Below are 133,689 nucleotides of genomic sequence, written 5' to 3'. Positions count from 1 at the left end.
TAATTCGTGTCATCCAGTCACAAAATAATAAGTCACATTTCAGTTCACTTATAACTATTTTATTTCAATAAAGGCCATAGGCATAATTCATATGGCATATAGCAATGTTATAAACTGTTAACATTGTTAAAAATTGTAAACAGAAGGCATTATAAGCATGGTTTATAACCCATTATCACTAATAAACTAATAATAAAAGACATAGAAGAAGTAGAAGCTTGGTTTCTTTGGTAGTGGTGTTATAGTATGTTATGTTCACCACTTGCAATGCATCATGTTAACAACTTATAATGCATAATAAATATAGCTATATACACACAGCTGGCCTTTACAGGTGATTCAATACATGCAGTTTAGTGCGACAACATTCACTTAACCCTGTTACATGAACACAATCACCTCTAATCACCCCCCCCCCCCAAAAAAATTGTGATATTGAATGGCGAGGTCACTTTAGATTATAAATTGTAGATTATTAATGAAATTAAATAAATAAATAAATAAATAAAATAATAATAAGAAGAAAATGAGGAAGAAGTAAATCATTAGAATGTCCTTTATGTCTCCATGACATTAGCATAGATGCTAGTTAACCACGTTTGAGAAATTTGCTAATTCTTAAAAATAAAAACTCAACCCAGTTACTCGTTTAAGAGCTAAATGCAGCCACTGTTAGCCACGAAACCCTGTAAAATGATATATTGTTGCCTGAGATGTATGTTTTCTTAGATTCTGTATTGAAAAAAATATATAAATCGTCTATTTAAATCGTCATGATGGTTTATATCAGAGACATACGATTTGATCAATGGAAGCAAATTGCGTTTACCTTAATTGACCAGCAGGTGGCAGTAATGTCACATTGTGTACCATCACCACGCCAGTGTCCGGTTCTGTGCTACATATTTAGTGTTTTCTCTTCACTAACGCATCTGTTTTAACTTCCTCATCAGACACATTTGGTGTGTTAAAGTAGGAAAACACTATAATGTGTAGTGGAAGGCAGTCTCAGGATTAAGATCCATGATTTTGTCTTTTGCCAAGATCAAGTTCTTTTCAAAGTCATCAAAGTTTCTATATAATCCATCCATATACTTTCTATACCGCATATCCTTCAGGGTCACAGGGAACCTGGAGCCTATTCCAGGGATCATCAGGCACAAGGCGGGGTACACCGTGGACAGGGTGCCAATCCATTGCAGGGCACAATCGCATACACATTCACACACTCAGTCATACACTACAGACACTTTGGACATGCCAATCAGCCTACCATGCATGTCTTTGGACTGGGGGAGGAAACCCCCACAGCACAGTGAGAACATGCAAACCCTACACACACAGGGCAGCGGCAAGAATCGAACCCTCAACCCTGGTGGCGTGAGGCGAACATGCTAACCACTAAGCCACTAGTTTCTATATAATATAATGGTATTAGCAAACAGATTACATTTCTGTTAAAATCTGTTCTGTTAAATACTCGTACACCTGCTTATGTGATTATCCAATCAGCCAGTCAAGAGGCTGGGATTTTCATACACAGCAGTTTCTAGCATTTATACATAGTGGTGCGAAAAACAAAAAACATCTAGCTCAGAGGAGACTGGCCAGACTGGTTCAAGATGACAGGAAGTCTACTGTACCCAAATAACCACCCTGTATTTAGCCTTTTTGTAGATCTTTGCAGCAATCTTCTTGACTGTCTATGGGTGTCACCCACAGCGACACTTAGTGGTTAGCACATTTGCCTTGCACCTCCGGGGTTGGGGATTGGAATCCCGCCTCCGCCCTGTGAGTGTGGAGTTGTTCTCTCCATGCTTTAGGGGTTTCCTCCGGGTACTCCGGTTTCCTCATCCCAGATATGTGTTGTAGGCTGATTGGCATTTTCAAATTGTCCATAGTGTGTGAATGTGTGTGCGCAATTGTGCCCTGTGATGGGTTGGTACCTCATCCAGGGTGTCCCCCGCCTTTTACCCCGAGTTTACTGAGATAGGCTCCAGGCTCCCCCTCGACCCAGTGTAGGATAAGCAGTATGGAAAATGGATGGATGGACGTTATTACCATATATTTTTTAATTAATATATGTAAATGTGGTAATCAATTATAAAGAAAATTAAGAGCATTTTATTGGCTAGTGCTAGATAATATATGCTTTGTTTACCTCAACGGGAGAACACAAAAAAGCAAAAACAACAAAAAAATACAATGCTTTATTTTAGCATTCCTATGGTCGGAGAGTAATGGAGTATATTATTATTATTATTATTATTATTATTATTATTATTATTAGTAGTAGTAGTAGTAGTAGTAGTATTAAAACACAACAAAACGAAACATTTTACCCTAATAGGGTGTATCCGGGCCTATCCCAGGAACGCTAGGTGGAATTCACCCTGAATGGGTCGCCAATTCATCGCAGGGTAGCACACACACTCATTCACACCCAGGAAGAATTTGCAGCCACCAGTCCACCTACAGGATTGTTTTTAGGAAGTGAGAGGAAACTGGAAAACCTGGAGGAAACCCATGTGAACACAGTGAGACCATGAGAAACTCCAGACAGACAGTAATCCTCTCAGCTCAGGACCGAACCAAGGACCCTAACAATTAATTACACAATACAAAAATATAACCATATGATGTATAAAGGAAATGTCCTGCAGTAATCCTTTACAAACATTTTTACTTTTGTGTTCTAATCACATACAGTAGAATTAGTTTAGAATTTAATGGATGAAAATAAGCATCAAAATGCATTATTCAAAGATTTCCATTCTCCATAACAGCATGCTAAATTCGGCACAGGTGTTAAATTACTATTTTTCTCAAATTCTTACAAACGCACACCATTGAACAGTCCCAAAAGAGAATGAAATATAATATCCCTTTTTTTCTCCACAGTGCATAATGATCAATGGAACAGGTGCGCAGGCCGTGCAGAAGCAAGACACATCTCAGACATGTAAAGTAAATCCTGGTCATGATACACGTTCATATTGATAATGACCTTATGAAAGATATTAATAATGAAAGTACAGACATTTGGCCAAATTTTACACACACACACACACACACACACACACACACACGCACACACACACACAGACATACACACAAGTTATTAAGTGAGTCCCTGTCCTTAGAACTGCAAGATATTTTTGTCTAGTAACTGTTTCTCAACCCAGCAGTGATATTAAGTTGTTTAAAACCCCAAGAGCACCTCTGTACTGGTACACTCATACTAGTACTCAGCTTTATTTACTGAGGTAGGGCCAGGGGTGCTCATCCTCAAGCTCAACGCTGCAATCCGGTGGCTTATCCATATTCAGACACACACGTGCCTGAATGCTTTAAACTGAAATGTAAATAAAATATGAGGTAGCATATTCTATTGATATAGATATAGATATATACTGTATAGTGAACAGTCATTGGCTGAATGAGAGAAGGAAAGAGCAGCGAGATTTGTAATGAATATTTTGAAGGTCATAAAAAGCACAGGGTGTCCCAAAAGTATCTATACAGGGGGAAAATTAAAAATAAAAGTTTTTCATACTTAGTTTATATTATATCCATCCATTTTCTGTAAAGCTTATCTTACACAGGGTCGCGGGGAGCCTGGAGCCTATCCCAGGGAACTCGGGGCACAAGACAGGGGCCAATCCATCGCAGGGCATAACCTCACACACACACACACACTCACACACTACGGACAATTTTGGAAATGCCAGTCAGCCTACAAAACATGTCTTTGGACTGTGGGGAGGAAACCAGAGTACCCTGAGGAAACCCCAGAAGCACAGGTGGAACATGCGAGTTCCATGCATACAGGGCTGAGGCGAGATTCAAACTTCCAACCACAGAGGTGAAAGGCCAAACATGACGCATGCCAACGTCCTAACTACTAAGTCACTGTGCACCCACTGTACCCTGTATTTTCAGTACTGAGTATTTTCCACCCCTGTGTACCTCGCACTTCACATCTGGGTTATTAATTTGGTACCTAGATCTAAATCTGTATTTCTATAAATCTCTTATGTGACAATGTCTTTTGTTTTATAGAAATAAATTTTAAATGAATAGTGTGATCAGGGCATACATTTATTATGACATTCATCATGAAATCCAGGCCTTGATACTTTTACTCAAAGTCCAGAGCAACCTTTATAATCAATTTGATCCTCTACTGGTGTCCACCCATAAAGAGAAATGTTTTTTTTTATTCGTACATACATTTACTATACTTAATGACATAAATACAGATGTATTTCAAAGCTACTAATGGCAGGCATAATTGGTAAGTGTAAAAGGATGATCTAATCATGTCATACTCTGGTTCCCTCCTACACACTAGACTGAAAACATCAGCACTACTCTTAATTATCTGAACATGCGTAAGGTAGCTAATTACATGCTGACTTTTGTCAAGCACGGTGAAACAGGGAGAGGTAAAAAAAACAAACAAACATGCAGTGCAACAAGGGGGGACACTAGGAGCAGGAGTGAAAAGCCATGAGGGTAATATTTAAAAGTGTACATTATGTAAGTGGCGCTGTGGATGAACTCTCTACTGCTGTCATCAGCAACCATGTTGGTTTCATCCATTATCTGCTACAAATCCCCCCTTTTACTTTAGCAGTGCATGATGGGACAGTTCAGTGCAAAAAGTGTCTGGTGCTCCATACCTACAGTTCTGTGAAAAAGTATTTGCCCCAATCTGATTTCTCCTGTTTTTGTGTATATCTCATACTAAATAGTTTTAGATCTTTAAACAAAATACAACATAAAACAAAGGCAACCTGAGTAAACACACAATACAGTTTTAATTTGTTTCTTTTTGTATTGAAGCAAAAAGAGTTATCCAACATTTATCACCAATGTGAAAAACTAATTGCCCCTTAAACTTAAAATCTGGTTGTGCCACCTTTAAAAGCAATAAGTGCAACCAAACACTTTTGATAACTGGAGATCAGTCTTTCACAGTGCTGTGGTGGAATTTTGGCCCATTCTTTTTTGCAGAACTGCTTTAGTTCAGCCACATTGTAGGGTTTTCAACCATGAACTGGATGTTTAAGGTCCTTCCAGAGCATCTCAATCGGGTTCAAGTCAGGACTTTGACTAGGCCACTTCAAAACTTTAATTTAACTTTTTTGAGTATGTGTGTATACTCCAATGCTTTGGATCATTGTCTTGCTGCATAATCCAGTTGTGCTTGAGTTTCAACTTATGGACTGAAGACCGGATATTTTCCTTTAGCACTTTCTGATAGAGAGCAGAATTAATGTTTCCCTCAATTATTACAAGTTGCCCAGGCCCAGAAGCAGTAAAGCATCCCCACACCATCACATTTCCACCACCATGCCTGACCATAGGTATGATGCTCTTTTTGTAGAAGTTTGTTTACGCCAGATGTAACGGAACCCCTGTCTTATAAACAGTTCCACTTTAGACTCATCAATCCACAGAACATTCCCCCAAAATTTTTAAGGATCATCAAGGTGTGTTTTGGCAAAATTCAGGCGAGCCTTAATGTTCTTCTGGGTTAGCAGTGGTTTTCACCTCGACACTCTTCCATGGATGCCATTTTTGCCCAGTGTCTGTCTGATAGTGAAGTCCTGAACAGTGACCTTTATTGATGCAAGAGAGTGCTGTAGGTCTTTTGATGTTGTCCTTGGCCATTGGGTGATTTGCTGGATGAGTAGTTGCTGTGCTCTTGGAGGAATTTTGGTTGAAAGGTTGGCCACTTCTGCGAGGGTTCACTACTGTGCCGAGTTTTTCCATTTGGAAATAATGGCTCTCACTGTGGATCTTTGGAGTCCCAGAGCTTTTGATATAGCTTTGTAACCCTTCTAAGACTGTTGTATTTCAATCTCCTTCTTCCTCATCATTTCTGGAATTTCTTTCAACTTTGGCATAGTGTGTTACTGGGTAAGACATTTTAACCAAATTCATGCTGTTGAAAAAGTTCTGTTTAACTGTTGATTTGATTGAACAGGGTTTGCAGTAATCAGGCCTTGTTGTGTCTAGTCGAGCTGAAGGTGGGGTACACCCTGCATGAGGTGCCAACCCACCACAGGTCACAATTGCACACAGACTCATACACTACATATGTACAGTAGATGCAAAAGGTGTGCTCCGTGCTTGCCGAATTGAAGTGCTCTCACTTGTTACAGTGTCTCTGCACGCACACTTCACTCCCCCATACTCACAAATAACTTTGTGTGTGCTCAATCTATTGACCTTGCACTCATTTTTAATGACCACTCTTACTGATTCTGTTCTGTATGCTCAGGTCCTTTGTCCATAATCACGTTACACTTTACAATCCATTAACATGTATCTAAGTGTGGATATTAAATCCATTTAATTGTGCACAACGTCGTCACATCCAGTGTTGATCTGACTGGAATTTCTACATTCCACTCTCTGAAGGGCATTATTAACCAATAATGGTGACCCATATGAATCATGAAATAGTGAGGATTTCACTCTCATTTACTGAAACATTGTACCCAAATCATTAAATATTTTCTTAACAATGAATTTTCTTAACACTTAACATAGAATCTTCTTTAATTAGAAAATCTACACAAGGAATAAAATTTTATTAATAAGTCTTTTGGGAATTTATTTTACAGATAATAAGCTAAATCTAATTGGAAAAGATGAATATTTTGGTCATTCCATATAGGCACAAAATGTATTAGTCTGAACTGCACCAACAAAGATGTAATGTTTAACCAGGCTGAATCAGAGTTTATCTAGTTACAGCAAACTTTAAATCTTAAATGTTAATATTTTTTAAAAAATAACTAGGATTGCATTTAAGACATCATTTCATCCTGTCCTGGCTTTAATTTTAGAGTAAAAGAATTTACTTTAAACTTAGATTTTGATTTTATTCAGGGATTCATTTTAATCTTAGAGCTGCTGAGGTTTTTCAAAATGGCAGTATATGTTGTTTCCAACAAAGGAGAGTGCTTATTCAAGTTTTCACTTAAAGACTAAAGTTTTTTTTTTTTTTAAACTGGTGAATCTATTGTGTGCTGACCATTTCAAACTGCTGCTCATGTTGTGTCACATAGCTGCATAACACTCTTGGATGAAAATACTATCTGCCCTCTTCTGCATACCAGAGCTCACAGACGCCCATGATTAGCTATTGTCACTATGACTGACAGAGGAGAGAGTATGACCCTCCCACCCAGAAAGCACGGCTAGTTTTACTCCCTTGGCTCCAGGCTATGGATGGCTGTGGCATCGTCGGGATTCAAATAACGATTTCTTGCTGATAAGGAATTCAGTATATTAATAAACAATATATGAACTCTATCTGTATGTACAAACTCTGAAAATCATTTATTTATATTGTGTTTAGGAATGGAAGCTTGGACTAAATGTACAGATTCAATATAGCACATGGCTTTAGTTTAAACCTCAGTGAACCTTACCCAAATGAAAAGGCAGAATAAAAAAAATTGACACAGAATAGGACTGATAGGATGCTAACTTGTAGTTACAGAGAGTAGAAATACACTGTCTTGTATCAGCGTCTCATGCTGCATTGTCGTATTTCCTCTACTCTGATGCAGGATGGGTATATACTGTGCCTGACAGTGACTTATAGGCTTTCTGCGTTGCACTGTAATATTGTATGTCCTTTGTTTTTTCAAAGACACAGTAGCAGCAACCCTAGATGAATGGCTCACAAGAGAACGGTGACAGTTACGCTCTTATTGCTGCTTGGATGATGTGCACCTTTCACAATGATGATGTTCACGAAAGGTATAAACATCTTTGGTGGTGGTGCAGAGGAGAACGGTGTCCAAATTGACACCTATCATGGTCTATGTCTCCCACACTGTTTATAGCACATGTGTCAAACTGAAGAATATCTTCAACAATAAGCTGATTCAACCACAGTGTAGTAAGGAGTGCTGCAAGAAAGTCAGTTATTGTGAAAACAATGCATTGTACACTATATCGTATTATTTATTACCTTCACCTATGCATAAATGGCAATATATATTGAGTTTTTATGTATCGCATATTCTACATTGTTCGGATGTACTGCTCAAGTCAAAGATTTCGAATACCTGCAGCTTCTAATGTGTTTCTAAATTTTAAGAATCTTAATAAGCAAGGAATTAAATGGGGTGTAGTGTTATAGGGAAATAATCAACAATGCTGAGGTGTGATGCAATCTGATACAAAGTGTTTTATTCCACTTATACCACAGCAAGTTGCTAATTATTAATTTTTATTATTTTTTTTAATGAAAGAACAATGCATCATGTTTTGAAGCCTCCCAGTGGAACTTTAAATAAGTTATTATTAAAGGCTGGTGCATTTGGAGAGTAAAGCAGTTTAGTCTATAGATAAAATGCCCAATTATAGTGAACAAGATTTAGACTTTTTCTATATACAGCTACTGTAGATTGTTTCATTTCACTTATACCTATTCCTTACTTAGATTTTCTCATTTTAGAGTGGATTGCTTGACCTTCAACTAAAAACAGCTTTCATAAAAAATTACCAAGGAGTCTTTTTTTTTTTTTTTAAATCCCACATGTTATTTTTGGCTTGTTCTCATAGGACCTGGTTTTGAGAAGATCTCACATTTGAATGTTAGATTTGCTCATTTGGCAGATATATTTATACAAAGTGATTTACAAGTGGAATTGATTTCCAAAATACAGCTGAACTATTGAGTTGTCAGCTTTGCTCGATAGCACTGTAAGTTTGAGATTTTATATGAACAACCTCTGTATCACTCTGACTGAACTGTAATCACAGAGACACTGCTACCCCTTGCTTTTCATAACGTCTGCTGCAGGGGTTCATTCTTTTCACCCAGACTGACTAAACGATCTTGACTGGCCAAACCCGTTTCAGTAGGATTTAGCTTAAGCACACCTGAATTTAATGTTACTGAAGGTGTTGATTAACTGGATCAGTTGTGTTAAATCAAGGCAGGAACTGCCTCACCAAAAGCAGGTTGGGCAAGCTTCAGTCTACTGGGAATACAGATGTATAAATAATATAGAACATAATGCTATTATTTGCAATGATGATCTAATTTACTCTTTCAACAAATAATATTGTAGTGTAAAATATGATCATTACCTATTTCTGAATGTCAGATATTACAATGTATCGGTATGAGATCAATACTAACATAAATAGCTATGTAAGTATTACATCTGATTTAGCATAACTCCCAAATACAATCTGTTCCACTAATATGATTTTTGTGACGGGTGGAGGGTGGAGAGTCCACGTTTCTTTTCATGCAAAGTCATATAACCGAGTAACGATAATTGTTTCCAAGTAAATCGGAGCAGACAGCACCACCTTTAAAATAGTTTCTATAAGTGATAAATAAAAAAGGTCTATATCAGATCAGTATCAGGGGTTGGCTGATATTCAGATAAGAAGTCACCAAAAATGCTGATTTACATGTATATTTAACACAAATGTGTTTCACAAAGATAACCATGGTGCCCAACACTAATATTGGCACCCTTGGTAAATATGAGCAAAAAACGCTATGAAAAATTGTCTTTATAGTTTAATCTTTTGATTTTTTGTTAAAAAAAATCCACAAAAATATTCTGCTCTCACGGACATCAAACAATTGCCAACAAAACACAGGTTTATCTAAAAGAAAAAAACTTTGCTAAATATAGGTGTGCAACAATTATTGGCACCCTTTTAGTCAATACTTTGTGCTACATCCCTTTGCCAAGATAACAACTCTGAATACATGGCAAGGGATCTGAGACCATTCCTCCATACAGAATCTCTCCAGATCCTTCAAATTTTGAGGTTCATACTGGTGGATTCTCCTCTTCAGTTCACCCCACAAGTTTTCTATGGGTTTCAAGTCAGGGGACTGGGACAGTCATGGCAGGACCTTGATTTTCTGGTCAGTAAACCATTTTTGTGTTGATTTTGATGTGTGTTTTGGATCACTGTCCTGCTGGAAGATCCAACCACAGCCTATTTTAAGCTTTCTGGCAGAGGCAGTCAGGCTTTCATTTAATATCTGCTGATATCTGATAGAGTCCATGATGCATGTATCCTAACAAAATTTCCAGGTCCTGTGGCAGAAAAACAGCCCCAAAACATTAAGGAGCCACCACCATATTTAACTGTGGGCATGAGGTACTTTTCCATATGGCTACCTCTCTGTGTGCACCAAAACCACCTCTGGTGTTTATTGCCAAAAAGCTCTATTTTGGTTTCATCTGACCAAAGAACCCGATCCCATTTGAAGTTCCAGTAGTGTCTAGCAAACTGAAGGTGCTCGAGTTTGTTTTTGGAAGAGAGTAGAGGCTTTTTCTTGAAACCCTTCCAAACAATTTCTGGTGAGGTAGGTGACTTCGGATTGAAGTTTTGGAGACTGTCTGACTCCAAGATTAAACTAACTTCTGTAATTCTCCAGCTGTGTTCCTTGGAGATTTTTTGGCCACTCGAACTGCCCTCTTCACAGTGTGTTGAAGCAATATAGACACACGTCCTCTTGACTGGAACTTCTTAATTATTGCCCTGATGGTGGAAATAGGCATTTTCAATGCGTTTGCTATTTTCATATAGCCACTTCCCATTTTGTGAAGCTCAACAACCTTTTGCCGCACATCACAGCTATATTCCTTGGTCTTAACCATTGTTATGAATGACTAAGGGAATTTGGCCTATGTGTCACCTCATATTTATACCCCTGTGAAACAGGAAGTTGTGGTTGAACAATTTCCTGTTCCTAGTCACCCAGGTGTACTAAAAAATGTAAAATATCAATGGGAATATCCATCCATCTTCTACCGCTTACTCCTTTTCACGGGGAACCTGGAGCCTATCCCAGGGAGCATCGGGCACAAGGAGGGGTACACCCTGGACAGGGTGCCAGTCCATCTCAATGGGAATATACATCAAATATATTCTTATATGAATTTATAAGGGTGCCAATAATTGCTGTACACCTATATTTAACTATATATATATATATATATATATATATATATATATATATATATATATATATATATATATATATATATTTGGATAAACTTGTGTTTTGTTTGCAATTGTTTGATATCCATGAGAGTAGAGTATTTTTTTGTGAATTCTTTGAACAACAGATCAAAAGGTTAAACAATAAAGACAATTTTTCACAGCCTTCTTTGCTCATATTGACCAAGGGTGGCAATATTAGTGGAGCGCACTGTAGGTCTGTAGGATATCACTGCACTGAGACTGTGTCCTAACTTCCTCATTCTCTTGAATATGTAACTGCTGTAAAATGGAGATTTGATCTGAATACTATATCATACTAAAGTAGGTCACATACTGTATGTGAACAAATGTGGCAACTAAAGTTTTGTGTTCTGACTGTAAGTAAATCTAATAAATTTAATAAAAATTCATCAGCAGTACTTTGTGAACGTTCAAGACGTTGACCAAATTGGCAAAAATTCCAAATAAAGATATTAAAGGACAAAATCCACCATGAAACCCATTAAAAACGTTTATATTTATATTGCTAATTTGTTGGTTGGTGCTGTATTTTCTTTATTCGTATAAGATGTTAGTGGTTGTGTGTCAGACATTATTATCAAAGTTACAATGGAAAAAATATGAAACAATCAATAATGAATAACCAGTAAGTGATGAGCTAAGTTTTTGGCAGAGACCAGACTCTTCTGGTTAGCACTGATGTGATATTCACATGATGGTTGAAGCTTTGGGTTGCTTTAGTTAGAGATAAATTCCCACTGGTGCCACTATGAGCAGGTAGAGTAGAATACCATTGTGGGTTAGGTAGGTACAAGTTGATGAAAAATGTCAACTTGGAGTTAAATCATAAAATTAATCTGTTGCACATTTTGATTATAAATATTGATATACAATTCATTCAGGCTGGATTTTTTCCTTTAAGGAAATTCCAAAATTACTATTATTGCTGAAAGATAAAAAGTTCCATCAAATAAATAATAATATCTGCGCAGGGAATTGATATTTTCAAAATCTTAGACAGTTGGACTGGTTTTTAAACGAGGTTATAAGTCTCATATTGACTAAAGTTCTTAGTGGTAAGAGATGATGCCGTAGTCGCGCGATGTTATCCAATGCGCATGCGGAGTACCATGACGCCTCTGTTCTATGGCTGAAATCCAAACAGCTTCCTATTGGACATATAGTGCACTAGATAGGGTGCAAAATCTATTATCTCATGCCCTTTCTAGTGCTCCTCCACAGAAAGTAGGAAGCCGTTTGGGATTCAGTCCATGTCTAAGCAGCGACCAGTTTATTTGGCAACCGGAGAGGCAGCGGGCAGGGCTGCGAAGGGATCTCCGGGAATCCTTACAAGATTTACCGGGTAAATAAACTAAACCTCAGCGTGCGGAGGTCCCAGGATCAGCGGCTAGTGAGCGTCTCCCCTTCTCAGTAAGTTGTTGAAATGAGGAATTTGGGGGTGAAACTACGTTTTTTGTGAGTTTCATTATTCCGAAGTTGTTCACAAGTTGGTCAGCGAGCTCGCTGGCTAACAAACACCTAGACGGCTAACAAGACTAGAGATTGCAAAGATAAGTTAGCATACTAGCTAACCGGAATAGCTCAGCTAGCAGTGAGTCGGTGTTCTTAATTAGCCGCGCATTTTAGCATGTCGGTAATTACCGATACAAAACAAACGAGGGTAACTTTAAACACTCTTGTAGAGCAACTAATTGTTTGGAATTGTTTTTGTGTGAACCGGTTGAGGTAATTTATTCAGTAGTTATTCAGAGAAGTCAGCAGTGGCTTTAATCCGCCTCATTAGAGAACTGCGTGGCTAAGCGGTGTTAGCCGCTGTCTTTAACGCCTGTGTGACTGAACATTGTCTGTCAGTCTGTCCGTCCGCTCATTGCTAGCTAATTGCTAATGCTAACTGTTCAATGGAGTTCGTAAGCCTTTCAGCAAGTTGGCCATATTTACTGTGTTCTGTCCATTCGGTTGGTAATGAAGTTAACCGGACGGTGTAAGTTTAATACCGTTACATGTCCTGTAGAAATATGAAAGGGAAGACGTATCGAAATGGGTTTAATGTTATAGCGAGATTTATTTATTTATTTATTTATTGTTGAAAAGTTCGGTATTCATAACGCTGAAGAAGTTTGGACGGATAGAATTAGCGGTTACTCAGCTTTACTCGCTAGTTAGTACTCCACAAGTCCTGCACCCACGTCTTTTTACTCTTTAGTTCTGTGGGAAAGTTTTAGATGACATCCAGTAGGATCCTAAAGAACACCTGATTGTTTACCATGACCGTATAACTTGGATGTAAATCGCGTTTTGTCTTTATAAAGTGACTAATCTAAGCAGGGATCCAGGTTAAAAGGGCTGCAAGAGTGTCATGGACTCTCAGTAGGTGAATTCTAAAGATTAATGTAGACTTTACACAGTATGTTTATTTTTCTCCACACAGCAGGCTGTTTATAACATGTTGTGTGTGTGTTTTTAGGTTACATTCATGTTACCAGGTTTAAGTGAGACACTCGAGTTTTTCTTGTGATGTAACACAGATCTGATTCTTCAGTAGAACAGCTAAAACCATGACTATATTCAGAGGAAGATTTGGGAAATTTGGGGGAATCAATTCAAGCAAAATCGCAAGGAACCTGCTGAAACTGATTATTGTAGCGAAACAACTGCCCAAGAAATGGTTGTGTACTGGGCGTTTTAGGGGACAGGTGTGTTCTCATTAAAGACCGATACGGCTCACTTGGGGCTATGAATGGGAGATGGATAGAGCCAATCTGAGCTAAAAGTCAGACGTGTGAAGAGGCTTGTAATATGAACCTAGCCATGTTAATTCATGTCATGAAAGATGGAGCGCAGTTTTGGTTCTCGGACTTAAACTTTGTTCACTTGACCAGACCATCTTCCCTCTTTGTCATTTTAAGAGAGCTCTTCTTTGAGCTTTATGTTAGACACGTGCTTAACTAATGAAGAACACTGTGATCTTTTCTGTTGCGTTAGAATAATTTAATTACGAAGCGAATATAACATTTTGGGTGTGTCTTTAACATCATAAATTCCCACCAGCCGTCTGTTTTTGAGCGTTTCACAACACATGACTTGTTGAGGTTCTGAAAGCTTTGGCACAGTTTGTCTTGCATTTAAGTGATGCACTCAGATACCTTTTGATGCCATTTATATTGATCCAGCTCCATAAGCTTTCAGACATCCAATGTGTCTTTTTTTTTTTTTTTTTGGTGTTTGAAAAACTCAAATAACTTCTGTTGACCAGTTAATGTCAGGATTTGTTTTACTGCACAGATGTTCTTTCTTTGTAGAGTAAGTACATCCATATACTTGTGTGTTGTGGTTTAAAAAAAAAAAAAAAAAAAAAAATATTTTTATTAATTTGCCGATGTCATGATAGGTGTAACAGGTGGTGTTGATTCCTGGCAGTTTCAGTGCAAACACCAGCAGAGCTTCTTGGTATCCCTTGATGTGTAGTGAGTAGGGATGTGACGGTGAGGAAATTTTCCCAACGGGCAATCGACGTGTGACAACACCGGTAATACCGGTATCATGGGGGGGGCTTTCCCCCCTTGCTTATGAGTGCTTGTGCGGCTGTGAGCATTTCACTTTCGCTTTCGAGTTAGCGGCAATCCAGAGCAATGGTGGGTTCATTATTATTATTATTATTATTATTATTATTAATGAAAAACACAACAACAAAGCAATACAATTACAAACTCGCTCATATGAAACATGGAGCTTTTGAAACCAAATCTTCTGCCATCGTTTTGTCAGTCAGCTCTCCTCACTCTGGCCACGTGATAAATCTGACTCCTGCTGATCTGTGCTGCGACTCTCTCATTCGGCTCATGCTGAATTGAGCAGACACGTTCAGTTTTTATTGTAGCGTCTGTTCTGTAACTGAACTAAATTATTTTTATTACTATAAAAAGGAAAAACGACAAATGATGTAATCGGTGCGCGGTCGAACACTGGATATCGCAGCAAGCCTAGTACTGAGTAGAAGGGGATGTGTTTCAGTGAATTTCATGTAGTGCGTTACCAGACTTGCTGAGTAATCTATGAGAGAGCCATTGAGGAATAATGCAGTCAGATGGGTATGATTTTGCTGACTAAAGATGCACTACATGGCAATAGAGTTAGTTCTGGTTCTAGTTCTATGTTTCTGATGCTTGTATTCTCTTAAATGTTGGTGCACTTTTGCTTGGAGTGCTTAATTTGGAGCTTAACTGTAAAAGTGTCTAAATTGAGAGGAAATTAGACATCCAGCTGACACCTGTTCTGAGGAATGTTGCTCTGATTTAAACCCAGTAGTCTGAGTTCACACTTATTCTGACATTTGAAGGGGGGGGCATAATTTTGTAAATCCTAGTTAGAGCCATTGGTGAAGCTGTTGCTGCTTTAAATGGCTGAGGTATTCCTTGCTGAGTTAAAAGCACAGTCATATGTTTGTGTGAATTGACGCTTCAAAAATGGACTCCTGTGATAAACAGGAAATGCTATTGGCGATCTTTGTCTTCCATCACACCATGTAGAAGTGTTAAAATATACATTGGGCTAGACTTCCTGTACTGTAGTAGATCCTTAAGCACAAGGTGAAATAAAAAATACTAACCCATTTTTATCTGTAGTTCATGTTCCTGGTCATATTGGACTTATTTCCTCAGTATCAGTCAATTAAAAGGCAAAAATCTTGTTTGCTCTGGGCAATAGCATTGGATACATGAATAAATTTACAAGGTAAACACACAGGAGGGGGAAATAAGTGTTAAGGAATATATATATCCCAGCCTTAGCAGTTATCGAGTGAAAATACTGAGCCTGTGTCACTTCTGTAAGAGAACCGCTTCATGATTTCAGTTTTAATGACGGCTGCTGTTGTCACTCAGTGAGAGGCCCTTCATTTGGTCCAAAGTACAATCTGATCAAATGTTAAGTAAATGGTTGAAAGTGGTGAAGGAGGCTTCTTCTAAAGTGGACTATAGGAAGGGATATTTATTAAATCAGCACACGCTTTTGTCCAAGGCCAAATTTAAGAACAGTCTAAGCATAAAGATGATCGTTTTGGCTCAAGGACGATCTGGGATGTGAACTCACAACAATTACAAACTCTGTTTGGAAGAAGCTGATGTTTAAATTTTGTGCTGAATCCTTAAATTTGGTACAACATATGTCCTCCCCTTTTTGTCTTTAAATAACTAAAAGTAGCATTAAAGTTTTAATTTTTTAAACTCAACATTACTGTTTAGCTGGCAGTTTTTTTAGCCACCCTGCGAGTCATGATGTATATTATGGATCATAGAAATGTCTTCGAAGGGGTAACGTATTTTTTTGTCACATTACCCACCCATTAATGTGCACCTGTGTTACAGTTTCAGAGTTTAAGTATGACTCCGACCTCTGTTTTGAAAAAGAGCAGCTGTGGAAGATCCTATGCCTGAGGATTTCTGGAAAGAACATGACAAGCGCTCAGCCCTGTGTGTTACAATAGGGTTTTGCTGATGGAGCAACTCTAGAAAACTGTGTGCTACAGTGAGATGAATGCAGCACCAAGGTATTCATCAGGAGGGAACAAACTTATCATGGTGCTCTCATAAAATGCTCTTTGAGACATTCATGTTTGTTGGTACAGCAGAGTGCTGCAGCGGTCGTTGCTGTGTCACGATAAGGTCTTGCTGGTGTAAGAGAAATTGCAGTGAACTTGAAAAGCTCAGTGGTTGTTGCACTAAGGAGTTCTGGAGGTGATGGTGACCATTTTAAATTTTGGTTGGCTGTTGGTTAACAGTCTACTTCTGATATGTTTTTAAGTTGCCAAAATTAGCTCACATTTCAAATAGTGTAATACTATATATTGTCTCTGGCTTATAGATCTCTCAGGCCAGACTATAAAAAGGAAGACATGCTTTGAACAAATAGAAGTTCTGACTCCACATTCAAAAGCCTAGCAGCTCTACTTGTCCACTTTAATATAATAGCTGATTTGTTTGATATTTCTGTTCCAAGACTTAGAATGGGGCTTTACATTACAACAGGTTTGCAAATTCGTCAACTTGGGGTAGCCTTCTTAACTGCCAGTTCCTTCCCAGTTTACCGAGTGACGTCAAATATACATAGCTGCGTGCACTCTGAGCAATGTCAAATCCTCCTTATCTACTGTTAATATAGCTTATAGCTATATTAACAGGCTTTAGATTGGCTTTAGATCAGATAATATATCGACACAGTACTTGGTTAAATCTATTCTAACAGTAACTATACTTCTCGCTTGTTTGAGAAGGTAATCGTCAACATTAGCCGGCTAGCTTGTTGCTATTCTACTTGCTATTGTCCGCTGTTGTTGCTTTACTGCGATTTCAGTCCAAATTGTTGCATCCGTGTTTGAAGTTCACTATAATAGAGCAGAACCAATATCCACTCAGGCCTTCAACTGTAAGTGTGAACAACCCTAGGTGGGAAATGACATAGCACTAGGCTTTCCCTCAGTCTCTGCTTTAGATCCTGCAATCAGCAGCAAGTCAAATAATCACTGCAGTAAAACAGCTAACCTGACTAACGAAGATGTTAACAAGCCTTGCAGTTTGAAACCTTAACACTTTAAAAAAAAAAAAAAAAAAAAAGTTTTATTTTATTTTTTATATCTTAATGGAACCACTTGCTGTCTCTTGCTTAAATGATGCAGTGATTCCTTGGAAGTGTCGCAGTGATGTTTGTTGAAAGCCGAGTCAACGAATGTGATGTTTCTAATGATCACGTATGACATTTTTTCTGTTTGACTTCTGTTTGATTCTTTGTTGTTGTGTGTATGTTGGCCACACATAACTGACTGCATTCAGCTTTTCAGCAACGCATATGAGCGGTCACGCATCAAAGCCGAAGAGAACAGATGTGTTTTATGATATTTACGTTATATTTATAACCAAAGGGTGCTGAAGGAAGGATGCTCCCAAATGTGTTTGTTATAGAAAATATTTCCTTAAAAATATTACTGCAAATTCCATACTTATTTAATCAGAGAAATCAATTTTAATCGGCTCCAATGATTTTTGTGGCAGCAGAACAGGATCTCTGTTGTATAGGATTTAAAGTGCGCCTATTATCGTTTATCAAATATTACCTTTACCTGTAGTGTGTTATATAGATGTTTGTGAATGTAAAAAGTCTGCAAAGTTTCAAAAATCAAAGTGCACGACAAACTGAGTTATTGACTCCCAAATGACTGAACAGATTCTGAACAGGTGAAACCAGTCGTTAGTGATTACAGACTTATTTCCTGTACCAACCTACGTAGGTTTGTAACAAAAATCCCCGCCTCTGGTCTTCATTGGCTGCTAGCGAACAGATGGAGCTGACACTGGTTATGGTAGTGGGTGTTTCCTTTTTGATACATGCTGACAGAGGTAGACCAATCACAACAGACTGGAACATCTGACCAACCAGAGCAGAGTATGCTCTCTGAAAGGAGGAGTTTAGAATGAATCCTTTGGAACAGATCATTCCCCCGGGGGGGGGGGGGGTAGTAATGCTGCAGTTTAAATTATGAGCACGTTAAAGTGTTTTTTGACTTTAGATGCATGTAAATCTATTGTATGAGACCTTTAAAACAACATTAGGCACGTTTCAAAACCATAAATGTGTGCTTTAAACTGCATTAGAAATTAATGGTAGATGCTTGTAACTCCTTAAAAGTAAGCCATAACTCTGAGCAGTTGATGCTCAAGGGCCCAAAAGTGGTTCTCTAGCAGTCCTGGGATTTGAACTCACAACTTAATCACTTTTAAGCTATACAAATGATCCAAAAACAAATCCTGAAAGAGATTTGCCTAGGTCTTTAAGAGCAAGTTCCTTTATAAAGCTCTTGAAATGATCTCTAAGGTTGGAAACTCTGAAAAACAGCCAGTTTGCTTGTAGTTATATCTTATATTGTATATCTGGTCACTCTTTTATATAGCTAGCTATATCACTAGTGTGCACTTTATGCCTTTTACGTGATTATGTTGGGTCTGAAACACTGTTCAGGTATGGTGCCGACCACAATCCGTAGTGATCCCAGAGTGCTAGTTGATTTGAAGCGGATTTTTAGTATCGATTTGGTTCAACACGTTGCTTTGTTCAGTCAGTCGTGTTTGTGGATCACATTCAGCAATCTATGTTTCCTAATCGATTCCTTTAAAATCCAGGTCTTCACCCAGTGGACACGGAGATCAGCTGTACACAGCAAGCCATCCAGAAAAGTGCTTAAAACTAGAATCATTAAATTCGACGTTGGATTTTGAAGGTGAACTCTTCCCTTTGTTCAGGATACTGGAGGTTTGTAACAAAACAAGTTATCCTTGAAGAGATTCGACTGGGAGTCGTTTTATGCTCGAAGGCTGCATGCGGTAGAAAAACATGTTCTTATGCTGCCCCGTGTAACCTTTTGATCTTATCTACACATTTGCTTGCGGGTCGAAGGGAAGCACTGTTTTTGTGCATGTGTGAGCACACGTAGTTTACACTGTAGCCCATTTGAGATCTCTCTGAATGTGGGGGATGGGTGGATGACTTTCCGATGTGTGTGTGTGTGTGTGTCGGGGGGGACTGAAGCTACGTTCTTTGAATGTGAGCATTCTTTTGTGCCCACATGAAGAGGCGTAGGCTCCACTTCCTGCCTCAGCACTCGCTGCCCTGTCGCTAGGGCAATACCAGGTAAAGCCAGTGGCAGAAGTAGGGTTAAAGACGTCCATTTTGTTAGGTAACACCCTCGTGGCCTGATCTGTCAGTGGTGTTAAAATGGCAGGGCTTAACCCTTGATGTGCAGGAGTAAATCAGCAAGGGGCACCCTCACTTACACTGCCAGCTGACTGCAAGACAAGAAGACACGTTAAAGATACGGTGCACATGTAAGCACGCCAGATTGTCTCACTGATTCTTTTTATACTCCTCAGGCCTTATTTATTCCTATTTATGGATAAAGCCAGGAATCCGCTTATGAGCAAGATAACAGAGAGGCTCATTAACTGTCTGGCGTCTCGTGAGGAAGTGTTGAATGTTCAACGCGTGCACCGTGTCTGTACTTTCTGTCTGTGTAAGTCCTGTCAGTTGTCTGTTTTTGTGCAGTTGTGCTGAGTCACACACAACCCTGTTGTTTTGCCTGTTCCCTATAGTGGAGTCATTACATCTCCTTCAGGCCTCATGAGGAAATAGTCCCTATGTTCACAGTCCACCTTACTGTGGCATGCAGAGACTTGTTTTTTTGCACATTATGTAGAGTGATGCAGCTGAGGTTAGGCTCTCAGACTGATGTCATTCAAATTCATATTTTTATATTATACATTTTAAGGGAAGGGGTGTTCCTTTATAGAGGCATAATGATTTGCGTGAACTTTGATGCAGTAGTTGTGCTGATTAGTTAAAACACATTGCGTGGAGTTTTGTCAATGCATCTTTTTGCCTGTTTGTGTGTTGGTCCCCCCCCCCCCCCCTTCTCAAAATTGCATAAATTGATCGGTTCCAATTTTTTCCTGCCCACAAACCCCAACCTGCTAATGCTGTTCAATGTAAAGATTCAAAACATTTTATATCATATTAGCAACACTCTTCCATAGTGTTATTAAAATTGTCAGTTGATTTCAAGTTGACATTTAGTCTTGTTTTTAGTTTATTGTGCTTAGGTTTGTAAATGATGACGATAACTATGAGAGTAGCTAAGCATCACTCAGCACCTGGCTATACATTGGACTGGATCCAGAACACCACAGGAAGCAGAGGTGGAAGTCACATACACCAGCTTTGTTTCAATTGAAAAGTTTGTTCTAAAAGGAAAATCTAAAAAGTCACTGAAAGATTTTTTCAGTCTGTGTCTGAATCTGTTTCCATTCCATAAACGGTCATGAAAACACTTGATGACATAAATGTGACTAGGAAGAGAAGACATACCCAAGGAGAAGAGAAGAAATACCCACAGTGTATAGGAAACAATAGATCAAAATCCTGAGTATAATGGAAAGATTTGATGTTAGACGTTTATTCATACATTATCTTCAGTAAGCTTGCTATCCTAGTCCAGGTCGCTATGATTTTTGATGTTGCTTTCATTAATTAAATCAAGAAAGGCTTTAATTTGTTTGTCTGTCCAAACAGTGTATGAAAGTGCTCTGTGGCCATGTACATGTTTAGATCTAGATTAGAGCTGCAACAACTAATCGATAAAATTGATGATAATCGATTATGAAAATCGTTGTCAACGAATCTCATTATCGATTAGTTGGTCTGCGTTTGGCACTGGGGAGATTTACTCATTACGTTACTTCTGTTCCGAAAACATGCTTCGGAGAGTAAATGCTAAAGTTGTGTCCCAAATGAAGTACTATACACTTAGACTATGCACTGTGTACTCTACCATCTAGTGTGTGGATTTTAGAAAGGTAATATCATTTCAAATATATCACTAGCCTTTTTTTTGCTAACCGGAAGTATAAGCCACTTCCTAGTTGATGATGCATGATGTCATATGCATGCTAGCATTAGCAGACACCCAGTCACCGACAATGACTTTCTTCAGTTTACTGGTTGTCAACGTTACCTTTTATTCCCAACATGACCCCAGTCATCATCAGATGGAGGAGAAATCATCACGTGACTGAGGAAGAAAGTGTGTAACCTTCAAGTCCTTTAAGGCAGGGACGCATTTTATCTTGAACACAGTGGAGATCAAACAGTGCTGCACGAGGACAAACTTATGTTTATATCCAAAATGCTCCACTGTGTGTAAGGGGCAGGGGAAACTGGTGCAAGCTGCTTAAAAGGTTTAGTTTAATTTAAGTTTATTGTCATTATATGCTGTATTTGTGCGCTTGCTGTGCAAAGTTAATATTTGTAACACTCAGTTTGTGGATTTTATTTTAAATAAACAAAAAAAGGTACTGAAAGTTTTCCCCGCCCCATCCGATTAATTGAAGAAATAAATAAATAATAATAACCGGCCAACTAAAGGATTATGAAAATAATCGTTAATTGCCGCCTTAATCTAGATACAGCATGAAACATGCATTACGTCTCATGTCGTTTGGTTGAAAACCTGTTTACGTCACTCTCACATCCTGCCTTCACAGATTAGACTAATTTTTTCACCTTGGCTACACATTTTTTGCGATATGGGCTTTGCCGTTCAGGTTCCTTATTGCATGTTAAAAATGTACATAATAGAGTTGAAAATAAACTGAAAATCCCGTATTTACAACAGTAGAGGTTTAGTTAGTGGCTGTGTATTGGCTGTAATCTCAAATTGGATTGTTTAATTTGTGTTAATCTGAGAGACTCCTTAGTATTACTGAGGGTGGAGATTTCCCCAGATCCACTTCAAGGATGCAAGGAGTGATGCTGCCAGTTGTGTTTGTCTAGGTTAAGTATAAAGAATTTCTCACTTGGTTTGCCTCTAAACGCTTTACTGTCCTCAGGTGCTCTTCAAGTTGTCTTTAGCATGGGAATGTAACTCCTGCTAAGACCTGATGTGCTGTAGCTACATTACAGACCATATTATAAGTGTTCACTGAGGCACATATATAGTGCGTTTTTAACCTTCTACAAATAGCGTTACACTGTTTCTCATTCTCTCTCTCTCTCTCTCTCTCTCTCTCTCTCTCTCTCTCTCTCACACACACAGACACACACACACAAACACCAGTGGCAGCATATCACATCATTTGTTCAAATATTGTTTTTACATATTCCCTTTGCAGCGATGGACAAATCCACAAACTCAGTGGATCTCTCACTTTTTTTGAAGCCAGGAAACCCTTTTGACTGTAAAATAAATTCAAACCCCCTCTGAACATACTCCAACTATTCAAATACAAGGCTCAGTTTTTAAATGAGTGCAAAAATATTCTGGGTATTTATTGGTGCTGTCTGGTATTTTTTTATTTATTTATGTGTTACATCAACAGAACTCATGAGATTCAACTTGACATTATTTATAGCCATTTTTAATTTTATTTGATTGTGTTTTGGATTAAACCCATTCAATTCAAGAAACCAATAAAACAACATACTGTAAGAAGTCAATAATATACTCTATAACTCTATAATTATAAATATATTACCTTGATAAAAGTAGGTTGTGGCTTGTGACCAAGCAAATGAAAGCTCCAATGTTCTGGCTAAAAACTTAACTGACTAGGCAAAAAAACTAACTGATGCAATGTAATATAGTATGGAGAGCTAGTTTGCTAGTTAAGTACTTTAATACAGACTCAAACAAGTATGTAGGATATAACTCTGCCCTAGTCATTATTGTTTTCCATGTTTTTACAGTGAAGATACTGGGTCTAACACAGTTTGGTGATTTCTCTGCTCTCACACGTGATATTTATCTAGCGAGATGAATTGAGTGTTTCTGAGCAAGGAAGTCACCAAATTCCTGCTGTTTGGACTCCAGAAAGCAGTCCATGCAGGGACAATGAAGAAACGCTTCACTCATTTGCTTTGGTATTTCAGTACTTGTCCCAGGCACCAAGGCTAGTGATTTGTCCACCCCTGTTGGTTTACGTGAACATTCATTAATGGGATTCAACATCTCTGCTCAGACTTACATCATATGTGATGTTTGAGAAAACAGTTTGCTGTGAAACGGCACTACTCGTACATGCCAGGAACTGAACTCTGCATCTTGCTTTGTTCCTGTTAAATTATGCAGGCTCGGGTTGTTCAAGTTGTTTGTTGAGCATTGTAAGTCTTAGAGTTCCATCTACACTGTTGTCGTTGTACTGATTTGTTTATAGGACTCTCACTAATGTGTGCCAAGACTTATGGTTGACTTTCAAAATTTGCAGACTTGTAAGTTTATTCTATTCATATTGAAAAGATTACGTTGAATTCAATATATTCATTGTCACAATGCAGCTTTACAGAAAAATGTATGTAAATTTAGATCCCTAATGAGCAATCCAGGGGTGACCGTGCTAAGGAAATACGACCCAGGCTCAAAAGGGAAGTCATCCTCTTCTAGGTGATACTGGAGAGTAGGATTATAAATCATTACCGTGTACAGGTGTAGAACAGTAACGACAAACAGTACTAAGCATGTTGGAAGGATGTTTAGTGTGAGAATACGGTGAATTATAGTCCTGGGATGAGCACAGGACAGACTTCATGATTACAGCAGTAGCTCTTGGGTGCAAATCTACAGAATGCAGGTGAAATTATTCACTGAAGCAATGGTCACAGACTATGTTTACATGGACAGCAGTAATCTAATTATTGACCTTATTATGAATAAGACAATATTGTGATTAAGGTGTTTACATGAGTTGCTTTTAGAATACTCCTTTCATGTCCCCGTTTTACATGTTATAGAGCGTAGTTCGATTAACGGCACACGTCATTACGTCAACATGCCACGCCGTCCGACGTTCCCTCCAGAATTTCACGTATCAACATACAGTTTGTCTTTGTTATGGTACCGTATACAGTTTTTTCATTTTTAATTTTACGAGAGCTTCAAGTGAAAAGCTATGGGATGCGTCCGAAACCGCTTACTGACCTACTATATTGTAGCCGAAACGCATGTATTTCGCCTACTATATACATGTATTTCACCTACTATATAGCAGGTAAGTACATGGTTTGGGACGCAGCCGCGCTCTCTTGTTTGCGTAAAACAGTTGAGCACTGCTGTGTGTGTGTGTGTGTGTGTGTGTGTGTATGTGTCCTGTCGCAAAATGCGGTGAAAAATCCCACACGGCGTTAATAGTGTGATTAAGGTGTTTACGTGTCTGTAATACATGTCGATAATACGACTAAAACAGGAGTACTCCACATGTCTTAATTAGACTTGTTTACTTCGAGTATTACTTTAATCAGATTAAGGTATTTAAAAATTGGTGTTTACATGCTAGTTTCTTAATCAGAGTATTGTCTTAATCGGGTTAACATTGGATTATTGTTGTCCATGTAAACGTTCTGACTTTTTTTTTTTTTTTTTTTTTTGGAAGTGTCATCTTTAAGGAATGCATGTGAGTCACAAGTTCTAGACGGGAATGGGTTGTTAAACCAAGCCCTGTATGAATACCTGTACCTTTATTTATTGGCGATCACTGGTTGTGTGACATCGGGTGTCAGGAGATCATGTTTGTTGACCTACTTTCCTGAGCTTTGTCCTGATAAACTTCAGTACGTGTCACCTCATTGAAAATTTACTTTCCTGCCTTTATGTTCCAGCTGCGTTTCAGAAAGTTTGCAAAAACAAACCTGTGATTTTAAGTATAGAGATGATCACGTTCAACTCTTTCAGCCATTAAGTTTCTGTATGTATGTCAAGGACATTTTATTGATTTATAACACCCCTCGTGTTTTCAGCAGCTTTTTTGTTTTGCTTTCAGGATTTGTGCAGGGAGGAGGTTGCGTTTTCGTCTCCTTCAAGCTACATGTGTTTTGGAATGTTAAAAGCCCCTCCCCCCTCGGGCGTGTGTGGTGCATGCGAGCGTGCGTGTGTGAGAGAGAGAGAGACTCTCTGCCAGTCTCTCAAGGGGTTAAAAACCTGCTTCAGTCTCTTGGCTGCATCCGCAAACCGGTCTTAACTGGTTTTCAGGGACGTGCTTTGTGTGTCCCATGGAATCTTGGGAAGGGTCATGTGGAGCCTTAGTGATGTCACACACAAGATGAGAGAAGGCCTTGGTGTTGAGTCAGCTCACCCTCTGACACAAGGGTTATGTATAACATAGGGAGACTCCGAGGGAACTTCCCATCACATAAATGATTATATTAATAAAGATTAAAAGAGATATTTTGTGTGTGTAAAGCATTTTAAAAATTTTTTTTACTTTTGAAGAGAAGGGCTGGCAGCTGTAAGCATGCGTTATTTTATTTTGTGGCACTGAACGCTCCTCAATAAACTAGAAAAGAAAACCTCATGGTTTGTCTTACTTCAGAACTTGGAATTAATTTGTCCTTTGTTATATATTTTGTGTGGGAGCTGAGGAAATTCATATTTACGCTTTCACACAAAGTCGTTTCAGAGTGTTAATTGCTCAGAGTCCTGTGTTTCCATCCATGCGTATTCTAACGTGTTTGAATGAGATCTAATCAGTTCTGGAAGTATGAGAAGAGTTTGTGAATGTCATGTTCTGTAAAGTTTGTTGTTTCTCACACCCTGGTCTTCTTTGTGCAGGAGCAAAGATGTCTGAGGAGGCGGTGCGCCAGACACGCAGCCAGAAGCGGGCACTTGAGCGGGAGGCGCCGGCTCTCGATGGAGACACGAAACGAGTGAAGCTGGAAAGAGGGGAGCTCGGTTCTAGCAAAATGGCAAACATCCTGAAGTCTGGCGAGGTGAAAGCCACCATCAAAGTGGAGGTGCAGGCAGACGATGAGCCTGTGGACATGAGGACGCCCCGCAGGTAGGCCACGTAGCAGCAAAGTCATAACAAGACTTGTATGGTTTGTGAGGACTTCACTCATCTGAGGAGCTTCATTAACAGATCATAGATGGGTGATAAAATGTCTGGTCACCTCGACTTACCGCTCTGTTCATGCCGGCAGTGATTTTACATCTCTCATCACTTTAATCACCTTGGCACACTAAGGGGCACACTTGTGATGAACTAAGGCTCACACTAAGGTTCACAATTTTTTCAGATTTGGGGCTGTTTGCCCTGACAGTTCAGTACATTTGGTGATGTATGAAAGCTGTTTCAAGCCCAGGAGTTGTCCAGAAAACTAATCCTCTAGTCCTCTTGAGAACATTGGTCTGGGGTCCACTTCACCTGAACTCTGGTATGGTCCACATCAGGTGTAGGAGTTCTCTGCTCTGTGCGCTGCATGCTGACTGACGTGATTAGTTTCAGCTCGTCATGTTGCTGTTTGTTTGAAGTTTTGTGATGCTGAGGAAAGGGTTGTTAATGGTCAGTGGAGGAGACAGAACACCTTTAGTGATATAAAAACCAATCTTTCATAGGACTAGAGCACTATCATTATGCGTGTGCTTTTATTGAGAGCAGCATAAAAAAATGCTGGTCTGCATGGCTAAAACTTTTCTTCTATTAGAATAGCTCCTCATTTACAGGTATTCCTGCATGATGACATGCCATGTGCTGTTCACTGCCTTAATGTTTGTACCAAAGGAAAATAATAATAAAAAAAAAGGGTGAACATAGTGCAAATTTTCATACAAGTGTGCACAAAAGTGTTCAACATAATCATGCAATCGATTCAGATGGTTCAGAAGCAATTCTTCAATGTGGAAGCACATCTGTGGTTATGAGCCCAGAATCAGTTTTCTGTCTGACTCGAGTCTAGCGGTCAAGTGTGAAAATGCTCTGATATACTGTAAGTGTGTGCTCCTTATTAGTTCTGGCCAGTGAGAACCAAATCTTTTCTGTTTGGTTTGGTAACAGTGTTAAAGTCTACACAGCATTATCTGTTATGTAATGGTTTTACTCTGGAATGTCATGTTTATGCCTCACAGTACAACATAATCCATCAGCATGCTCCTCTCATAAGACCTCAGTGCTGCAGTGGTTTCCTCATAATGTTTACATATCAAATAGCTTTACCTGGAAACGGTATTCTGCAGAAATATTCTTAGTCATATGTTCTGTGCTGTTTTTATTTATTCTTTGGTTAATCGCAGAATGATGAGAGATTAGTCAGATTTTGTTAGAGATCTGGTAAAGGGCTGGAAAGCTTAATCTTGGCAAAGGCACAAGAATGTGCACGATCGTTTACAGGCATTGTATTTTTTTCTGTTGGACTTGATCCCTGGTGCATTAACCCTCAGGGTGCAAATCGTTGGGGCAGGTGTGAAGACAGCAAACACTAAAGGTGTGGACTAAAACAACCAGTCCAGGGCCCAGTCCATACTAACACGAGCAAAGATAAAAATGCATATTTTCTATTTTGTCTTTCCATCCGCTCTAAAACCACGTATTCGACCGCCAAAAAACATAACTGTGAAGAGAGTGGAGATGAGGGAAAATGTAACCTTTCATAAACATTCTATGATCACTAGTTGAAGATGGCAGAACCCATTGTGATGCTCTTTTCTGTATGAAGTATTTTCGTTTTAATTTTGGCTGCTTTGTATAGTATGCAAGAAATGACATGGCATGCAAGAACGTGTGTTATGTTCACTGTTGCAGTCCAATGGATATCAGAATGTGATTTCCTAGCTGTTCACGTTCCACATGAAAACAAACATCAAACCAGCATCAAAACAAATATAAATGGCAGAAAAGACATAAAATGACCCAGTGCACACGTCTAGCATCCTTTTCGTCTTTCATCGTGGATGATGAAGTTTTGGGAAACGGACTGAAAACAATAGCATGGCAAAAATCATAACACTGTTTTCACCCAAGACTGACTGCAAGGTGTGGTCTTGGTTTGCTTCTGACTGAACCGTAATGCACTTCACTCGCACTGAGAACATGATTCAAGTCTGATTTGTCCCAGCTGTGGGAAGTTATGCGAGAGGGCCTTTTATTATCTGCAAGATGACAAATTTGAGTGCTGCAGAAGTATTCTGGATATCTTGTTTGGGTGCAGTTGACACAACTAGATATTTATTAATTTATTAAAATGTATTTGTTTCCATATGCTTTTGCAAAACATTTGTGTGTTGCGGTATTTCTGACCATTGAATGAGAGTATGTTTCTACCTCGGCCCTTTCCCTCATTCCTCTATGCGAATGTGTTTTTTTTTTTTTTTGTTTTTTTTTTTTTTTGTTTTTTTTTTTTTCTTTTTTTTTGGCTTGTGAGAAATCAGATTAAATAAAGCCTTAACAGCTGACATGGATATCAAAAATTTTTTAAGAGTTGTTTTCCCTATGTACAAGGCACATTGTGAGGTGCACTTAATATGCTATTATGTAGTAATTGGTAGGACTGGGATACACTATGGCCTGCAAGCTGAAATATTTATTAATTTAAGCTTATCCATGTATTAATTTATCAACTGCAGACTTTCTTTAACCAGACCTACCGTCACTGTCTTTTTGGGATTTTTGGCGTAAAGGAAAACTGTGTTTGCGGAAGACAGGCACACGTGTACCAAATCAAGACGTTTTGTCATACAGTAAACAGGAAAAAGACATCTTACTTGGTGTGCAAAAGTGTTGAGGGATTAGGGATATAATCAAGTGTGTCATCCAGTGAAATGTGCTGAGATGAGAAGCCTGTAATTGGGCTCCTGAGATGAATATTTGCTTCTTTAGAGTGGGGGTTCTCAAACTTTTTACCTGCAAAGTCTTGTTTGCCTGTTACAAAAAAAAAAGAAGCTCACTGCACATGTATTAATATGAACATAACACAGCTATTAAAATGCTAGGCTCATTATTTGAATAGTTATCTATTTATTGGCACTTTAGCGCTTATTGTTCCCGAGCTTTCCACTCGCTGACCCCTGGGGGTTCCCCGGACCCAACTTTGAGAACCACAGATTTAGAGAACCGAAAATGGCTTCTTTACGCTGAGGCTTAATGAAGAGGACAAAGGGGATAACTTCTTATTGTGTGCTGGGGGGGAGGCGTGTGTGTGAAAAGTTAACTGATATTAAACAATACAGAAAAACCTTACAAACCTTTTTTTCTTTTCCTGAGTGCAACCTCTGCCTGTTGATGTCCGGGAAACAAACTCTTACTCGAGTCATGTGTGTGTTAAGTTTTTGGACAGCTCCATTTTCTGCTGCACCTGAATGCTTCCTGCCTTCACAAAATGAAGCCGATGTGTCACAAACTGGTTCCAGCCGGTTGTTGCTATGGTTTCCGTGCAGGAGGGAACCACTGAAGAAAAGGGAGAGTGTGAGTCATGTGATCTGAGGGACATTCTGGTGTCATGTGATCTTGGGTACTCATTAATAACCAGGAAGTTGTGATGAAGAGTAGGGTGTGGTTTGGGTTTGCTTTCGCAGCTGCATCATGAAGCTCCAGTCCATTTGAGGACTACGTTTTCTCTGATCATTGTGTTTTTTTTTTTTTTTTTTTTTTTTTTTTTTTTTTTTTTGGGGGGGGGGCGGTGGTGAAAGTCATTTCATTAAGCTATGACTTGTTGAGTATTGGAAGAGAATTAAAAAGGTGCATTTCATGAGTATAATGCGCTAAGCTCATGGTGTGTCTGAAAGTTTTGTAAACTATACAGAATGGTGGGTATGTGCAACCTGTAGCCAGCCAAAAGAGTTTAATGGAGAACATTTGGGGGGAAAAAGACCCATGGTGAAAAAATGGTAGTGTGACGTAAGCTTCTTGATGTGTATATCAGGGGTTTCCGAGACTTTTTAGTTAGAGACCCTTTCTTGGATTATGAATGCTTCATGGACCGCACTTTCAGAAACATGGGACTACAAGGTCCTCAAATATGAAGATCTATGAACTTAATGTATGCAAGGATTTTCTCTAATTATATTTAGCAAATGTTTAGAAAGTTCTTTTGTCAGCCACTGATGGGCACAAAACACAAATTAAGCTAAATAATTTCAGAGCGAAGACCATTGGCCTCTGGCATGACGCACAGCACTTAAGGGAGGAAATCGGCAGCTCACTCTTCAGTTAACATTTAAATTTCTTTGGAAGACATTCAGATGATGTGTACCGCTCAGTATAACTGCTACAAACATCTGAACGTTAGTTAGAGATCAGCTTCTTCCCATGTCTGTCCATCTGTCTCTGGTCCAGTCCTGTGATGGCAGGAAAAGTGTCCTTGTTGAAACGAGTGTTGTGCCTTTACTGACGGCTGAAGATGAAGAGGGAACACAATGGCCTGGATGTCGGCCATTCCCCTCCCCCACCTTCTCCTCCAACAGTTTTGCTCTGGGAGGAGCCACAAACCCACACTGGGCATGGAGAAAATGTCCTTACAAAGAGTCAACATGCAAAGCAGCTCTTGCCTCCTGCTGTGAACTGGGAAGGCAGATGGGTTAAAAAAAATCTTTAAAGAAGGTCTCATTTGGTGTGGTGTGAGATTTTATTTACAATCGGTTTGGAATGTATGTGGATGAAAATTGTAGCACTCAACTGCCAACCTACTTTCTGGTGGGGGGAAACCCCCTAAACTAAATTGTGTTAACTGTTGGATTCAAAATTCATGTCAATTTCAGACCTCTCAACCATAGTTTGTTTGAAAAAACTCAAAGCTGTGATATTTTGCTGCCCTCTTGTGGCCAGTCCATATTATTTTGTTATTGTCTTGTCTCTTGTGCATTTTAAAACCTAGTCTCACACATTCTCTCGTTTTTTTTTCTCTCTCTGTTACAGCGAAATAAAAAAAGAAAGGCCACCAACGCCAGATGACGTAATTGTTTTATCAGACAATGAGCCTGGCAGTCCGCAAATAAACGGAATCGGCCACAGCTTGAAGAAAACGGATACGGAGATGCTCATGGTAATCTATTTTCCCCCTCTTCTACTGATATTAGAGAGAGACTGCATTGTTTCATCAATAATTGCGTTTTGACCACACCAATTTAAAAAAACAAAAAACAAAAAAAAACAAAACAAAAAAAAAAAATATATATATATATATATATATATATATATATATATATATATATATATATATATATATATATATATATATATATATATAAAGCTGTCCAAAGTAAAATACTACTAAGCCATTTGTTGTTTATTAATTTAGGATCTTAGCAGATGTTATCCATCACCCTAAAATGGGCATGCAGTACACAACTTGCCTGTTTTAGCAGGCAGTGCAATCCCTGTATCATGTGATGCATAGAACAGGTCCCCCCCCCCCATACAGTTAAAATATCATCATTCTGCAGGACTCAAAATTAAACACGCTTGTAAACTTTAAGTCTGGAGCATGATCAAAAAGCTCTAGTATTAACTGTGATTTCGTAGCTCTTTCTCCCTTGCATACAGAGGTGATTAAACTTCTTGATGAAGTAGACATGTAGCAGAAGTTTAACACGGATCTTGTCCTGGTGAAGTAGTTCTATTTTATTTATGCAGAAGAGCAGTTCTGAAGAGCGCCAGAGGTTTATCAAGCAGCTAAAGGAGGAGCTGCGTCTGCAAGAAGCCAAGCTGGTGCTCCTCAAGAAACTCCGCCAGAGCCAGATCCAGAAAGAGAGCATGGTGCAGAAGGCAAGTCCAAGCCGGAGTACATCAAGGGTTGTTCTTGAACGGCTTTACTCTTGTTTTAGGTTAAATCTAAACTTGGTCTTCTTCTCCATTTGAACAGACAACCAATTCCACATCCAATCCCCCACCTCTCGTAAAAGGCAGCATTTCATCTAGCAAAGCCCCGCTGCAGGTCAGTCCAGCTACCAAATGTCCCAAATCTGCAATGTTTCTCTATGGAAGAGTAGTAAACACATCTTCCTGTGTGTGTCTGTGTCTAGGTGTTGTCTAATAGAAGCTCAGGCACAGTCATTCCTCCTCCTCTGGTGCGAGGCGGTACACAGGTTTCCAAGCATACATCAATAGTGATGCCACCTTTAGTCAGAGGCTCACAGGTACCCAGTGGATCTTTAGCTGGGACACACTCATAGCACACTTGGTTAATGCTCTACCTTTAACTGATTGCTCTGTGTTTGTGTACATGTTCACTAGCCCATTGCTGTGACTCCTCAGCAGATAGCCACATTGCGTCAGCAGCAGCAGCACTCAGGCTCTGGTCCTCCTCCTCTGCTGCTGGGTCCTCGCACCTCTGTGCCCAATGTTCAGGTGCAGGGTCAGAGGATCATCCAGCAGGGCCTGATTCGTGTGGCCAACGTAGCCAACACCAATGTCCTGGTCAACATACCACAGGTCAGTGCGCACACACTGTCAAATCAGTTCTTGGATAAATCATTGTTTTAATAATTATAAAAAAGACTGTTTTTATTATTATTATTATTTTTACTATGGATGAAATTAACATATTAAAAAAACATCTGGTGATGTTGGGAAATTTGTAACAGACTTCAAATATCTAAATTCAATATGAAACAAGATACAGTCACAAATTGTGAGGTGCATAGAGATTTTCATTGCAAAAGGAGCTAGTGCTGTTTACATTTTTTTTCCATCAGCCAGGGCTGGTTTTAGAGGCTGAGCTTTTCCTGATCCAGAGCAGGTTCTGTTTTGTGGATCAGGAATTACTGTGGTGTATGAGCAACCCTCTTAGCCAGCTTTTGTTTTATATTAGAGGTGACAAAGAATTGGTGTTTTTGAATAAAACTAACATTTTATTTTTGTTTCTTGTTCTATCTTTAGGGCTCGCCTACTGGGTTGAAGGGTTCTTCAGTCTCCTCCCAGTCAGGCATTGGCACCAATGCCTCCACGATCAATGTCAACGACTCCCCTGCCAGCCGACAGGCTGCTGCCAAGCTGGCCTTGCGAAAGCAGCTGGAAAAAACCCTGCTGGAGATCCCTCCTCCAAAACCCCCTGCACCAGAGGTCAACTTTCTCCCTTCAGCTGCTAACAATGAGTTTATCTACCTGGTGGGACTGGAGATGGTGGTGCAGAACCTGCTGGATCTGGCCAAAAGTGAGCACTTTGTTTCACACCTGTGGGAAAAAAACTGACTTTTCTTTGAAGGTAGCAGAAGATTAACACAGATCCTGTCCTGCGTCTTGTCTTTTCTAGGCAAACAGCAGCCTCAGCAGGGCTGCTCCCCAATAACTCCACCTGTGAAGGAGCCATTTGTGTGTGTGCAGTGCCACACAGACTTCACCTCACGCTGGAGGCAGGACAAGAGTAACAGTTCGATCCTGTGCGAGCAGTGTATGAGTTCCAACCAAAAGAAATCCCTGAAGGCTGAGCACACGAACCGGCTGAAGGCAGCCTTTGTCAAGGCCTTGCAGCAGGAGCAGGAGATCGAGCAGCGCATCCTTCAGCAGTCTTCCTCGTCCTCTCCAAAGAGCTCGGCTGCTGCCTCGTCTTCATCATCCTCGCCAGTGGTGAAGTCGGAGCAGCGTGTGATGGTGTCTCCACAGTATAAAACGGGACGATCCTCACTGCCTCAGCAGCAGCCACACAGGACAACAGCAGTCAATCGCTACCACTCCAGCACCATCAAGCAGGTGAGTTCTAGGTTCAGTGCTAAGCCATAAGGATGCTATCACTTGGTTGCATGTATTCCCTTAAGCACATCACTTGTATGAAAAGCCATATCCAAAATTAGTTTGTCCTTTTTTTCAACTTAATCTAGTCCTGAAGATTTCTTACATTTCAGTTTATTACATTATATTTTTGTACGGCACTTTGTTTTTTTAATTTGAGATTCAAAGATGAAACTTCCCCAAACATGAAGCAATGGCATTTTGTTTTCTGTAAATTGGAGAGGTGAGACTAATTGCAGTGTGCAGTGATGTGCAGTGTGTTATTATTGAGTAAGAAGTCCTTTGCTTTAACACCCCCCCTCCATTGTATGATTAGACATTTGGTTAACCAGCTCATTTTGTCTGTGACAATTACTACTGCTTTTTTATTTTTGTCAATGGTATGATCTGCACAGTGACATTAGTGATTCTGATTTCAACAGAACTTTAACAAACAAGGCTGAAATAACACCACATGCAATGATCATTATGTATTGCCAAGTTAACGAAGGTGCATGTTGATCAGGGGGGAAAGTATTTCATAGTTTATCATTTGCGACACCGCACATATAACCAGTCCTGCTTAACTATTAATTCTTATTGTTACCAGTCTTGAGTAAAAGCAAAAGCCACACAGCTGGGAGATTTTGTTCTAGACTTGTGGCCAATGGGAAAAGCACTGTTCCAGTTTTATAGTGCCAAATGTTTGTCATAGCTATATCTCTCTGCAGTTCTCTCCTGGTTTCCCACTGAAGGTAAGCAGGGTTGAACCTGGTCAATAGACAGGAGACCACCTGGGGGAAAACTAAGGTTGTTGCAGGAAGTGGTATTAGTGAGGCCAGCAGGAGGGGCTCACCCTGTGGTCTGTGTGGGGCCTAATGGCCCAGTATAGTGACGGGGACACTACTGTAAAAACGGCACCGTCTTTCGGATGAGACGTTAAACCGAGGTCCTGACTGTGAGGTCATTAAAAATCACAGGATGCTTATCATAAAAGAGTAGCGGTATAACCCCGGTGTCCTGGTGAAATTCCCCCATTTGCCCTTCTCTATCATGGCCCCCTAATAATCTCCATCTCTGAACTGGCTACATCACTCTCTCCAGCTCGACTAAATCGTAGTTCACACTACACAATTTTTTCAGCCTGATTTGCTAGTGACCGAGCTTGCAGACAAAAACCCTTTTTCGGAGACGACTCTGCCAACAATCGGTGCTCACCAATCGGCAGTAGATCGTTACGTATGAACTACTCAACGACACATCACCAACGCATCGCTGAGGTGTCAGCGATGCCACACAGATATTTGGCGTGCCAAATATCTGTAGCTGGCAGGCGGCGACTCATCCTGTGGTGTGAAAGTGTCGTCACTGGCAGTGAGTGCGGTGACGAGCTACAGCCAATAACTGTACGAGAGAGCAACACATGGGGTGAGGTCACTGTGAGGAAGGGAAACCTGTGAAACCTTTTTACTCACCTCCATCTCTTTCTGTAACACACACAATCCCCTCTGCCAATGTGTGCTCATCCATTCTTTCACCTACTTTCTTTCTTTTCCTTTTTGGGGTTTCTTCAGCACAAATCATCGCTCACAGCTCGCACCGCTTGTTTTTGTCATACATCTATCTTCAAATAAACAACCCCTGTTTCGTGCATGGTTTTCGCTTCATGTATCCATGTCACTTCTCGCATGTGTTTTCATGACAAAATGTAGTTTGGAAACCAGATAGTCATCGGGTGACAGTCATTGTCAGATCATGTAGTGTGTGACCCCCTGTTGCCGAGCAGTCATGTAGTGTGAACACCACAACGGCTTCATGACTCCCGATTACAAGACAGCAAGTCGCGTAGTGTGAACAGCACAGCGATCTGCTGACGTTGAAAGTCCTGTCGTGTGAACTTAGCCTAAGCTGGTGTGTGGTGGGCGTTCTGGCGCACTATGTCTGCCGTCGATTCAATGCTGTCACGTCACTACACACTAGTGGGCGTTGAGGAGATTCCACTGACCTCCCCCTTCCCAATCTAAAGCGCTACATAAGTGTATCTGTAGGGTATTCATTTTTTAAAATCTTTTGGCATAAGGTCTGCATCAAAGTGTGAACTTCATCACGCTGTGAAATTTTCCCCAAACAAGTTCACTGCACAACGATCTGTATAGAGTAATCATATAAAACCCATTCTTATATGAAACGTGTGTTTTCTCTCTTCTGAGCAGAGTCCAGGACAGGTGGTGCGTAATGTGCCCCAGACGGTGGTCAGCATGAGCTCACGTGGCATGAGCCGCAGCTTCTCCACGCCCAGTCAGCTGCAGAATGCTGTCACGGCTGCCGCGCTGGTCAGCAGGCCAGGTAAGCATGCTGGGAGGGCTGGGCCAAATAGCAGCAGAGCCAGCAGCAGCAACAGCAGTAAGGCCACCGCCAATGTCTGGAGGAAACAGAGCAGCACTCCCACAGGTAGATAATGCCGTCCGAATCAAGACAGATCCAAAATGTCTGTCCCTGTTATACTCTCTCCTCTTCCTGTTTATGATTCTGCCCTTGTATGTGGTATGTGAAGGTGGGTGTTGGAAAAGTCGCTTCACAAAAACAGACGGCTGTGTGACTGTTTAGTAAAAGGAATTTTCATGATTTTTGCAAACACTACCTTATTTTCCTCCTTTTTAATTTCTCATATTCAATTGTAAAAATGTTTGCATTGATGTATTTGTGCAGCAGTGTGGGTAAAAATGGAGAAAAAATATCTTGCTTACTTTATCATGCCAAAGTGCTTTGCATACCAGTTTTTAGCTTCCTCAATTAAACATAAGTATTAAATCTTAGCTAAAGCTATAATTTTTTTCAAATTGCATTTATAGTTAAAATTCCATGATTTTTTAAATCTATTTGGTTGGATCAAAATCCAACCAAATAGATAAAAAAAAATTATGAAGGGGTTTTAACTATAAATGCAATTTGAAAAAAATTTCTAAATTAAATTGGTTGTTATTGACATTTTTTGTACTTTACATTTACGCTATAAAATTTTACATGTACACATTTACACGGTAATAAAAAAAAAAAGTACAGTGACAGGACAGAATAATACAGTGTAATAAAGAGCTATACTGTTGTTTATACACCGGTAAGCCAAAACATTAGGTCCACTCACAGATGAAGTGAATACCGTTGATTATCTGGTAACAAGGGTCTGGCATGTGTGAGGAATGGCAATAGCGCGAAGACCTGAGCAACAGTCATAGTATGGGCCAAATCATTATGGCTAGACAACTAGGTTGGAGCATCTCTAACTGCATGGCTTGTGGGTTGCTCCGTGTCAGCAGTGGTGTGTACCTACTGACAGTGGTCTGACAAGGGAAACACCGTGAACCGGCGACAGGGTGTTGGGTGCCCTAGGCGTGAGGGCAATGAAGACCATCGCAAACTGATGGAAGGGCTGCTGTGGCACAAGTCATATTAAATTTTAATGATGGTTAGAGGAGGAAGTCACCCTGCTGCATATGAGTCTGTGTAGTCGTAGACCGGTGCCCAGAGTGCGCATGCTAACCCCTGTTTGTAACACAGTCTATTTACTCATAACAGAACATGGTAATGTTGTTGTAAACACTTTTATTTCTAAAGTTATGTCTTTCCAGTCAGTCTGGTGTCTAACAGCTGAAGTAAACATTCAGAAATGTAAAAGAATGCAGTCAAATGTAAAATAAAACCACTTAAATTACTTATTGCCTTCATTTTTAATGAAGATAATATGCTACTGCATAATATTTATTAATAGCTTTATTAAATAAAGTTAGTAAATGTATCCATCCAAGAGAAGTGAGATGTATTCACGTTTTCTTGACCGTTTTGTTATCTTAAAACATATCACATCAGCAGCTTGCACGTCTGTAGTCCTTGTTACACACACCCTTTTTTCCCCGCTTGTTATACAAACCATCTCTATTTACATAATAGCGCAAAAAGGCAGGGACTTCAACCGCATAATTGTTCGTTCAGTGCGCACCAGTACAGTAATGAGAAAATGTGACCGTACCGGCAGGTGGTGCGGACAATCGGACTAAATCATTTTTAGGGAGGGGAGAGATGTCGTCTAGAAAACTTCTTTCACAAGATGGCATGTTTTTGTATGTACAGCTTCAGCTTGTATGCCTAAGAGTTTATTGAAAACTGCATACATATATACACTATATTTATTCATAGAGTAGGGGCCTATATAGCGTAACTAGCGGATTTAGTGGGGGCCCCTATAATTGTGACCACCTTTCACCCCACTAGCGACGGCCCTGAGCACAGGGCATCTTCAGACGTCTTGTAGAGTCCTTGACTCAGCAGGTCAGAGCTGTTTGGGTGGCATGCAGAGGACCAACAGCATATTAGGCAGGTGGTCATAATGTTTTGGCTGAATGGGGTAGATTTGAAGGAATATAGGCTTTTTTCATGATCAAAGAAAACCTTGATTTCTGTTTATTTTAAAATACAATAAAGCACTGTTTATTGTCTATAAATTCTGATGGTATTGTTATTTTGCTCAGTACATACATGGTTATTATTTTGATCATGATGATGTTGCCTGTATTGATTTTCCTTGCACTCTCTTCATACAGGTGTCACTATGGCCTATGTTAACCCGAGTCTGTCCGTACTCAAGACGACCTCTCCAGCAGATCGTCAACGGGAGTATCTCCTCGACATGATCCCGTCCCGCTCCATCTCCCAGACGTCAAATTGGAAATAATGCCTCCCGTCTATCGCCTTTGCTCCTTCACTGATCTCTCATTATAGAACTCCTGGACACCAGTTGGATTTTAATATCAGATAACCAGCTACCAAGCAATAAAAGCATTTCACTTTGTTTACTGGAGACCTTTTGTCCAATCAGAAATAATCCACTGAGACAGTGAGTGAGTCCTGAGAGACCAGGTGAAGGATCAGATTTAACACTGAGAGACAGTTGGATCTCTGGAACAGGCTTTGTGTGTATCAGGTCTGTTTATATGCCCCTTTGGCTGCAGTGATTCTGCCACATCCACACTGGTGATGTCCATCTCTCACTGGTCTCCTTCATCTTTTTGTTTTTCTGCTGCTGGAGGGATTCTTTTGGTATACAAGGTGACTAGTTAACCCATCCATGTTAGCAAACATGTCTCCTTCCTCTTTACTAAGTGGAGGTACCCAGGCTGCACAGGAAGCCAGGTTTTATTTTTATTTTTTGAGGACCATCTAAGAATGCTTCAGCTTTGTAAAACATAGAATTTCAGTGTGGCTCACACATGCCGTCTCTTAAACAATACCATGGGAGTGCAAAATAAGTCATTCTGATGTTTTTGGACTTACTCTCCCCCCTTCCCCTTTTGAGGAGTCCTTTTTTTGAGGGCTGACATGTAAAAGGTATTGTTATACTGTTAAGGTGGTTTTACATCTGCCAGTTTAGTGTGTATTTTTCAATTCTAAAGTAAGCTTAAATTTTTTTTTTTTTTTTTTTTTTGTGGTGGGAGGCATGGTTACTGAACTGCCACAATGGGACTACTATTTGTATTTTTGTTTTGTTTTGAATTTTTGTGTCCTGTTTTTTCCAGCTCTTCTTGAAATCATGGACAATGTCATGATTTTTTGGAGGAAAAGGGACAGGGCTGGGACTTGGGAAGCATTTGGTTAAGTGTGTGGTGTGTGGTTTTTTTTATTTTATTTCATTATTTCTTTTTAATGCTTTTAGGTTATGTTTGTAAATGGGGATATTTAAAACTGTACATGGGTGTGCTTCACTTTAAATGAAGGATAATTCAGTGGCCTAGACTGTTTGAACTACTTGATGATCATATAGTTTTCCATAAGAAGTTTCACGATTAAATTTAACAACAGGAACCCCTGGAATGTCTTTGTATAAACTTGTCAGAAGCTGATTTGGCTGTAGTACAGAGTTTAATGCTAGTAGAAAAGCATTGTGCAGGACAGCACACATTGTGTTTTGCTTATTAGATATAATAAGCAACTGTCGTATGTAACAATGCTCAAATGTAGGACTAAATTGGGGGAGGTGGGGGGGGGGGTGTAATATTCAATCCTAAAATTATGGTCATGCGCCAAATTTATTATTTTTTTTTCTTTTTTTCCCCTCTGTGGCTCCTGTTGCTTCTAAACTGATTTAGTTGCTGGCAATGTTTCTAGGATTTCGCTTAAGCCAGAGGGATCAGTAGTCCATGATCAACAATTTTTCCTCCACCTCACGCATGTAAGTAAATACTCACAGCCAGGATTCGGTCAGCTTATATCCCCCATGAGCACATGGCGGTGGAGTTCTTACTGTTCCTAAGCTCTTCTCTCAGGGTCTGAGTTGCCTGTGGAGTAAGGAGGCCTGTATCAGAATATGGTTCTGACTACTTCCTACTGCTGTTGAGAGCTAATGCCATTCCATTGTCCAGGGATGCCAGCACTGTATGCATCCCCTTTCTGAATTGTACAAAAAAATCCCCAATTTCATTTATTTTTGGTCTGTCAGTTAATGATTATAATAAAAACTAAATTTGATCTGGTGTCTTTTTTATATTATAATATATTTTTTTAAATAATTATGCATGATGTACAGGATGATTTTAGGAAAATAATCCTGGTGTGATGCAGTTTACTGTTGCCTTACCCTGAAGTTGTTTATTTTCCAACAACCGCACATCTCAGTGTTTTACTTTTCCTTATATAACAGCAATTTGCCTATATTAACTATTTATTTATTTAAAAAAGTCACATACTTCTTAACCATTTATAGTCACATTGTTTCCCATCTATGAGAAAAGGTAGATCCTGTCATTTCTTACTTTATAGCAGTAATTACATCATGATGTCATTCCTTCACCAGCATATCCATTTTTCCCTCTCATGAAATTTAAGACAAAAAAAGCAGCTTGTCAAGTTACTGAGAAACCAGAACACACACAGGACTCTGTCCTGAAGACTTTCCTGTCATGGAAAATTTTGTTACAGCTTCACCTCTGACTGTTAGAAAGTGCTGGAGCTTCCTTCCATAAACGTGAAATGTCTGCTTACAGAAAACATCAGTCACACTTAAAAATCTGTCTGTGGCCATGCAAGTCAATGTGTGCATTTTTTTTAAATTATAGGATTAATGCTCTTATTAGAACAAGAGCTTTAATATAAACTTGTGAATTGATTTGCAGCTGGAACTGCTGTTATAAATAATTCGTAACTACCTAGCCAATCAGGTTAGAAAATTCAACAATTCTATTATATAAGACAGCATTTAAATAGTCTGCTAAATATTAAGCAATTAAACACCAACACAACATTAATTTGAGAGATGCATTATTGAATCCAAAAACAGATTCCAGAAGTATTTATTACATCTGACATTTAGGTTTTTTTGGGGGTAGGGGGGGTTCATCAGTTCACCCACAAGGATATTATTGGATGTACTAATTTAACACCCCTCCAGGACTAACATTTTCCTCTGTTTAACCACAACACCCCACTAATTTAGTCAGACTTTCACATCTCCATGCAAGTCAAATTCCTACTTACCGTGCTTGTAAAAGTAAAGAAATTAAGATGCAAAGAGATGTTGATATTTCTCCATGCACCAATAACAAGTTGCTTCTGTAAGTATCTCAGAGTGCTACAGCTGCAGTGTTTTCTACCTGCCTTCATGTTCATGTTTGCCAGGCAATTTTCATTATGTATAAAAATGTAGTAATACCAATGCGCTGGTGATTTATCACTAACTTACCTGACTGTATTTAATTAAGTAATGAAAGCACGGATACCAAGCAGCTTATTATGGTGTTCAGATTAGTCTATTATCCGAGTCCTTTTTTGACCAGCTGCAGTAACACCACACACACTAAAGGGGGCAGTGCTTCCTGTAGGTCTTCATCCAACAGACATGTAAACACTACACGTACATATAATTAAAATCGCAGACGCAGAAATAACTCCCTGTAGGAGATTTTCATTGTTATTCTTAAACAGAGTTGGATTCAATTATTTAGAACAGTCACAAGTATTATAAATTGTGATTGTAGTACTATATTGAGCAATTGAGAAAATGTACTTGATCTCATGAAACACTACAATTTCCCTCAGTTATTTTATATTATTACATGCACTCACACAAAATATACATGCAGCCTCTATTGTCTAACTGCCTTTGCCTTTTTGTGGGATCTGATCTGCTGGAGTTTTAAATGATTTTGATCATACAATTGTTATAATTAAATAAATAAATATGTGTTCTGTATTAACAATTGCAGATTACTGTAAGCCATCCATCTTCTATACCGCTTATTCCTTTTCAGGGTCATGGGGAAACCTGGAGCCTATCCCAGGGAGCATCGGGTACGAGGCGGGGTAATTACTGTAAGCGTTCACTAATTTTACAAATAGTATATATTTGTTTGTAATGTGAGTGATTGAAGATGCAGCAATGTTTTCAGGCTACAGTACAAAAGAAAAAAAAACTCCATAGCCTATCATGAAAAGGTGCAGTATTTTCTGCTTAAACCTTGAAGAATTTTGTACAGTTTTATTTTAACTGAGCATTTTTTTTTTTTTTTTTTTTTGCATCCACCGAAAAATAGTGGAGGCATTATTTTTTCTTCTTGCCTGTGTCTGTGAAATATCCTTGTACTTGGCTGAATTCATGACACCATTAATCTCAAGAGCCACTGAACCATCAGCAATAAAACGGCGCCAAAGCTGAGTATCAGGGTCTTATCTATTTATTCAGTCCTCTTTTGTCTTCAAGCATGCTGATGGGTCTGCATGAATAAAAAGTTTGATTCTGGCATTGATCCTTGCATGTGGCATCTTGGATGTCATACTGAAACGTCTAAAACGGTGGTCTTTAGGATCCAATTGTGCTTACTGATTTTTTTTTTAGACTATTTTATTTTTATTTCAATTGCTGAAAAAGTTAATAGAAAGGTGTTGGAACACACAGAACATTGCAGCTTGCAGCATACGGGGCCGCAGACCGGTCAGAGTGCCCATTCTGACCCCTGTCCACTGCCGAAAGCACCGACAATGGGCACATGAGCATCAGAACTGGACCCTGGGGCAATGGAAGAAGGTGGCCTGGTCTGATGAATCACGTTTTCTTTTACATCGTGTGGATGGCTCTGTGTGTGTGTGTGTTGGTTACCTGGGGAACAGATGGCACCAGGATGCACTATGGGAAGAAGGTAAGCTGGCGGAGGCAGTGTGATGCTCTGGGCAATGTTCTGTTGGGAAACCTTGGCTCCTGGAATTCATGTGGTTTTACTTTGACTAGTACCACCTACCTAAACATTGTTGCAGACCAAGTACCACCCTTTCATTGCAATGCTTTTCGTTAATGGCAGTGACCTCTTTCAGCAGGATAATGCTCCCTGCCACACTGCAAAAATTGTTCAGGAATGGTTTGGGGAACTCAACAAAGTGTTCAAGGTGTTGACTTGGCCTCCAAATTCCACAGATCTCAGTCTGATTATGCATCTGTAGGATGTGGTGGAAAGACAAGTCTGATCCATGGAGGCCCCACCTGCCAATTTACAGGCCTTAAAGGATCTGCTGCTAACGTCTTGGTGGCAGATAACTGTGCAACGTGCTATTGAGGGCAGGGATATTGTTTCTTTAATTGTTTTATTAAGTAGTAATAATGTATGTAATGTATGTAAGATTTATTTTATACAGCCATTTTCTTTAAGGCTGCCAATAATTTTGCATTTGTCTGTAACCTTAATAATGAAAATAACAAATTCGCTTTAAATTTCAATAGTGCTCTATCCAAGAACTATCACCCTTAAATCTAACTAGAAATAAACTATTTACTTCAAACTGTGATCAATCTTGTCATCATTTAAAAATAAGATATTGTTATGCATCTACAATATTACAATATTTTTCATTTAGAAATGCCATGTGAGATGTAGATCTCCACTGATAGTCCATGGAGAGGAGTGTTATGAATACGCAAACAAGCTTGGAAATGTCTGATATTAAACTGCACTGTGATGTGTTACATATTTTGAAGATGCTGCTACAAAAAGTGATGCAGCCTCCCCTTGAGTGAGCGAGCAGCACTAGCTACTTCAGCCAATCAGACGCCTTTCTCTGGCACTCTCTGCTTCTTAATTGGCCAACAACGACTGAAAGAACAGCTGATCTATGTGTGGAGGCTGATTTATCATCCACCCAGCCAGCACAGGAGAGGCAGAGGACGGGCTTGCAGAGAGAGTGAGTGAGAGAGAAAGGCTGACTGTTGCAGAAGAATCTGCTGCTGAATCGCATCACCTGTATCCTGCTCTGTGTCTCTCCCTGGCAAAGATGAACCACAGCCCGGGTGAAAAAGAGCCTGAGACCACAGAGCCACTGCGTTACCTCAGGTAAGCTCAGACTTGTGTTTCAGCTGATGTTGTAATCTGATATGGCAATGTTGTATCCCTGATAGGAAAAGATTTGTCTTAAATGTGCTGATAAAGCTGAGAGAGCTGACCTGTATCTATCTGTAGCAAACTGAGGTAATTCATCTTTCATGAAGGGATGCCCTAAAAAGGCCAAGCCTACACCACTTATCTATCTCTCCATCCATCCATCCATCTATCAATCAATTAGCATGTCCATAGGTGTTTTATTCCTCTTATATCATCTATCTATCTTTCATTATTTAGAATTCCTCATATAGAAATCAAACAGAGATAATTACCTCAAATACATTCCCACTTTCATGGCCAGCACACTTGGAAATACAGTGAATGTTTAGAAAGATGTACACTCTGAGAGCCCTGTTTTGACAGGTGGAACAGTGACAGCGCACATTTACGTATGCATTTATTTATCCGATAGACGCGTTTTGTCCATCAAATCTGAGCGGTTGAGGATTAAGTTCCTTGCTCAAGGTCACTCTGGCAATCTGGGGATTTCCAAATCAGAGAATAGCACTGACTCAACCACTGAACTCAAAAGTGATGACATTTCACTTGCTGTTGTGATGGCAACATCAGTGCCAGCAGTTTGCCTGTTCACAAAAAAAAAAAAAAAGGTAGTGTGGATGCACAATTCAAGGAATACTCCGCTGTATATTTTTACCCTAACCAGCTCCATGAATAGCATATATAACCTCGGACATGAATATGGACATATTTTCCTTGTAGTGAGAAAAGAACAAAATGTTTACTTATATATTTAATTGAAGTCTAAAGGCAGTTGTTGCTCTGTCAATCAACATTTAAAATATGACACAAACTAGGCTATAGACATTTTATTCGAACAGTTAAGGTGTTAGAATGAGGCATACACGAGAGAAATTCTTACCAAAGCTGATCTTATGTAGAAGGTATGCCATATACATTAGGAGTGTACTACAATGCCAGTATCTGTATCTGCTTAGTGCTCCAAATGTTCGGATTTAAACCTGAAGTGGGCGTGGCCTGAAACAGTCGGAAACATTTGAAAACACAACGCATGGAAAAACCCCAGTAGCAGAAATGGCAACACTGTCACCATGATCTATGAATTTTGATTCTAGTAGTTCCTCAGCCTCAGCTTCATCACTCAAATTCCTAATTAGTCTTAACTACAGACATTTGCAGTCCTGTTATTTTGAACCTGTCTGCAATTTAACCAATCTAATGGATTTAATTGCTCTTTATATTAACAATCTAGTAGCCTAATAAAAGCTACCACAATCTGGACCAGGCAATTACTAAGGTTGAATGAAACTTGTATTGTCATGTTAATGAACATGGTCTCTGACCGCTCACTCGTGCCTGAATGTAAATAAAAACCTTTAATTGCATGACTTTTTTTGCTGTGTCCTGTGGGAGTCCCATTGCATATCTTGAGTACCAACCAGATGCTCTGTCAATTTTTCTGGCAAGCTTTCTGAAAAAAACAAAAACAATCCACCCCTGAATAATGCACCTAATATTTATATTTGTTTAGATCGCGATCTGTTAAAAAATGGAAACATATTTAGTTACAAATTACGCAAGTAGCCATGTACTGAGACCAAAACTCACACCAAAAATTTGTATCCAAAACTGAGACACTTCCATGTTTTCATGTGCATGTTGCTAACAATTAACAAACAATTTTGTTTCCTTCTGAAAAAGTACTCTCATCTTTGGTAGGATTTATTGTAGATTTAGATTTAGAGCTTATACAGAAATACAGTTACTGACTACCCTAGACTACAACTGCCCTTAGACTTCCATTATAGGTAAGTTTATAGTGAACATTTTTCTCAGTACAGAAGCATGTTCTATATTTTGTCTGTGGTCATCATGCTACGGATGAAGTACATAGAGGTAAGTTTGTAAAATAATAAAAATTTTCCTTTAACCTATTTTGTCTATGCTTGTTGTTTCTGGTGTTGAAATTCAACCTGATTTTGGAATCTTTTCCTATTCATCTGTACCTTACTGTACATAACTGATTATAAAATGGTACCTCTGCCCTAAACAAGTGATTCTTTCTGGTTGGTTTGTGTGTAGTATGTTTGGCTTGCAAGCAAAAACAAATAAAATGTGACAGTAGAGAACCAGGCCAAGGGCAAATCTGTGCTTTAAAAAGAAATATCTGAAAAGTCATCGTGTCCACAACTGCTTATGGGCTTTCTTCCCTGAAAATACAGCCTAGATTGTGAATAGCAACAACAAAAAAAAGAGCTGAATTTTCATAATGACAGCTTTGTTTGCTCAAGAGGCCCTCATCCTGTCAGACCACGGATGTTTTAAATACAAGGCAGTCAGCGAGAGTCTTGACAAATTATATGCTCCATCGAGACCACAAAGATAGCATTTAAGGGTTTCAGCTCAGTGTGTCGGCATTTAGCCATGTCTTTTTAGCTCAGTGTGTGTCTTATACTTGAAGTAGATTTTTGAAATGTAAGTACTGAAATAGTTGGGAAACATTCATTTAGTTAAGAAGGAATCCTTCAGTATCTGTATTGCATGTGTGATTTACACTAACAAGACTTTCAACACATTTCCATGTACATAACTGGAAACGTGTACTCAAAGTTTTTTTTTTTTTTTTCTAAATCATTTACATTAATGTGGTAATAAAACACACGTAGTGTGTAATCATCTATTAACTGTTGGATTTCAAGGAAAAAAATGAACTCAATCATTTACCAGTACCTGCAGCAACAGTGCTGTTTTATATTACCTGACAATGAAGCGATGTTTTGTGATGTCAGGAAAATGCACCTTTCTTTAAGCTGAACTGAAGAAAGAGGCATTGTTATTGAGACTCTTAACTCTCAATTGCTTTGTTGCTTGATCTGTCATTCTGCTTCACTTAAATTTATAACAAGTAAGGAATAAAACACAATGGGATGTGTGGTTAAAGGAAAATAATCAATGTAATGTGATGTGGTCCAACATGAAGCCGAGTTACTGTTACCACCCCAAAGATTATTTTCCTATAACAGCACATCCCAAAGTACTTTATTCCTCTTTTACCACAACAATTTGCTAGTGATTTCATACAATTATTAAATAATTACACATCATAGTTGTTATCCTTTTATTACTACATTTTAGTCTTGTGGAACGTATGCAAAACCTATGTTATAAAAACTATAAACAGTTATTCACTTGCATCCCCTCTCTCTTTTTCTCTCTCTTGAAGTTAATAATATAAAAAACAAACTGTTGCTGACAATGAAGACTCCTTCAAACGTCACATTTTTATTTGTTAAATAACATGTTTTTATTCATTTATTATTAGGCATAGGTTATGTGGATCATCCATGATATACAGTAAGTTCTTGTGTAAGTGCTGCGTATTAGAACCAATGCATTAATATAAACCTGTGATTTGAATTGGAGCTGCACTATTGTCAGAGCTGCTGTTATAGAAAACGAATCAACAACTTCTGACCAATCAGAATCGAGACTTCAACAGGCTGTGGTGTAAAGTTTATGTTATCTAATGTTATGGGTGCTGATTTTAAAACACTAGATTTCAAAACACCAGTGTTCTAATGTGGATTTAATGTGAACAGATGGAACGAAACATATTATTAGGTACATGTGCAACTGAAACAAAATGTCTCTCTTAGATACCTGGTCTAACAACAGATCAAAAGCCTGAGAATAATCAGACACTGTCCTTTGATTCTTTTTTTAAGCTCAAGGATGCCATCCAGTTTAGCTGCATGTTACTGTTGCCTTGTATAGCTTAACAAATTTAGCACTTCTTTGACTCTCTGCTTTTTTTTTCAGCTCTGCTGAGTCACCTCTCTAGAGAGTTGTATTTCTATCATGTTTAGTGTTATAAAGAGAATAAATTAGCACATTTTAAATAAGGGCAGTCTCCAGTGGCCAAAGTGCCTTGGACAATGTTGCTGAAGTTCAGTGCTCAAGAATGCACTAAATAAAATACATGTGATTACTTTGCACTAAATTAAATACATGTAAAAGCTAATAGCAGTGAAAAGGCCTACAGTTTAGTCCAGCAAACCAGATAACATTCTTACTTCATTGTCATGAAAATCCAAGTAAAAAACTGTAACATGCAAAAAATTTAAAACTGTTAGATATTTGTTTTTTAACACCCCCTAAACTAAGGAACCATTAATGGATCAACAATTTTTTATTGCTCACTCTATTAAAGCAGCAGTCAGTCATTTCTGATGTCAGTGAGGAGAACTGCAATTGAAATGAAATCTTGCACAGCATACAAAAATTTTGCCTCAACAATGTCATATGCAGATCTTTTCCCAACATTTGCTAAAGTCTTCAGTAATCACTTAATTATGGTCAGGGTATTGGTGGATCCACAGTCTATCCTAGAAACATTGGCCAGGAGGAGAGACTATAACCTAGATGGGCACCATACATGCACACTTTCACACCTAGTGGTAATTTAGTATAGCCAGTCCATCTATTGGAATATTCTTTTGGGAGGTGGGAGGAAACCAGTGAACCCTGTGGAAACCCATGCAGACAAGGGGAGATCTCTGCAAAACTCTGCACAGGATCGAGACGGAGCTGTAAGTTGGCAGTGCTACTCACTGTGCCATCGAACTACCTCAAGTAATTCTAGTCCTCAATTTGGTCAACTGTGAATTCCCATGCACTGGCCAGATCTGCATGGGATTCTTAAAATTAAGAAATCTATGCAATTCACTGCCTCACAATATCACAGATCTAAGTTATTTTTGGCAATTATATCATTATTACAGATCTAGAAACATTAAGATGTTACGAATGACATCTTTAATTTAGCTAAATCATTTTGCATTGTAGTCACAGCCATGTAAGTCATTGGATAACAAATATTAAGGTATAAAAATATAAACGAATATAAGCTAAGATGCCATGTTTTTTATTCATGGTGTATATTGGCATCACCCAGAACAGCAACACATGCTCTTCTAATGCAAGCTCACTAATAACATTTTCCATCATACATGGGTTGAGTGGCTAAAGGTGTTATGAAGAGATAACATTTCAGTCAGGGTGCTCTCTCAGAGTGTTATCTCCTGACGTGTCTAATGTTTCTCGGGAGCATGATGATTTCTAGTTCCAGGGAGAATAGTTGGGAAAGAAGGAGGTTCTCATTTATCAATATAATTTTTTTCCCCACGGAGGCATTTGTTATTAAGCGCTTAAAATTTTTTTTTTTTTTTAAATAATTCCAGATGCCGATGAGTTAACTGGTTAATTTTCCTCAATTTGTATCTTTGAACCCTGTCTTCATTCATCAACCTGTTACCAGATTCATCCATTTAATCACAATAAATGTGATTAGGGAGCTATTACATGCAGACTTGCAAATAAGTCTGTGAGCAGTAATGAGCAATATGTTTGAGCAATAGTGTCTGTAACATCAATAATGTAGTGCTTTCAACGCTAAATTAAACTTTCTTTGCTCATTATTGCTCATTAGACATCAATGATTAAATTTAACCTTACTAATACTGATGATTTATTTTGTGTCACTGTCTTTAATACTCTCTTCCTGCAAAAGTCCTGTGGACCTCTTATCCAAAGAATTGAGGTATCATATACTGTAAATATGGTCAATTGCCTTGACAAGATATGACAAGTTCACAAGCATAGTTTTGTTAGTCTGGGTGGAAGAGTCTCACTCAAGGACTCTTCCAAGGTTCAATTTGACAGTGTGTTGGTTTCAAACACAGCAAATGTACCACAGAAGTGTTCAGAATTTGGCTGTATTTTGGAGGGGCAGTGAGAGATCAGATAGAAGACTCTGAGCCACTGTTGGGTGTTTCATAAGTTCCTTAACCCTTAAAGTTCCCCAGAGCTTATTTTCTTGATTGAGATGTAAGTTTCACAAAATTTCATTAATTCACAAAAATCCAGATTCTATGAATAAGAAAAACACCCGAACCCTAAAGTGTTAGATCTTTATGAAACAAACCATTATTCCAAGCCATTTACAGATCAACTTTCTTAGAATATGTGGAATACATTACTGAACATTCTGATAATGTTATTTATGAGCAGGTTAATGGGCAAGGACATGAGCTGTATTTTTGTTTTGATTGTTGTGTCTGTTCTGGATTGCGGACATGTATGCCCAGGCTAAGGTGTGTCAATCCATGCTATCTGTAATAATTTAGGCAAGTTAAAAACATACTTTAACCGAATCAGTCAGTCAGATCGTTTACAAATGACATTATTGATTTTCCTCTTGTAACTTGAGTAGTGCCTTCAAAACTGTTTTCCCCCCATAACTTAATATACATCCATATGTATGTAGAGAAATTCTCAGTGCAGCAGACAGTGAGCCATTAAGTGAGGAATATAACACAAGGGGCATGCTGCTATGGGAAAATAATTCATGCTGGTATGATGTATTACCACTCTGGAGTGGAGTATTTAACTATAACAGCATGTCGTGAAGTGTCATAGATATCACAGATAAAGTTATACTTATATATACTTACATATACTTATAAAGTATAATTTATTAATGAATGACGCATCATGCTGTTTAACCATTTATAGTTACAATTACTGTTATGGAATATCTGTGAGACAAACTGGTTAGTTCATGTTATCACTTACTTTATATCAGCTATAAACAAATGTTTCCTTCCCCAGCCTCTTTTTCTCTCTCGATTACTAAAATAATTTTTTTTTCTAAAGCACTGATGCTTTCCATTCAATTAACATCTCATTACAGAAACTTCACCATATGAATAATTATAATTTTTTTTGTTAAATTACAACATATTAAAAAAAAAGTTTATTATTAGACTTCGATTATGTGGATCATCTGCCAACTCCCCGTGAATGAGTTGTTACTATAGAAACAATGACATATTAGAATGAGTACATATAAGCCTGTAATATAAACCTTTTATTCAAATTTTAGCTGTTCTGAGTTACAGAAAATTTATCAACACCTTCTGACCAATCAGATTTGAGAATTCAACAACGCTGTGAAATATTCTATCTGATGGATATGAGCAAGCTCTGGAAGATGAGGTAAACATGGGTGGTTCCCCTCAGTGATCCACATTTCTGCTCTATTGCAATGTTGTGTGAGTTGGGAAAGAGCAAGAATGTAGACCGCCTGGAACTGGTTTGAGAACCACTGATAATAATGAGATAACAGGAGAAAAGAGACAAGGACAGAGCACTTTTAATCAGAAGGTTTGGAAAAAGGTCCTCCTGTACTTTCTCCATCACCATGACAACAGCCAGGCTACATTCCATTGGGGGTTGGAGTGAAGCATTGGGGCAGCCCAAGGGTTATTTTAGGATCCTAGAGCGAAGATCAAATATTTGACACATTCATCATCATTCTAAATCCCTTTTAGAGCTATTTGTATTGGATTTTTATACTGAATGAATGGATTTGAGTGAGGATATTTAAAAATCGCGCCAAATCAGTTTGATCAAAGATTAGCATCGGCGCTTGGACTAAAAATATTGTATCTTGTTTATATTTTGTTTTTATTTCATTATTCATTTATATTTTTTATACAGATAACATTTCTAATCACATTTATATAGCCAAAGGAGGCATATGAACACTCCATAAATCCAAAATCCTCACTGTGCTGTTTTTTCAGGAGGTGAGTGGTGTGAGAAATCTGTGTGAGAAGAGGTGTGTGTGTGTGTGTTTAGAAAGGTGTAAGGTCCAGATGCAGGTGGAAATCCTTAATCAGACCTTCTGTGGCCATGACTGTTTCATGTTTAGTGAAAAGATGCTGTCAACACTTAATAAGATCAGGAAGGACTGATGCACAAGTGTGTGCGCTTCAGAGCATGTGTTAACCGAGGACAGCATCCATGCACGGCTACGTCACCATAGAAACAGTGGGAGCAGATCCAGTGAAGCCTGTGTGATTTTACACATACACACAAAGGTGAAATAGACTTCAGTATGTATATTTGTGAACACAATCATGAGAAGTGAATCACAAATGAACTACCCAGTTCTTTTAAAGCCACTAAACCCTTAAGGAAAATGTATGAAGAACCCTTCATACATTTCACATGTAGGTTTTAACATGTGATTATGTGAATAATAATGAGGAACATGTGAAACTGCATTTCACCATGTCATGCAATGAAATTGCATGTGATGAAAATATGGAATCACATTGAAAATAGTATTCATGTGAGAAAATCACATCTGAAATGTGAAAATGAACATGACAATAAATGAAATCTAGGAATAAATGAAAGCACACGAGAATATAAATTAGTTATATGATGAAATCATATTGGTTTTAGCATGAAAGTTGAAGTTTTGGATGCTGATCTGTTTGAGTAGAGGTGAGGAGATGAGGATGTGAAAAAGCTGGACAGATCAAAGGAGTAATGTACTGCTGCATTGCTCTCTTTGATGAAGATAAAGATGAAGCAAAGGCTTAAATCGCACTGGCACCACCATCAGTGGGCATTTGAATGGCATTGTAAAGAAGGGAACCGTTAACTAGGGTGAAGGTAGAGCATCATGCCAGCAAAAACAAAAAAAAAAGTCAACTCAGAATTTCATGGAAGATCACATGTTAATTATAAAGATTAATAAGTCGTTCAGTGTGGATTTTTCATTTAACTGTGTTTGGCTTTTCAGCCATTATGTAGTGAATCTTCCTGCCTCGCAGCCATGTCCTGTTGTGATACACAGGATTTAATTGGGTTTCGCTCTGTTTCACATTCATTAACAAGCCAATTTGGTAAAAGCTGGAAGAATCGCCCTAGTGAGTTGTAATTATGTAAATGACCAGCACTCTCCTCACAAACAATTCATTTGCAACACGTGCATCACTTTTAATAGCAAATATAATAAAGGGAAGTGTTTTAAATGTTTCAGATGACTCGTATTTCCTTATCCAAAGCAGGTTTTTACAGAAAAGGAAGTGTCTCTGTGAGATATTTAGTTGTCTGTTACACCTAATGAGACATTTCTTGATGGTGGACAAAGGCTTGGATGGTGAAATTGGTCATTCTTTGCCACAAGGCATCTCAGCATGAAATCACAGCCACAGAAAGTACATTTCCCTGTGGCAAAGCCCTCCACCAGTCTTCTGCTATTGCCCTATGAGTCAGATGTCATTATTACACAATCTAATTTTCACATAATGATCTTGAGAGGCACTCTTGTTCTCTGGCACCAATCTTGGTTCCTTATCCCTGGTCTTGTCAAGGAAGTCCTTGAGGAAATGGTATAAAGATGTTGGAGCTGTTTGTGTGTGTGGGACTGTAGTTAAAGCTGTGTATGTATAGAGTTGTGTCATTCTCTGGTGCTTCTTCACCTCCTGTCTGGGTTAATTAACACTTTATTGTGGCAGTGATCCTCTATCACGTTGTCTCCTAATTCTGACTGCCAGCTTGAGGCGTGAAGAGTGCAATCTTCCTCCATGTCTATCTTATCCATGCATATCTTCCTTTTCTTCATCACATTTTCCTCTGAGTACTGCCGGTAGACACTGCTGTTTATCAAAACCCGGTTTGTCTGCATGTTTCCTGCAGCGTTAATGCTTTGAAGTGAAGCTATAGAAAACATTTTTTTTATACGGAAAATAGCTGACCTTTTGAAAGGCTTTCAGGGCTTGTGTTCACAAACATTTTCTGCCCATTGGCTGAGATCACAGTCTTATGATTTGAGATGTTGTGGCTCATCGCTGCTTCTGGGTGGAGGGGAACAGTTGGATGATTAGCTTTCCTGATAATCAAAGTCAGTAGAAATCATGTGATTAAGCGGATTATCCGGTCTTTTAGCCATGGTTCTCATTGTACTCATCTGGGACTTCCCAGTCAGGATTCCCCAGTCTTATTCAAGCTACATTGTCTGCCTGTTGCACTCTTAGAAGATTTTTTGTTGTCTTTGTTGTGTCAAGGTTCCTCAGCTGCCCCTTGTGTGAACCCATAAATGTTCTGTGTAGAAAACAACAGTGTTGTCCTATCCTAGAGAGTTCCAAGTATGAATCTAAAAAACACCGAGCAAGATTACCTTAAACACATACCTTTGTAGCATGGCCAGCACACTTAGAAAAAAGCTTTATCAAGGAGTAAGACACAACTTTTAAGAGCTGCACCAGGGGGACAGACCAAAGCCTAGACTGTTTTTTTTTTCTTCTTCTTCTTCATAGGCATGTGCTCATAGTTACTCAATGTTTTGCAGTATTTTGATGATATGTAGCAATTTTCATAGATTTATAGTTCATTACTTAATTTAGATTATTTTTTATTAATGTACTTTATTATATATAAAATTCACACATTCATTTTCAGTAAACATGTTCTCTCCTCTCCTGGAGCCTCTTGCAATGAGATTAAGTTGATGTTAATTTGCTTGCAATTTAGCCGTAAAGAGCTCATGCTGCATTTAGCTCCAATTATAGAGGCTTTTGGACAGCAACAACATGACACCTGGCACTGCCCACCCACGCAGAGATACTCAGTGCGCCAGTACACTGACTTCACGGTAATGAGCCAATGATGGTGACAATTAGACGAGATAAATGATGGTGACTAATAAAAAAAAAGCTTTCAAGAGGTTATGCAATGGAAATATGTTTACAATAATCTCCTCACAGAACCTGTAATAATTTCTGAAATATGTATTGAGTGCCTTTATCAGCAAACGTACAGTGGAATCTGTAAGTAGTAACCCAGCACTATGGTTATGAAACCAAACACTGATTTTAAGGTCAAACATGTTTAATGAATTGTTTTTAATTGTACATATTATAACATTATATTGAATGCATTACAACTGAACTCTGCCTACTACAAGTCAAAACATCAGCCAATGAATTGTGAAATGTTTGTTTGATTTTGAACAGATGCTTCTGTTCACTTTAGCCCTCATCCTGCTGCTCACTTTACTGTAGGAACACGATCTGAGCCGAGTGAGTCAGTCCAACTGGCAGCCACTTGTGCCTATGACACCACGCTTCACAAATCAGCTGGTATGCTTGCAATCACGAGCCTTTTATTCTGCACACATTGCTCTTTCCATCAATCTGTTACAGGTTAACTGTTCATGTATCACTTTATCCCAGTGTACTACAGCTGGTAAATACTTTTGAACAAACTGAAATCTGGCTTTTTTCCCTGTGATAATTGACAGTTGTGTGAATCTTGTGGGGGATTGATATCCTTCTCTTCTCTCTCTTCCCTTCCTGTCTTCCCTTCTCTTGCCCCTTCATGATTGAAAGTTTAATTGCATCATCTGTTGTCTTCCATTAAGATTGCTTTTGTTTTCTTGTTTCTTAACAACATATAAAGGATTTAGTACTGATAGGCGTTGCACATCTCTGGGGAGGAAATTCTCCATAATTGGTGTTGAAATTAATTTATTCAGATTTTTCAGCCTCATTAGGACCCTTTTACCGGCATGATGCCAGATGCTACTGTCACATCTAAAATGAAACTCTAGTTTTTGGCAGCTCTTTTGTACATCAACAAATACAATTTCCAATTAATATTAGAAACCTCCATTAGTAGGATGTGTTAAGAGGTCTGTAATTTCTACTTGGTTAACTCAATATGGTGTTTATCATCTTTCAGCAACTTATCATAACTAAGCAATAAAACATGATGGGGCATGCTGATCATTTTTCTAAAACATTTTCCTCTTTGTTATAAAAAGTAAAGCATGTCATGTCATACTGTTTAACTGCTTGTAGTTTTTTTTTTATGTTATGGAACATTTACAAGACAAGTTAGTTCTTGCTATTTCTTATGTTATAGCAGCTATAAACATTCTTTCCATCACCTGCATCTCTTTTTTTCTCTCTCATCTAATCAGTTAATCTGGGCTGCTGCCAGTTCCTCTGCATATACCGATTAGCTTTCCATTTCCATTGTGCTGCTGGCTAACTGCAGGCCAGGGATGCAAATGTAACTAGCAGAACTAACTCAGGAGAAATAAATGTTAATACTCATTAATGTAATGTATTGAATGCTTCCATGTATTAGCAAACTAATGCTGGAGTAAAAAAATAATGAGTATTACTTGCCATGTTACAATAAAACCCCAAAGCTTCACGTCCTGGAGACTCCTTCCAAAAATGCTATATAATGTCTCCTCACAGACAGTGTTACCATATCAATGATCACCATATCAATGATTATACGCATTCTTTAACCCATTCTAAACACATTCTTTAATTTTAAAATGAGTGCGTTAACACACATCTTGCAGCCAAATTACTGTCAGACCTTTGAGCACAGCGAATACAACTCCATCTAACTAAATCAACATAATCATACTGTTCTTGTTTAATCAGATTCAAATCTTTACGAACATTTCAACGCAAAAATGGGAAAATGGATATTTTGGGGTAACAGTAACAATGTCATTTTTACAACAACTATTATTATTATTATTATTATTATTATTATTATGTACACTGCTCCCCAAATTTATTGGCACCCAAACATGAATGCAATCCCCTCCGAAAGTATTGGAATGGCAATGGAATGTTGTCTTTTGTTTTTACTGAAATTAAAACATTTCGGGTTTGAGATCAAAAGATGAATACAAGATGATAGATAAGAATTTCAGCTTTCATTTTCTGAAGTCGGAGACACTTGTACAGGGCACTTGGACAGACTCCCATGAACATTTTACAACATTTCCTTTTAATTTTAAGTTTGTGCATGCAGACTTCCCTCTTCAGGGTTAGGTGAGACAAAGATGACTGTATAACATTGATTTTTTTCCCCCCATAACCATTTCTCTATTGATTTGGATGTATATTTGTTGTCTTTATTTCTATGGCCAACTTGAAACCTTCTGGCAAAGGCAAAAAGCTTTTGGGTTGTAATATCCTGGTACTTAGGAAAATTCATGATGCCATCAATTTTCACAAGACCCCTTGAACCAACTGCCACAAAATGGCTCCAAAGCTTTGGTGACTCACTGCCATATTTTACAGTGGTAAAATCAGGTGCTTTTCCTTGTATGCAGTCCTTTTGTTGCCAAACATTAACAAAACATTTTATTTTGGACTCATCTAACCACAACACATGATGCCAATTGTAGTTCTAATGACACTTGGTGAAGTCTGCTTATGCATGCTTGAGAGCACTGTTTAAGTGAAATGTATGGCAGATAAAAATGTCAATAGTTTATGTTAAATCCCAGTGCCTTAGGTTTTAAGCCTCAATGTTTGCAAGTTTGCAGATCCAGGAAGTGATTTTGATTCCTTACTGAGAAATGATAAATGATTTTCCTTGAAGGATTTAACAGCAGGGGGCATCAGAATGTCAATCTGCATTAGAGAGAAAGATAGAAGCCACAGCTTGCTATAACATTATCTTGTGCCAAAACCAAAAAAGAGATTTTTAATGGAAGCATTTGGAGGCATGTATTATATATAGTTTGTATTAAGTCAGAAACATTCTTAATATGCATATGTATGCATGTCCGGGGACAAATTTATGGAGACATCTGTGTCTTCACATTTTGCACTTAAACTTAATAAATGTATGGTTTTTACCTCCAAGCTGATTTACTTAAGATATTCCACTCTGTAGCTGTAGTGTGGATTTCCAGCCATATTGTCCTCTCTTCTGGGCCTTTTTGGGCAAAAAGAGCACTGAACTGGAATGAAGAAAAAAAATAGTGACAGAAGCTACAGGCCTTTCCAGATCCCGAAATGTTCTCTTTGATCATTCAGGCTGTGCATCAGGAAACAATTTTGCTGCTTCTGTACATCTGGTATTGTCAGACATGATAAGACTTCTTTCTCATTACTGTTGAGGTTGTTTAATCTGAGAATGAATTAGAAACCATTTCCGGGCTCCAGTAACAGCATGATCTATAACAGTACTGCTAGCAACACAATGTATTACATTAATTAAACTATGAAACACCCAACCTGGGGACACATACATTTATTATATCATGCATTATGCAACTAGTGGAAATTTAAGTCATAATGAAATATTATCTTAGCTCATTATGGTAGATATTTGAGAATTATTATACAGAAGCCACTTAAGCAACATGCATAAGTACAAAAAGTCATAGGTTGTACCATCAGTCCACCATTATTGTTCCTGCATGGTCTAATGCTTTCGCTGTTTTCCTTGGCAGCTGAGATTTACCAGTTTATTCACCTCATGCAAGCGATCTTCTTAATCTAGAATTTTCAAAGGCATTCTAATGAGTGCTTACACTCAATCTTCACTTTCTTTAACGGTGCACCATCATTTACTGCTTGAATCCAAAGATTGTGGAAGTTGTTTATGAAAGCCTGGGTTATTATACTCTAAAACTAATAAAAAATTGTACTCAGTTATTATGAAGAACATATTTGTAGTTGAGAATTGTTTTCTTAGCTGCTTCAGAAGATTTGAGAAATCATTTGAGAATTTTTCTTTTGTTAGCTGCTTTTAATAAGAGTATATTTGTACATCCTGTTTGTGGGCAATGCTGAAATTTTTCAATTTGAGTTAACCAATATTGTCTAAAAACTATGCAAAATTTAATTACATTTTGTGCACATATTATCAGGTCACATATTAGACATTAATTCAATGTTATATGTGTGAATATAAGTAATGAATACAGCAGCCATTTGGCAGATTTTTTTGTGCTTTATTTCATGTTCTCATATTCTGATGTTACTGCTTTCTGATCTCTGGAAAGGTATATGACTCTTTGTATAATGTATGAAATTAATCTACCTGAATGTCATGTTTACACACACTTGTCATCAATACCTTTCTTCTTCTTCTTTTTTTTTCTTTTTTTTTATATATAAATTAAGTTGGACTGTATTGGTAACTGAAAAAAAAAGAAGTTTTTTTTTAAAAAACTTATTCTGACATAACTAGCAAGTACTCTGAAATTTGCTCTGTAATCTCATTGATCTCAGTGATCCCATTATATTGTCTTTGGGCAGTGACTTGACAACCCAGTTAGAGAACTGTAATCATTTTACTATTCCCCAATTAACCTGCAAATTTTCAGAAAGAGGAGTTATTAAAGGGAGAGAGTAAACAATAACATCAGACTATAAGATCACCGTCAGGATTTTAAGGCGGAGACGGATACAAGTGCAGATTTACTTTTAATAAAGTTCAAAACAAAACAAGAACTATGGAATTTGTTGCAAGGTACAAGAACAACGAAACAATAAAACAAGCAAGAGCATAACATGGCAAAGAAAGACAAACATTAGACAAGGAGTGCAGTGCAAACCATTAACAAGAACTTGATTCAGGTGCAGTTGGTCATGTGACTGTGATGCAGTGAGGTGCAGTGGCTGCTGGGAACTGTAGCTCAGAGTTCCTTCTCTGATATACATGACAATCACAAAATAAAGCACTAATGAGCAGTTAATGTTGCTGAATAAATTCTGTATTCACAATTTATATTCACACTTACTATTTATAATATAATTAATGTTTATTCTGTTACAGCATTCTGTTACAGCAATTTTGATTGGTCATAAGGAGTTGAATCATTTTCTGTAACTGCAGCTCTGCCAGTCATTTATCATCACTTCTACAATACTTATACAGGGACTTGTATGGTAGTAGTTCCACATACACAGTAAAATTATTAATATGATGAAGTTTTCTGTAAGGAGTCTCCAGGGTCAGTGCTTTATAGCCGTCAGAGGTAAAGCTTTAACTTGACGTTTTCAGATATGGGAAAATCTTGACATTTTGTCTAAGTAACATAAGCTAAATTTTTATCTTATTCATTTCAAGATAGAGGTAAACAGTGAGGCTGGTAAGGGAATGCTTGTTTATAGATGCTATAATGAATTATTATTTAACTGATAACAGGAACTTACTTGTTCTGCAAATGTTTTACAACTGAAAATCGATAAAATGTACATCACTCTTTATTAAATAAAAGCAAATTTTATACTTGCAGAGATATACAAGGAATAAAACTATTGAGGACATACTTTTGTAAGCAGCGAATGCTTCAGACCACAAAACACCACCCTGCTATTTATTATTTCCTGTAACAGCACGACCTGTCGTGTTTTATTCCTTACTTTTGCTACCTCCACACTAAAGTCTTATCCTGTCTTTTTCATAACTTATGAATGAACTTTTCAGACCATTTTATTGGACCTTGTACTGTGTTTCTGATATTGTCTGCATTCTGGATACTAAAATGCACAATTAAAAATTCCATTTAATTTGCATTGGAACATGCTGAAGTAATTACATGCTCAACAATACTCTACTGTTGTCCACAAACAGACATGTTTGTTGTGGTGTTTTTTTTTTTTTTTTTTTTTTTTTTTTTTTTTTTTTTAAAGCCCTTGCCTATACTTATAAATATTCTATTATTTCCATTGCTGAATTTCTTGCTTTCAGTTGGAGTATTTAACTGGACCTGACAGACCTGTACCTTTCCTCCCTTCTATTTTTATCTGTCTCTCTGCAGACAATGTGCGCATCACTGTAGATTTGCTGTCCGTTACTATGGTTTCAAATGTTTTCCATCATGTGCTCCTCGTTCTCCCCTCTTCACTGTGTTACGACTGTAATCTCTTGGATCCAAACATTAGCCAGGATTTAATTACAGAGAGCAGGGCAATTGGAAGGTTGTGTCCCAAATTACTGTGTAATGCAGTCTCACTGAAGTGAGCCTAGCCTATAAAATAAGGCTGTTAATCGCATTTTACGGCCACGCTTTCCTGTTGCTGGCATGCCGTGACTACTGCAGACACATTTAAGCCCGGTCCACTGTCTGGTCTGTTGAAAATCAATGGACTGTCTAACAACTGGACAGCCCCCTGTGGAACTTTTTTAGTATATGAGAAAGCAGCTCATATTTTATAGCTTTTGGATATGACTGGGCCTGTGGAGTTTGAGGTCTAGATGAAGTCCTTGTGAAGCCCCTCTCCAGAGTCAAGCACAGTTCATCTACTCAAAACGTCACTGTCATGAAAGCAGGTGGGCAGACGGCCCAGAGCAGGACCTGGAGAGATCTATCCAGCTTATCTTCAAAACCAAACATTGATATATTGTTGTTTCAGGCAACAGAGACAGAATAAATCCTGCTTTATCAGTATCTGCCCTGGCCAACCTAATGAATTTCCTAACTGAGTTAGCAAACCTGTTGTGAGGTGTGACTGAAATGACTTCCAAGGTCAACGAGATCCACAGGGACTTGTCAGAATGATCTTCATGGTGCGATCATCGATTTTCCCTGTCCTGAGCCTAAAAAATGTCCCTTGTATGGATCTCTCCGGTGCACTCAAAGAGCATCTCTACTCACTATCAAGGGAGAAACATGATTTAAACCCTAATATGGCTTGCTGTTGTTTACTGTGCTCATCTGTCCATTTGAAAATCATTGTCTGGCAAGCAAGCCAGCTGCGACTGCCTGATGACATTTACAGGTGCAGTGGGTGGACACAGTTGCCCCCCAACACTCTACAACCCTCCAATGAGACCTCATCATGTCCAACTCTCAGGATTAATCATTCATCAGTAGACAGCTGAACCACAGTGCCTGCACTTCTGTGTCTTCCAGCTTGGAGTAAATCGTAAATCTTTTGATTTGGTCATATGTTTATCATTCTGTTATTTTTCAGATGTTCGATCCATCTGAATTGTATGGTTTATCTCTTGACTCAGTTTTCAAAATAAGATTTAGAGAGTTAAGTCAGAGCACCTGTGACATTAAGGAGATCAGATATTAAGGGTGATGAGTTTAAGAGGTTGCATGAAATGAAAAAAAAATGCAGAAATGCTCGGAAATAATCGGACTTGGAAATAGTTTGAAATAAAGCCATATATATATATATATATATATATATATATATATATATATATATATATATATATATATATATATTCAATACCTGTTAGAGCACATGGAACTCTTCATGTCAAGGAGAGTTGTGCAGCCTGAAATAAAAACTAACGACAGACTTAAAATATCCCAAACGATTAGTGTCAAAAAAGAGAGAAATGCTAAAATAAGCTAAACACATTCAATACATACTTAATTCCTAATCTAAACACATGTCACCCAAACTCAGGTTTTCACTGCCAGGCGTGCTGCAATTCCAAGTCTAAAACTAGCTTGCTAGCCTTCACCTCGAATACTATTAAATCAGCTCTGTCATGAACCTCTGTCTCAGTCAGATGTCTCTGGGAATGAATTATATCATTACTATCACTTCCTGGCATCTCCAGAGTGATGGCCAAAGGATGCTGTGTCCTCAAATGGCACCCAGAGAGCATAACTGGAAAAGTACACCAAGTTCTTTGAGTTCTCTGTGCTGAGTTTCTCAGTGCAATAATTCAAGTTGATGTAATCTGGACACAGGATGATTTTCATGCATTGCTACAGAAAGTTCTTCTGTTTCTGAACATTTCAAGTCTGTGGAAAATAGGCCAACTCACTGGCTGAATTTTGTAACGACTTTAGATTTCCTTACAATTTATATAAAGAAAATAAGGTTATGAGTGAAAGTTCATACCTTACTGCGGGGTTTTTAGAGTATGGGACATATTATGTGAGGTTCTAGACAACATCTTCATGCTTGGTACTCTTGCTTGGTTTCTCACTTACCATGACGTTGTTTCTGATTTGATGAAAGAGTTTTCCTGACTCCTCTTATCTGGTTACCCAGAGTCCCTTCTGCTGTGATCTCATAATTCCACCTGTTATCTAGTCTTCATTTGCATGCATCCTGTCAGTTAAAATATTTACTTACTGTTATTTTGGCCTATACCACAGCACTGTTGTATACTCGATTCATTTTCTATAACAGCAGCTCTGATAATAGTTCTGGCTGTGAGGTTTATATTAATGTGCTTGTTTTCATATGTTATTGTTTCTATAGTAACAACATACACAGGGACTTGTATAGCAGAAGCTCCATATAAATAGATTTTTAAAAGTGTGTACTTCTTGATATGGTGAAATTCTCTGTTAGGAGATTTTTATTTAACATTTTAAGAAGGCGTCTCCAGTGTCAGTGTTTTGTAATAGTCAGAGGTAAAGCTGTAACTTTTTTCTGAGTTCTAAGATAGAAAAATCTTTAGGACCGTGAGCTTTGCACTTTGCAATTTCACAGTAAAATGTCCACAAAATATTATTATTAAGACAAGAAAACATAATCAAGACCTGCCTGAATCTGATTGTGCAAGTAATCAGCTTAAAAGTTTATATCTGTATACAGTTATTACATTTGAGATATCCAAGTCATATTGATATAACTGTGTACCTGACTCAGAAATAAAAAAAAAATGCTACAAATGAAATCTGATACTTAATTGCGAATAAAGTTATATGGGGGCTGTATATGTTTCTGTATAATTCACCGTTAAAAAACCAGCATGATCTCTAAAAGCCTTTTACAATAATTTCTGAGAAAAGAGTTAGAGATAGACACAATTACTTCTTATAGCCTGTAACATGAACCAGTCTGTAATGGATCAAAGCATCCAGGCAATTAATCTACCCTTCATGGTTGCTCTTTCTTTGGGCATTTATTCTTCACTAAGTCTCGATTTCCACTTTACCTCCACTTACTCTATTTATCACTTTTCTTCCAGAAACAGCCAACCATTTCCACTTACTGTGATAACATTAACATGTATTCATTCAGCAGATTTTCTAAAGCAACTCACTACTGAGAGAATATTTAGCTCATGGAAATCCAGTGTTCACACCTGCAATGATTCAGAAGGAAAAAAAATGTATTAGGTAATGCATTAGTGAGCATGACTGGCAAATTAGAAAGTGCCTCACTGCTTTACAGCCTACATGCTGTCCTTCATGTGGACACATTATATTAATAGAGGAGTTTATTTATGCAATGTCACTTTCTACCCCTAAATGTCTTCAAGACATGTTTGTCGCTTTCTTTGTTGAGCTACACGGTAGTGATGTGTCATTCATGAAAGAGTGCTATTTTTTATCAGGTAACTTTTTTTTGTAGACGTGTATTCATGTAGTTTAATTTAATCAAAATGCTTCAACCTCTTTTCAACACCTTAAATGTGTGTATGGTGGTGGTGTGTGTTTAACTCTCAGTTGTGTACATGAATCAGTATGACCAGGATGATTCACTGCACTGCAGCTCATTTTACTATTCATTTAAATAGATTCTATAAAAGGAAATGCAAAGTACTGTTATTTGGATAATTAAAAGGTAGAACACAATCTCATGAAATAGTTTCAGACATAATTAAGCAATGAACAATCCTCATATTTACAGCAATGTGCTACATGGAAGCCGAAAGAGTCGACTCTTATCGATTAATTGAGCCAGATGATTCACTGACTCACTGAAAAAAGCTGGAATTCCCATTACTATTAAACGGCTAATGTATATAATAAGTAACAAGCTTACATCTGCAAGATTAGCAAGTGCAAACTGCAAGTTTAATCATAACACACTTACCTGGGGTGAGGGAAAATCGTTTACATTGTTTACACTGCTGATTCGGTGTAGTGTGAATGAGGTAACGTTGTGTTTCTTAGTGTCCACAAATATCTCGTTCTGTGCAGTGTGGTGGTCATGGCATTTTTGCCATATTTTCATATACTCGCTGCCGCAGAGGCGCTTGAGTGTGCTGGTGGTGAGGACTAACAAATCAGAGTGCTGAAGAGGCTGTGATTTAACTCTCTATCCCAGCATTACAACAGTGATGCAACCAAAGTGTAGAAAAAACGACTTCCAAAAATAGTAAGCCTCGTGTATTTTCTCTCATGGTGTTAAATTGTCCAAGCTCAAATACTCCTGTGATGGCTCAGTAAGTTAAAGCACAATTACTGTCTTTCATCCATGATTTCAAGCCCTTTTGACCCTGAAATTTTGCTCCTGTGGGATGTTTTGAAGTCATGTGGAGCTTCACCTTAGGGGGTTGGTGTGAGTGTGTGTGTTATTGATGCTGCTCTGATGGGGGTTCAGCAGGCGTGCTGGCTGCACTTTGGACGTAATGAACCTCATACATGTGATTACAGCACATGTGATCTGTATGGCCTGCATGGGGCATGAAGGGGTCTCCTGGGGAAATCTGGGAGGACTTCTGGGAAACTTGTGGCTCGATACATTATTTCTCTTAATGGAAAACTCCACATTGAAGGACTTAAATATTGATCTTAACAGTTAACATGTGATCTTCAGTGGCATCCATGATACATTTTGTAATGAAATTCTCAGGTGAGAATTTAGTACTTTAGTCTGTGCAGCTCTCTTACCTCCTCATCTGTACATGCTGCTCAAACAGATCAGCTTCCAAAGCTTCAGTTTTCATGCCAATAACACTACCAACACCATCATGATAGTTAGGTTGTAGATTGCAAACTAGCCAAGCCATGTGTCTGCCATAACTCAGTGCAACTGTATTGCCAACAGTTTATGACTCCACTACTTCTACACTGGATTTCCCATTAATATGATGTTCCTTATCTTTGGAACATTGTGGTGAAAATGTTGACTTCCTCTTTTGTTTTTAGGAGCTAACAGTGAAACATAAGATAGGTAGACAAGATCATACAAAGCCAGCTCTGAAGTAATTTGTAATAGATTTGTAAAAGACTGTGGCTTATTTCGGTTGATATTGGGTGGGTCTGAGTTGTGACTCCCCCTGGTGGTAAGATTTGCTCAGTGAGGCTTGGTCAATATAACACAGTATTGAGTTAGTTATATTTTACTTGTCATATGAAAAGAGTTTTTCAGTTTTAAGTAGCTGTCACAGTTTAGTTTTGTGAAAATAATATATATATATTTTTTACATGATGTGTGACAACATCATGCTGGAAAGTATGCATTGTGTGTGCACTGACCATATAATCATAAATGTTACTGGATTATATAAATTCAAAGGAGAAAAACATGATGCAGATTATTAACATAAATTAGATCTTGCTAATTTTATTTATACCCCGATATGTTGAATTCATGCATCTGATTGATCAGAAGGTGTTTTTTGCTATAACAGCAGCTCTGAAAACAGCACTGATTTGTTGTAATATGTTATTATTTCTATAGAAACAGCTATTTCACAGGAACCCAGAAAGCATATATAATCTACATAATCTAAGGCAAATACAAACGTATTAAAAATGTGCTGCTATTTATGCTGGAAAGTATGCATTGGGTATGCAAAATGTATCATCACTGATATGGTAAGTTTTCTATAAATTCTCCAGTGTCTGTATGTTTTAAGCTATGGGAAAGCCTTTTGGACAGAGGATTTTTGAGTTTTTCTGTAACATAACAAGCTACATTTTGTCTTATTAACAACAAGGTAGGATGGTGAGGGAACAACTGTTTACAGCTGCCTTAACAAGTGAATGGAGTCAGTTTGACAAGAGTGCAGTTTGTTGTTTTTATACAGTCGCCCTGCTATACACTGAAGACATTTGTTTTTGAGATCAAAAGGTGAACATGAGACGATATTTCAGATTGTCTGTTTTCATTTCCTGATATTTATATGTAAATGTGTTAAACAACTTAGAACATAGCCCATTTTGTTTGAACACACCCATTTTCAAGTGATCAAAAATATTGGAACATGTGACTGGGAGGTATTTCTTCTTACCCAGTTGAGCCCTGTTCGATTGATTGTTTAAACAACTGATAGCTCTGAATGTCTACTCTTGGCTTGAGCCCTGGGTTTCACCTGTGAAGATTACAGTTGTTGTTAAAAAGATAAACCATGAAACCCAGAGAGTTGTCTATGGGAGAAATCCAAGCCATTTTGAAGCCGAGAAAAACTGATCAGATTGCACAAGTATTATGCATAGCCAATAGAATGATTTGAAATTTTCTGAAAAAGAAAGAAACCAGTGGTGTACTAACAATCAGCCATTGAACAGGTCAGCCAAGGAAAACAACAGCAGGTGATGACAGAAAAATTGTGAGAGCTGTGAAGAAAAACCCAAAACTCAATGGTCAAGCACAGTGGAGGTAGTGTCGTTGCTTGGGCTTGCATGGCTGCTTCGGGAACGGGATCACTAATCTTTATTGATGATGTAACTCATGATGGTTGCAGCAGAATGAATTCATAAGTCTACAGAAACATTCTGTCTGTCAATTTACAGAGAAATTTATCCAATCTAATTGAGGAGAACTTCATTGTTCTCCAAGACAATGACCCAAAACACACTGGCATCTCAACAGAGGACTTCATCAGGGGATAAAAATGGAAGGTTTTAGACTGGCCAAGTCAATCACCAGACCTTAACCCAGTTCAGCATGCATTTTACTTCCTGAAGAGGAGACCGAAGGGAGAAACCCCCCAAAACAAAAGACTGAAAGAAGTTGAGGTACATGCTTAAACAAAGCATCACAAAAGAAGAATGCAACAGTTTGGTGATGTCAGTGGGTCACCAGTTGATGCAGTTATTGAAAGCAAGGGATATGCAACCAAATATTAAATATTTATCTGTTCCTATGCTTTTTCTCACCTAAAATTTGGGTGGTCTGCCACCAAAGGTGCCATGTTTTAAGTTGTTTAACACATCTAGATGTAAATATCAGGACATGAAAGCAGAATGTCTGTCCTATCGTCTCATTCATCTTTTGATCTTAAACCCAAATGTCTTCAAAAACAAAAAATTGGACTTGCTGTTCCAATACTTTCAGAGGGGACTGTATATACTGCATCACTGCTATTTTAAGTGATCATTTCATGGAAGTGTATGTAGGTGGCTATATATGCATTACAAATTTTCTTTTCCCATTTTTCATATACATGTTTTAAATTGAAGTGCACAAATGTGATAAGCAAGTGTTAAAAAATTTGAAGGTCAAATATCATAAAACTATAACTACCCAGGTAAATATGCAAAAAAAAAAACAATAACACTTCACTGTGGTGAATTTTACAAATATCATTGTATCACAGTAAGTCAGGAAGCAACCACCTGCAAGACTGAAAATGCCACGAGGCTCAAATGTCCTTATGCAGTGTGCTAGCACAATGATCAAAGCATCTAACTGATTCAAATAAATGCTAGCTGACCTTTAGCATTTCAGTGACCACAACCTACAGCAACCATAATAGTGTGCTTTATAGCAGGGGTGCCAATGATACTATATAGGACTGAATTTTATATTATGGATTTGTTTTTACTTTTTTATTTTGTTTTAAAAAATCATGTTGAGTGTTCAAATTGAACCCTCTTGAATACTCTGATGTCAAGAAATCTTGGATACCTACTTCTTGGAAATACTCTAGTCATTACAAAATATTAACTAATAAACAGAGATATTGAATATGAATTAGTTATGTTATTTCTTTCCGATATAAAGGAAGAACTGAGATATTATCACTGTGCTCGTTCACAGTGGAAAAATACAGAGTTAATTGGCTCTAATTATTGCCGGGTCTGTTTGAGACTGCAGATTCATACAGTCAGGTTGTAAACAAAACACTCAATCAGTAATATGAGAGAGAGAGAGAGAGAGAGAGAGAGAGAGAGAGAGCGAGAGCGAGCGAGCGAGAAAGAGAGAGAGATAGAGAGAGCACTATGAATGACATGATAAATAAAAGATATCAACAGCAGCTCAACAATCCCCTTTATATGTAGTCTCTGCTCGGTTCTTATCGCTACTGACCATGGCTAAATTTAAAACAAGCAACTCACTGAACCTGTTGTCTTGGAAACTGCAAAACTGTAACTCAGAGTACTAAATAAAGAGGCCAAAATGACTCTCTCCAGTGCTACACAGTTGGAGGACAGAAACTGACAAATGAAGTTATAGTGCTTAAATGAAAAATTGAGAACTGATGAACTGGGATCAGTAGTCACTCATGTGTATATGAGTTCTGGATTGGATTGTCAGCATTACTGTGACCTTCCAGCAAGGGTCTTTAATGGAATAAACATCTCTCTCTCTCTCTCTCTCTCTCTCTCTACTGTCAAAGAGAGTGATTTGTATATTGTATCTGACTCGTATGGTTATAGTTTAATGTCAGGATCTCGGGCTAGTCTGATCCTGGCTGTTCTTGAAAGCACTTCAGTCATGCCAGCATGTTGTATGATACACATATTACATATTATTGTCTTTCAATTTGATAACTTAAAAAAATTCTATTAACAGTAATCTCTCTCTCTCTCTCTCTCTCTCTCTCTTTCTCTCTCTCCAGTAAAACAGAGATGGCTGCCATTGAAACAGAGCTCCTCACAGACTATCGTTTTGGACAGCAACAGCTGATTGAAATTTGGGGTCATGCCTGTGCTGTTGCCATCACCAAGGTATCGACATTGTAGAAAAAGACATATGCACACATAGTCTAAAGCAAACAGTTAATAGTGGATCCTAGTTGAAACACCTCCTAAAGTATTCCTGCACCAAAACCTTTTGGCAGATTTTGGCAGGTTTTGCTGAGTATATGACAATGCAACCTGAGACTCATTTGTGTCAAGCTGTGGCACATACAAGCGGTTTACTAGTAGTTAAGTAGTCAACTAACTATGTTAGTTACGGTACAGTTGTAAAGTGGCAGAATGAGCTTACTGATACATCAATAATGTACCTCTCTGGATTCAGGGTCATTCTGAACGTCATGTGTGACCTCTTGCCTTTTTGTAATAATGTATCTAATACCATAGTGTAAATGTGTGGGGGTCAAGATGGCAGAAAGACATTCAGAGACCCTGCCATAAAAATAATTAAACAGTATTATTCACACATTTTGTTTTTGATAGATAATGGCATGTTCCTTGGGACTGCTGAAAAAAAACTGATTTGTCTTTGTACCATAGTGAAGAATGGTTACTCCCGGAGACATAACAGTGCAGAAACCTTTAAGCATTAGAAACAGCATGATGAAGAAGAACCCTCCATTTACTTAAAGCATGTAATGAATTCAACTGTGACCCACTCTGATACTTGAACAGTGACCTTCTGTCTGCGCTCTGTTGCTTCAAAAGTCATATATCTTACAGACCACACACCTACATGGTTTTCTTCCTCCGCCTCAGACATTTCTGTTTTCATCATCTCCATACAATGGCTTAAATCATGCTCCTAAAAGAGTGCCACGGTCTGGCCGAACAGGCAAGCAGGCATGGAAAGAACTCGCAACTTGTCAGATTCAGCAGCTCCAGGGTCCACTTTTAATACTCCTACAGAGAATGGCAGTGTTGTCGAGAGAGAGTCTCCTCACCCAGGATAAAATTTATTTGCTTAAATGTTTATCTATATATCTCAGGATTTAATCAGGATTCTCACTTTGTACTTAATGTAGGTATCAATTGTCAACTGTTTCTCCTACAATTCCTTGGGAAAATAGAACATAAGTAGGCCAAAAAAAAAAAAAAACAGACATGAAAATTTTCTCTGAGATTAAAGGATTTAAACACAGAACACAATTGGCACCAACTTTATTTGAACACACAACCTCCTAGTCACAAAGATGATGCTTTACCACTCTACTACCTTGGAAGATATTAAAGGGTATATTAAAAAAATCTGTCTAATATAAAGTTAAAATGATATTTGTAGTGTCTGTCGGGGCAGTGGTTAAGACATTCGACTAATGATCGCAAAGTCATGAATTCAAATCCCAGCACTGCCAAGCTGCCACTGTTGGGCCCTTGAATAAGACCCTTAACCCTCAACTGCTCAGTTGTATAAATGAGATAAATGTAAGTCACTCTGGATAAGGGCGTCTGTCAAATGCCGCAAATGAGTAAAATGGAGCTGAAATGCTTCATAAAAAGTATTAAAATATAACATCACTAGATTGCTCATATAAAAAAATCAAACAAATAACCCAAATAATCGAATGTGGACAAAACATACGTACAGTACTGTGCTCAAATATTACTGCACGTACCACTAAAACAACAACTGGTATATATTATACTTGGCACCATATAGAATATTTGTCATCAAGTGTACACCTGCACATTCATACAATTATCCAATCAGTCAATCGTGTGGAAGCAGAGCGATGCTTAAAATCATGAAGATACAGTTTGAGTTTGGTTTGAGTATTTCAGAAGCTGCTGAGCTCCTGGGATTTTCACACACAATAGTCTCTAAAGATTACAGAGAATGGAGAGAAAAACAAAAACATCTGGCAGAGTCACCTTGTTGATGAGAGAAATCAGAGGAGAATGGCCAGACTGGTTCAAGCTGACAAGAACTCAAATAATCACGCTTTACTAACTGTGGTGAGCAGAACTCACAACACACAACATGCTGAAATTTGCGGTGGATGGGCTACAACGGTAAACCACATCAGATTCTACACGTCAGCCGAAAACAGGAATTTGAGGCACAAACTTGCTGAAACTGGACAGTTAGAGATTGGTAAAAGACCAGGTGATGTTTTTCCAATCTTCATAATAAGGTAAGGTGATAAGGAGATCTCCATTTAGATTTTTTTCCCTTGTAGATGGTCAGCAGTTAGTCAGCAGGTCATAAGGTCTTAAGTGTGACCAGACAGGAGGTAGACAGAATTATTTCAGTTTGGCCAAAACAAACTGTGCTGTACGTCCTGTAGCTCCATCTGGATTGAGTCAGGCTCCTCATGACTTACCTGAGAGCAATGTGAATCCTGCGATTGTTTCTCTGTGGGTAAATTTTTCTCCCCCAGGAGTTTTACTTGCTGCTTCTTTTTTCTTCCTCTGATGGTTCAAACCATGAGCTCCCTGTCACAATTAGCATCAATAAAACCCCTCGCTGGCCTCCATAAATCGTGACCTAGAAAAACACATTGGTCAGTAGCTGAAAACCTGGAATAACATTAATAATGTTGTTCAAAGAAAAGTGCAGTAGTCGGTTTTTACTGCTCTCTGATTTCATAACCCAGCTATTCACCCGGAGAACAAGCGTCCAAAGCAAACTTCCATCGTCCCCCACCTAACCTACTATAAGCACTTTATCTTCTGACGTTTTCCAAGACTGGTGTCTGAGGTCAAATCTTATTCCCGGTATCAGGATATTGTTTTCGTCACTCAGTCTGACGGTACACTGTGTGTATTTTGACTGTGCAAGATCATGTCTCAGTACTCAGCCAGGCAACAACATCAGGTTTTTACATGTTGTCATATTAGGGCATGTGGAGAAATAGGCAAGTAACTGAGTGCTCCTGTAGGAAGAAGATCAAAAAGAAAGTATTATGTGATCCCAGTGTATATCCCAGTCCATCAGCAGAACTGGAAAACACAGCCACTGGCTTTCAGTCCAAGGACACCAAACTTTTTGCTCCATTTGCTTCCAAAACAGAGCAGCAGAGCCACTGAAAGACCATTTTAAATAAACACACCCATGGACTACTGGGTTTTGCTCTCCATTACAGAAACACACCTGCCACAGGGCTGTAGATAGATTGATAGATTGTTCATATCAGGAGTGAAAACCTTCAGAGAAACCAGTGAGATAAACATACTGTGAAATTAAAGCTGTCTCGCCAATGAGCTAACTGTTTTTAACACTGTGTCTCAGACACCTGCCAATGGAGCACCTATACCAGCTGCTTAGTCCTAATGGGACATTTAGTTCAGGTGATTATGTTGTTCCCATGAGCCATTAACTTAATTACTGCCATGGTTCTGCATCTATTCAGAAGTGAGCAACTACACCCACATTAAAATGCAGGATTGGAAATGATGCTTCACATGCTGTGAGTCATACCCCAAAGGTGATCAGCTAAAAAATTCATCAATGAACAAAACCCAAATAACTAATGTATTTAGCTACTCAAATGAATATATCAGTGTTTTCTAAGCTAATCTCTATGCACCACATCTGTAGTATAGGTGCAGGAAAATGGAAGACACAACTTTTGTAATGAGAAAAGAATTCACTTAAAACTCACTGATTATAAAGGTCTAAGGACAGTTGTTACATATTCAGGAGTGGACAGAGGAATTAATTATAAAAACATTATTGTAACTAGCTAGCTCACCAGGCAGGTCAAAGCTGAACAGTCCCATATTTTGGTTGCTGTCAGAAACAGATTAGGCTTAAAAAGTGGTAGCTAACATAATATAAAAACATATGGTGAGCAGGTTTGCTAGGTAAGTGCAGTAATACAGAATAAGGGAAAAAGGTTTATTATTATTATTCTCTAGTTTCAGTTTGTGTTTTTGTGACCTCAACACAACGTGGAGTCAGCATGAAGTCATTAGCCAAAGTTTCAGCTATGACTTGCTTTGGTGTTCAGTCTTCACATTGCACATAAAAGATATTTGTGTTTGTCTATTTATTACTTCTCAATGTGTTTTCTAAAAAACAAAACAAAAACCCCCCCAAATATAATAGCATGTTTTATGGGTTAGGGTTAGGGTCAGGATATGTTTTATGATATGCGAGACCTGACTGGTGGGTGGGAATTGACCAAGGGAGAAAATCAGCAGGGGGAAGGAGGAGGGGGACCCTTCTGCCAACATCCAGATTGTGCTTCAGGCCACTGTGTGTTGCAGCAGGTGGCGGGATTCAGAAGCATGTGCCTGCATGAAGAGCGTTAAGGTGCATAAATACATACAAAATAAGTCAATAAAGAGTTGTTTTTCTTGTTGTTAAACCTACATGTTGGGCAACTATGAATTAAAACTAATAGACAGGACATGAAATTTGCTAGTCCTTGGCTAGTCTTGCTAGTGGATTACTGATTGGTCCACCCATGACTCACATAATAGCAAATTCTTCCCTCTGAAAAAGTAGCCCCATCCATGAAAGAACCATTTATACAAATTTGTACAAAAACCTTATAGAATTCAGGAAGGCTTTCTACAAAAATGTGTTTCACACAATCGTTTTTTGACTGCCCAACAAATGCCCCAAAACTTCTATTATAAGTGGGTTGTGAGGAACCTGTTTTCCTTTCTTTCTTCAGTAATGTATCAGAATTATTTTCCATGGTAATTGCTCATATGCTATAAATGTGGTGGATAGAGATTAGGTTTTAAAAGCAAAAGTTTTTCTTTAATTGGTTTATTGTTCATGTGAGGCACACAGATCCTTGTGTTATGAATAGATGGAACATCCTGTTTAGGTCTAGCAAATATGACACAAGTGATTTTCAGCGTGACGTTTCAGCTGAGGGAGCTGTAAGCCAGTGTGGAAAATATGAACAGCGCCGAAAGGTCGGCTCAGTTTAGGCGGCCAATGGAAAGTGCGATATTTAAAGACTACATCCTGCAGTGTTGTCTCAACATGGTTTTTCACACATTACAACTGTTATGGGGTTCTTGTTATGGGTTTAGCTATGGATACCATTACTCCTTTTTTATCCCACATCTGCTATTGATAGAACTTCTGACAGTGATAAATTACTTGGCTTATTTGTCAGCAAAATGGAGATGTCTCATTGGTCTCTCTCTCTCTGTCTCTCTCTCTGTCTCTCTTTTTTTCTCCCTGTAGGCCTATCCTCTGAGCTCTCTGACCAAGAAACAACCTACAGTCTTGGTAATTTGTGGGGCAGAGCAAAACGGTGCCATTGGCTTGGTGTGCGCTCGACACCTGCGCATATTTGTGAGTATTAATAATAACCAAAAGTGGAATATTGAAAGATATTATCTTTCTACACCAGTGATCCTTTATCTCCTGGAATTCCACTTCAAGAGAAAAAATAAGATACAAGGATAAAACAGGATAATCTACTTCAGGATATGATGCTCCTATATAACTTCACCATATGTGTTAGAGATGACAAATTTATGACCTATCAGCATTCAGTCACTGGAAAATATTGAAAAAACCTGGTAAAGTGATTGTACTGCTATCTGTGAAGGGCTGTGGTTTGGCTTGAGACTCAAGAGAGCAGTCATTCTTACATTACAGCATTCCTGGAATGCATAAAGCATATTGACATGCTCTTATCCAAAGGGCAGAAAAGTTAGCTTCAGGAGTTGCACAATTGCACAATTCCACAGACTAGATGTATAGTCTAGGATAAAAAAAGTGCATGCAATTTTCTATTTGTAATTTAGAATGAAGAAAAACTTAACAAGTAAATACTGAAAGAACATAAGTTGATAAGGAATAGCATTTCCTTTAGTTTTTCTTTTTTTAATAATGAAGAATTTGGTGTAAAAATGCAGACATTTAAAGGCTTAATCTGTAAACCTATTGTCATTTCTCTAATCTAATTTGGTATGTCTATTGTTCAAAGTGCTAGACAAATAAAATTGAAATGAATAGTGAATTAAATTACTTAGAGCTGCATGTTAATATTTGAGGCAGATAACATTAATAATATTATAACACTGAAAATATATTAATTTCAATAACGTAAACAATTTGTCATTATGACTGTAAAAATAAAAACTTTCACAGAATGTAAGATGTGAGCCTAGGCTTTGTTGTCTTTTCTTTCTTCTTGAGACCTCTTTCCTTATATCTCTATTGCAGAAATTAAGACCATGCAATGTTTCTATAGTACCAATTTACATGTCACAGATTATATTTCTATTACAGCATGCTCCAACGTGTTTTATTAGTTACATACTGTAACACTCCATTCTGTTATTGTTACAAGCAGTGACATCAATTTTTATAAGTTATATTGTGTTTCTGAGGTTTTTTGTTTGTATCAGCTAAGGCTGAATTTCTCCTAGCATATGCAGTAATGATGATATTTAGCCGTGTTTTTTTTTCTTTTCTTTTTCTTTTCAATAATGGAACTAAAATGCATTTACAAGTTGTTTGAAAGGCCTTTTAGTTTGTATTTCAGGACTACATTTTAATAAACTTGGCCAAGGTTCCTCTTTCACTGGTGCTTTAAACCAGTGAGAAAGTAATATGATGTATTTGTTGACTCACATTCCTCTTAGCACATCGGTAGAAGAAACCAAAGAGTGCTGTAAATGCAAACTGTGTTTATGGAAGTAGAGCATTTGCTCATTGTGTGGTCAAATACAGTGGGGGAAATAAGTATTGAATGCGTTAACATTTTTTTCAGTAAATATATTTCCAATGAGGCTATTCACATGAAATTTTCATCAGACTTTGGTATTAACTCAAGAAATCCACACATATAAAGAAATCCAAACATTAAAGTCATGTGTTATGTAATGTGTAAAGTTATGTGTAATAAAGCAGAATGACACAGGAAAAAAGTATTGAACACACTAACTGAAATGTATTTAATACTTAGTGGAGAAGCCTTTGTTTGTAATGACAGCTTCAAGATGCTGCCTGTATAAAGAAATTAATCGACCACAGTATTCAGGTGTGATTTTGGCCGATTCTTCTAAACATATTGTCTTTAACTCTTGTTCAATTGGATTCAAGTCAGGTGATTGACTGGACCATTCTAACACCTTAATTTTTTTCTCTGAAACCGATTGAGAGTTTCCTTTGCTGTATGCTTTGGATCGTTGTCCTGCTGGAAGTTCCACCCACGTCTCATCTTCATCATCCTGATGGATGGCAGCAGATTCTTCTCAAGAATCTCCCAGTAAAGGGCTCCATTCATCGTTCCTTCAATTATATGAAGCCTGCCAGTAACATGTGATGAAAAACAGCCCAACACTATGATACTTCCACCTCCAAGCTTCACTGTTGGTATAGTGTTTTAAGGGTGATGTGCAGTGCCATTTCTTCTCCAAACATGGTGTGTAGTATGACAGCCAAAAAGTTCTATTTTGTTCTCCTCTGACCAGACTACACTCTTCCAATATTTCAAACTTGTCCAAATGTGTTGTAGCAAACTTTAAACGAGCTTCGACATGCCTTTTCTTTAGTAATGGAGTTTTGCAGGGTGAGCGTGAGCAGTGGAGTGCATTGCCTATTGTTTTCTCTGTGACGATGGTACCTGCTGCCTCCAAGTGTTTCTGGAGCTCTTTCCGAGTGGTCCTTGGCTCTTGAGCTACTTTTCTGACTATTCTTCTGACTCGCTGGTCAGAAATCTTGTGAGGAGCTCCTGTGCATGGCTGGTTGATGACGGAGTGATGTTGCTTCCACTTGTGGATAATGGCCATAATGGTGCTTACTGGAGGATTCAGAAGTTTTGAAATATGTCTGTATCCGATTCCATCAATATGTTTTGCAACAATAAGGTTGCAAAGGTCTTGGGAGAGCTCTTTGCTTTTACCCATCATGAGATGTTTCTTTTGTGACACCTTGGTAACAAAAATACCTTTTATAGGCCATCAATTTACTAACCCAGCTGTTATTAATTTGCACAGATAGGAGGTATAATTACTTATGGATTTCAGCTGGTTCCTTTCCTTGCCTTGTCTTGGAGAACTTCTTTTTCATAGTGTGTTCAATACTTTTTTTCCTGTGTCATTCCACTTTAGTACACATAACTGTATTTATGGACTTTAATGTTGTGAATTCTTTATATTTCTGGATTTCGTGAGTTAATACTGATGTCTGGTGAAAATATCATGTGAACAGACTCATTGGAAATATATTTACTGAAAAAAAAATGTTGATGGGTTCAACACTTATTGTATGTCCCCACTGTATGTCTGCTTTTCCATTTTTCAGTAGTTTCTCCAAGCAGCCAGTGAAGCCCAGAGGAGTCTGATCAATTTACTACTGCAAACCTTGAATCTCCTCATGGTTGCATTTTGCCTGATCAACTCTGTTGTTCTCTTTCTGTCCTTTTAGGAATATGAGCCCACAATATTTTATCCCAAACGATCTCCTGATAACTTGCATCAGGACTTTACCATTCAGTGTGAGAAGATGGATATTCCTTTCCTTTCTTATCTTCCAACCGAGGTAGGTGCTTTTTAATCCACATGTAACAAATTGTGACAAAGCGAACTGCCTTTAGCAGCTGGAGGGAGACGAGCTGTCAGCATTCAGTGCTAAGCCTCATATATACTTGTCTGCTCGTGTGGTGCAGGTCCAGCTCATAAACGATGCCTATAATCTGGTGATTGACGCTATCGTGGGGCCAGAAATAGACCTTAAAGACGTAAGAGAGCCCTATTCTGGAATATTGGTTACCCTTAAACAGGTGAAGATCCCTATCGCAAGTGTGGATGTGCCCTCAGGTATCTTCTCACTAACATCACTAACATCTTCTCACAACATTATACACAGTCCATTTTAAAATTCAACCTCATTTATCAATCTGGATATAAATGAATTTATTTGTAACTTGTTCACAGGAACATTTAAATAAGACATTTGTGACAATCCAGTTATAAAACCAAATTATATAATTGTTGTAAGTTACTACAAATTTTATATATATATATATATATATATATATATATATATATATATATATATATATATATATATATAACAAAAGATTACTTCAACTGTACAAACAATTTTTGTGAAAATTTTGTGAAACTTACACTTTTCATGTCAAATGGCCTGAATGAGATCAATTTAAAAATTAAAACAAATAGGACTTGTCCATAAGTCAGGACAAAAGAATTGGCACTCTATTTTTTTTTTTATAAGAGGAGGAGTAGTTAGTGTGTGCCTGTGGTAGCCAGTGTGATGCAGTGGCTGAGCTACGTTATTGGAACATGTTTAGGGGGCACTCTTTCACCACTTATTTAAATCTTGTTTTCAGCTCTCTTTACCTTTTTTGCGGGCATTTCTAAATGTAAATATGTGCCGTACCAAAATACCAACTAAATGGTATTTATAAACATAAAACAAATCATTGTTACCAAAACACAAAAACATTTGCACACAACTTTACCTAAAGCTTCATAAATGAAGCCCCTTATTTGAAACTTTTAAAACACTTACTAACTAAATGCAATTTTTTACTCCAAAGGCTGGGATGTAGATGAAGCGAGTAAAGACGGGATCAATCCAGAGGTTCTCATCTCTCTGACGGTCCCCAAAAAGTGTGCCACAAGTTTCTCGGGGAAGCACTTTCTAGCAGGACGTTTTCTTCCATATGACATGCAGAAAAAATATGAACTCAATCTGCCTGAATTTCCGGGCACCGAGTGTTTTATAGAACTGTAACACTGGCACAACAAAAAACATATTTTGGATATGTATGAATTATATATACACATTCACATTTTGTACTTTATGGGTTGTTACTGTGGTAAAATGTCTAGAAGTTTGTACACAGAGACTGTCGTGGTGGCCGGTATGATGTATGTGGGTATGTGCTTAAGTGAAAGTGTGTAGCTTAAGTTATTTTTTTTTGTTTGCTTTAAAATAAAAAATTATATTCTGTATATATATATATTTTTTTTGCTCATATATTTATGCAATTTCACATGCTAGAAATTATTCCGACTGTTATGACAATTGGTCAAAGCTTTTCCCTTCATAAAATTTTATGGTTAAAAAAACTCTTCAATATTCTTTAGTATTAGAGTTAGTATTAGACAGTAAAACTGGCAAATGCTTTAAATTATGTTATGTACTACATACAATTAGTGTATTTCTGAAGCCATTTTTTATGTTTATCTATATTATATATTTACTTTTTTGTTAAAAAATTTTTTTAGAAACTTTTTAAATAGCACATAGTTGCCCAGAACACAGTGAATAGATATTTAATAGATTGGTATATAGTTTCTTAGTTTGAATAGGTTGTGTTTAACACCAGTTTAGATCTTGAATTCAAATAAATTCTCTTTGAACCTGTTAACTTCCCATGTGTTTTCATGTGCGTCTTAGCCACAAGCCTCCGGAAGTTAAGATTAATGGTCACTCCTAGCCACCACTGAACAGGGTAACAATTGAATGTTACAGTCATATAGCCAAAATTTTGGGGAAAAAGTAAAAGGTTCAGACCATAGAGTATATTATCTTTACTCAGGAGATTTACTCAACGTCAGGAAAATGGCGTGGGTGTAAGAATGACCGTTTGTTCCCTAACAACTGTTCCAGTATAAATTACCCAGAAAGGAGAAACACACAGTTTGTGGCAAAGGTCATGTCAGGACATCCATATATTCCTCTTTCAACAAATATTTAGCATTAGGTTCACTGAAGTTATCAAAAAGTGTTCCATTTTCTTTACATACGATATTTTAAAAAGTCTGTTTATATCAGTGTATTTCATCATCAAAAGTAACATCATAAAAATTCAGACAATAAAAAAGAAACCTCTGTAATCTCCAAACACCCAAAGAACGTTTTGATGATTGATGACTTGAAGTCATGTGCGCTCAATATGTCAACTAAGGAAAATCTGAAAATCTGTTTAGACTGAGGACAGAGGCTAAGAACATATTTTGGTCTGTACTTCAGCAGGAAATTTGGCTGTTTGATATTGAGCAGACTCTTTTCATTCACATCCAAATTACAGCCTCTCCTTTATAGCCTCCCCCCCAGTAATTTTCAGTAATCAGTCCACACCGTGTGGTTGATTTTGATTTACTGCTTTTATAACTTCAATCAATCCACAACTTCAAACAGACCTTAAAATATTTTTGTCTGAGGAAATTGTAAATGCACCAAAATCTCCTTGCCAACCATGATTTCAAGCAAATGTCAGTTTTCAAAACATTATTACTGTTTCTGATGAAGTATAAAATACAAGTCAGTAGCTCTTTCCGTGCATATCAGGCTTCAGTTTACAATGTTTTCTGACCTGCATGAAACGGGATGCTGTTTTCTCATTGGCAGTGGAGAATCATGCGATTGGTGGTCATTAAGGTTAAATAAGACAGACGTAAAAGGACCATCTGCTGTTGACTTACTGTCGAGGAACATTTCAACAATGCAGAGTGGTTATTGTCAGTCAAAGGCCTTGACAGGGGAAGTCCACATGTCAGATTCATAAGAGATTTCTTATAGTCTGAACAGCTGAGCGCCATATAAAAGAATTTTTTTTTCTTGCCAGGACACTGACAAATTAGTGTAATTCACTGAGTCACTCTTGAGGATAAACCGTTTAAGCACAAGATTAGTGTCACATCAGTGCTTAAGCTCCAACAGCGTAAATAAATTCATCAAATAAACCCATGCAAAGAAATCACATGAACTAAACATGAAAGATTATACAATTCACATATGAAATTTACTCGTGGTTTTCAGACACTATTTTGCATTTCATACATTTTTCACATGATTTTATTTTTCACGTGATTTTCTCATAATTCATTTTACACAGGTAACCTTTTCACTTTTTCTTTTCACATGTTAATCTTTCACATAATTTTCTCACAAATAATTTTCCTCAAATTCATTTCTCACGTTAATTTTTCCACATTATGTTTTTTAACTCACGTTAATCGTGATTTTCTCACAATAAAATTTCCACATGTTAATTTTTCACAAGTAGTTTGTGTGATTTCATTTTTTAGATTTCGTCACATGATTCATTCTCCATGTTATTTTTGCACATGAAGGGTACTGTTCACATGATGCCACTTGTGTTTACTTGAATTCAGATGTGCAGTTTTAGGACATAATGGTGAAATGCACCTTCACATATTTTTTATGTGAACACATTTAATCAACATGCTAATAATCTATAATCACATATCAAACATGTGTGATTTCTTCATAAGTGCAAATACAATTCATGAATGGCAGTGAAATCAGAAATGGCAGTAATAATGCAGTAATGTTTATTTATGGCATTAATATTTATTTGTCCAGCTAATATCTAATAATACCTATATGTAATCAACAGTGGATCCATATAACATGCAGAATAAAACCAAGACACCTCACATAACTCCTGGGAATATGCATTAGGAAAAATGACACATGACATTCCTGCCCTAATAAACAAACAGCAAATTCAGTGAGGTACCCCAGTCTGTTCTCTCCTCCAGTTATCTTTTTTTTTATAACACAGGTTCAGATGTGCTCTGGCCAATAGCAGGCAGGAGGGGGCTGGATTGGACCGCTCAAGCCCAGTGCCTGTCTTTTAAAACTCTGTTCTCTGAGAAATGTGCAACAGTCATCAGGCATATTTTGAAAGTCAGAGAAGAGATACCTGCGTAATTTTCCTGTCAAGTCACTCCGAGGACTTGAGAAGAACATTTTCTGGTTTGCAGTGATTTGTGCCGGACAGGCTACTGAACATAAGACTGGCACCATGAGGAAGTGGATGTGGGTGGCACTGGTACTGTGCACCCTCTTTGCTTTGGCCCTGGCACAAGGTACGTACTCAGTGAAGCTTTAATTTGAGTTAATTACCAATTTGAGGATTGGATGATTACGTATGCTTTATCCTCTGATGCCTTAAGGTGCATTTACAGATGATTTCTCACACCTGAGAATATTATATGCATTAAAATAATCTAATTCAACATTGATTAACTTTAATTGATACACAATTTTATTTTCCTCATAACAAAGCCATTACTAGTTTAAAGTTTTTTTTAAATATATGTACATGTACAGTGACATTGATTGTTAGAAAGGCACTATATAATAATAATAATAATAATAATAATAATAATGATGATTATAATAATACTTGTTGTTGCTATTAATTATTATTAGAAACTTTGTTCCCACATAACTTCTCAAAGCTCTAATTAAGAAATAATTAAATTAAGATAAATTAAAAATCTGACAGTTTGGAAAATCTGTGAACATCCCAGGTAACTGAGTCTCCAACTTTCCTCTTGCCTGTTTGCTGTCACTCCTTTTCCATCTCTCCTACACCTCAGCCTTACCAAATTTATTACCTGCTTCCTAAAGCGAGGAGACAGCTGCCCGGTCTTGCTCTGCTAGTAGAATGGAAAATGGTGGATGACATTGGCACATGGCTTAAATCAGCTGGGTATTAAATAACCAGATGTCAGTCAGACTTTCATTAATGATCTGTTAGCCACGGTGACTGTGCCAAGCTTGTCCATGCTGAGATGAGCCATTTTGTGCACTCCAAAGTAAATATTGCCACTTGATCGTCTGCCTCATTTAAATGATTAATTCTCCAGATGCTCACCTCACGTTTGAGTTTAGCTGCCCAGATTCCCCTGAGGAAGACATATGGCACTTTGGCACTTTGATGTAGGAGAAGTGAAGAGAAGGGGGAAAAAGTGAAATCAGTGTAAATTTATGACAGGTTAAGTGTTGCGATTTCATCTCAGATACAGAGCCAGTGCCATGCGAGTGAACATCTGAAATGTTCTTCAGCAGTAAGTCAGGATGCATGTATCCCACTCATGGATGAGAAAACCAGAAGGAGCTGCCATAGCACTTTCAAATTCGCAGTAGCATTGTATCTGGATTACTGTCATTATTCAGTACTGCAAGACAGTTTAATTTGAAATAATGTTTCACAGATGCAAAAAAAAAAAAAAAAAACATCAAGAGACTGTGGGATGTTTTACCAGTGGCTTTTAATCTGATCCTGAATCCGACAGATCGGACAGCTCTCAAGGTCTGAGACCTCAGCCAAGTCACATGCCCAAAAGCCAAAACTACTTCCACATGTGCATGGACTAAGAGTAAACACATGCATACACACACCTATCATTTTTGGCCATCATTTGCATTCATTCAATTGCATTCAAATCAGCCTGGAGCCCAGTAGCTGGCCACGCTTCCTGTCTGAAAGGGAAATACTCCTGATTTTGAACAAATATATGCTTGTTACTAGGCTCTCATAATATGACAGACAGGTGTTAAAGAACTTTCCAGTGCCCTCACACCACTGTTATTACACTGAAATGAAATGCCATGACATAGCTACATCATCACATCAGTCCAAAAGCCTTAGTTTATCCAGGCTCTTACATAACACGCTGGCTGAAATGGTTTTTACCTTTCCTTCTTGTAAGCGTCTGGAATATTTTAACAACTTCCAGACCTGTAGAAAAGGACTGCCAGGTTAATTTTTGGCAGAGATATTTGTCTAATCTTCAGAGCAAAAGAATGCATTGTTTTTTATTCGTGCCTGGCTAATAAAATGCTCCAAAACACTTTTAAAGTAGCATGAATAATATTCATGAATAGATTTTTTGTAATTGCTTGCAACTAAGCATTTTGTAGACTTTTGTGGTGACGTGAGAAATCTGGAAGGACATTGTATTATTAACTTGGTGCAATGAAACTTGGAAAATGCTACAAGGATCAAAAGAACACTTAACTGAATTCAAACTGACTCTCTTGGGTGAACACTGCTTCCCAGAATAAATGTAGCTTCTCTGTTATGAGGGATCAGCATGTGGAGCTATGTTAGGAGGACACAGATGCTCCGTTCAAAGATGCTTGCATACTTTTGGCTGTAACTAACCTATTGTTTCCACTGCAACATAAATTTCTGCACACTAAATTCCTCAATACACACTCTCAATGAAAGAGCAGTGTCCTGTTACATGGTCAATAAGTTATTAATGGAGGAATGGAGGATCTTGACTGAATTATTGAATGTCATTTCTGGCTCTTCTTTTGAGATGAATGTGTTGACAGATTTCAGGTTCTCAGGTTATATTAATGCAAATAATACGAAGAGCAATGCTAAAAAAATGGCTTAAATTATACAACAAATAAAAAACAATCAAGCAGGCTCTGTAACTACAAGGTGTTTTAAAGAATAGCCTAATAGACTCACTGTCGCACTTTTGAAGCAGTGACTTCTCCAAAACTTCACTTGCGCGCACATAAATAATTTTCTAAGACTCCAAAGATGTGAAAAAACATGGCAAGGGCACTGCAGAGTGTCTGCTTACTGATAACCTGTGAGGAACATACTCATTCTGAACTGAGTGTAATCACAGAAAATGACTTCAGGGAGTGCATCACACCAGCAGAGCTTACACAGAAACTGACACGTCTCCTGTAGATAAGCACTTCAGCGTATGTGCTGAGAATAGAGCCAGTAACGATGAGCTGTCACGGCATCACTCTATTTGTAGTGGGGGGAAGTACAGCTTGGCTAGACAGGTTGTTGCTGAAAGAATGGCCTGTCTGCATAGATCTTCTCATTACATCCCACATAAAATAATTGTTCAGCTTATGTAGCCTATGTTCATATAAACAGATTTGGCCTTAATGACTGCTAATGCCAGTCTATTGTCTATAAACGACTCATTTAGGGACCTCATTTGACCCATTCCTTGCCTACTCCATCTCTATTCCAAGAAAAAAAACCTGCCTTTTAAATTTCTCTAACTCGGTTACAAATTTCTTTTAAATTTTCCAGACTTTGCAGACTAATTTTGCAGATGTAGGAGTAGCTTCTCAGTGGCCAAATTCATTTGGATGTGTAAGGCAAACACTAGTTCTACCTCAAGACTTTAACCTGAGAAATCTCATCACATCTGCATTGCTTTTGGGAACGGAAGCCATGAAGTATGGCGCATGCGTCAGATCCAGTTGCTTTTCCATATGTGTGCATAAGCTCCTGGGTCATTTTCTAAGCTCTAGTAGAGAGCCCACAGTCTAGAGAGTTGAACACACTCCTTCTGTTGACCATCATGGAATCAGTTATCTGGGGCTCATATATATCTGGCTGTAGATCATCCAGATGGACAAGTTTGGATCTCAAGGTAGTAGAAAGCGGCCCCAAGACAAAGAAACGTATGAAGCCAGACACCCAAGAGACAGATTTGAAATTCGAAGCTCAGTTATCTTCTATAGAGTTCTCTTTGACACTGAACCTTCTTCTTGCATTCACAGACACTAATGCAATTGTAGGAATGTGCTGTGAAGCGATGGTTTTAATACAGAACTGCAAGCAACAATGTGTAATTGAGAATGAATGCACAAGAATGTAGGGCTGAATGTGGCTGGACTGGTAATATCATTTTCTCTTATTGCCTGCAGGTTCTAGCTGGAACAGTTCACAGCTACGAAAGTTGAGCCATAGGAACAGGAACACAAAGCTGGCCTACAACAGCATCTTCGAACCTCAGACCACAGGTCTTTATTACTAAAATAATATATTTGTTTTGTGGTTATTTCCCCTTTGTTGCGAATATGCTGCCGTGATGATGAACTGGAGCTAATAAGTGTGCACCAGGGGATTTGGTGGCCAGCACATAAAAATATATTAAAGCGTGAGGCATGATTTCCTGTAACACCAGTGCTTCTTGAATGTGAGATCATATAATGCAAGCACAGGGCAATGACACGCAGGCTGTTAACAAGAGCTTTAATTTAAAAAACAGGAGCAAGCGGTCTGATCAAAAAATATTAGAGTCCTTTACAGTTTCCTTAGGGTGAACCTGAAATAAAAATAACTTGATGAGAATAAGATATATATTAAGCAAAACGGACACTCGAGGCTGATGATTATTTTTGTTTTTGTTTTTAAATATTGCAATTGATATACCACTTTGTTCGTAGCTAAAGTTGGATATGTTAATTTTTATTTCACTTTGAAATACAGGAGTGACAGAGTGGACATCCTGGTTCAACATTGACCATCCTGGTGGTAATGGGGACTATGAGAGGCTAGAGGCTATTCGATTTTACTACAGAGAGAGAGTGTGTGCACGGCCTGTCGCCATGGAGGTTCGTACCACTGACTGGGTACCTGCTTCAGACACTGGTGAGGTGGTACATTCCAGTCTGGAGAAGGGCTTTTGGTGCATTAATAAAGAACAGCCATATGGACGCATCTGTTCCAACTACCATGTGAGATTCCAGTGTCCACCAGGTACTATTAATCAAGCAACAGGTCATGGTATATTACCCCATGCTATGAACTGCATAGTGAAAAAAGAGATGGATCAGTGCATGTTTATTTTGGAAATGATAAAGTATATTGGATTGAACTGTCTGCTATTCTTTCATTTCTTCAGTTCAAACATATTGGACAAACTGGAGTGAGTGGGGTCCTTGTTCAACCACTGCCTGTAATGATGTGGGCATCCAAGTGCGTCGGCGGAAATGCATGAGCACACAGCCTCTGCCCAAGCTGGTCATGCCAGCTTGCCCAGGCCCTCATGCTGAGCGGACAGAGTGCTCTACTCCACCGTGCGAAGGTAACCGGTCAATGAATTTAAATTAGAATGTGCTGCTGCATTGCCACCTCACAGGTCCAGTTTAGCTTGTTCTCTCTGTGTTCACATGGTTTTTCTGGGGGGTTTTCTGGTTTCCTTTCACCTCACATAACATACCAGTAGGTTGAATGGGTAACCTTAATTGCCCATAGGTGTGAATGAGCATGGGAATTTGTTTGTGCATGGTGTCCTGTGAATGACTGATGTCCCACCAAGGGTATGTCCCCACCTTACACCCAGTGTAAAATACCTCTCCTGTAAAATCCGCTAACTAATCATGGGCATCTGTGAGCTCATGTAGAAGAGGGCAGTTAGCACTTTCTTCTGAGTGTCTTCAGCTGCCCTGTGATGAGCAACATGTTGGCTAGCTTCACGTGTCTTGGAGGAAGCACGGCCTCCCTGGTTGGTTGTGATCGTGTGCGCTAGCCCAAGCTGCCTGGTAGGTGGGAATTGGTAAATAACCAAATGGGGAAATAAAAAAAAAAACTAAAAGAAAAACAAACAAACAAAAACCACAACCCATATAATTTGGTGCATATCAGAATCCTCAGTCATTTTTGTAACAAAACCAGCATTTTATTTAGCATTAAATAGAATTATTCAAATCGTTTGTCATAACTATTTGAAATGCTTGCTTCATCCTTGACTTCTGATGGAATAATTACAGCTTAACATTTTAGCATCCATTTCATTTGTTTATCAAGTCAATATATCACGTCTTCAAATAGGCTTTCTGCATGCAGAAATTCCAGTTTGGCTGATTTTATCCCAAAAGGTCAGACCAGTAATTTCAATGCAACACTCATCTCTTCTCCAACCAGCCAAGTGGAGTCAGTGGGGGACGTGGAGCACTTGCTCAGTGACCTGTGGGAAGGGTCGAAGAACAAGACGGAGAACTTGCAGCAGATCATCTGACATGGTCCGCTGCAGAGGACGACCAGTGGAAGTCCAGAAGTGTGGAAATACCCAATGTCCAAGTGCGGTATATCATATTGCCTATCTTACACATCACAGTCTTAAAAAAATAAGTGCAAAGTTAGAATGAACTGTGATTTATATGTGTGCAAACTGTAGTGTTGTGTCAACTTGTGTGTCCTGAGGGACACCCAAATGAGGAGTGCAGCCACTGCATTTGTGAGGGACAGACACTACGAGGGGAAGTCCTGAGTGTGACTGGAGTTCCAGTGTCTGGAGCCAGTGTGGCTGTGGCAGACCAGCCAAAGGTTATCCGTGCCCAGACAGATGATAAGGGTTTGCTCAAGATACATAACATGTGCTCAGGCCCTGAGACTCGGCTACTCATCAGCAAGGAAAAGTTTGCTTCGGCAACTGTCCCTATTTTCAGAAATAGCAGTGAAAACCTCTGGGTTCGAGCTTTCCTCAGGTCCTCAGGTAAGCCCTATGCAAAAGAGACTTGTGACCAACACACAGCCGCATACAAAATTAAGTAGAGAGGCTTAAAAGCAACCATGTTGAGTGTCAACAACATACAGTCATTCAGCAAAGAGTCTGACAGCTTCTTTTGAGTGGTTTTAGGCATACCTTTGTTCAAATAGCAGGTGTGTTTGCCAATGAGCTAATATAATTAACCAATGTTGCCAGGTTTCAGTAAAATTTCCAGCCAAGCTGCATTAAAAAAAAAAAAAAAAAAAAAAAAAAAAAAAAAAAAAAAAAAACCTACCTAAGAACTAGCGATGCACCAAAATGAAAATTCTTGGCCGAAGCTGAAACCGAATATAATGAAAAACTTGGCCGAAGGCCGAAACCGAACACGGTTTTTTTCTTTTGCGTTTTTTCCATTTATTTTGCCATTTTTTCACCATTGCATAAATTAAATAGTCAAATGTGCTTTTTACTATTTTGTCTTGCTTTTCAAAGAAAAAACTCAATTACAAAAACTACAATTTCAAAATATTTATTTAACACTGAACATTTTTTTTCATTTCAGCATAGTCTACCAACAAGGCACAATATAACTTCAAATAAATAAATTAGTAAAATAAAAATATTTTTATGTGGTCATATTTGAGCCCCCCTTGAATAGCCTATGTTAGGCCTATAACTGACTGCTGAAAGAATGGAACACTCTGTAGCCTACAACAAAAAAGTGCATTAAAAAGGGCATTGACAAGAGTGCAAAAAATGGTTCTATTCGGCTGATTATATTCGGTTATATACCGCTCGCGTCCCTGTATACCTCGCGGAGTATTAGAGTAGATATAGTATACTTATATACGTTGTTAATGTTATGTTCCTTGATACATTTAGTTAGTTTAAACTATAGATTAGTTCATTTAGTCCCTTTGCCTGTCTTGACTACGTTTTTTGGATTATGATTTGGATTTGTCTGCCTGTCCTTAAATAAATACGTCTTTACCTGCTTCCTTACTCTACTCCCTTACGTCTCGCGACGTGACAGAATACTCCGGAACTGAAACAAAAAAAGTAAACATCCGAAGAGCACGTGCGTCGTGCACGTAACTCGCGCATGCGCGCGCCCCCTCATCGAGGTCGTGAAATTCGCGCGTCTCACTCTGGTTGCTAGGCTATTGTGTTGCGTCATCAAACACGCTATTGTTCGGTCAAATTTATTCGGCATTTTTCAATTATTATTTCGGTTGCCGAACATTCAGTGCAGCCCTACTAAGAACTAAAACTAGCCAAAAGAAATTGGGCATTAGAAAAGGGAGACATATTTGTCTTGTTTTCCTCAGCCTTTGCATTGGAAAAAGGTCACTGTGATGCACATGCTTTTCTGGTGTACAAACATTATCCAGTCTATAATCCCCCTTTTGTTCTTCTGAACCTTGCAAGATATGCACTTGCACGTTGCTGTGGTAGAGGTGTTTGTGGAAATGTATTAGATTTAATTCTGATTATTTGCTATAAAAAAAAGATCATGGCAGCTACAGTGTATTTTTCAACTAGCCAAATTTGGCAAGTCTGTCATTAACTGTCCCGACCGCTTCTCCTGGACTGAACATATGGCAGCATGATTCCTATACCTGTGTTACCTGTGTGCCTCTATTGAAGATTAACATTTGTTGAAACACTAATGTAAATGGTGTCCTTATGGACAAGCCACCACTGCCTGGCTAGTCTAAATTACTTGTCACCTGGACAGAGGAACCATGCTTGCTTAGATGTTTGGAGAAAAACAGTAACAGAAACAAAGTAAATAAATGTATATAAAAATAAATTAATTTATGTTCCAACAATATTCCATTTGTGCTTCTCAACTGTGTTAATTTTATTACATCTTCTATTACAGTATTTTCCCCCTAAAGTTTTTTCCCTTAATTTTCTTATAGAGAAGCCATACATTCTCAAACACCCTGAAGATAAAGTACGATATGAAGGACAACGTGTGACTCTTTGCTGCAAAGCAACAGGAACCCCCATACCTGATAAATATTACTGGTAGGAATATGGGTATTGTTATCTATAATCTTAATATAATTATTTTGGATTTAATGGCATATTTAATCAATTTGTTTGCCCACCAGGTATCACAATGGAACTTTGCTGGACCAAAAAATATACAAGTACGATGGAGACTTGGTATTGCGTGATCTGAAACCAGAACACACTGGGATGTATTACTGCAAAGCCAATAGTCTAACAGGAACCATTAAGTCCACTCCTGCATTCCTGACTGTTTTTGGTAAGTGTATAATCAATTCATCTGCCAGAATTAATTAATCAGTATGAAGAGTATGAAGATCTTTACAATATTTGTGCACAAAGGAAGAAAAGACCATGAATAGTAATGTCCCCAAAAACTAGCAGATGTTTGTGTTGATACTGATCCATCCTCTCTATGCATATAACTGATCGTAAAGGAATGGCCATGTCTAAATTTGAAGCTCTGGATATTTAAATGAAATCTAAGACATCTCATCAGACTATTATGCATTTTCACCTCCATGCACATAACTATACTTTGCACAAATTCCCTTTATGCTTGTTAGCCAAAGTATAGATTTACAGAAAGCCCTGCTGCATGGTGTGCTAAAATAATCAGACACCACTTTTTTCACTTCTGAACTTACACTCTGTCTTTGACTGACTGCAACACTGAAAATATTACTGTCTTATAACACTGTCTTATGGAGCCCCTGAAACCTGAAAGCATAATGAAAACAATTAAAAATTGAAGTTGTTTTAATTGATTGGAGCACTAGAATTAATTTTTCAATCAAGTTCATTTCCACAAAACTTCCACATATGGGTAGCTTTTATAGTAATGCTATAATCAAATCTCACTATTTTAATGTCACTTATTTGGAGTCACTAAACTATTAAGTCTTTCCTGAGATGCCAAAGCCATTTGTGAACATTTGGGCAAATATTTCCCCTCAAAACATCTAGATATTAATTAAACTGATTATTACTGTATGCTCTTAATTTAATCAATATTTAAGAATGCCATAATTATGGTAGTGGGCAAATGAAACAGAAAAACATGAGAAATAAATAGAAGAAAAAACACAAAAAAATTCACCAAGACACTTTACATCATTTATTAGAATTGATTTGTCCACCTGCTTTTATAAATAAGCAGCTACAATGGTAGTTCAGTGTTCCTTAATATTGGCAACTAATATCATTTGCATGGCCATTTTGGAAAATGGTGGATATGTTCAATAACAACATAGCTGTTGCTAACAAAACTAACCAATCACTGATGTCTGTTAGCTCATCTATGTGAAAGAGAACTGTTAAACTATTGGTACTATTCATATTACTGTTGTACAGTTACAGTTGTTCTTGTGTCGCATTTTCTCAACTAGTTCTTAATAATGAACATTGTGGCTCACTTTTGTAGTTCAACATTTTGTTACATTTGAATCATTTGGTTTGGTTTATTTGTATCACCACTTGCAATGGGTATTCAGGGTGGCTAAATAATGCTATTTAACACATATTCATGGTTTCATAATGCCACTTTATATATTTTGGCCTAATGAGTAATAAAAAAAAAACATTAAAGTTAATTTTGCCATTTTTTAATTTTCTAGTTGCATTCAGTCTCACATTGTGAAACAATGTTTCTTTATATTATTTTTTGTTCTTAATTTTCCTGTAATGTTGTGCCTACGTGTAATAATGTGCATATGTTTAGCTAAATAAGATACTTTTATGCACTTTCATATTTTACAGCCAAAGGAACCCCAGCATGTAATGCTACTCCTGAAAGTCACCTGATTAAACTGCCTTTAGACTGCAAACAGTCAGCCACAAAATCCAAGTGGTATAATGCTGGTCGTTGTACTAACAACAAATGTCCTGGGTCACTGGACTTTGACCTACGATGCAAAGATTCATCTAGTTTCTGCTGTGGGGTGAAGCAAATGGAAACAAAGGAGATCAATTGTGGCAGCTACATTCTTCCAATAAAGGTTGTGACTGAATGTGGTTGTCAAAAATGTGTCCAACCCAAAATTCTGGTACGGGGGAGAGTGGTTGCTGCAGACAATAATGAGCCCTTACGATTTGGACACATTTTCATGGGAAAAGAACGAATAGGAATCACAGGTTATCAGGGTGGGTTCACAATTCATGTGCCCTCTGACACCCAACGTCTGGTAGTGAACTTTGTGGACCCATCACAAAAGTTCTTAGATACTCTCAAAGTGTTTGTTTTTGATAAGAAGGGTGGTTCAGTTTACCATGATGTAAAAGTACTGCGAAAGCAGGAACCAATTGACATCAATGCTGCAGAGAGCAACACTATTTATCTGGGTGAAATAAAAGGGGAGGAGCCCATTGGTCAGCTGGTCATACCTCCCAACTCCTTCCACAAAGACACTGGGGAAATGTATGAAGGCACGGTTAAAGCAAGTGTCACTTTCTTTGATCCACGCAACGTCACAACAGCTGCGGCTATGCCAGGAGACTTGAACTTTGTGGGTGATGAAGGTGATATGCTTCCTTTGAGGACATATGGAATGTTTTCTCTTGATTTCAGAGATGAAACAAATCAGGAGATCCTTGGAGCTGGTGAAGTCCAAGTGCTCCTTGATACAGAACATGTCAAAATGCCAGAGCATATACCTACTATGAAACTGTGGTCTCTCAATCCAGTCACAGGTATTTGGGAGGAAGAGAGTAATTTTCAACCTACTCAGGTTACCACTGCTGGAAATAGGAGGAAAAAAAGAGAGGAGCGCACTTTCCTGATAGGGAACATGGAAATAAGAGAGCGCAGACTGTTCAACTTGGATGTACCTGAAAATCGCCGCTGCTACGTCAAGGTTCGGGCATACATGAGTGACAAATTCTTGCCTACTGAGCAACTTGAAGGTGTGGTGATAAATCTTATAAACCTGGAGCCCAGGCCTGGATACTCATCAAATCCTAGAGCTTGGGGACGTTTTGACAGTGTGATAACAGGACCAAATGGAGCTTGTCTTCCAGCCTTCTGTGATGCCCAGAGATCTGATGCATACACAGCCTATGTCACAGCCACAATGGGAGGTGAAGAACTTGAAGCAGCCCCATCTACACCAAAAATGAATCCTAACATCATTGGTGTATTACAACCATACTTAGAAAAGTTAGATTATCAACGATCAGATCATGATGATCCAGCACTCAAAAAAACTGCCTTTAGAACAAATTTAGCCAAGCCAAATCCAAATAATCTGGATGAAACCAATGGACCAATATATCCTTATCAAAGTCTAATCTCATGTGAAAACGCACCCATTGATGCAAATCATTTCCGTTTCTTCCGTGTAGAGAAAGACAAATATGAGTACAATGTGGTACCTTTTCAGGAGAATGATCTCACAACTTGGACTGGGGACTACCTTTCATGGTGGCCAAACCCACAGGAGTTCAGGGCTTGCTATATCAAAGTTAAGATCCATGGGGAAACAGAAGTTATGGTCAGGTCAAAGAACTTTGGTGGTACCCATTTTCAGACCAGGGGTCAGTTGTATGGAATTAGGGACATACGCAGCACTCGTGACTTGAAACAACCTAACACCTCTGCTGCTTGCTTGGAGTTCAAATGCAGCGGAATGCTTTATGACCAAGACACTGTTGACCGGTCTCTAATTACTATCCTTCCACAAGGCAACTGTCGGAGAATAGGCATCAACAGTCTTCTGCAAGAGTACCTTACAAAGCACCCACCTCTTCTACAGAACAATGAGTCTCATGCATTTACCATGTTAGCTCCCGTGGACCCACTAGGCCATAACTATGGAATATACACTGTCACAGACCAGAACCCACGCATTGCCAAAGAGATTGCCATAGGACGCTGCTTTGATGGTACCTCAGACGGTTTCTCAAGGGAGATGAAATCAGATTCCGGAGTGGGTCTAACTTTCAGCTGCCCCAAAAGAACTGTAAACCGTGAGAGCCTGTTCCAGCGCTTGCAAACAAATCCTAGTCAAACCTTGGCACAAATGGCTCGGGACATGAGGGAATCACAGGGAACACAGGTTAGAAGAGGGTCAGCACAGGTGGTGGCATATCCTTCTGACCAACAGAGCAGGATCCAGAGCCGCAGAGTTAGCAACAGCAGCAGGAGAAGAACTGCTGCACGGACTCAACAAGGCAGTAGATCTGCCTAAATGTGAGTATACTACATTTTGTTTATTTATGAAAATTTAAATGTGCCACTAAATGGGAATTAACTTATTTTCCCTCTCATCTGTGTAAAGGTTGTTGGGAAGATGTTGGCTGAAGACACTCACAAAAATGATGTAAATGACAAGCTTGGTCAGTCTGGACATTAGATACTCAGTGTTTTCTGAGCCAAGTTCCATTATTTTGTTATAAACTCACTCTGGACATGTTCTCTCCAGTTTTCTGAAGGGAAACGTCATTTACATGCTTCCTCATTCCCCCATAATTACTTGATATAATAAGAAATGTCTTTAATGTCCAGGATGGACACTTTTATTTATTAGAGTTATAAAAAAATGATCAATTCAAGTGCATTATTTCAGCCTTTTTGGATCTTACATTTATACCATTTAAGTTTAAGATTAGTAACTCCATAGTGAGCTTAGATGTACATAAAGAAGGTTCCTGTTATTCTGTTAAAGGTACTCACTGTAGGAGTGATGCATGTGGTTTAGTGTACTAGAGCCTAGAAGTAGAAACAATGCTAATCTGGCTCCCCCCTTTTCCAAATTAGCACAATAATAGCCCAAATGTAACTCAACCATACTTCAGTTTGACCAAAGTATAACTAAACTAAGCCAAAGAAAGCAAAATGTGCCAGCAGTCTAAACAGAACCTGTGTTGATACTTTGGACAGAATAGCTGAATAATACAATAGCCCTTGATTTGGAATTAGGACATTTCCATTTTTAAAGACTCCAAACTACCTCCTGAATCTTTTCAACAAAATTTGAGTCAAAGCAATAAAATTTAAGGTATTGTTTAAAATTCTACATAGCTTTAATCATAAGAGTAGAGCGTAGCATGGTAAATCCAATAGTTTGTACATAGGTTAAAGTATATTGTTCCTTATGGGTGTCTGTTTGTCTCTTGACGTGCAATAATTCTGACAATTACTTGAGAGTCCTAAACCAAATAAAAATCTGCTATGTTCATTAGGACTGTTAAAAGTTGGGCTAATCCCTATGTAAGTTTAAGTCTGTTTCACAAACTATGTATAGTCAGCTTATTATCTATTTTTAAGGAATCTTAGCATCCTACAAGAACTAAGCAACTTTTTTAATAGTGTTCATTTGATGGACATTTTGGAATATTTCAGCTTTACTGAATTAGAGACTCTTCACAGTTTATAGTGGAAATAAACACATTTTACCTGAAGTGATAATCTCATGACGTGTATTTACAGTACATACACTTTATTTCACCTTATGAACAATTACTGAAGAATATGGGTAATCTGGATGGTATAGAAATAGAGGTATTTTCATCTGAAGTAGACTACACCACGATATACAGACCAGTGGACTACATCCATTCCGATTGCAATACCTGACCATTACTATCAAACTATCAAGCAGGACAAAAAAAAAATAGGTTATGCATATGATGAGATGAAAACCTCTTCTTTTCAACATTAACTAAAAATAATGCTACAGTTTTCTAGCTATTCATAATATTCTATTCATGGCTTCAAATACTATATGTACAAAAGCATAATATGGCTTTTAGTAGTTTTTTTTTTTTGTATATGTGTTAGTGAGGGGGTGGGCTCCAATTTTGAAAATCCTCCCCCACTTCTGACACCAAAGCCCTTGATAGCATTTATTTCCCAGAGACAGTTTAACAATTATAGCATGCTAACTGGATATTTTACTTGCAAGTCACATAGCACTTAATGAGGTGAGCATTATTTGTGTTTACACAAATCCCAAGAGTCAAACAATAAGAAAAACAATAACAAATCAGATTTGAAAAAAGCACAGCAAAAGGATGGTTCACATTGTACATCAAAAGCAATTCAGGCAAGACCATCTAGAATGCAATTAATATCTGGTAGTACTGGATTATTTCTATAATTCTGTATAATAGAAACATTGATTCCATGACTATTAGATTTGTGTGGTACCCAGGGAAAACCCTCCACAGGGTCAAATTTGAAAAATTTTCTGCTGTATATAGTTCTAAAATCTACAAAACATTTTCCTGAAAATAAACTTCTAGCATTTTAAAGTCTGGTTACTCCCAAATTGAGAAACTAGCTTTTAAATATTCCATTTTAACTCCACTGAAAGACTCTGTGGAAATTATTTTTACATTTATAATCTAAGCTAATTATGGAAAAACAACATTTCTGCCAAATTGTAAAGAATTATAAGTTTACAATGGGAAATAAGTCATCACTATGATTATCAGCATTACCCACAGACTCCGTCTCTTCATCTGAGGTGAAAGGACACATTTATCTTTGAATGTCCATCCTCAAACTTATACTTTGCAAACCTCTTGCCCAGCTAGCTAACCCTTCTTGCTAGAATGGATATATGAGGGACTTTCATTCCTCATTAAATAATTATCAATAATTAGTCATCTGGGCCTAAGGTGCCTGGTACTGAGCCTAACATAGAATTAATCGATTGTGACTATAAGCAATACTAAAATAAAGTGAGAAATCTTAAACATTTTTGTAATTTACATTAAATTCTCACTTTCCATCTTGACCCTGAGAGTGCAGGGACAAGTGAGCAAAACCGCCAAAAAAATAATTATGTTTCATGGCTTATAAATGGCCGAAAAGTCAGTCTTACTGTCTGCAGAGTCCAGGGTGTTGACAGGCTGAGCTGTTAATGTTTCCCACTGGCCCAAATATAATTTGGACATTGTGAATTAAAGGTAAAATATTCAAGACATTTGTTCATTTGTGCAGATTTTAACAAGAATGGTCAGTGCTCATTTTTTAAGTTTAAAATTTGTGTCATATGTTTTTCATTAACCAGAGATCATTGAACAGCTAGGGGATTCAGAATATTTCTTGTCCTAAATTGAATGCAAATGTGTCAGCAAAAAACAAGCTTTAACCAATATCTTAAGCGATATATAAAAGCTAAAGGTAAGAGTTGGGATTGTTTTGTAATGACCTGGCTAAGCTGAATACTGTAACATTCACCACTATATGCATTACATTTACAGCCTATTGGAATATTGATATAATAACCAATTACAGTGATGCAACACAGAAATGGTAACTTGGCCTCATCATAACTTTCAAAATCCCCTGAGCCATGAGTGCAAGCACATGTCCTTTCTCAAGTGTCTGGCTGGTTTCAGAGAGACTATAACTTATTCAGGAATATCCTTTAGCCAAATGTGCTTCGGGTAATTTCACCACTGCCTAGCATATAATGAAAGTTATATGGCTGCCACTTTAGTCTGGAAAGAAATCGCTGGTTGTAATGAAAGCATTTTATAAATCATTCTCTGGAATTTCCTGTAAATCTTTGTGTAACTTATATTGCATGGCACTCCCCATCTTTGATCCCAGAATAATGTGTGTTAAGTGATTATTATGTCTGTTCACATTAACTGTAAATAAAGGTTTCTTGTGATCATATTTGCTTGTCATACTTTCAGTTGTAATACTAGTAAAGTATTAAAATTACATGTCAATTGAAACAATTATACAAACCAAATTAATTACGCTCAACATTAGATATTTCAAAAATATACTACAAAATATCCAAACTATTCTAAGGAATAAAACATGTCAGGGCATGTTGTTATAGGAAAATAATCAAGAGTGTGGTGTAATGTCACCCAACACAAAGTGAGGGTGTATTATTCCTCTAATTTCACAGCAATTTCCTTCCTGAAGACTTTCCCATAACGGAAGTTAAAGCTTTACCTCTGACATTTACAAAGTACCAACACTGGACACTCCTTCCAAAAATGCTAAATACTGTACATCTCCTCACAGAAAAAAATTATACTCATTTTTAAATCTGTTTATGTGGCTGTCTGTGATACAAGTCCCTGTGTAAGATGTTACTATAGAAACGATAACATAATAAGACACGTGTATTAATATTATCCTAAAAAATTAACCCCTTCTGAACAATCAGAATCTAGAATTCAACAGTGCTATTGTTTGAGGGATGTTAAAAAACTGGTAACAAGTGAAAAGTTTTATATGTAAGGATATTTCGCATATTAATTAAGACTTACACACCACTAAATATTCCGCTGGACAAATATCACATATAAAATATGTATTTTAACAAAATACCATACCACATACAAGGCATGACATGATGAAAGCTTTGCATTTTGTGGTGTATAGATGCTTTCCCCTTTTTCACTCTACATGAAATTAGTCCATTAATCATGTCTTAACCTTAAGGCTATGCTCTCAAATTTGACACTACATGTGAAAAATTGTTGTAATAAACAGCAGGGTAGCATTGACTCTTTTCTGGGCCTTATACCCAGACTTGGAAACCTAACTATAAAAAATGGCTTTGTAACTCTCCTATAGTCTTTGTCTTAATATTTTGCTGACTAAATACCACACTACTGGCTTACACGTAGTCACACGACTGTCCTGGAATTCACAAACATGAGATATAGAGAGATCCAGAGTGGCTTAAATGGCTTTGACTCATTCGCTGTTTTATTGTTTAGTGCAAAGTTCACAAGTCAAGGTGAGGTATTGAGATAACAATAATTTATTTAACTATAGCATAACAAAACAGCCTATGATCCCGATACAAAAACTAACCCTACCTATAAAACTAATACTCTCAGAAGTAACTACAGATGCGGCTCAGAGGAAATTAAAACATTCCATTGTTCCTCAAATGGAAATTTTGTGGCTTTCACATTCAAGGGTTATGCAAAAAAGATTTCATCCTTTTCCACAAACAATACACTGGAGAAACTTTTATTACATCTCTGAGGAGTCAGAGATTTTTCTTTATTCTTCTATTTGTCTTCTAATTATTGGCTATGCATGTAATCCACACATTACATAGACTTTTCTGGGTTGCAAAGAGATAAAGAAAAAAAGAGGAAATGGCCAAACTGTCACACAAAATATATATTTGCCTTAAGACCCATCTAGATCCATGGTTCTCAAAGTTGGATCTGTGAAGCACAGCCAGGAGTACGCTGTTGTTTTTATTTATTTATTTGTTTGTTTGTTTATCCATCCATCCATCCATCCATCTTCTACCGCTTACTCCTTTTCAGGGTCACGGGGAAACCTGGAGCCTATCCCAGGAAACATCGGGCACAAGGCGGGGTACGCCCTGGACAGGGTGCCAATCCATCGCAGGGCACACTCACACACGCTCACACACCCATTCATACACTACGGACACTTTAGACACGCCAATCAGCCTACCATGCATGTCTTTGGACTGGGGGAGGAAACCGGAGTACCCGGAGGAAACCCCCGCAGCACGAGGAGTGTTTGTTTATCTATTTATTTATTTATTTACAGTTGTGACATTACAAGTTTTTTTATTTTATATTTATTTGTTATAATACCATATTTATTGAGCTGTTTTTGTTATTAGCATATTTGACTTGAATGAGTTTAACACAAATGTCAACATCTCAGAAACAAATAGCCTAAAAATTATTAATAAACATATATGAGTGGAAAATTCTCCAGTAAATTGTCAAATATTACTTTACATATCTAGAAAATTAACATCAAAATGTCTAGAACTTTTTTTAAAACCATAATAGCGGTCCCTGACTTTAAGTTTTGAAAACTTGTGGTTTCAAATCTTTCCACAATTCTACCAGATTTACCTTAAAATAGTGGGAAATAAGACCTGAACTGAGGAAAATCTGTATAAATTAAGCAAATAGTCATGACTGAATTCTCTCTCAATCTTAGATGAAAGAAGTTGTATAAAAACGTATAACCATAAACCCTAGCCTAACCCTAATTTTATCCATCATAACCATTTGTATGAGTTGAATGAATAGTAATAGGCCTACATTTGCAGGTGTAAGGCAAGGTGTCGTCTGTGTTTCTCTCCTGGGAGATGCTGGATGCCCTCTGAGATGTTGTAATTAAGTTAAACCATACTGAGAGTGATGATTAGAGCCCAGGAGAGAAGCGGTTTATGTCTTTGCAAAGTAGGTTATGTAACACTAATTAGTAAAAGAAATGTTCTAATTAGCTTAGCATAATCAGTACACAGCTGAATTAATCAGATGATTGTAATCAGGTCTGTCAGCTATGTTTTTGAATAAAGTGGGTGTTTTCTTAATGGATATTTTCAACTACTGAGATAAAATGCAGAGATATAAAGGTACACATAAGAGATATTTAAATAGATTTCTCCTTTTATTGGCGCTTTGTAGTTAGTTCAGCTTAGTGTAGTTTACAAACAAAAGCAATGGGTGAGACTATATTTGGGGTCCCATTTGTGGCTCAGTGATATTACATATACAAATATGTATGTAAAGTATGAATATGTATATAAAGGTGAAAGATATTTCAAACATAAAATGTGTCCTTTGAAACAACCGATGTGTATATTTTAGAAAAATATCTTAATATATTAATAAAATCTACATTATATATACCACTAAAGGCTCACAGGTCTAGGGTCACCAGTTCATTCCTTAGCTTGGGTTATTGTCTTTATGGAGTTTTTGTGTGTGTTTGCCCCATGTGGGTTTCTTCCAGGTTCTCCAGTTTCCTTCTACCTCCCAAAAAAGCATACTGGTAGGTAGATTAGCCATTCTAAATTGCATATATTGGTGCATATGTGTGTGTGAATGTGCATGGAGCCCTGTGCTAGATTGGCATCACATCCAGGGTGTATTCCCCGCCTCGCACCCAGTTACACCTTGACCCTGACCAGGATGAAGTAGTTAATGAAGGTGAATAAATTAATCTAATATTACACAGGTTGTCCCATCATCAAGCACCATTAGAGAGAGAAAAAAAAGGCAAAACAAATGCAAAAGCTCAACATGTCCACCATTTTTCTCAATACACAAATTTAGATGTAATATCCAGTCAGTAAACGCAAAGTTAATGATTTCAGTGTCAATAATGCACTGAAGAAAATGTTCAACATTCCTAATTTTCTCAGCATATAAACTGCTGTGCATTTAAATTGACTTTGATTTCATATGAGCAGAATGATTTGGATACATTCTTCTATGCTCAGATACATCATGGTCTCTAAAAATATCTAAATATACATGAACCCTATGATGCTGGACTTATGGGGCACCCTGTACTTTATATACTATAACAGGGGTTCTCAATATAAAAAAACTGAACTCCCTCAATAAAGATTTAATTTATGAGCATAATCCAACTATTCAAATGTGTCTAATAATATTGGCTAATTATTAGAGCCATATAGCTTTTAATGTCTGAACTTTTTGGATGAAACCCGTTTAATTAAGGGTAGGCCAAACATAAATAGGCTTAAACAGCTTTGGAATTGGTCGGGTTTGATTTCCACTGCTGTAACAAAATAAAAATAAAAACCATGTACACCCTGGCTAAGTTTCACAAACCTGACTTTGAGAACCATTGTCCTAAAATATTATGACTGGTGCTTCTAGAGGCAGTGAATTGTAGAGATGCTGACAACTCATTCTAAATACTCTGAAAGTCGTCTGCATCCATGATTTAACCCACTCAATAGGCCTTCTGTAGTAAGAAAATAAACCGGCTGTGAATTAGCAGTCATGTGTGGCTTGGAATAAGGAAGCGTGTCCAGCCAAAAGCACTTACTCAGAGCAAAACATCAGTATATAACTCCTGGCTCCGAAACATGGTGAGGTGAACCACAAGGGTGTGATTTTATTATAATTCTATCATTGTTGCTCTTCTTTGTAATGTTTTTTTCATACCAATGGTCTCAATGCAGCCACACACATTTCTTCTGATTCCATGATTCTTCCATGGTTTTGTTTTTGAGAGAGAAATATCGGTTTCACAGAAAAAATAAAGGCATTGACTCAGACCGAGTTGACATATAAGATTTTGTCTTTCCAGTATTAAGAGAAATTATATATAATAAAAATAAAATATTACTACCACTGTCTCTTTAGAATACATGCTGATCTACCATGACATTACGTATTACCAAAATACATAGATAAAAATACATTTCTTTACATAGAAACATTTATTCAAAGCAATGAGGCAGAATTATAATCCAATACCAAAACTTTGGACAAATCTGATTGAGTTTCATTATCTTAACACTTAGTGCACACAAATACACACATATTAATGCTTAACTTTCCTTGCATAATTGGACTAATCCTTAGTGTAACAGTAAATAATGAAACCTTTTACTGAGTCATATACAGTATGAATATCCATTAGTAAAAGTGATTATCCACTGACATTCTTTTAACTTATTTTTTTAATACCACAACTTGGTATATTAATTAAGATCATTTGCATCATGAAGAGTCTATGACTACAGAGACAGTGTAGGTTAGTCCAAATTGTAGATTAGAAGGTAAAATCTGGTAATTTGGTGTTCTTTTAGGGTTCTTGTTCCCAACATTAACCCTAAAGCAAACACCAATATACCGTATCTGTTACCCATGACCCATTCCAAAATTTAATGATATAAAATAACATACATAAATTATACAACTAAACTGAAAATTGCTAAATGTAATTATCTTAATAATGAAACTTAAAATGTAATGCTCAACAAATGTAGAAAACATTTTAAACACTGTCCCCGGTTTCTCCTCAAAAAACTGTTTGAGGGAATGCCACAAGAGTGTAAAGCTGTCATCATGGCAACTTTCAAGAATGTAAAATATGTTTTTCCCCCCAGTTCATGATTTCTTATGTGTTAGTTCATGGTAATTAGTAAATAAAAAGGAGATTTGTTGAAACTTGTAATTGGTATTGTATAGTGGAACATCTGAGAGTTAAGGGCACTTACATTGCTCAAGGGTCCCTGTTTGTCTGTCTGTATATATCTCTTGTATCCCCAAACAAGGAGCAAGAAAAGTAGGAAATTTCCTTAATTTAACTACATCCTTTCACACAGTAACAGTTTCCTGGCTTGAAATGACTCACCATGCACAAATGCTACATCTTAATATAATAGGACTGACAGTTCAGGCGCACTGCTTAAATCTTGCATGTTAAATTTGTTTAATTCTTACGGCCAAAAACAACTTGCTGTCTTTTCACCATGACAGATGAAAAAACTCAATAAATTGGGGCCCTTATTATGTGGTTTGAATTTAATTACGGTTGCTCAGATTTTTCCGTCCAGACTGTTTGAAATAAACCAGAACAAACACTGACTAAAACACTAACCATTAATCTCACATAATAAAACTTACAAAATATAACCATAAGATCAGGTAGACAAACAAGCAGGAGAGATGTATCAGTGTATTAGTTCCCTAGTGAAAAGGAAATGGTGTTGTGTCACAATTCAGTATTGTGTAGGGTCTGCAAAAACACTGCATCTGAGATCTTACCAAGATTAAACAAAAAAACAGAACACATCAGAAATCACATCAAAACTAAAAATAACAATAAAACTTCCAACACATCAAATCAAAAACACCAAATCAAAAACACAACATCAAATTTACAAAAACAACACCAAACAAAAAATAATAATACCAAATCAAATACACAAGAGCAAATCAGAAAACATATTAAACCAAAAACACAACAGCAAACTAAAAACATAACAAAACTAAAAAGCATAAGAACAAAACCAAAAACACAAAAGCAATCTAAAAACACAAATCAAAAGTCAAATGTAAACAAAGCAATCAGACTTCCTCATGGATATGATACATCTAGTTACTGTATATAACAAGAAAAAAAGGTATAAATTCATTGGTATGCTAAAACTAAATAAAGAGTCTAGACTGGGGTGCATAACTTATCTTCATCAAATGTACACCCCACCACTCACTGAGGAAGACCGGACACTGCATTTTCCCTCCATGTACCAGCAAAGCTCATTTATCAAAAGCATCCTTGTATTCCCAAAAAATATACCTCTCTCTGACGACTACTCTCAAAAGTCGCCTAACTCAGGAATTAACAATCACACTTTCCAAAAATATGGTTCCCATTAATGTATTTTAAGACTGATACTGAGACTACATTAAACCAAGAAACTCACTCAAAAACAGGCTTACTTGCAATTAGCATGCAGTCCAGCAGCTGACAAATGCCTAAGAAAGACTAAAACACCTGTCCTGTGTTTGACAAGTTCTCCAATGCAACTCATAAGTTTGAGATTTATAGCCACGTCCATTGTCCACTCACTGCCTCTCTTATCCAGATACAATCAAGTTGTGGAGGGAATTGAACAGGAAATAAATTCCAGCTTTGAATTCTGTCTCCTGCTGCATTAAAAACAACAGTTGGTCCTTTGAGAGCTGCCTGATTAGAGTTCAAACCGAGTACATGTGTATTTCTTTGTCCAGAAATTGAGAATGTGAGATGAAGGAATGGTCCATCTCAAGGTATCACTTCACGATGGCTTTATCTATCCAAAATGAATGTTTGCTCATAACAGTCAAAACACGAACATTTACGTGATTTCACTCGCAACCTGCTCTGAAAACAGATATGTTTTCTTTAAAGAAGTAAATGTAGTAGACAGGACATTTTATTGAATGTGCCTTTCTAGCATCAATGCCTTCATTAACTTTGTTCCCACAGTTCACTAACTTAGTGTTCATTTTCATAAGCAACCTTGTGAGAATTTTTGTTGCCATAAATTTGTAAGTGCAACTCAATTTACTAGCAAAGCTGTCATTATCTTAGCAATCTTACATTGTAACAAGTCCTTTTTTAGCTTTGTTACTAACATTAATTCAGTTAGATAGCTAACTTTCTTTGCTAACTTTGTTTTCACAGTGTAATTAGCAGAATTAATTACTTTGTTGGCTTAGCATGCTTCATTAATAACTTGTCAAGTTATACAAGCCGTTTATGATTTAGCTATGAAGAAAAAACTCCACTGAAGTTAACGTGAGATAAGCAACTATGACATTTTTCTTCATTGCACAAATAAAAATATACATGCTTTGTACAGGGTATGCCGTAACAGAGATTTCGCTTTTCTAAAAGAACTCTTAGTAAAAAGCAGTTAAGAAAACAGCAATCCTAAAAAAGACAGATGCAATACTTTGTATGATGCAATTTGTTTGATTTAAACATAACATTGAACCGGTTATGTGAATAACCAAATGTGGTAAAAGTACCCAAAATCGTCAATTGAGTAAAAGTGTCCTTACTCACCTAATTAATCATCTGGTAAATTATGAAGTACAGCTTCAAATTCTTCACTCAAGTTAAACCAGAAAAGTATAAACACTTCAATCACACTGATTTTTGTTCCTCGTGGTAAATTACTGACTCTTTCACAAAGGAACTTTGGAAAACTTTTGCCAAGGCTAACTAACAGCAGCTTTATTCCTAATCTCACAAATTTGACCTTGTGTACTAATAATTAAATGATGCAAACAAGCTCAAAGCTAATAGTTAGATTGAGAAATACAATGTGTATGAGGGATTGTTAAGTGTTACCACATTTTAATATGTCTTTGCTATCTAATATATTAATGCTCTGTTGCATTCTCTATGTAAAAACTGTATTAATACATTTACCTACATTTGAATTTATAGGAGAAGTAAACTTGCTGATGAGAATGCTTGATCAGTCAAGGCAAAATGTTTTTTCCACCCTGTGTCATTAGCATTAACGTTACTTTGTACACAGTTTTCCTGTCATGCAGGAGTTCTGTCACCATGTACTGAGATACCAGTGTAAATCACAGCATAAGTGATCTCATAAACAGTTTTGATGGACAAAGGAATAAACAATAACGCAAGTTTATATTTTACATGACCGGCAATTAACTGCTTAATTAAATAATATCTATTTGGGCTGTGAGAGTGTATTCATATTATTTATTTTAATTATATGGTTTTGAACGTCAGTTAATTTTTCCAAACAGTAGACATGTTGATCAAAAATCGAGCAAAAGACATATTGAGCAAAAAAATTAACTTTTATTTTTGGATTTTGGGAAAATGCAGACATTGCTGAGACAGAAGTGTATTTTACTCTGGAGGTTCTGGCTGAGCTCATTTTTCTCCCAACTGAGACTGATTTAAAACCAATCCTTTCTCTCCTACAGTAAGTGCCTCCTAAAATTTCAGTGCATGTCAGAAAGTCCCTGCACCTGCCACTCCATTCAGGTTAATTCTGATGTTGCATGCCATCACAGGAATGATGTGCTCAGCCCAAATTACACAACAGCATGTGTTGGGCTTCTAAAAGTGGAACTGCAGCTGACAAATGCATATACTCAGTTACATATTGTGGCAAGTTGAAAAAGTCAAAATGGATTAAGAAACAAGACGATGTAGGACATTGCATCATTTTAATGATTTCCTACATTTCCTACAATTAAGTACTAATGGAGTAATTGCATACAGCCTTTTTAAGTTCATCTCTTTGGTATGAGGCTTAATGGTTCCTTTTACAGTTGTAAGAAAAACATTTGAACCCTTTGGCATTACCAGGATTTAAGCACTACTTACTAATGGAATATTGTCTGATCTTCTGTTGAACTCAAGGACAAACAACTCTCACTTGACAGATATTTGTTTATGTTACTACTGAATATAACATTGGCATTTGAACATTCACTGTCTAGGTTTAAAATTGTACATAAACCTCTGGGCTAACAAATTCTCTATAAGATAGAGAGTTCATATTAATGAGATGAGACTGGAGGTGTAGATTTTAGAGTTGCCCTGCCTATCAGTAAAAAAAAAAAAAAAAGGCCCAGACACAAATTGTATTTACTGATCAATAATATCTGTTCATGTAAATCATGCCCCAATCAAACATATTTCAAAGGACAATTGAAATAAAATTGTAGACATGCATGCAGCTGGAAAAGGATGTTACAGGCTTGTGGGAAAATGTTGTATAGACTGAGATTAGGTTTTTGGCAGAAGTACACAGAATTATGTTTGGAGGAAACATCAAAACCTCATTGTATCTGTGAAACATGGTGGTGGGAGCATCATGAGTTGAGGCTGCCTCAGGATCTGGAGAACTTTTTTGTGATCATTGATGGAGCTTTGAATTCAACAGAATGTCATGGTGGTGGTCCATCTAATAGTCTAATAGTAGTTGGATGATGCTACAAGACAATGACCCCAAACACACAAATAATATTATTTGCAAGAAGAAGAAGAAGAAGAAGAAGGAACTTTCTGTTTATGCCTAAGACCCTAGCTGAGGCATGACCTTATATATAAAATACACTATATACCTAAAGCTCAAATATACTGATGAACTGAGAGGTTTTTTTTAAATGATCTAAAATTCTAAAATTCTTCATAAGAGTATTAACAGCAGCTACAGGAGATGTTTGGGAGGTTTTTGCTGCTAAGGCAGGCTCTAACAGTTAAGAAATGAAAGGGTTAACATACTTTTTCTAGCCTGAACTGTGAATATCAATGTATTTGACATCAATCCATTATTATGACTTGAAGATCAGGCTGCAGAAATCCAAGTAATTTCAGATGGTTCCCAAATGTTTTCTTGATTGTTTAAATTTTTGATTGTTGTTTAGATTTTGTTTTAAATATCTTGCATAAATTATACAAATGCTTTCAATATTCCCTGTGTGAAACTAATGTTAATCTCATGTGTTTCTTTCAAAGATGGTGATAAAACCACATTTGGGTTTTGGCTTAGAAAATCACACACTGTACATAAGCTCACTCCCCTTTGAGAACATTTCAGGATGTTCTGCAAGCTTCTGTCACGGTTGCAGCAATAAAATGCCTGGACATATGCTCCTCCTGACATTGTCAATTCACAGACAGGCCCGAGGCCCTCTGACAATTAGTGGCAGCATGCTGGCATCTTAAAGGGTAACTTTAATAATAAATAAGAGTTATTAGTTTTCATTTTGACCTGGATAAATTCTCAATCTTAGTCATGACCCCAGAATTTTCTCTGGTTTTTGACCTTCAGCAGATCCCATGTGCATAATGACTATAGCAAATGGATGTGTGAAATCTCCATTTCCTTTCTGGGTAGTCTAATTTCACTCACATTTTCTGGGCTCCTTTTACTGGACTGTGGTTGTCAGCATGGAAAGAATAGGCCATTACAATAAACGGCCAGTTAATAATGCACATCGTGCAAGTCAAACTCTGTCTGAATTTGTCTATACTTGCTATGTTTAGAATGTGAGTAAATATTATGAATATCCATTGGTTAAATAATAATAGGACATTTTCTGCATTTTTATTTTAGATTTTTTTTGGTTCTATATTTAATCAAATATATTATGCCTGGAATTGGTAAACTATACAGAAACTTAGACAATTTTTATACATATAACTGCAAAAAGCAATTGGACACATAAATATAATTTTAAAGAAATTAGTCATTTTTAGACCTTCAAACTATATGAAGTCTCTGATCCACAGACATCACCAGATGTTGGAAATCATCCCTTGGGATACTCTGCCAGGCCTGTTTCTCCTTCAGTTTTGTCTTCAGTAAGTGAAATGCATGCTCAGTGGGATTGATGCTAGGTGATTTACTTGGCCTGTCAAGAACCTTCCATTATTTGGCACAGAAAAATGCCATATTTGCTCTATAGCAGGAGTAATGTTGTAGACATTGTCTTCCTTCAAGATCCATTGTGTTTTGAGGCATTTTGCTGGAGCATAGCAGATTACTAGCAAAGAAAATGCTCAGGATTAGGGGTGTAATGATCCAACAATTAATGATAGGCCTACCCCAAATTTTGGTCAAAGTGGGTCACACTTTGACATCCTTTCAAACATCTTGAGATTCCTTCTACTGTAGAAAGAGTTACAAATATGTAACACCAATATAGGACTAAAAATGTATACTGAATGAATGAATGTACTCTCAATGTTTAATTGCAGCACCATTTTCACAGCATGTATAACTAAAAAATTTACTATGACATTTCCTTTATATTTATTTATAATATCCAGTAGACCAAAATGTGACATCCTGTCGTAACTGGGTTCTTCTATACACTTCTGAACTCATCCCATGGCTACATGCCGATATGTTTCACAGAGGAGCTTGAATGCTTAGGATCATGAGGACTTACATTTTAGTTTTTCATTTCTCTGGTATATGTTACATCTAGTATAGCCACATCTAAAATCAAAGCAAAATGGTTTGGTAGCATGCACTAATGATGCTGGCACATGCAGCTGGCCATGAAATAAATCAGGCAGAAAGATTTTCCAATTACTTTTGGTTCCCTAGTCCCCCAAGCCAGCCCTCTAGCTTTTGTTAGGGAGTCTTGTACGTTTCATCACTAAACCTAGCCAATTTTCACAAAAAATCCATTGACTGACACTGAAAAGGATTAGCCACAGATCTTTCCCTGATGCTGTCAGAAAACTTGTGAGATTTTCATGTTTACTTGCCACTAACTTCTCCAAAAACAAAACTTTGAAATAACTTTTAAATATGTGATGCAGAATACTTTTTCAATCCAGTAACTATATCTTTCCTTGAAAAGCTATGTGCATACACAGAATAATGGATAAGATATCAATCCAAAGACTTGCGTTGTAGGTTGATTGGCATTTCCAAATTTTCTGTAGTGTGTGAATTGCTATGTGAATGTGTGTGTGATTGTGCCCTGCGATGGGTTGGCACCCCATCCAGGGTGTTCCCCGCCCCGTGCCCCGAGTTCCTTCGGATCCCCCACGGCCTTGTGTAGGATATAAAAATGGATGGATATCAGACTGCAACCATCAAGATTCTGTGGTTTGTGGCCAGGAAAGTGTACAATAAGCATCAGACACTTTGTGGTGAAGTGTATGAGGCTGAGACTAAAAAGTATGAGGCTGTAATTTGAAATTATATGGCTACATAAAAAGGTCAATTGAATTCTTAAATCTGATTGTTCAGAATGTGTTGATTACTTTTATATTACAGCATTTGTCACAGGAATGCTAGCAGCAATTACAATCACAGGTTTATATTTATTGTGCTTGTTATGAGTTGTTACGTTATAATTTCTAAAGCAACAGTTCAGTCCCAGGACTTGGCAGATACTTGGCGGATAAGTATAATCTAATAATAAGCAGATTTTAAAAAGTGTTTAAAAAGTGAAAAACATTATCATTAAGTTCTCTGTAAGCTTTGTAATGGTTAGAGGTAAAGCTGTTTCTTTAAGTCTTCATGACAGAGGATGTTGCACTTTGTGGTTTCTTGGAAAACAGCTGCAGCATTTTTTTTTTTTTTTTGTCTTATTAAGTTCAATAACAGGTGAGGAAACCATTGAACATAAGTGATACCAAGAACAATCTGATTTTACCAAAACATTTTTTGTGTAATTTAGTGTTTTTTAAAAAAATTATTATTATTGAAAAAGCACACAGAACATTTTGCATTAAAAGAAAGAAAATTTATTTGATCACTATTGCACTACAGGACTTAGACAGATACATAAATCAAATGGGATAAAATAAAATAAATACATAGATAAACAAATGAAATAGTTGTAATAATAATAACAACAGAAGCAGTAGCTGTAGATTTCCTTCTAAATTTCCAAAATTTCTTTGACTGTAGATATCCAATTCTTCCACATAGACAAAGTTACAGGTTTAGCATTATTAGTCCGTGCAGATGACAGTGCCAGATATTGTATCTCCAATAAAGAATGTAGATAATCAAGGTTTCCAACACTGAACTAGTATCTTCTTTACAGAAGTCATGGCAGCTAGCCAAAATTTCTATACATTCTCACTTAGAGGAAATTGAGAATTATCATTCAACAATGAAATAACAGGATCTTTGAGAAAACAAATCCTAGTAGCCTTGTAGAAAACATCAAGCACTATATCCCAGCATTTTTGCATATCTGGACAGTCCCAAAGCATATGTATCAAAGTCTCCAGGCATCCAGGTCCACAAAAATTACAATATGGGTAACGTGGTTAGATATGCTCTGTGAATAACTTTAAAATTAATGAATTGGTGGTTAGGGTTTGTGGATACATGGACTGTATTATCCCACACTGTATCTCATTCGATGATTCTGTATAAAAGTTCAACCAAGCTCTAGCTTTAGGAAAATTAAGATTTAAGAAGCAAAGATAAAAATAAGAAACAGTTCCTGTGCTTGGCGCATTACAAATCCAATTCACTATCAGGTGAGTTTGAAGATTTGTACCCCAAGGTACATTATAAGCCTTTAACGTGGCACATAGTTTAAAATATAAAAATAAACTGTTATGCGAAATATTAAATCTTTCAATTAAGTTTCAAAAATCCAGAATTGATTCCTCTTCTTTTATGTCATTTAATGTTAGAATGCCTTTTATAGCCCAGGAAGGCTGCACAAAAAGTTGTCTGCCAGAAAGTAAATTCAAATTGTGGCAAATAGGAGTTCATACTCCTATTAGCCATATAGTTGTGCCATATATAGTATATATAGTGTGCCATATAGTTTTAGATGAAAAACAAGCTTCTATCTTTTTAAATATTTGGAGAGTGTAGGAAAGTATAGGACCATGAGCTGTGTGAAAACCCTGAAAATAAAAAATCTTGCAAAAGAATTGGTGAAATGCGCTCTTTTTCTATTTGTTTTCATGAAGACTGTGAGCAAGGATCAAACCATTTCATGACTGAGAGCAGGATAAAGGACCAATGATACCATTTAAAATTAGGGAAGCCCAATCCACCTTTTATTTTACTTCTTGGAAGTGTAGTCCACTTAATGTGGGGACGCTTTCGATTCCAAATATATTTTATCAGTAAATCTAGAATATAGCTTTATCCAATAATTTACTGGTGGGGGAAGAGGAAGCATAGAGCTAATAAAATTATTCAGAATATTAATTTTTATTGTTGATATTCAGGCAGATGGTGATGAAGGCAGACACATCCATCTTTGAATATCCGACTCAACTTTTCCATAAATTGACATATAATTAACTTTTGAAATGAGGTGGGTCTCAGCTCAGTACCTAAGTATTTGACTTGTGACGATATCTGAATACTATTTGGAATAGATAAATTAAAACCAACTGAATTGAGAGGCATCAAAATAGTTTTAGAATTATTAATTTTAAATCCAGATAGTGTGCCAAATTCATTCGGAGGGCATTAGGATCCCACAGCACCAAGTATAAATCTTTTCCGAGGCCATCGGTTCCCGTGGACTTTCCTTTATGTGAACATAACACTGCATTATATAGTTCTTCTAAGGTAATTTCAGAGTCAAGGCTGTCAGGTTCCTCCTTTGAAAGTAAGTTTAAGTTCAAATGATCAAAAAACCTTTTACTGGTCAGTATTGGGTTGCATTTCTGAAGTATATAATTTTTTTAAAAATGATGAATGTTTTGTTGATGTCTGTGGGATGTGAGGTGAGACCATTTTTTGAACTTTTGATTGCCTAGATGTTAAAATGTCGCTCATGTGTTTTTCAAAGTAAGCACAAGGAGTCGGCTCGATCTGCTTCCATCTATGTACAATTTATGTTTTGTGATGTGCATTAAATATTCTGCTCTTCTTCAAAACAGATCATTAAATATAGCCCTTTCAACATTTAATTACTGTTATGTATCGTTGGAAAATTGATAACCTAATTCCCTTTCTAATTCCCAGCAGCTTCGCTCTAATACTGATAGTTGTTTAAGATAATTCTCTTTAAATCTAGCAAAAAAGGAAATAGCATTGTTCCTTAAAAACCCTTTGAAAGATGCCCAAAACATTTCTTGATTGGAAACAGAGTCCTGGTTTAATTTGGTAAATTCAATCAGTCCTGCTCTCAGTTGAGAAAGAAAGCCTTCAATCTGCATCAGAAAAGTATTAAATCTCCATCTGGATGGTTTAGAAGTTGTAGTAATCTGAAGGTGTGCTAATACAGCATTACGATCAGAAACACTTTGTGGTAGAAATTCAATATTGATTAGACCTGAAAGAAGCGATGATGAAAGTAAAATATAATCACTTCTCGAGAAAGATTTGTGAAAAAGTGTATTCCTTAGCTGTTGGATTATGAAGTCGCCAAGCATCACACACATTACAATCATTAGTGAACATTCTCAGCGCTGCAGAAGACTGAGAAGACGCTACTGTAACTGACGGTTCGGAACGGTCCAAAACTGTGTCAAGCACGGATCCAATAATAATTGAATAGCCCTGGAAAGATAGTAGGGTTTTCAAAACATTTGGAAAAAAGGAGGTGTCATATAAGTTTGGAGCATACTGTATATATTGACTAATGCAGACCTCTTTCCTTCAGTTAAAGTACAGCAATATGCAACTCTACCATCATCCTCAGACCCTGTGTGTTCATTAATAAAGTTAGAGTTACATTTGAATAGAATTGTCACTCCCTTCTTCTTAGATTCACAACTGGATGACAATATGGGAATAACGCCTGTCTTTGGGCATCCATGGCGGTAAGGTGGTTTTCTTGAAGAAACTCTATATCAATATTTTTTTTGTGTAAAATATCTAAAACCCGTGTACGTTTGATAGGAGAGTTTAACCCCTTAACGTTAAAAGACCACGTGTTTATTCTAACTATAGTCTGTAATTATAGGGCTCACATAGAATAACATGTAATGTATAGAGCAGGTTATTAAGCTTACCATGAAAGTTTTCACAGCTGTATGCAAAAACAAAAACAAAGATGGTCCTGAGTGCTTTATGCACCTATGCACCCCCTGCCTCTCCAATATCTCCCCTTTATCAAGTGTCTGTGGCGATCACGAGGCAATGTCTAAACACTATTCACCTTATTAGCCCCCTATGAATTTAACAAATGATTAAATTAAAATTATAGAATGAATATTTCCAAACTCAGAAGAAGTCTAAATTGCAACTATTTTCATAACTGGATATTAACGGCAACCAGATTTACACTAAGAAGACAATCTGCACATGAAAATTGTTTAAAGGAGATTTCGAATCAAAATGCATTTATATAGAAATAAAAGACTAGTTAACGTTTCACTTTGGTGAGCTGAGGCACAAGTATATGCTAAGTCTTTGGTCCATGTAATGCACAGGTTTGACAGCAAAGCCTTACAAACGTCTCTTTAATCAGCCTCCTGAAGCGGAAGTTTAAAGATCTATGAACAGTAGGTACTGTTGCGGCATCAAGACCCTCAAGATATTTTTCAGCGTCCTCTGGGGATTCAAACGAGTATTCCTGACCCTTGTGGGTGACTTTCAGCAATGCTAGGTAGATCAGGAAAGTTTTGGCGCCTTTCTGGTGAAGGCTGAATCTTACGGCTGAAAATACTTCGCTCTTTTGTGGCGTCTCATGACTGTAATCAGCATTGTATTCCAGGTGTGCTCCTCTGGGCAGAGTGGGCTTTGCTTTCCAGGCTCCTTGAAGGATGGCTTGCCTGTCAGGATAGCAGAGGAGTCGGAATATCAACGATCGTGGTTTAGGTGAGTTGAAGTGAGAGTATACTTGATGAGCTCTATCGATCTCGATTGGGCTTGAGTGCCCCGGAAGGTCGGGGATCCATTTAGGTGGCATTTTCTGTAAAAAGCCGATAGGATTATCCCCTTCCATTCCTGTTGGTGGGTTAACCAGGCTGAAATTGTTGCGACATGAACAGTCTTTGAGGTCATTGCACTTTCGCTGCATCCTGTTCTAGCTGAGACAGGCAGAGGTTTGTATCTTTTTGGTTTTGCGTAAACTGCCGTGGAAATTGTCTACTTTTGATGTGATTGGCGCTATACTTTTATTCAGAGAATCCATTTTTTTTCTTTCAGAGATCGAAGAACAATGCTGTTTTCGTTAATATAGTCACTGATTGGATTAAGGGCAGACTTTATAGCTTCTGTCAACATGCAGGAAACCATTTTGCGCATAGCACCCTGTTCTGCTTCGATTGCATGGCTAACAATTGAGGCTATGTCGTCCTCATGCGTTTTGAGGAGTTTGCAGCCCGCAGCCGATTTTTAGGGAGACATCGATTTTTTACTAGTTGCCATTCTTGAAAGTAGAAATGTCCAGTTGTAGAAAAGACGTTATCTTTCCTCAATATGAAAAGAATACCTTCATTTAGGAGGTTTTAGTGAGGAGTTCACACCAGTGCTGTGACATTATCTAACGGAAACTTTTCATTATACAGGTAACATCACTTGAACTGACAAATAGGAAATCATTCCTTATTTCTGACAGTATTGCAATCAAAATGAGTCCGAACTCATTCAGCACTCTTTACAAATTCCATACGTCACGTTTACTACACTACTAGTCCATGTCTGCTAGTCCTTAGTCTCCTTTAGATCACAAATGGTTCCCACATTATGGTCTGATTTGAATTACCTCTGTCTGTGATGAGCATATCATATTTAAGAACACTGTAGAATTCCAAAATATCTGTGGCATGAATCATCAGGAGAAAACAGTAAGAAGGTATTGTTTCTTGCCAGTAACACCAATGGAATGAGTTAGAATAAAACATATTCCCACTTTTGAAGGATTTGCTTTCTTGTGGTTTAAAAAGGCTTTTACAGCCATCTCTCTTAAGAGCCATATAAAATAATGGATTCTCCACTGTACATCCATTTGAATAATGGTTGTTATTTTGGTCAGAGGTTTGGGGTTCTCTGGGAGGGAACCCATGAAAGAGAACCAACTCATCGAAACTGAATACTGAGACCTTAAACCTGCTGACAGACTGTCGGACCAAAGTCTAGCCACAACATTACCTCACTGCAGTAATCTTCCACAAACTATACCTGGCCATGAGGTTCATGTCTTCATTGCAAACCTAGGTATTATCTAACCATTTAAGCATTTGTCTTGATTTGTTATATAGGGTTGTATGTTCAGGCCAACTAAAAATCAAATGGTTAGACATGTAGCCATAAAAATGCATAAAGTCTGTAAAATTTCCTTTCCTAGCCCAAAATTCTTTTGTTAAACATTTTGAAGATAGCCACTCAGCAGAACATCTTTGAGAGGTTACAAGAGGTGCCACTGAGGAAATGAGTCATGTAGTCATGTCACCTTTTGAGAAAAATATCTAACTGGAGTTTTCTGAGTTTGTCATCTGGTCCAGCAACCTTGCTTATGCAACACTGTATCCCACTCTCATGGCTGCTTAACCCGAGTAGTGGTTAACCCTTAACCCTTAACTTAACCCTTATCCCTGACCATTTAAATGGTTCAATATTTAACTTGATTTAAAAAAAAAAAAAATTGAGGGCACGGTCATTAGTGGTTAGCCTCACACCTCCAGGGATGGGGGTTCGATTCCTGTCTGCATGTGCGGAGTTTGCATGTTCTCCCTGTGCTTCAGGGGTTTTCTCCGGTACTCTGGTTTCCTCCCCCAGTTCAAAAACATGTGTTGTAGGCTGACTGGGGTTTCTAAATTGTCCACCCGTTTCTAACGTGTGAATGGGTGTGTGAATGTGTGTGCGATTATGCCCTACGATGGGTTGGCACCTTGTCCAGGGTGTCCCCTGGGAAAGGCTCCCCGTTACCCTGTGTAGCATAAGCGGTACAGAAGATGGATGGATGGAAGGAAAAAAACTTGCTGCTGTTAATGGCTACAACGGTTGCTCATTCACTTCTTATTTCAATGTATGCATTGAGCATTAGAGAGAAAGACCCCAAAGCAAGAGTTCTTATAGCCTCTAATAGCCTGCTTTTTCTGAAGATTTCTGAAAGAAGAAGAAAAAGAAGGAAGTAAAAGATTTGATTTGTGTTAGAACATAGTATTCTTCCCATCACTCAACTCTCCTATGACTCTCCATAAAGCCTGTTTTTGCCATCCTCTTCATCCTCTAATGACAAATACAGACTGTCTGCTCCACTTAACCCCCCCAAACAGGAGCCTTCTGCAGATTCATTCTTCTTTGTTGCACTCATTCCTTCTTTCTTAATGTCTTCTCTTTCAGCTCTGCTCACAAACAGCTGCTCATCCTCTCTGAATACCTAGAATACCTGTTCATAGAGCACCTTTCCAGACTTCACCAGAAGAAAATATTCTAATCTAATATTTGCTCTAGAACACCCAAGAGATCATACTACACAAGAATGAAATCTCCATAAAATACTGAAAAAAAATACTGACCCCTAACACTGCTGAGATGTGTTTTTGACAAACTTGTATTATTTTACACTGTATTATGCAATGTCTGTATGTGTATTCAGATTTAAATCTAAATTGGGCATGGCCTATCCCAGTAGGTGTTTTTTAAAATTATATATGACCTATGATTGAAACTATGCTTTCATTGTGGCCCTTTATAGCAGCTCTGTGTATTATATATTTTACTACGATATTACCTTGTTCTTCTGTGGTATTGTATAGTAACTGTGGTTACATGTACATACATACATACCTATAAAAGTGATTACACTCTTTAATATGATATTACACTGGTTTTATTGTAGCACCTCTGATAAATGCTATACGAGTAATAGTAGAACTATGATTGACACACCACAGTATTGATGTTATAGCCATAATTTGCAAAGCATATATTTCTTTTGTCAAAGAAAATCATAAGGCTGACATTGTGTAGTGCCATGAGTTTTTAAGTATCATTAGAAGTGTCATGCCTCATAATTTCAGTCACTAGAGTGAGGCTCAACAATTAAATGGGATTACATACTGTATGTAAAATCCAGAACAGTGAAAAAGACAGTAATCTGAATACAGCCAATTCAACACATGGGAACGATATGCTGTGGCACCTCAAGGCAATCTGAAATTAAAATCTGATAAAAGTTTCATACATGCCCCTCAAATGATGAGTATGGCAAAAACTCTTCCAAATATGTACTGAGGTTTTATGTAATTTGTGTCTATGTTTTAAATGAGCAGTAATCTAATAGATTTTTTAAGTAACTTTCCATGGCTCTCATGTATAAGAGAAGCATTTGTCAGTGTCACTGGCAGCTCCTCAATAAGTCATCCAGCCATTTGGCTTCTCCATATTCCCCATTTATGACTCCTACCTATAAATCCTTTTCCAATTAAATCCATCGACTAGACCACATCTGCATAGGCAATTACCCTTCTTCTTCAAACAATGATGACCTAGCTGTCTAAAAATATGTTTAGTCTTACATTACCAGATAATTACTGGTGACTGCTTTTCCTTGCAGACATGCTAAAAATACTATACTTGTGTCTCATGATTCTACTTACAAGCCCAGAGCTACAGTTTGTCTGTGCTAAAAACCCTACATGAACCCAGTCCAAACTTCCAGTTTGCTTTCACAGTGGTTTTCAGTCTAGCTCAGTCTTGATGAGACACCCCAAAGATCTGTTGAGGCACTCTATTTCATGAGAGTCTGGTGTTGCCTTGGGTCTATATTCATGTGGACTGAGTTTAAAGCAAGCTTTATTTCTGCCTAGTGTATTTCTGGTTCAGCATGCTGTTTTGTAACTAGCAAAAAGTGCTGCTCTGGGCAGTTTCGCAGGTCAGATCTTTATCTCATTTCTCACAATGTATGTCTTCTCTCTACTGGAAACTTATTACAGAAAAGTACTATTCACAACTCTGATTTTTGTCTTTATCTAAGGTTTTTTTTTTTTTTTTAAATCATGTTATAGAGCTTGAGATCAGCAGGATGCATTATGATGTTCTTTGGTCTTTGAATCTTGCTGATTCAGCCCTGACTTGGCCTTCAAGAAATTTGCATTACAAATTTCCTACCACTATCTGATTATTATATTTATAATAATAATAATAATAATAATAATAATAATAATTATTATTATTATTATTATTATTATTATTATTATTATTATGGCCACTGCTTGAGTCACTTGCATATGAAATCCTTATTTGAAGTAGGCAGAGACCATATGGCTTTTCGATCAAAAGTAGAAAGCCAAAATATCCAGTGATTTAACACTGTCTAATTTAAGCCTCGCAAGCCTCAGACATGTCAGGAGTTTGCTGGTCAGTGTCTACAGGATGATTTGGCAATTTTTGGCAGGTGTTTCTCTTGTTTAGCGTCATTATTTCCATACATTTTAATCGTTCTGTCCTTTATGATCCCTTTATCATTTACCGTGAGCAGAGCAATTTAACATCTACAGTATTTATTATGCTTCTCCACTCAGTTCTGTGACATGCCAGGAATTAGATTACATTGCAAATACAAATCGTTTATTATATGCATGACAAGCACACGGACCATAGCACAAAGATTTGCAGCAGTAGTTTGAAAACTAACAGCAATCTTTGAAGAACTAGACAAAACAGGTTCACTATTGCTGGCTCTGGTACAAAATCATGAGATCATGGGCTGCTTCTTATTCAATGGCTGCTTAATAACTCGGACTTGTGTTTTTTCAGTAACATCAGAGGTGAAACTGCTGCCACTGATGTCAGTCTGAACAAAAGGAAGTGGTTGAGAGAAGTTCTTTATTGGAATTCCATCTCAATCTTATTTTGGCCATACAGTATGTTGCTAATAAAAATTAATTGCTGTGATATAACAGCTTGCAGCAGTGCTGCGGGGGTTTCCTCCGGGTACTCCGGTTTCCTCCCCCAGTCCAAAGACATGCATGGTAGGCTGATTGGTGTGTCTAAAGTGTCCGTAGTGTATGAATGGGTGTGTGTGAGTGTGTATGTGATTGTGCCCTGCGATGGACTGGCACCCTGTCCAGGATGTACCCCGCCTTGTGCCCGATGATCCCTGGGATTGGCTCCAGGTTCCCCCGTGACCCTGAAGAAGGAGTAAGCGGTAGAAGATGGATGGATGGACATAAACTGATGACACCAATCATGTGGCCATAACTGTAAGTCCAGGAACAAACTTAGTAAGTCAGTGTGATCACAAAAAAAATGTAACAATTCACAAGTGAAGTTATGAATTATGAGGTTAGGGTTACGAGTGAGGCTAAAATGAATTAGTTCACACAACTTTCATATGAAATTCAGTTAAATCCACACATATTGCTGTTCTCCATTCAAATTCCTCATGAGATCAGGTTACAGAAAGTGCCTAAATTCTTAGAACACTGGGGCAAATAATTTTCCCGTTCTTATTTCATGAAGAATCAAAATTAATAAGAAACACTAAAGATGCAAAATATACTTAGTTATGCAGCAAGATATTCAATTAGAAGTGTATGCATGATGTTCCTTTTAAGTGGCAATGTGATAGGTTTATATCTTTTTCCCACCACAGGTCAACTAAAATAAGATTAAAATATATTCCAGTTCTGTAATCAACAAAGAGCTGCAATTGCTACCTATATTTTGAGGCTGCAGTGTTTTGTCTGTCTAATTTTCTGATTTTCCACTGGTTCTCTAGATCAAAGAGCTCCTGTTTGGCACATAGAAGCTTCAGACTTCCAGGACACCAGTGAAAGTTACTAACTTGACATGGTCTGCATGTCTGGAAAGTGACCTCATTTGTTTAAAAAAAACAACAACCTTGTGATAGTTAGTGCTGAAGGAACTCTGGAGGCTGTATCTGGCAGACATTTTGGTAATACACTGACCAAACACTTTATTCGGAACACTATACTAATATTGGGTAGGGCCTCTCATTTTTCATGGCATGGCATGTTGGAAACAATCCTTTCAGATTCTGGTCCATGTTGACATGATTGTATCACACAATTCCCGCAGATTTTTCAGGTGCACATTCATGCTTTTTTCCCATTCTACCACATCCCAAAGGTGTTTTATTGGATTCAGATCCGGTGACTGGGAAGGCCACTAAATAAAACTAAACTGATCGTTATGCTCATAAAACACATGACTTTTCATTTGTGGCATGGTGCATTATCATGCTGGAAATAGATATTAGAAGATGGGTAAATTCTGGCCATGAAGGGATGCACATGATCAGCAACAATACTGTAATAGGCTGTGGCAGTCAAGCCATGATTGATTGGTATTAACAGGCACAAGTGTGCCAAGAAAACATTCCTCACACCATTACACTACCTCCACCAGCCTAGGGGTCCCTGGATTCATGCTGTTGGTGCCAAATCCTACCCTACCATCCAAGGGTGCTGTATCATGGCTGACCCTGCACTCTGACCCCAATTTCCTTACAAGCTGAGATATGTGAAGAAAATAATTATACTGTGCTATAATGTATATGTGACATTCTGAGATCCTTTTCTGCTCACCAAATTTGTAGAATAGTTATGAGTTACTATAGCCTTTCTCTCAGCTCAAACCAGTCTGGCCATTCTCCACTGACCTCTCGCATCAACAAGGTGTTTCCATCTGCTGAACTGCTGCTCACTGGATTTTTCTCTTTATTGAACCATTCTAGAGACTGTAGTGCGTGAAAATCCCAAGAGACCAGCAGACCAATACTTGCACTCAATACTTGGAGACCAAGGCATACCAGGAAAAAGCCAAGAAAAAGACTACAGTTTGCCAGCGAGTATATAGGCAAAGCCCAAGCCTTTTGGAATAAAGTGATCTGGAAAGATGAATCAAAGATAGAGTTGTTTGGCCACAATAACAGCAATCATGAAAATTCTAAAACATTGTTTACTTCCATTTTTTATTTTTTTTTTATATCACATATTTTCAGTTTGGCCTCAGACTTACTTTGGTTACAGGGTTGTATACATAGATGACACACAGCCTGGAGGAGCATGTAGGTCCCATGAGTACTGTTCTCTCTAGAGCTCAGTCTCCCCATCAAGATGGAGAAGTGCCAGTTTTCACCCCTTAACTCTCTTTCATAGGGTATGAGCAGTCATTTGAGGAGGTATGCATAGAGGAGCAGAAAGTTACAGGCAGTGTAGGAACGTTCATTTCCCAAGACCATGTGAGTTCCCCTTAGTTCCCACTGACTCTCTACGATATTCTAATGTCATTTATTTTCTCATTTCTTGTACAAGTTCAGTAATTCACTTTATCATTCTCAAATTAATTTGTTTATTCTGTTTAGACCTAGTCTTGGGTTTACCATAGTCTTCTTAATAAGTATTTCTATTAAAATATTGCTCATGCAGCTTCTGTTCATCTAAGCCACTTTGTTACAGTATCATTGAGCTCTGAGACAAGCTGTGCTCTGACAAAGCTGTCGAGTCTTCTTCGTCTGTTGAATGTATGGACATAAAGGTGAATAATACCTCTTGTCTTGTGAACACAGAATGACAACCTTGCTGGTCTGTGACCATTTCAGGGTCTGCGATTTTAGTTAAGCAAAGATGACTTCACATGGCATTCATCACACTATTTTTTGGAGTTGTCAGCCTAGCTTTATTTTTCTTTTTATTTTGTCAACAAAGATGTAATTTTTATGGCAAGTATTACATTTCCTGTTTCTACGATGTCCAATTGCAACCCTCTGATTCTAATAAAGCTGCCCATCTGCTGGTAAATGCTCTTATAGACCTCACCTTTCAAATGCTGCCTGTCCAGGTCTGTTCTGTGTTTTCCATTAATGTTCGAGCTGCAGCCTCTAAACTCTCTCTGTCTCTCACAAAACCCTCTGTGGGTCCATATTCAAAATAAAGGCTTGTGGTTAAGGTATAAGAGAAACATACTTTTGTCTAGACACAGGACGGTAGGCTAGTTAATAGGCATCACTGCATTGGAGCTCAGTGTATTTGCACACCAGGAGCAGATGCATACCATTGCAGACCAAGGGCTAAAACAAACCCCATTACAAATTTGAGTGGTTTCGTCGTATATGCAGTTTTATTACATCTAACTCTCCTCATGGCACATAAGATTCATGGAAGAGTAACATTGGGCCTAGAACCCTTGTTTCTATGTGAGCAGACGCAAGTCTGGTAAGTGCAATTGAGGACCAGGTTTTAAAACTGAAGCCATTCAAAACTACTTAAATCTACTACTTAAAGGTTCCATTGTAAACTGAACCAACACAAACTTGTTCTAACATCTAACACTGCTGGCTGCTTTGGACATTAATCAGCTAGCATGCAAGAAAAATTCATCAAAATTACAATATGAGAAAAGCATAAAGTCCAATTATGTAATCGGACCGGGTTACTATTTCAAACCAACTTTACTTCTTGACCACAGCTGAATCCAAAAGAAGTAAATCCTATAAACTGAGCAACAATTAACCAAGAAATTGCTATCAAGCACAATACTCCTCACAAATAAACAAATAACAGTCAACATTAGTTACATTAGCCTTTCAAATATAAGTAAATAGACAATTTAGCTAAAACACTATGAAAACACTGGCCTAGTAATAATCAATGTTGGAGTTTGTCAAACACATTTCTGCTGAAAATCTTTCAGGCCTGTGACGCAGACACAACATAAATACATTATATTTGATGGAATTTATGTGGTTAAAGTATAAGATTCTATTCTTCTTAAACAGTGACGTAAATAAAGTCACCAGCTTTTATGTCTCTGTTCGAAGTTTGTATGAGGAAAAGCAATTGCTTTCATGTTTCACACAGAGGTACAGAAGGAAAAAATGAGTCAATCACTCTTCTGTTGTCTCAAAATCATAGACCCTGCCTTTAAATAACCCCATTCATCATATCTTTTACAACTACTACCTACTAGATGCAAGATCTGATCACACAAGACCAATTTTATATACATAAAGATCTAAGTATGTAATTAAAGATTATTGCCTTTGGGATGCCATTGGCAGTTTTTTGTGAAATACATGAGGTAAGTTTCATGATAAAAGAGGCAACATGGGGGGAAAAAAAATCCATAATAGATAAGATCAATTGTGGACAATGTGATCACAAGGATACATGGATGCCCCAAGTATGACCATAACAGCCCACAAAGCCTTCTGCTTCATGCTAAGCTGTAAGCAATTGCTCAAACACCATTCCCACCTTGGGCGGTGCATGATGCGCTGCGATAGACTGGTGTCACATTCAGGGCAGGCTCATGCATGGTAAGGAAGCTGGGTAATGTTTCAGCTACAACTTTCCAACAAAGGTCCTAAGAGAAGTCAAAAGACTGCACTGTCTGCTAGAGACTTCACTGCCTGGCCAAGTTAGTGCAAAACTAATTCTCACTGTTACATCAAATGTAATTCATGTAAAAACCTGTTGAGCCCTGTTGTCAGCAGCCTTTCAGAATGGGGGGGGGGGGGGGTCCTGTTAATTTTCTTGCATAAGTTTCCTTTAGGTGTGGCCAGGGTACAAACACATGTGCATGTGCACTGATGTCCTGTTCTGGGTGTGTCCCCGCCTCATTCCTAGTGTTCCATATCCAGCACAACTGTAACCAGGATAATGCAGTTACTGAAGATGAATTAACAGAAATTAGAAAGAGGAACAATAGCTTCATACGAAGCTTCATACGATAGCTTCAATAGAACAATAGCTTCACACGAAGAATGGTCTGCCAGTCATAGCAATACATTGATCCCATTTCCACCATGTGTGTCTTATGGAAGCTCTACTTGAATTTAGAAACCCAGTGTTTATTGCATGTAGTATGGTCACTATACAAAAGACACCACTGCCCCCTTGTGGCAGCTGCCTCAATCCTGCACCAACAAGTATAGAATAAGGCTGTGTAAATGCATGCACTCAATCACACACCATGATCAGATATGCACATCAAAAATACATCAGTCTTTATTTAATCCCACTCAAGGAGACCTCCACCCTGCACATTCTGGTGGTTTTCCTGATTCAATTAATTAGCTGAATAATAAGCCTTAACTAGATTTGATTGGGTGAAATAGAAAAAAAAAAAATTACAATACTCCCGAACCAGGACTGACAAACACTGTGCCAGACCTTTTAGAGTTGCACAGATCAACAGTCAATGCAGGGCTTAACATTATGCAGACAACAATTCCACTGTTTTTTTTTTATGTATAATGACAGCTATTCTGAGCTTGCCCCAGCTCTACAGGATCACTTTTTATAAACGAGTATATATTTGAGTATGCAGACTAAATGTTTATTACATCTACTAATTGAGAGAAACCACGGGAGGTAGGATGGTCCATTTTCTGATTCCACAGCTTGTTTGATGTATAACAAATATTATTTACAGGGAATTGTATGGGATGTACTCCACATAATCCAAGCTTAATAAACAGATTTTTAAATGTATTTAACAAGGAACAACCGTTGTTGATATGGTTAGGCTTTCAGTAAGATGATTTTTAAGATTTGTAAAAGAGGTCTCCAGTGTCAGCACTTTGTAACAGTAACTTTGCCTCCATAGGAAAGTCTTCAGGACAGAAAACTGGTCTCTTGGCAACACAAACGGCATTTATTTTCTGTCTACTTCAGGAGAGAGAGGGGAAAAAAAGGCTGGTGAGAAATCACTACAGCATTCCAAGCACCAGGAGTGAGACACTGCACAAGACTTTCTAGAGGTGCACAGATGATCAGACAATGCAAGGCATAATGTACAAAATAGAACCATTGGCTGCACAACAGCAGCTACCCTTGGCTCTACCCGCCCCCAATTTCTAGAGGATCAATTTTCCATAAAATCTCTCAGTAAACAAACCTAATGTTGCTCATTTCTACAAGTTGCAGGAAATCATGATCGTATATAAATCAAATTAAAATAATGCAGCAAGTTCATGTTTGCTACCACCTTCTTCTTGACTACTTTGTGCCATCAATATCCCCAAATAAAACTCTTTAAAAAAAACAAATGACTGCCAACATACTAATTTTCACCCACATTAGGCATAAGGAAGATCCTCATGCTAGTAGAATTTTCCATATTGTACTCATTGGAGTTCATGGACCTAAACCAACACTAGTGGGGCATTTCCATGTCAATGACTTGTGTAGTGTTACCATGTCATATCCATGATCACTAGCTTACACAGCAGAACAGAAAACAAGGCAAAAAGAAAAATAGAGTAATTTTATTGGATCTTTTCTGTTCAGTTTTCATTGGCACCTTAACAACCTGATCTACTGGAAAAGCACAGACATCTTCCAGATTCTGAGATCGTGGCTGAAGCTTGTATGTTTGCTTCATGCACTTCTTACGGTGTGCTGACCAGGACTGCAGGGAATTTATCCCCATCCAGACACTGAAACAATATTACAAAGATTATTTATGACTCAAGTACTATAGCTACAATTTCATCACTAGACTGTCCATTTAAATGTTCAGTATGAACTATTTGTTTTACAACAGAAATTGCATTTTGATCCAGTGATGGAGCCCCATGTGACTGAGGCAGTACTTGCCTGTCAAAAGTTAACAGATCATCCAAACTTGGCCCAGACACTAATCTGGTAAACACTGGCTCAGCTTGACCTGCACATCCCATGTGCTTCAACCTGAAACATAAGAGATGTGTGAATATACATAAAAACACACCATTAGCAAATTATTTAAACATGCATTAACAACTGTGGCAGAACATTTTAGATAAAGAGAGCAATGGGCCAAGAAAGGAACCATTGAAAATGTGATTCTTAGGGAATAAGCACAAGGACATTAGGGCTGCTTTTCCAAGGCAAGCTTCAGTGCCTTAAAAAGGCAATATGGAGGTCATTTTTGGTAGTGCTATTGGGGACTGCACGATTACAAATTTGGTACTTTTAAACCATAAAAAGCAGCAAGTTGAAGATTCCAAATAGGACAAAACTGCATTCACTTCAGTTTAACATAAAGCACACATCTTTGGTAAAGAGGCACAATATTGATGAGTTACACAGCTCCTAAGAGCTTGACTTTAGAGGAAAGAACACTGGGCATAATTTTGTAGAAAATGTGATGGACAATAAAACTGTTGGAAGGATGCGTACAGGAGATCAAAAGTGGTTACCTCACATTACAGGACTATTTCCACAATTGCCCTAGTCAAGAGAGCAGCTTTCATCTCAGAGGACTCGAGTTGGTAGGCACAACACTTCATTCTCCAAGGACATTGTCGATTTTCCAAAATTGCTAGCAGAGAACGCTTGGATGCAATGAAGCATTACACAGTACTGACTGTAGCAGAACTACCCATCCCAAATACTCTTCTGGAAACCCAGATCATTCTTAAAATTTTCAGCTTGCTGAGCACCAAAAAAACCCCACTAATGCACTAAATGATTTCCCAGATTTAACTTAAACCCATTCACCTAAACACTTTAGCCTTTGCCAGTTCCCCATAACAGTCAGTGTGTGGTTAATAAAATCTTTAAGGGTCAAAGAATTCAAAGCATGTTCAGAAATTCGTTTAATGGGCTTCATGAAGCCAATTTAACAAAAGAAAATATAGGTGTTGATACACAAAACAGCACATTTCTCTCCCCAAAGGAACAAAATCTTGACATGGATATAAAAAAACTGATCTCCAAGCAGTACTTTTTTTTTATTTATTCAAAAGTCACAAAGAGCAAAGTACTTTGGGCCACCTTGAGCTCAATCAACTCCTAATCTGAGGCAGCACCGGTCAGAGTAGTTCACTCTTTGGGAACTGAATACTTTACAAATCTTTAGCAACACCAAGGTGGCTTGCTAGAGCTGTGAGCTCAAAATTAGCATGCCTACCCTGCTTTACTAAAGGAATGCATTACACAAGGACTTCAAGCCACTAAAAGCACATCACAGCGTGGCAAGCTTCTTTTGAGAGACTGATGTAGTTCAATTTTTAGAAGCAGGTAATTCCAAGTAAGACTCTGCTTCTTCCATAGCAACCGTCTTTTTCACAGCAATCCATTCGTAACTGTATATGTTGGTCCAAAGTTTCACTTCAAATCGGTTTTAGAAGCTATCAGGCTGTGCTGAACTGATTAGAGAATTCACGCATGGTTCAAAAAACAGATTTCATTAGAGAAACAAGAGCAAACAAGTGGTAACTGAAGATACAGGCAATCTAAAAACGGGCTCAAATGTTTACAGAAATTGCCCAAAAGAATGACACCATCTCAGGACAGCTTGAACACGAAAATAATTGTTTTAAAAAACTGATAGCATCTTGTATTTTATGTAGGAGAGTGTTACAACTAGTAAAACTGAAATTAAACAAAGTGAAAAATCAAGAGTCTTCGAAGAGCACATCTAACACAGCCAGCGAAGGGATGATCTTGGAATCAGGACTTTTTTTTACTCGTGTGTAGCTGAGGACAAGAAGCAGGCAAGAGTAAAGGCACTGGTGCATTGACATCCTTCCCAAATAAAGAACTGATACCACTAAGCAACGAGTCAGTCATTCTCAATTTCAAGCATCTTCAGGATAAACTACTGGCCATCTGCACACTTAGTCCACTGTTTGTAGATTTTGAAAATGATCTGGGGGGTGGGGGGGGGGTTCTTCTGGAATGCTGTATTAAACAAGCATTTGTGCTATGATTTAACATGAATCCAAAGTCTCAAAATGACTGCTAGTCAGTGGATCGGTATATTGACCAGGACAGAACAGACTCTTCAGTTTTACAAGTCAGTTAGAAATTTGTGTCGAGCAATTCAGAGGTTTTATACATACCATAGCTGTCATAGCCGTCTCTATAGGAGCCAAAAGAAGAACGCTCATAACCACCCTGGTTCCTGTAACAAGAGTGCAATTACATTAGCAACACCAACCAGTAAAACAAACAAGGCAAGTTGACACTATGGGATGGCCAGACAAGTACAAGCATTAAATATAAGCTAGGTAATCATGGATTGGCCTATATAACCCTATATAATTCAGTTGTCAAATAAATTGGCACCAACTTCTCATGGGCATAGCCAGTGATAATAGGAACACTGACCAGCTGCTTTTCAACTAAAAATAAACAGTCTAAACATGTAGCACCACAAAGTTAACTATACCAGTGCATTCTTGAACTCTTTAATGTGGTCAGTCAGAAGGTACTGGTTTTATTTTTATATAAGCAGCCCAACATGAACTGAGTAAACAAAGTGGATAAGACAATAGTTTGCAAGAAAGTATTAATACATCATTGTTGGAAGGAGTCTCCAGTGTCAGCATTTTGAAATCATTTCAGAACCAAGAAAGTCTTTAGGACTGGGGATGGGGGTCACCTCTGCATTTTGTGGTCTCACCAACATTACATGCTGCAATGATTGGACAAGAGCCCTTTATGCCAATATTGTGTCTGCAACACTTACAACAGTCACTTCTTGACAAATGTGGCTACCATTCTCAATTTTGCTCTCATAATACACAATATGAAGTTAAGCAAAGGACTAACCTGTTGTCTCTGTATCCTCCACCGCCTCCACCACCACCCGAGTAGCCTCCACTCCTGTTGGAGTAGCCACTACCGCCGCCATAGCTCCTTTCACCACTGCCATAACTCCGATCTCTGCCTCCATAACTACGGTCACCACCACCATAACCACCACTGCCACGGCCGTAGCTCCTCTCACCGCCATAACTACGTTCACCACCGCCATACCCACCACCTCCTGGGGTTAAGACAGTGATTAAAAGGACATTAAAAAAAAAAAAAAAAAAAAAATTATATAAATAAAAGCACTTAAAAATACATGGCCTGCTAACAATACCCACCTCTTCCTCGGCTGCCTCTGAAAAATCCCCTGCCACCAGAACCTCTGAACCCACCAGATCGACCGCCAGATTTACCAGCTTCATCAACACGAATCGTTCTGCCATCAACAGTCTGGGTGGGGGGTGGGGGAAAAAAAGTTAACATTTACAGCAATCAGCAGATGCCTTTACTGTAAGCAACTTACAGAAGGGCTCCATCAATAAAAACATCCCATAATGGGTAATGGACTATTTTCTGCCAAGTTATTCATGTATACAAAATAGGTTGCAAAAAAAAAAAAAAAAAAAGTACATGAGAATTTTTTTTTTTACCTTTCCATTCATGGCAGCCATCGCATCCTTTGCATCATCTGGATTTTCAAATGTAACAAACCCAAAACCTCTGGATCTGTCAGTCTCACGATCTCTGATGACATCGACTAAAGGGGATGCAATATAAAACATTAATTGCAGACATACAGTTAGGTGAAAATCACATTTCTATACAAAAAGGACACAAAGTTACCTTTGGCGATGGTGCCGTATTTGGAAAAAGCCTCTTCGAGGGAATGCTCCGTGGTCTCATAGCTGAGTCCACCAATAAAAAGTTTCCCCTCGTCAGACATCTGAAATCACCGGGGGGTGGGGCAAAATAATCAAAAATCAATAGCAGGTTTCAGGACCATCACAAAGCATTCCCATAATACATACAGTTTAATGGCATCAGATATGATGCCTTCTCTAAGCCAATGTTGGTTACAATGAAAACTTGGTGACACTGTTGGTAGGTTTGGTGACTCTCCTCTACAATGGCATTTTAGGGCCAAAGAAATAAAGATTATGAGAATCGAGTCTTAATATTGAGAATAAAGTCCTGATTTTGCCATGAATGTGTTTGAAGTGATGTAGTGTACAAGCAAGTCTGCATTAGTCAAGTTAAATCAGTTTAAGGTGAAGTTGGATTGGACATTCGAGACTTATTTCAAATTTCTCAAGAAAAAAAAAAAAGTGATAAAAACTTGTATTTTCTTGCTCTGGAATGGGCAGAGAACACAACCGAAATTATATACATACATGTGTATATAAAATACACGGCCCTTTATTATTGAGAAAAAGGAGAATCTCGAATCTGCCTATGTCCAATATAAATACCACTCTACCATGGTATAATTTTGACTCAAAATATTACAACTTTATTCTCAATCTTAATTTGTTTCCCCCATACCACTAAAACACCATCTTACTCCTTAGCTACATTTACACGCTATTTATTTATTCATTCATAAACAGGTTGTCTATTTCCATTTCCTAACTCCTCAATACCACTTCATTTCGTCCGTGTTCTTTATACACCTACCAAGTTAGTTTGGGATGCAATGACCAAATACCTCCTCCTATAATAAATAAACAGCCGATTTTCTATTCTTTTTTTAGATGTGTAAACGAACACGACGATTCAGTGTCTGTACAAATGAGAAAATGGCGCCATACGGAGAGAGAGAGAGCTTCATGCACGCGTTACTAACCCTATGGGGGAAAAGGTGTTTCTGGCTGCATCGCATTCAAAAGACTACATATCGGACGAAAGGCGCACCACATGGAGTGTAGAAACCGTAAAAAGTCATAAGAATAACGCTAACGCTAGTTTACGAAGGACATTTCCCTTTACTTTCTTAAATAGCCATGCAGTTTGTTAGAGCGTTAGCGCTGTAGAAAATGGCCGCGTGCTTTCATTTTTTTGACGGAAACAGAATAGGGCGGGATTTTTTTTTAACACGTATGCGATACCAAATAGTGTTAGTACAAACGAGAGAAGGTCAAGAAATAACATTGTTTATACAAGCAGTTACAAAATTAATATTACTGTTATTAATAATAATAATAATGTCTGTAAAGACAACTAGGCCTCGTTAGCCGTTTGCTAATCACGCGGCTCATTTATTCCTTGTAGAACAAAAGCGAGGCTACAAAGCTAGCTAGCATAAACTGCTAATATTACCGAGCTGCTAGCGGCCTTGCTACCGTTTCATCGTTTCCAGACGAGGCTGGCAAATTCTATGTGGTTGCTGCATAGCAAAACAATTTAGACTGTTTTAAATTCGCAGTTTCTACATCAAGTAAGCTAAATATCGATAGTTTGCATTTCGGAAAAACGGTACATTTCCTTACTGGAAGTAGACACGTATCTGCGTCACATTAACTAAATAGCCATTTTGAATGAAACATGGTAAGCGTTATGAACAGTATTTCCCCACATTAGCTTATTTGCTAATTTAACAAGAGATTATGGGATAATTACGCTAATTTTCCTTAAATAAAATCATGGATTGTTTTAAGTAAATAAAGACACTGAAACCTCAAAAGCTTAACGTGAGCCCATCCTACGCTCTTTATACCAGCACACACATACAAAGTGAGGAAAACAAACACATAAAAAAAAAAAAAAATACATCACAAAGCACCAATTACCTTTCAGCAATTCCCTGAAGCAACGCACACAAACTGCTACCAAGTGCGCAAGAGATGAGACCGGATTTAAAATGGCGTCGCTATATGAACAACCGGGCCTCATGATTATTAATGTATCTCATGAATATGCATAAAGGAGGAGTCAGTCGTTGCCACGCCTTCGTTATACCGCCATCTACAGCATAGCCACGCATTATACATGTAATGGACGAAGAGGAGAAGAATAATGCTCATTTCATATGTCTACGGAGTAGCAGATCTTTTTATTTTATTTTGCTTTTATTTCCGTTTGTCCTATTTTGATCTGCGAGTGCGTGAATACGTGTATAAACGTCAATGTATCTGCCTGAATGTTTAATAGCTTTACAGCAACATGGGCGAATCAGATATGGGTCATTATTCCCTATGTAATTCCCCATATACGTGCAGTATATAGTGGTTAAAATATGTTTTCCACATCACGTGCGATAGGTGGGCATAAGATTCACCCACAGTAATCCAAGGTTGTACTACTGCTGCATAGTCACAATGATTTCTATAACAATTATGCACATATTTAACTATATGTATTATTATAATAATTTGCATTTGATAAACAAGCACACAATTAAGTACACACTGGTGCAGTAATTGGTGCAAGAGTTGCCTTTAACAAAGTTTGCATTAAATTATTTAAACTTTTACTCAAGTGAGAAATGTAAATATTATCTCCGCTAGTGGAAGTAACTTTGTTCACTTGCATAATTTATACATTTCTTTTTCCTTGTGAAACACACATTTTAAAACAATTGTCAAATGAAATTAAACCTCAATATTTTAAAGCCTCACATAGCAGTAAGTAGTCCAAAGTTTAAAACCTTTTGTTGCTTGCTATCTTGCTATCTATCGGTCTATCTGTCTGTCTGTCGGTCTATCTGTCTGTCTGTCTGTCTATCTGTCTGGCTGTCTGTCTCTCTGTCTGTGTCCAGAAAAGCGCTATAAATCTAAGGAATTTATTATTATTATTACTGTTGAATAAATCTAGATAATTAGTTTAGTGATACTTTATTGGTGATATAATAAATTTTTGCATATAGTTTTGAATATTGAACTCAAGTTTATAAATTTTCCAGAAATTAAAGTCAAAGTT

General features: G+C 37.8%; 4 protein-coding genes across 10 annotated transcripts; 3 read left to right on the top strand and 1 right to left on the bottom strand.

Annotated features, from left to right (window-relative positions):
- Positions 1-12,293: 12,293 nt before the first annotated feature.
- On the top strand, positions 12,294-41,240 carry gatad2ab (GATA zinc finger domain containing 2Ab). 6 transcript variants are annotated; one of them, XM_053634677.1, is made up of 12 exons: positions 12,294-12,447; positions 26,174-26,399; positions 31,248-31,374; positions 31,965-32,096; positions 32,194-32,265; positions 32,354-32,467; positions 32,589-32,762; positions 33,210-33,483; positions 33,583-34,019; positions 36,251-36,488; positions 38,307-38,408; positions 38,636-41,240. In XM_053634677.1, the coding sequence occupies exons 2-12, from the start codon at positions 26,182-26,184 to the stop codon at positions 38,764-38,766; spliced, it is 2,019 nt and encodes a 672-aa protein (XP_053490652.1). In that variant the 5' UTR covers positions 12,294-12,447; positions 26,174-26,181; the 3' UTR covers positions 38,767-41,240. The 6 variants fall into 6 exon arrangements, with proteins under 6 accessions (XP_053490652.1, XP_053490651.1, XP_053490654.1 ...); XM_053634676.1 differs by having other exon boundaries at positions 32,586-32,762; XM_053634679.1 differs by having other exon boundaries at positions 12,295-12,447; positions 32,565-32,762; positions 36,251-36,383.
- Positions 41,241-44,085: 2,845 nt separating this feature from the next.
- On the top strand, positions 44,086-80,331 carry yjefn3 (YjeF N-terminal domain containing 3). The gene is made up of 6 exons (XM_053635184.1): positions 44,086-44,401; positions 69,563-69,671; positions 74,794-74,904; positions 77,992-78,105; positions 78,233-78,383; positions 79,130-80,331. The coding sequence occupies exons 1-6, from the start codon at positions 44,343-44,345 to the stop codon at positions 79,324-79,326; spliced, it is 741 nt and encodes a 246-aa protein (XP_053491159.1). The 5' UTR covers positions 44,086-44,342; the 3' UTR covers positions 79,327-80,331.
- Positions 80,332-82,153: 1,822 nt separating this feature from the next.
- cilp2 (cartilage intermediate layer protein 2) lies at positions 82,154-96,038 on the top strand. Its single transcript, XM_053635116.1, has 10 exons — positions 82,154-82,436; positions 86,056-86,151; positions 86,621-86,890; positions 87,036-87,218; positions 88,058-88,213; positions 88,311-88,628; positions 90,548-90,656; positions 90,743-90,900; positions 92,400-94,827; positions 94,916-96,038. The coding sequence occupies exons 1-9, from the start codon at positions 82,373-82,375 to the stop codon at positions 94,823-94,825; spliced, it is 3,780 nt and encodes a 1,259-aa protein (XP_053491091.1). The 5' UTR covers positions 82,154-82,372; the 3' UTR covers positions 94,826-94,827; positions 94,916-96,038.
- Positions 96,039-126,498: 30,460 nt separating this feature from the next.
- On the bottom strand, positions 126,499-132,663 carry cirbpb (cold inducible RNA binding protein b). 2 transcript variants are annotated; one of them, XM_053634777.1, is made up of 8 exons: positions 132,561-132,663; positions 130,618-130,717; positions 130,425-130,531; positions 130,113-130,224; positions 129,793-130,009; positions 129,081-129,142; positions 126,850-126,942; positions 126,499-126,689 (listed from the first exon to the last, which is right to left on the bottom strand). In XM_053634777.1, exons 2-7 carry the CDS (start codon positions 130,715-130,717, stop codon positions 126,938-126,940), a joined length of 603 nt encoding a protein of 200 aa, XP_053490752.1. In that variant the 5' UTR covers positions 132,561-132,663; the 3' UTR covers positions 126,499-126,689; positions 126,850-126,937. The 2 variants fall into 2 exon arrangements, with proteins under 2 accessions (XP_053490752.1, XP_053490751.1); XM_053634776.1 differs by lacking the exons at positions 126,499-126,689; positions 126,850-126,942 and adding an exon at positions 127,816-128,715.
- Positions 132,664-133,689: the final 1,026 nt, after the last annotated feature.

The sequence above is a fragment of the Ictalurus furcatus genome, chromosome 10 (assembly GCF_023375685.1).
Source record: "Ictalurus furcatus strain D&B chromosome 10, Billie_1.0, whole genome shotgun sequence".
NCBI lineage: Eukaryota > Metazoa > Chordata > Actinopteri > Siluriformes > Ictaluridae > Ictalurus > Ictalurus furcatus.
The sequence above is the reverse complement of the archived record's forward strand: the minus strand, read 5'-3'. Positions and strand labels throughout refer to the sequence as shown.

Excerpts from the sequence above, each read along its gene's own strand:
- cilp2 (XM_053635116.1), top strand. The coding sequence starts at position 82,373 with ATGAGGAAGTGGATGTGGGTGGCACTGGTACTGTGCACCCTCTTTGCT. Across the intron at positions 86,891-87,035 it reads GAGATTCCAGTGTCCACCAG|TTCAAACATATTGGACAAAC; the intron begins GTACTATTAATC and ends TCATTTCTTCAG. Across the intron at positions 88,214-88,310 it reads TGGAAATACCCAATGTCCAA|TGTTGTGTCAACTTGTGTGT; the intron begins GTGCGGTATATC and ends TGCAAACTGTAG.
- gatad2ab (XM_053634675.1), top strand. The coding sequence starts at position 26,182 with ATGTCTGAGGAGGCGGTGCGCCAGACACGCAGCCAGAAGCGGGCACTT. Across the intron at positions 32,468-32,564 it reads CTTTAGTCAGAGGCTCACAG|CCCATTGCTGTGACTCCTCA; the intron begins GTACCCAGTGGA and ends CATGTTCACTAG. Across the intron at positions 32,763-33,209 it reads TCCTGGTCAACATACCACAG|GGCTCGCCTACTGGGTTGAA; the intron begins GTCAGTGCGCAC and ends TTCTATCTTTAG.
- yjefn3 (XM_053635184.1), top strand. The coding sequence starts at position 44,343 with ATGAACCACAGCCCGGGTGAAAAAGAGCCTGAGACCACAGAGCCACTG. Across the intron at positions 74,905-77,991 it reads CTCGACACCTGCGCATATTT|GAATATGAGCCCACAATATT; the intron begins GTGAGTATTAAT and ends CTGTCCTTTTAG. Across the intron at positions 78,384-79,129 it reads AAGTGTGGATGTGCCCTCAG|GCTGGGATGTAGATGAAGCG; the intron begins GTATCTTCTCAC and ends TTTACTCCAAAG.
- cirbpb (XM_053634776.1), bottom strand. The coding sequence starts at position 130,717 with ATGTCTGACGAGGGGAAACTTTTTATTGGTGGACTCAGCTATGAGACC. Across the intron at positions 130,225-130,424 it reads TGGCTGCCATGAATGGAAAG|ACTGTTGATGGCAGAACGAT; the intron begins GTAAAAAAAAAA and ends CCCCCCACCCAG. Across the intron at positions 130,010-130,112 it reads CAGAGGCAGCCGAGGAAGAG|GAGGTGGTGGGTATGGCGGT; the intron begins GTGGGTATTGTT and ends TCTTAACCCCAG.